The sequence below is a fragment of the Cucumis sativus genome, chromosome 3, assembly GCF_000004075.3.
Source record: "Cucumis sativus cultivar 9930 chromosome 3, Cucumber_9930_V3, whole genome shotgun sequence".
Taxonomy (NCBI): domain Eukaryota; kingdom Viridiplantae; phylum Streptophyta; class Magnoliopsida; order Cucurbitales; family Cucurbitaceae; genus Cucumis; species Cucumis sativus.
The window spans coordinates 2,587,874-2,728,801 of record NC_026657.2 but is presented as its reverse complement, the minus strand read 5'-3'; the positions used below and the strand labels follow the sequence as shown (position 1 = coordinate 2,728,801).

The following is a 140,928-nucleotide window of genomic DNA, read 5'->3' as shown; positions in this document are numbered from 1 at the left end:
TTTAACCTAAGTTTTTATGTGGGTGAGGTTGCCAAAATTAGTTGGAAAAGAAGAGGAAAAAAATTGCCCAAGTCCATGGAAAGATAAAAGGGTTTTGATGTTCTAATATCATATTGTTGGGATGTGTCAAACATTTAATAATTAGAAAGGGATATGATATATAGTTAAGCTTCAATTGATTTTTTTTCTAAATCATGCCAATTTCTAAAACCTAAAAATTTGTTTTTAAAACTTTGCTTATTCAAATGTAATGTGTTGATAGTGTTTTTTTAGTATAGTAGAAATGAGAGATTTAATTTGAGTCATAAATTCTCTAGTGGTAAACCCTAAACTATATTAATTGAACTAATCTATATGTTTTTTTGAGTTCGAATGTGAAGGTTAAAAAGATTAACAACACGATGAAAGAAGAAATAAAATAGGTATGAAACTTTAGATGATTGGTTATAAGTAATTAATTGAAAACATATGAACAATGAAGTAAAGAAAATTGTTTCTCTAATTGTTATATTTACTTAAAAATAACAAGCAAAATGTTTTTTTTGTTATTATCGACAAATATCAAATTTTTGGTAGATAAAATGTGTTAGTGATTTACTTTTTTTAAAAATATGAAATAAGAGCATTTAATTAAGCTATGATAAGGATTAAAAGTCATTTTTATCATGTTAAAACTTTTAATTTTGATTTGACAAATTCTCGAAATTATTTTTATAATTTTCTAAGTTTCAAACTAAAAACATAATGTTGGGGTAGGGATTTGAATTTGGGACCTCTTGTCCACATAAACATACAGGTGCCGGTTGAGCCAAGCTCATATTGACAAAAGTTTATGTTTTTACTAGTTACCCATTAATACTCGTATCTTTTATAGTTGAATGTTCATTTTTTTTTATTGTTGTCATTGTTGTTGTATTAGGGAGAAAAATTAAAACTAAATTTGATTTGAGATTTGTTTTAGAAAACAAAGATTTCTACTAAAAACGATTTTATCTTTTTTCATTGTGAATTTGAGTTAATTCTAATTTAAAATTATAAAATTTGAATTCAAAATTTAGAATTTGTGTGTTGATCGTAAATTAAAAATGCAATGTATATTTCATGTTCATAATTTCTAAAAAATATTAAAAACAAAGAAAACGATAGTTCAAACACACAAACGTAAACCATTTTGATTTTTTTTTCATTCATTTTTTGTTTTTAAAAACATAGAAAAACAAAAATAAATTACAAACCAAACATAGCTAATTATTTTTACACAATTAAAAAGATATTAACTACGTGAAATATAAGAAAAGAAATTAGAAATTCGAAAAAGAAGTGTTAAGTTTGGTGAAATCTCGTTATCAAGCAATGATTGCAAAATATTGATGATGATTAAAAAGGATTGTGGGTATGATGTGAAAAGTCCAAATTAATGGATGCATAACTTAATGATTGTGTTTGTATTGTGGTGTGACAAATGGCATTTTAGTCCTTTTAATCATCAAGACGTGACTACACCATATTATCTATATTCAAATTCTTTTCTCAAAAAAAAAAAATAATAATAATAATTTTGTTATATTTAAGTTCATTAAAACAAAAGAAAAAAAAAACTCAAATGGTAATTTAATTTGAAAAACATGTTCATCTTTAAAAAAAAAAAAGTAAAAACGGCGGCGTTTGTTTTATAATTTGTCTCTTTCGGTTAAAAATTGAAATCATGGTGTTAAATTCTGTGGTCGAGATAATTTATTTTTCCAATTACATTATTTTAAAATTCAACCTTTTAGTTTTGTTGACCAAATAATTTAAAATAAAGCTTTTCCTCTAAAATATTTTTAAATAATTATTATTATTTAAAGCTAATCATATTTTAAAAAGTAGTTGCATTTTTACGGCTCTTTTTGTTTTATTAAAAAAAATTAATATAACGGCCGAATATTGTGAATGCTTTATTATTTTTTTTGGTAAAATTTAGATTTTGTTTAATAATTATGTTTTTCTTAATTAGGTAATTGTTATAGAGTATAGAAAATGAAACTTTTATAAAATATAACCCAAAAAAAATTATTGAAGAGTTGAACCAATTTTGTAATATTTTGTTATTTTAGAAAAGTTCATTCAAAAAACATTTATTTTTACAATTTGCTTACGTTCATTGATAATATTCAAAATTTTATTTAAATTTAAAAAAATAATAAACACTATATTTTCCTTTTCCTAGGTTAGAACTACGAGTTTTGAAAATATTGTTAAAAAGTAGGTAAGAAGAATATATATTCCCCTATCATAATTGAATAATAGAGATTTGGAGGTGGAGATCAAAACACAAACCATATACTTCATCAACATAAACTAATGATCCTAATAATTGATCAGCTAAGTTCACTTTGACAAGATATATATAATTTTAAATGAATTTAAGTAATCTATTGTATTGTGGAGAAAAAAAAAATAACATGCATGACTCAAGAGGATGAGATGCTAAGATCACTAAAATAAACTCATTACAACGCCTTTAGTGTCGTGGGTTGTTCTGTTTTTTAGTAAAATAAAGTTCAACAAAAACAAAAGCTATTTTTGAAAAGCATCCTATCATAAACATAATTATCATAGGACGTGATCTATTTCTCCCCCAACAAACAAACTTATGTTTCCCTTCTAAGTATTGATTTGATTTCACCAATGATTGATTATTTTCTTAATAATTTAAAATTATTTATACTAATTACAATCAAATAGGAATAAATTGTTCATTAACAGATTAATGATGGTTGGAAAACTAGACGTTATTAAAAATATATATAAATTAATGACATATATATTTTTTGAAGCCATAAACAATATATTACCTTTAACTACTTTGATTAATGATTATGAATCACTTTTGCAAAAAGATCAACATACTAAGATCGATTAAATGTTTGATCTCCATACTATACATTTACTAGAAAAAAACTTGTGTTAAGATATATTAGTGAGTTAAATATTATATAGATGCCCAAAAAGGAAAAAAAAAAAAGAGCTTAAGACTTCATCGGATAATTCTTTGATATTTGATTATTAAACTTAATATTACTTCTTCTATAAATTTCTATATCTTATTATCTATTTTATAACCTGCTTTAAAAAGTGGAGCAAAATTTTTGAATACATGAGTAGAAAAAGATTTACAGATTAAGTTAGAAAACAAAGGTATATGGTTAAATATCAAACAAAATTTGTAAATAAACTTTATGCACACTTTTATTAATAGAGTAATGACATATATATAATCGGATTACATGGCCTATATTTTTGACAAAGAATATAACATATTCAATTAAACACAAATTAATTATAAAAAAGAACTTGACATTTTGGAAAAAAAAATAGAATAGAAAATTGAATTACATATAGTAACTATCTCATTTAAAAAAGCTAAAAGTAAAATTTCTATTGATTTAGGAAAGATTCCTAAGAAAATAGTTCTTATTTACTCTTATATATATATAATTTGCTATGAATTAAGTTATTTTTTAGATCTTGCTCAAAACCACGACAAAAGATGCAAAGAACCAAGGTATAGATTTTAAAAACTAAAAACAATATCATTATCAAACATAATTTAAAAGATTATAAATGTGATGAGTAGAATAAAATTTTACTAATTTAATTACGATGAAAACCATCTATCGATCAATTTGTATAGGCAAATAAACCATCGATAATCATTTATCCCTAACATATGAGATTTTTGTTTAATTATATCTTGTTGGTTCATTTTAACCATTGAAATTTATTTATCTTTTTTAAAACTAAGATTATGATTAAATAACAAAAACTGGGTTTACTTATGAGTTGCTAACTTAACAAATCTAAACATACGTGTGTACGTAGGAAGTAAATTTGAGAGTCAGAAAAAAGAATTGTGCATAAACAAAAGAACAGAATATTAAGGATATGATAAAGTTTGAAGCAAAAAGATGACAATGACATTGAGCAAGAGCGTGGGCACTCGAATTCCAATCTGTCCTAACAAGACGAAAGGAAACAACAGAGGAACAACAATCTCCAAAAGAGGAGCCATTATTGCCTATTTAAGAATGTTAATGGGATAGTCGCAGTTAGAGAGTAGTAATATTATATTGGGCACATTAGCATGCATGACAAGCCAGATGCAGGCCATGCACCAAACCTTCAGTTGATAACTTCAATAATGGTTAATAAATTAAGTATATGCTTGGCAAGCCCAACCCTAACGATATTAATTCCAAATAATTGTAGACTTCAAACCCCCCTAACATATTTATTATTTTTATTACCCTAACCCTAATTAAAAAAAACCTAAAATTAACTTAATACAAATAATAAAATATTTGTTTATTAATACGAATTAATTGTTATGAATTTTTAATATTATTTGAAATTTGTCCAAGAGTTAAACTCTTTTTTAATTAAAATAAAAGAATTAACAATTAATTATGGCTAAAAGTCTAACTCTATATCTATTAACTCCAAATAAATATAAATTTCAAACTCTAAGACGTCTATTTAAATTCTAACGAAAAGATGACTCACCTTGAATCAACATAGATCTTCTACAGCCATTTTGTTTTTATAATTATTGATACATATAACTTTTTTTTATTTATAACACTTTTCTTTATAATGTACTTGATTTTTTTTATTTGATAAAATAAGCTTAGTGTATCTAGAATATTTAGGGGGGAAGAAAACAAATTAAAACAATTATTGATACCTTGATTATTACTTTCTTTTTAATTTTAGGTTAAATAAATTATATAGATGTATAGATGTTTCACATGCAAAGAACTTAACTAGCCATCTCAAATACAGCTGTATGTGTTAGCCACCACACACACATAGTCCCTTGGTTGTCTTTTATCCCATTAGAGGATTTGAACAAAAAAAAGCAAAACTTGTGGATTCTAAATCTCAATTGGACTCAACTTTTGTAATTGGCATAATCAAGAATGTTATAGAATAAATATTAATAAGAAGATAGTGTTTTAATTTGAATTTTTAAGAGCAAAGTACTCAAATTTTAAGGGGTGTTAGATGAATTTCTTACTAAGAACATTTTATTAAAAAAAATGTTTTAAAACATCCCATAATTGAAAATGAAGTTTGTATCAAAATTCTCACTTTGTTGTGTAAGATACAAAAGTTAGTACAAGAAGACAGTGTTTCATATTAAAATTCATTTATCCAGCCCTTAACTCGTATTATTGATATGGGTTATTATTTTATTTGTGGATACAATATAAAATTTTACTATACTTAACAAATATTTTAAACAATATTTGTTGTTTATAATAATTAATCAAACATTTTATCCTTTTAAATATAGTTTACAATTTGTTTGGTTGAAAATATTTATCAGCTAAATTGAGAATTGTCTTTATATAAATGCTTATTTATGACCGAGCTTTATTTTAAATTTAAAAAAAAGTATAATTTGGTGGGCCTATTTTAATTAAGTATTAATGAGAATAACTCAACATAAGACATAATATAATGTTTTATATTATCAATTTCAAGTTGATTTAGTTTCTAAACTTTCAATAATATGTTTGAAAGTTTTTATAGATTAATTAAATGTAAAATATTTTGTGAATTTTAGTATATATCATCCTATATAAAATTGAAAATAAAAGATTTACTCTGCACAATATTTAAAAGACCAAAATTAGACACTTCAAACTTTTAAAAAAAAACCATTAAAAGTTATAAGATATAAGTATGGACTTTAATTTCATCTTAATTGCATCTCCATGTGCAATTAATTTAATTTTACCATGTGTTAATAGAATAATTAAAACTCAGTTTACTTTCAAGTCCCTATCTATATTACATATATCTTCACATCTACGTCCCTATATTTCAAAAGTTATATTTTTTATCTTGATTTTCACTAAATACTTTATAATATTTTGAAATATATAAACTAAATTGAAAACAAAATTCAAACCAAATCAAAGTATAATGTAATATATATAAACTACTGCCATATTTTAGAGAGAGAAAACGTATTTTTCCATTTGGTTACCTTTTATTATGGCATTTATATAAATTTTCTCAAAAAGGAAAAAGTGGATTCACAAACATATATAACAATAAATTATATATGTCTATTAATATATATGAAACAGAAATAAATGTGTTTGAATTCAATATAATAAATAACTATCTCAAAATTGAAAGCGTAGATTCCTACTTGAAGTAAAAAAAAGGATATGTCTAATTCATTAAATTTTCATTCTTTTATTCATTTTGTAAATTATCAATACCAAATATTTCACTAAACTAATTTAATAATAAAATATTTTATTTTATAATGTTCAAATAATTTTTAACTATAATTTTTAAAATCAAATTAAACTTAAACAATAAGTTTATTATTTCTCCATATTTTCTCTCACTTTCTATATTTTTTAACAGAACAAGACAATAATTATTACCAAATAAATTGGCTTTTTTCTGTAAAAAAAATAGAAAACTAAAATGGTTATGGTACATTTTAGTATGTTAGGTTATAGTTTTAGCTTAATTAATGATGCTACACAACACAATTCTAGAGGGTTCAGGGGTAGGTGAGAATAAAGACAATAAATTGAAAATTAATTAGAAGTTTTTTTTTTTTTTTTTTCAAAGCTGACTTTTTGTCCACAAAATCATACAGGTGTGAGTTGAGCTGTTTATGTTGGTAATTAATTAGAAGTTTACAACTATATTAATAATGATATAAACTAAATATATCTAAATATTTGGTTAGGAAATCCTATTTTGTAGCAATATAAACTAAACCCATCCGTATATAAAAGTCTTCTACTGTAAAAAGAAACTCTCTGGAACGTTCTTTAATGTCAATAATCAATATATTTGTTTAAAAAATGTTTTGAAAAAACGTCAAGAACATTAAAATTTGACATTCAAACAACATCCAGAGTAATTGTGCTTGAGTACACGTGAAAAACGCAAACTGACAAATATGATTTGATATGAAAAAAATGTCAAGAATATAAATGTTATTAACATTTAAAAAACATCAAGATGGTTTTCACTTTATACGAAAAAAATATCGAGAATTCATGTATTTAAAACGTCTAAGACATTTTTGTTTAAAATCACCCATTATTTGATTCGTTTAAAAATATTTAGGTAAGATATAAAATTAAAATATTTAAAAGTGCAAACGTCACAAGTATAAAAACTATTTAGGTAAGATATAAAATATTGAAACCTTGACGTCGTAAAGTAAAATATTTAACTCTTTTGTGACAACATACAATAAAAATGATTAAAACTTTCGTTGATAATTATTCGTATTATTTCTACCTATAAATTTATTTGTTTTGTTATATAACCATGTTTTCAAAACTTATGCAAAATTATTCAACAAATTTGATTTCCATTTGCTTTTTTTTTCTCTCTCTAAGAATTAACATTAATTATCTTTTCTTATTCCACTACGTTCTTTTTCAAAAAATCAAAACTAAAATTTAAAAATAATGTAATTTATTTATTTAATTTTCTTTCTAGAATTGAAATTATAGATATTAAATTGTTTACAAATTAATAATTGAGACAAACCTATTGCTTTTATTAAAACTTAATGCTTTTATTAAAACTTAAAAGATAAGAAGTGTTTTTAACCCAGTTGTTAATCATTAAAATAGTTACAATATATATTGGAAAACAAGAATTATTGAATATAAATAGTATTATTAACCATACACGTCATCTTTCATTTATTTTAAAGTTTTAAAATATAATCTTTTAAAATTTTAGATAAAAATTGAAATCTAAAATAGATGTGATAATGATCTGAAACAACGTTTAGCTGTAATTGAATCTCAACTATTGTTATAAGTCATCGACACAATTTTTTCTTTTAATATAAAAAGTTATGAGACATTTATAAAAGATCAAACATCCTCGTGAAAGAATAAGAATATTTTTTAAATACATTGTAATCTAAAGGTAAAAGAAGACAAATTTATATAAATGGTAGCAATTATACAAGTTTGTAGATTCCTTTTTATAATTTGGAGTCTCAATCTTCAAAATTGATTTTTTGTTTGATAAACATAAATAGATGGATATAATATAAATTTAAGAATTACAAGTTTTTGCAAATCTTTTTATATATAAAAAATAAAGCTGAAAAAAAACGAAAAAAGTAGTGGTTTTAGGCATGTGAGAAGATTTGGAAGGGAGTGTTGGAAATGGTGGATTGCCATTCTCACATATAAATATACAAAACACAAATAACCAAACAAATATTGATTGAATCCATAGGATTTCACGCTCTTCCTCTTGTTTTCCTCCTCTTCCTCCTCTTCTTCCTTCTTCCATTTTCCCTTTTCAAACTTCCCGCATTAATTTAACTGTTTCTCACCCTTCTCCCTCTTCCATTTCACTCCTTTTCGCCGTTTCTCAATCCATTCACCGCCGGCGAACTTCTCTCTCACTCTTTTTTCCATCTGGGTCTCTCTCCGCCGGCGGATTCCTTCACCACATGTTGCCCTTTCACTCCCTCTCCGCCGCTCAGGCCTCCCTTGGCCGGAATCTCACTTTCTTTGAGACCCTTTGGTTTAATTACTCCAATGACAAATCCGATTACTTCCTCTTTTGCCACAACATTCTCTTCCTTTTCTTGATTTTCTCCTTTATTCCCCTTCCCCTTATCTTCCTTGAGCTTTTGCATGCTACTGGGATTCATAAGTACAAAATTCAGCCCAAGGTTCGATTGCCATTCAACGAGATCTTCCGGTGCTACAAGGATGTTATGCGTATGTTCTTCCTTGTTGTTGGCCCTCTTCAGCTCGTTTCGTTCCCTTCCATTAAGGTGAATCTTGGGTTGTTTTTTTTTTATTTGCTTCCTTTTTCTTGATCTGGGATTTTGATTTTGATTGTTTGTTTTCTGTTTCTTTTGAGTTATTAGATGATTGGGATCAGAACGGGTCTACCATTGCCTTCTGGGTTTGAAATTGTTTCTCAATTGGTGGTGTATTTCATGGTGGAGGATTATACCAATTATTGGATTCATAGATTCCTTCATTGCAAATGGGGGTATGAGAAAATCCATTGTGTTCACCATGAGTACACTGCTCCTATTGGATTTGCAGCTCCTTATGCTCATTGGGCTGAGGTTTTGATCCTTGGAATTCCCTCATTTCTTGGTCCAGCTATGGTTCCTGGTCATATGATCACCTTCTGGTTATGGATTGCTTTGAGGCAGATTGAGGCCATTGATACACATAGTGGGTATGAATGCTAAAGCTATTTCTCTTCCTCTCTGTCTCTCACTCTCTATCTAGCTTTCTTGCTTTCTATTTTAATAAACTTCCTGCCTTTTTTTTTTTTTTTCACTTCTGCACTGTGCTTTTATTCGACTGCGACAACATGATGCCAACTTTGTATTTTCTGTATTCTTTTATCTCTTCACCAATGCCTTTGTGTTAAAGTACTTTTAATCTCAAGGATCTTGAATGGTGGGCTTGCCTCTTTTTTGACTAGGACCGTGATCTGCTCTATGGTTTTCATATTTTTTAAATCTTGGTTGCCTTTCCTTTATTATATATATTTTCTATAAGTGTAGATATATGTTTAGTCGCAATATAGAGTTCCTATCATTACTGGATGAGCTCATTGCATGCTGAATCATTGCTCCTACTAACTTGATATAATGAAAGTTTGTTGAGAAATATTGTAAAGGTTAAATTTTACCCATCTTTTCTAGCATCAACTTTCTCTGCTTCCACAATCGCCATACAGTTGTGGGAAAGCCTAAGATTCTTTTGAACTTATTGTAAGAGGATTTATAAATCTTCTCTGAGAAGCGGAGCCTATGAAGCTTGATTCTCTTATAAACTAAACTAATTAGGGCCCCACTACCCTTTTATGCTTTAAGCTTATATACATCATTTCAAGATCTATGATTTAACTGGCCATGAAAGAGGCAAGTCTTGAATTATAGAACAATGTTATTGTTAATTGTTGTTATTAGTTTGTTCTAGCAATTTTGTATTTATTACATTTGTGCTAACGCATGACTCAGGTAATGTGGACTAGTAGTACTGATAATTTGTAAAAAGTAAAAAAATGAATTTATCCTAGCTGATCAAAGCTCGGTAGAGGATAACAATATTTGACTTTACTTTCTCCATTTAGTGGGACCATAGATATTAGAGTATAGGTTTTAGAGAAGAATGAAATTTGCGTATGAGGGAAGGAAAAACAACAAAGTGATTGCGTCAATGTATTTTCATCAATGGTAGGTAAGTACAATGAAATATTAGGTAGATTGTGAAGTGATGCTGCAATGATATTGATGGGCGAAGATCATGAACTAGATCATAACTGAACCTTATCGGTTCAAACATTCTTAACTTCAGGACCTTTTAGCTCACAACCATCCCCAAATTTCCCGACCTTATTGCATTGTAGTTGTTATGAGGCTTCATGTTTACTCCCTTGTGGAAGTCTGCCTTTCCAAACTCAATGTCAAATTCTGTAGACTTAGGGTTGTTGGGAAAAGAAAGTTAAAAAAAGGAGTTGATGTGTAGAAAGACATCTTTAGAGAATTGCTTCTAGCATGATGGAATAGACATGTAGGGGCGCTCGGGGGTTAAACTTGTGTCATTTGAGGTTAAGAAGTGGAATGTATTCTAGCATATGGTTTGCTTATCTTGAGCTATGAGTTTGTTAGTTCCATGGGCTACATAAACCCACTAGTTATGCAGACCCAAGTTTCCATAACCTATATTGGTACAGTCTAAACACTAATTAATTATATGAACTCAGCTTTTCAATAAACCAACCTTATTAAACTGTATTGTTCCTATTCCTCAGAAGAATCAAAAGCAAGCTCTGTTATTCATGTTGACTGCATTTGTTTTAAAACTATTATATTTAGAGGAATGAAGAGAGAAAGAAAAGTTAGTTGACATCTAAAGGGGCCAGCTTACTCAAATAAGAATCCATTGATTTGACCTCCAAATTGTTTAGTTGGGCCAAAAACAAAAAATAATTGATGGCAGGCTTATGGCTGGGAATAAATGCGGTGTCAGATAATCATTCCTTAGGTCATGTAGGACATAGCTTAACTCTTGGTGGGTTTCCTGTGGCTGAACATCCCCTTAGCCTTTGGTTGAACTTGAGTAACTTTATGTACTATTATTTTTAATTGCTGAAGTTTGATAGTTGTCCTTTTCATACGAAAACTGAGATTCTCATGAACATTGATGGCAAGATGTTGTACAGTTTTGAAAAGGAAATTCAAAATTAAAGTCTTCTACTCACAATAGTTATCTGAAGTTGAAGGATTTTCTTACCAATGTGTTTCACAAGCATTAGCGTGAATGAACTGTCGACCTCTTCATTCTTAATCGATTTATTAATTTTCGTTTAAATTACCAGTATAATTCTTATATTTTGAGCTTGATTTCAGCTTGGTCATGGTAGTTATAGAAGTTCAATTATCATCTTTCGTTGCTAGGTGTTAATAGTTTTCTTATGTGTCATGTTTTCAAAGGACGTGATAGAGAGCAGTGACAAGATGATGTTTAGTATAAATCATGTGTGAAGCCTTACTTCATATCTTCAATAATCCTAATCTAACCTGCAAAAACTTACGAGCAGAGACGTTTGGGGAGGTATAACCAAACAACAGGGACTACAATGAACTTTTGAGATAACATTGAAACCAAGCACAGACCATAGGGACCAAAATTGTAATATAACCTTATTTTTGTTACAGATAAACTATTGATGAAAACTACATCATTTCCTTGTTCTTTATTGTGGTCTTTCTTTCTTTACTTCTGCTTTTCTCTTATATTGTGCTTTTATGATGATTGTTGAGATCAACCATGGTTTTATTCATATATTTAATATTTATATTCAGGTATGATTTCCCTTGGAGTCTAACAAAATTTATACCATTTTATGGTGGTGCGGACCATCATGATTACCATCACTATGTTGGAGGGCAAAGCCATAGCAACTTTGCTTCAGTATTTACCTACTGTGATTATATTTACGGAACTGACAAGGTAGTTATAGTCTTGTTATAATTTTACCTCCCACTTGTTCTTCCTATGAAATCATGCTCACGAAAGTTACTCATTTGTTTACTTTCTCAGGGGTATCGCTATCAAAAGAAGATTCTTCAGAAGGTAAGCGCTTTGTTTTCCCGGCCCCCCACCTTCACCCTTAAAATTGATTGCTGCATATGGTGTCATGAATTAGCAAGTTTTTTTCAAATAGACAAAATTGAGTTTGGTTCAATGGCATGCCCGGATAAGCTTGAACAAGCCTTAGGATGGGCAGTTTAACTATATTTACTATGACTTTCTCCTGTTCTGTTTGGTTGGATCAAATCTATTCCATCTATTCCATTTGTCATTGTGATTTGTTTTGGACTGATATCGTGTGTTCTAATTGTTTGGTTTTGGTGTAATTAGTTGAAGGAAGAAGTGAAGAACAGTGAAGAGTCATACTACAACACAGCTCAAAATGTTAAATCGGACTAGGCGATTCATATTTTGAAGGATGGATTTTTTTTGGGTCGGTAGCAACGTTACGTTACATACATGATCTCTGATTTGAAGTTTACTTGGCCAGGGACGATATCATCAACAAGGATGTAGTTTGGGAGTGGGAAGGGATGGAAATTAACATGGGGTCTATAAAGTTTGTTTTTTTTTGTTTTTTTGGTTAGCTTAATCTTCAGGGCTCAGAATTCAGATTCTCCAATGGTGTGGTTTAACCTTATTGTGCAGACAAAACTCCTAATATATATAAATATGTATTCTGCTTTTGAATTTTTCTTGATTTTATTTGCCAACCATTTTTTTCTAAGTTTAACAATAAAAAAAAAAAAAAAAGGTTCATTGGAATGTATTGAATTTGTTTTCTTCTAAATTCTAAAAGTAGATTGTCTTTAAAGGTGTGTGAACATTTGTGTCCAAAATATAGAGACACTCCTCTTTATTTATTTTTGTAATTATGATTTCTAAAAAGAAAAATGGTATTCAAATATGATTCACCTTTTTCAAAACCTTTTATTGTTTGTTTATATAAAAACTTGTTACTTCTAACAATTCATACCTTTTAATTCAAAATATTAGCATATATCACACCATTTTAAAAATATTATAAATATAACAAAATCTAATTTTTTTTAAAGTTTAATTCTAGCTTTTGTTTCAATTCAGTAAACAAGATTGTTTTAATATACTAAGTTTAGTTTTTGAATTTTTAAACGTGTACAGTATTTTTAGTTTTGTGTCTACTAATACCAAGGTTTAGTATATTTTGGTATTTGATAATTCTTTAGTATGTATAAATTTTTAAAAATTAAATTTATCTTTTAATTACAAATTTGAATTTATATTTAATAGAACCTTAAACTTTGTTTAATATTCATAATGTCTTTCAAACTTTCAAAACCTATTTCACACCAAATTGTATATTCAAAAGTTTTTTGTAAGATTGAATTAGTAATTTAACTATAAAAGTTTTATTATATTTTTATGTTATGATTAAAGTATACAACCTAATATACAAAAGTTAATTAACACTAACATAACAAAGTTTTTTTGTTAAGGGTGACAAATTTAACCATCAAGATCATTTATTTATGTGAGTTATACTTTGAATTGGCACATAAATACTACAATAACATGATATTCAACTAATAATGTTTGATACATTTTTCAACTAATAATGTTTGATACATTTTTTTTATCACATTACTTTTAGATTGCTACAAACTAACTTCAATACGTGGGGTAGAATCTTTTTTAGTACAAAATTGTAGGTGAAGGAATTTAAACTCGAAACCTCTTGTTCTTAGGTATATACTGATGCCAGTTGAGCTAAATTTTTGTTGTCTATGAGATAGAAATTTAAAACCAGTAATTTTTATATATTCGTATTTCTTTTAGATTTAGTTTTTGAAAAATTGGTTATAAGATAGCAAAAAATTTCATCCAAGAAAATATGTATTTAGAATTTATAGTTGAAAGACAAAGAAATAATTTAGGTAAGTGTTAGAAATCTTGACAACTTTAGAAGGGTGGTAGTTTTAACCCTTTGAAGTCTTAGCTCTAAACATGGTAAAAATAATATTGTAGTATGAGAAAACTCAGGTTGGAATCTCCTTTTTTTCTTCATTTGAAGTTTAAGAAATTTTGCGAAGTTGTTCGATGGGTTATTTAGTGCATGAATCAAACTTATTTTTGTGCAAACTTTAGTTTACCAAGAAAGATTGTTCTTTGCAAAATTAACAAACGTGTAAATTAAACCAAGTCAAATTCAAGATTAAATTCCACAGAATTGAAAGAAAAAAAAAAAAAAAAAAAAAACTCATTTTCAAGATTTTTTTATAAAAATTACACAAGTTGAGAGGATTTTCCATTTATCTTTTAACAATTTATAATTTATTCTGAACCAAATAGAAATTTGAAAGAAAAAAAAACGTATCTTTAAATATTATGGACAATTTCAAATACAATTTGCATTTCAAAATATATTATAAATTTCATAATAAAAACAATAATATTTTATGTGCAAAGAACAGTTAAATTTCAAACTCGATCACTTGTGGAATCAAAATTTAGCAAACAAAAGTATAGTTCAAGAAGTTAAACAAATCAAAATTTAAAGATTACAACCTATACTAATATGGGCTAATGTGACATCTTAAGAACTTGGACTTGGGCTTGGGCATCAACCTACTTTTACATAATCACATGGATATAATTAGAAATAATTGCAAGGAATGGCAAATAAAAGGACTGATATCTCAAAAATAACCAAAACTGGAAAAGATAAGGATTATGGCAAACTTATTAGGACTTAAACCTCTAAACCTTTCACGTAATAGCGATTGCAAAAAATTTGTTGGCAGGAGTTTTATAGTTGAGTAAAATTAATTTATTTAAAAATGTAAGAGTTGAAATTTAAATCTTCGTATAGAGGAAGATGAAAGACCGAACTAATAATACTAATTTAAAACTAATTTAAATGATACGAAGAGGACAAAGTTGAGAGAGACTCAAACTTCTCTAAACCTACACTAAATTTGGTACGTTTTCACGTATTGTGTTCTAGAAATTAGTATATGGTTTCAAGTTGAATAGTTTATAATTTAGAAAATATTTGTAATCTAATTAATTGAATTTAATGTAATATTCTTTTTATTAAATTAAGGGGGAAATTTTATAGGGTTTAGATATGTTTGAAGATTATTTGTAATATTTGTTTGAATTTAGCCTCTCTCTTTTTTTTTTCCTTTTCTTTTGCAACCCTTGTGGATGAGAATCAATTGTAATGACATTTATTTTAAAATTTGATTACTTATATACATTTAACCAATACCTAATTAACCTAATTAACAAAGGACAACCTTCAACTTTCCTCCTTAGCTATATGTATTGTATGGATGGTTTAAAAAATCAAGTTAAAAAAAAATATTGCCATATTTGACATATTTGCACTCGATTCTCCCTCGAGATAGCACTTTCATTTCAGGACCAAGACATTCGCGATTCAAAATCTCCACTTCAATTTGTACCAATAATAACAAGTGTTTGTAAATGTAAAAAAGGTATTTATAAACATTTAGAAAGTCAATACAAATAAGCTCTAAGTTTGTTACGTTAATTATTATTTTTCATGCGTTTCAAACTCAATTTGTTCTTCATCTAGCGTAGAGAGTGCATGACTTTCGAAATCAGCCTCGTCGAAATGTATCTCATTCTTCTCGGGCATATCATTATAGCCGTCATTCTTTGTTAAAATGTCAATTGGGGCCAACAAGTTCACCAAACTATTAGTTCATTGTATTATTAGTCCATTCATTTTTCTTACTTGCATTTTGTTAGCAAGTAATTTGTCACATCAATGTGATAAGATGAAATACCACTTGTATTAATAGAAGTATATATAATGAAGAAAAAAACTTAAAACATAAAAGACTAAATAAATAAAAATCACTTAACCATTTATGGCATAGAAATATATACTTATACTTAGATTCATATTAGAAGTTTTAGTTCATAAAACTTGTGAAGTCGTTTTCAAATTTTAAGTTTGTTTTAAATAATCATTTGATAAGTTTGATATTTAATTTAAAAAGTTAATGATATATTTTTAAAAAATTAAATTTATATTAGTAAATCGGCCTCAATCAAATATCTTAAGACATAATTTGGTAATCTATTTTATTTCTTTTTTAAACAAAACAAAAAAATAAAATGATTATCAAACGAGACTTTAATTATTTAAAAAATATGGTATGATATTTTAAATAAATAACTATTGAAAGTAGAGCTAGTATTATATATATTCTGAACATGATCTTCTTTGGGGAGTGTCAAGTTGTAATTATTATTTAAGAGAGTAATTGAAGAATTGACACGAGATAAGAAATGTAGATCAATATAATGAGAAATGAAAGTTATCATGAATAATGAAATAATAAATTTCTTGAACTGTTGATAGATTCAAATTGTGGATTGATTTTTTTTTAACCATCCAACTTGAAAAGTGCTAACAAAAGAACACAATAAATTTATTTACAAATAAAAACAAAAAAAAAGAAGAAAATGGTTTAATTCCAAGTTTAGTCCATAAATTTAGAAAACGTCCATTCATGATTCTTATGATGTTGCTTTCACATAGCTTTCAAATGTCCCTTTAGCATCTCCGATTCTTACATGGGGTTGCTTTCAAATTTTCTCGATTGAATGATCTCTTCATTTTCTTTTTCAAATTCAAAAATCTTCTAGACAACTTAAATATTTACAAAATGATCTTCTAATTAGTTAATTGAATATAATTCAACGTGAACCTAAACATTCAATTGATTGTCTAGTAAATCATAAAACGACGGTAGTCGATTTAGTAAATAGTCGGTTCATTGGTTGGTTTAAACCATTGATTTTTCTAACCCAACATTGATAGAACCTTTCTTTCTTTCTTTATCGCAAACAAATCATTTTTTCATTTGATGAACTTTGATCGATTAACTTATTTTTTCGATCTATCATACTCACACCATATATCAAAGTTACCCAAACACATTTGATAGAGAAAATAGAACCCCAACAACTAACGACAATTAGGCAAATAGTATGAACTAACCAACTCCTTGCAAGAAAAAATAAAAAAAAAGAAAGTTTTAACTATTTTTGAAATGATAAAATATTAAATTTAAAATTTAAAAATTAAAAAGCATATTTAAAAAAGAAAAAAGAAAAAAGAAAAAAGAAAAAAGAAAAAAGAAAAAAGAAAAAGAAAAGAAAAAAAGAAAAAAACCATTAACCAACCTAGAGGCGCGTGGATTCCACGCTCCGTTTCCATCAAATCAAAATTTCTCCAAAGCCACAAAACTTCACAGAAACAAACAGTTCCTCTGTTTTCTCTCTTCCTCCTCCGACCTTCCTCCTCACATGGCCCCATCATGTCCCCTTCCCTTTCTTCTCTCTCCTTCGCCGTCTTTCATATTCCCCTTTTTCTCTCTTCTTTCACACCCACTAACCCATTTCTTCATTTTCTTCAATTCCTCTTATGCCGCTCTCTTTCTGAAACCTCTTCTCTTCCACCGTCTATGGCGGACTCCGACGACCCCGCCGCCGTTGCCGCTCAAGCTGTCCATCGTCGCTACGAAGGCCTTCTGATGGTTCGCACCAAAGCCCTCAAAGGCAAAGGCGCTTGGTACTGGTCTCACCTCGAACCCCTTCTCCTTAAAAACTCCGATACCGGCTTCCCTAAGGCTGTCAAGCTCCGATGCTCCTTATGCGACGCCGTTTTCTCCGCTTCTAACCCTTCTAGAACCGCCTCCGAGCATCTCAAACGAGGCACTTGCCCTAATTTCTACTCTCCTTCCAAAACCCCTCTTCTTTCTGTTTCCCCTGTTTCTCGTAAACGCAACACCGCTGATAGTGATGGTGGGGATTCGTTTTACGACATTTCGCCATTGACGGTGGTGGATCCGTCGGGGGTTTACGGCGGCTCGTTCTCGCCATTTCAACCTCATCAACAACAACCATTGTTGGTGTTGTCCGGTGGGAAAGAGGATTTGGGGGCTTTAGCTATGTTGGAGAACAGTGTAAAAAAGCTTAGAACTCCAAGAACTTCACCTGGGGTATCATTAAACAAGGATCAAATTGATTCTGCGCTTGATTTTCTTACTGATTGGGTGTTTGAATCATCTGGGTCAGTTTCCATTTCGAGTTTAGAGCATCCAAAATTCAAGGCGTTTTTGAATCAAGTTGGATTGCCTTCGATTTCATCGAAGGATTTTGCTACAGTTAGATTGAATTCTAAATACGAAATGGCTAAAGCTGATGTTCATTTGAAAATTAGTGAAGCTATGTTCTTCCAAATCGCTTCTAGTGGGTGGAGACCTCAGAATCAAGAAGATACAACTATGGTTCATATAGCTCTGAACCTCCCAAATGGGACTAGTTTGTATAGAAAAACTCTTATTATTGATTCTTCTGTTCCTTGTAGATTTGTTGAGGAAGTTCTTTGGGATACAGTTTTAGATGTTTGTGGTAACATTAAAGAGAAGTGTGTTGGGATTGTAGCAGATAAGTTCATGAGCAAAGCCTTGAAGAGCTTGGAAAATCAGCATCAATGGCTTGTTAATCTTCCATGTCAGTTTCAAGCTTTCAATAGTTTAGTTAAGGATTTCATTAGAAATCTCCCATTGTTCAAGACAGTAGCTGAAAACTGCAAAAGGGTAGCTCATTTCTTCAATTTTGAGTCTCATATCAGAACAATCTTCCATAAGTATCTGTTACAAGAATGTGGTCATACTTGTTTGATAACATTGTCCACAGCTGAAAGTGAGGAAATAGGAGCTACGACACTTTTTCAAATGGTTGATAACATGCTCGAGTCAGCTCCTGCTATTCAGTTAGCTTGGCTCGATGAAGCTTTCAAGACGACGGTGATTGAGGATCCCATAGCTAGAGAAGTTTCTCACTTAGTTGGGAGTTCTGAGTTTTGGAATGAAGTAGAAGCTGTGCATTGTTTGATCAAATTGGTGAAGGATATGGCGCAAGAAATTGAAATAGAGAAGCCATTGGTTGGCCAATGCCTTCCAATGTGGGAAGAATTGAGAGAGAAAGTGAAAGATTGGTGCAAAAAGTTTCACATCTCAGAAGAATCATTAGAAAAGATAGTTTCAAAGAGGTTTGAGAAAAACTACCACCCGGCTTGGGCTGCAGCATTTGTGCTCGATCCACTCTATCTAATACGAGACAACACCGGGAAGTATCTTCCGCCTTTTAAACGGTTAACAACCGAGCAAGAGAAGGATGTTGACCGCCTCATAACTCGGCTTGTGGCTAAGGAAGAAGCTCACATTGTACTAATGGAGCTGATGAAATGGAGAACAGAAGGGCTTGATCAAGTATATGCAAGAGCTGTACAAATGAAGGAGAAAGATCCCATTACAGGGAAATTGAGAACTGCTAATCCACAAAGTAGTAGGCTTGTTTGGGAAACTTACTTAACTGAGTTCAACTCATTAAGAAAAGTTGCTGTTAGGCTCATTTTTCTTCATGCTACTTCATGTGGGTTCAAAAGCAATGGCAAATTTGAAAGAATGGTGTGTTCTTCATATCGCAGTTCAAGAGCTACAACTGAAAGTATTAAGAAGTTGGTTTTCATTTCAGCTCATTCCAAGCTAGAGAAGAGAAATTTATGCAGCAATAGTAACGAAAACCGTGGAAGCGGCGACGATATCGAGTTGTTTGCAGCGGTAAATAGTGAAGATGATCTGCCAAGTGAGGCTGATGGGTCATCTTCATTGTAACATTTTTTCTCTTTTAACGTAGTTTCAAACCATTTTTTCTTCAACAAAGTATAGAACTGTAGTAATGAAAGTAAAGTTTTCTTTTTTCTTATATAATACTATAATAGATGATTTATATCTATAGAAAATCAATTGGTGGGACACACTTTACCAATAAAGTCCTCTAATAATTATGAGAGGAAGTAGGATCACTTTATTTCTTCTCTTTTTCTTTTTCTCCATCTCTTGGCAATTCATTCCTCTACTTTTTTGAAATATTGTATTCACTTGAATGGAGTGATATGAATGAGTTAAATCTATGTTCTTTCACATTTGACAGGGGGTAAGATTCTTTTAATCATGGATGATCAATGTTGTCAACTTCTGCGTTTTCATGGATTCAGGATTGACATGAGTGATGAATCAATATTTCTATTGCATGGTTATTGATTTGGAAAACATGAATTAAAATATATGTAAAAATTGAGTTGAAAATATTTGTGTGGACATCAATATATTAAACATGAAATAAATACAAAATAGGTAAAAATGAGCATGGTTGACTTACGAGAAAAAGGTATAGAGCGTAGGACTAAAGATATTAATTGAGGGTTGCTTTTGAGTGATACCAAGATATAAAAGATGGAAAAGCTTAGGAAGGTAGGCCAATATGGTTCCTAACTTCTAAGGAAAATTTTGTCTAAACGATGATCATCAAGACAAGTAAATCCTCGTAGATATTAAGGTAGTGAGCGGTAGGGAACCAATTACTTGTGACCGTCCTATAAAATTAAGAACTTATTTGATGAACAAGTCGACACTAATTAGTTGAAAGTCATTAACATTATAGCATTGTATCACCTAACTTCAAAGTTGAATCGTCACATGATTCCATTAAGGAGTAAAAGAAAGGAGAGAAAAAAAAGGCATTATTAAAAGTTGTCCTAATTACCATATGTCCATTATAATTTTAGGACAATATTTAATAGTGTGGTTCATATGTTTAGAAAAATTGACAAGGAACAAATACTTATTATTGATTTCATTTTATTTTATAACTGATGTTGCTCAAGTTATATTATTAAAAGAAAGACCGAACAGAATAGTATCTTGAGAATATGATATAACACCGTTTTAGAATTTTACTATTATGGTAAAATTTTCACTTATAAAAATACTCTTCATCTTAAATTTGTTATTATTTCTAAACTACTTTTAATAATTTATTTCTCTTCCCCTCTTTAATGTTCAACTCATTATTTATTTATTCTCTCACAATTTTAAGGTTCTAATTATTTATTCATTCTTATACGAGAATTTTTTTTTGGTTCTTTCTGTCTTAATCTTGATTTTATAATATCAATAGTACAATAATTGTAATGTGAAATATAATGGTTGTTGAAAAGAGTAATTTGATTTCATTTGTGATTTTTTTTACTTTCTTCAATAAGTATTTTGAGTTGAATTTGATATCAAATGATTTTGTTTTATTTTTTTACATTGATTTTGTTTTGGTTTTACTTTATCTCAGTTTTGTATATTAGTGTTGTGATGTACTTATATTATATGTATTAGTTGGTTGATATACTTACTACGTGATTTTCATTTTTTTTTCAAATTTTATGCAGATCATTATAATATTATTAAGTATATGAATGATATAACGTAGTGTATCATTATCAAGTATATCAACAATATATTGTTAAAACGTATAAGTAAAGTAAATCATTATCAAGTATATGAATCAAATTCATAAGTGTATATCAAGTATACAAGTAGGATTTCAAACATATCAAGTGTATTTAATCAATCAAATGTATAAGTGAAGAATATTAAATGTATCTTGAGTGCATCAGGTGTATCAAACATATCATGTACATCAAACGTATCAAATTTATTGAGTGTACCAATGAAGCATAACAAGTTTACTAGCGGTGTATCAAGAATAATCAAGTGTAACGAGGAGTATTATGTGTATCAAAGAGTATCAGGTGCATCAAGTGTATCGATCATATGTATCAGGCGTATCAAAAGATATTAGGTGTACCAAACGTGTATAAAGTGTATCAAATGTATATTAGTAACGAGGGAATTTGTGACATTTTACCTCTCGATGTGTGGGTTGGATTTTGTTTTTACCATTTTCGTAAATAATAAAGTATGTGTGCTATGGATTTAATTATTATAACTTGTTTTGCAATTTTTGTAAGTGCTTCATTACAATAATAACTACAAAAATTAGTAACTAAAAACTAAGAAGAATATCATAAATTTTCTTTTTCTAACAGAAAGATTTATGAACTCAATTGCTAAAGAAAAATAAAGAAAGAAAGATGGATGAAATTTAAAATACCAAAATAAAAGAGAGAATAAATTTGAAGCCTAACATCTCCCAAAGGAATGAGTAATGACTCTCATATGATACAAATGGGTACTTTCCCATTGATCACTTGAGTATTACTTAAATGTTACATTTGGTTGTGCTAATTAAACTTAATTATGTAATTAATTAGAACAAAGGTCACTTTGTTTATAGCTTTTAAGAAGCTTTATTTTAGGATAGTTGAGTGTAAATCATGTGTATAGGTTTCCTCGTGTGCAAACATAATCATATGGTTGAATATCTTAGTAAATGGGTTAATCATTTACTTTGACATTTTTCATTTCTTTAATCGTATCAAATTCTGCCTCATTATGCTTAACATTTAATCATTATTGTCCCCAGCTTTACATTTTTTTTTTAAAAAAAAGAGATTTATAGGTTCGTTATTCATTACCTTTTTTTTATTTAAGGTATAGTTTTGAAAAATTAATCATGTGTTAGCATTTGGCAATAGAATATTGTTGCCTTAAAAGTGATCTATCATTTTAACGTTGTATCAGTGGATCTTTTAAATGCATCTTTTTTCGTTGAGAAAAGTTAAACGTGGTCGAGTTGGGGTATGTTTTTTTTTTTTTTTTTTTGTCATTTGTGGAGGGTGACAATTCCTTAACGAACTCCCTTGTGCATCGAGTGTGTGTTATTCAAGCAAGTTTCGTTCACCCCTCTCGTACATTTTGATTTCTTTTTTTAGTGATTTTCTTTATTTATATTTGAAAACAGTTTTCGAATTTTGTGATTGAAAGGATATAAATTCTAAAAGTAACATTTTTATGTTTTCATTGTACCCGGATTTCAGAATTTCAAATGCATAATTACATTAAACAAACATAAAGATTTAGACATATTATGTTTGTTATTCAATTCAATTTTTTATGTAATTATTCTAAGTTATATTAAATTTCAAATTTATCCTCATATTAGAATAAAGTTTAAAGTGAGTATATAATTTTAAAATTTAGAATTTAGTTCATATGGTTTGATATAACTTTATATATATATACTCAATGGTTTGTTAAACTAACTTAAATAATCTCTACCATAGGAACTATTCTCCTCTTTATGAAGTTCTTATCTAACCATAAAGGTAAATTGCAATAACCCTAAACCTAAATTTTTAACATCTTCGAAACAATAGGAATAAAATTTCCAATTTATTCTTAATTATAGGATATTACAAATAATAATTCTACAATATTTTAACACAAAAACATGTTTATAAACCAATTATTATTAGTTTATTGCCAACTTTGATAATTTGTTTCATTCTAATTGGATGTACTTTTTAAATGTTTGATTTTGACCTTTTTACTCTCAATAGAGCTCAAATAAATAATAAGGTGGCAAACCAAAAATAATAAAAAAATAGTTTAAAATGATAAAATTGTTAAAAATAATGATAAATAAAATATAACACAAGTTTACTTTCTACCATATTGAGAAAAACATATGGAAATTAAACCTCATTATCATAATAAACTTTGTTATTAAATTTTTGTCGTTCTACCCATTCAATTTTATTTATAAACTATAGAAACGAAGTTTTAACTTTCTCCCAACTATGGATGAAATCTAAAATTTTTCTATTTTATTTTCCTCTTCCAAACAAGGAATTTATGTTGAGATAAATTAAAGCATGAATAATTGTGGGCAAATTTGTATAGTTGGGAGGGTGTTTTGAGAAAGATGTATGTATTGTAAAGGCTAAAAAGAAAGGTCCTCTTGAAATAATGGTTGGTTGTTAGTGGAACATTGAAACTATTTGGGACAATGATTTAAAAGGAAGGGTTTTGCCTAAACTTATATATTCAACCACTTTTTTCATCTTCATCTCTTGTCTTTTTCTCCCATACCATATGATCAGATTTTTATGTGTGTATGGTTACAATTTTGTGACGTAAATCTATGGTGAACACAACATTATATAAGCTCCCTTCATACTTAGTCAAATTCAACCCAATATATTAATCTTTTTTTTTTTTATACACATCTAATGCTTTTCTAATAAAGCAAGTTTAGGGTTCGGAGATAAGTAGACAAATTTCTCTTTGTCACAATTCTAAAGTTCTATTATTTAATATTGTCTTTGTATCACATGTACATCGCACAAATAGAAATAATATTCTTCCTCAATAAAGAACTGATGATTTAGTTTGCTAAACATGTGCTAATCCAAAAAATGTTATAGGGAACTTGGAAAAAAACCCAAAAGAAACTATTTGGGCTCAGATAGAGATTGAAGGCCCAACCTATTTGGGCAAATAGCCCAACTATTATAGGGAACTTGGAAAATGGCCCCAAATGAAAATCACAAATGCACAAATTCTCTAAGTGCTTTTGTCTATTTACAAAGGTTTTAATCTAATCTCAACCAACCATTTCTATCCTTCCTTTTTATTTTTTTTTTAAATATATGGAGAAACATAGTATTAAAGATGTTCATTAGTAGAGATAGAAATATTTGATAATTAGCCAAAAATGTAGTTCACATGTTTATCAATACCATATAGTTCAAAGTTAGAAGATACATCCCAAAGATTTGGAATTGGCTATATTTGTTTATAAGGTTGTTAGGTATCTTTGGTAAAAATAATATCACTTAGAATGCTAATTCTTTGCGATGTTGTGCGAATTTTATTACTTTCGGATATTTTTCTTATTTATGTTGTGCAAATTTAGAGTGAGAGGTTTTTTCTTGTTTCCATAGTGCTTATTTAAGAGGAAGTTTGTTGTCTTCCAAGAGTTGCCACTCTTGAGTACTTTGGTTGAAGATTTTCAATTTGTGTAGAGGTCATATGTTGTGGTTGTATGTCAATCTTTGTGATTGTGATTTAGTATTACCATAGATTGTGAGGTTGTGTTTTAGATCAACATTAAAGCTTGATTCGTGATAAAGTTGTCTTGATCTTTGAAGGAGCCAGCTAAGACATCGATGCTTGAAAAATGATTCCGAAACGAGAGCTTAAGTTCACAAGTGTTATCCACTACGAATAGAAAGATTTCAATTGAAAGAAAACTTAAGCAATTAGTTGCTAATATACTCACACTTAAGGGAGTGTCTAGTCTCTTTGAGAAGAGGTATGACACTTATCATTCATTAAGTTGAGCTATTTGGTGTGTCACTACATTTATTTTTTATTTACGTATAAATGTAACGTTGTAATTTGAATTGATGATTGACTTAATTTTAACTAAAGTAATTGCTGAAGAAAAGCTTAGATTTTTCTTCTACCCTTAGGTAATCTTCATGAAACAAAACCACTTAAAACAAAATTTATTACACTTAATTTGTAAATATTTTATCAAATATTCTATTTTTGATAATTTATCGGGGCAAATAACATACTTAGAACTTAAAAAAAAATAGTTAAATTGGTGTTTCCTTCGTTCTCTCTATCCATGTTTTTGGGTGAACAATAATGTATGATTTTTTAAGCTTTTAAGGCTGTAAAAAGCTAAAATAAAGTGTAGAATTTTTTTTTTGGAGAAAAACTAAAGTTAGATTTGACTTCTATAAAAGAGAGCTTTCATTCATAAAGTTTTGCTTTTTATTCCCTCTCTCTCTTTTTTTCTTTTTTTTTTTTAGTATAACTTCAAACCAAAGAATCCAAAATAGTTTATAATTCTTCAAATAATTAATTAATGTTCATAAACCCTACACTCAAACATTATTCAATAATTAACAAATTAGTGGACCAACATAGATTCTCCTTACGATTTTATCACTATTTTAAAATTATCTCAAACATGCTTCCATTTACACATTCTTTTCTTTTTTCTTATCAAATCATTATTTCCTACCAAATTAATTATTAAGACATTATTATAATGAGTGATGCATAATATGAATAAAATAAGAATATTATCATGATTATATCATAACATGGACATAGTTTTGGTTCTATCCTACAAAGGTCATGTTAGTGAAGAGGCCCATATTTGTATAGCCCATTTTATTGCCACAAAGGTGCTAAATTAATTACAAGACCAACAAATTCAAAGAAAAAACAAAACAAAGTCTCATAATCAAATACACTTTGAAGTTATAAATTGAAATTGAATATGTGTGCATGTAATTATGGGATGAAGGAATTGGAAGGTAAAGGCAGTTGACCAAAATTGATGAGGCCATTAAAGAAAAGGAAGCTATAGGGTCCCCTACCCTCTCCACATATCTCTCTCCCAATTTCTTAACATATATTATATATATGACCTTAATGTAAAATAATGAAAAGTTTCTATCACCTTTTTTTACTGCCACACTCTTACATATTATCTTTTCTATATTTGTAGGACAACACATCATTTCACTTTCAAAATCAATTACCCTTCCAACCACACCAACCCTCCCTCCCTCCTTTCAATTATCATCCACTATAAACCTTTTTGTCTTAATACATTTGGAGGCAAATTCTTATCATTTGAAGTTAAGGTATTTGGTTTTTCATGTTAAAATAATATTTTGATTGTGGGTGTTTTGAGACTAAATATCTTTTATCTTAATGTTGTTTTAACCTCTCTCTTTATAATACCAATAATAAGTCTTAAAACGGTTTCATGTTAGTGTTAGTTTATGGTTAATTTTTATTTTGAAAAAACATAGATTAATATTTCTCTCTGTACGTTTTGAAAATATATTCACGGTTAAGTCCTTTTCTTAAATGAAAATTGTTATATATATATATATATTTTTGTCAAACTTCATCTTTAAAAAATACATTCAAATTAACAATAAAAATTAATGCTAAGATTTATTAGGGTTATGGATTAGATTAAGATATTTAAAAGTCAAAATGATTAAAATGAATCTCAAAATATAAGGATAAGTAACATTCATTTAACTCATCAATTTAGTGTATATGGTTTATTTGGCTCCGATTCAAATTTTCATTATAGCTAGGATAATGTTATTCATAAGATTATTACCAAAGTTCTAGTCGATTAGATTAGTAATAGATTATTGTTGATCATCAAAGTAATAAATGAATAGAGAACAACATCAATCTCAAAACTCATCAAAACAAACTATAAGGAATGAAATGATAAGAACTTTTTAACTAATTATGTAATGCAAATGGTACCAAAAAGTTTAGGGCACATCCAAAGAAGATAAAGACATAGAAAGTAATTTAGTAATAATAAGAAGACAATCACAAAAGAATAATAACAATAATAAAGGTATTGAAATTAAATTAAAAGATATAAGAAAAGTGAATATATGTGACAAAGAAAGGATTCATTTCCCAAGAAAAGTCTATATTATCCTTACCCACATGGGCTAATTTGCAATAGCCTTTAGGGGCATTTGGGTATTTTCAATGAAAGGGAAAACACACTTCATTATCTCATAATTATTCGATTAACACAAACTCCAAAATTCCAGACTTTGACATACACTTACCAACTCAACATCCCTAAGGTCCCTCCAACATGTAGGACAATCTCCAAATGCCTAATTCAGGTTTTCAAAATTACTTTTCTTTTTTAGTCTTATTATAATAAGTTATAAAAAGAAGTAAATTGTAACTTACTTACAACTAGTTGTGATTCCATTATTCTTACTATTATATTATTTTCCATAGTTCAATTGATTCCCTCCATTAACTTAATTAACTTAACTAGAATTAACATTGAATGGATAGTTAGTGAATTTCTTTCAAGATTAATATTAATTGATTCATCTTCTATTATTCTTCCTTTAGTAAAAGTTACCTTATAATTATAAGTTTATTTTAAATGGAATCAAATGAACATAGTTATAAATTATTTGACTATGGGTCATTAACAGTTTAGCTTAATCTTATGGATAAATCATCCCTAACTTTAATTATAACAATGAGTGAATTGTAAGTTTTGTTTTTCTTAATCAAAGTTTTTTAAAACTTGGTTTTGTTATTGAAATTAATGAGAGAAAATGAGGAGAATGGAAGAAAAATAAAATTTGGGTAAATTGGAATAGAAAATTAATGATTAAGATTAATATGATACCTACACACAACCTTACACTTAATCAAATTATCAAACACATAAAATCCCGGCGACAACATTATTCTCACCGTCGCCGGAGCAAGTTCTCTTGCTTTCTCACCCGCGATATCCTCCATATAAACCCCGTCGAATCTCACGCCGGAATCCACTCTAAATATCGGCAAGCTCGGGTGAACGGCGGTAGCAAGAAGATGAACAAGCCAAACACTCTTCGCCGCTGCAAAGAACGCCTGAAGTAGTGGCTCCGGCCAAGCTCTGTTCCACTCCAGCATTGCAACAATGTCGCTCATCTTCCGATCACAAAATCTGCTGAAGTCTTCACTGAAATGCCTCGTTCCTTTGCTCAGAACCTCCTCCCAACTCAGCCGGTGGAGCCGATTAAACGACGCGATGTTCGCTTCAGTCCGATCCGAAGGGTTTAAAATCTGATTCGGTGAGTTCTTCTGAAACCCTATCGTTTCGAAATCCTCGAAGAATGCTCTGTTTAGAATAGCTTCGAGATGGAAGATAAGTGAAGTTTTAAGGTTTTTCGAGAGAGGGATTTTGATGTCCTGAGATTGTAGAAGGAATTGAATCCTCTCGTAGATTTTCCCTCCGATTTGACGGAGTTGCATTGCTAATGATCGGCTTAATTGCCTCACCGACGAACGCGATTCAGAAACTGACGATAGGAAATTCTCTATAATCTTATCTGAAATCGAATCGCTGTTTTTTTGAACTTCTGGTTTAGTTTTTCTCGGATTCGAAGCACATTCATCGAGTTCAGATTTCAAAGTATGGCAATAGATTTCAAGCTTATTAAGTTTCTTCTCCAATTCCGACATGGAGTATTTCAACCTCGAAGCTTCAAGAATCGCTTCATCTCTTTTCCTCGTCGCTTGGATTAACTTATGCGAAATTTCTCCCAAAGCGATCTTCCAATGTTCTTCTCTCGCCGCCAAATCCGTTCCTTCATTAATCGGTTTAGGGCTTTTTCTTGTCAACGAAGAGACTATTGACTTCAGCATTCCATTAGGGCTCGCCATTGAGAAAAACTGTTTAGCGACGCCATTGTTGTCCAACGGAACTACAGAGAACTTTTCTCGAGCATGTGGTCGGCACTTACTGCAGGATACCGATCCGGTGCTGACGGAAGCCGCTGAGTCCGGGTGTTTCTTGATGGAGCGTTTAGGAAGAACCCCATCACCGCCGTAAAGGTGAAGCGGTGTTGGGTGGTGCTTTGGTCCGGCGTCCGTACCACTAGTTGGAGTTGCTCTGTTGAACTCATCTTCTTCCTCCTCCTCCTCAGTTCTATCAGTGTTGTGAATGATCTGCAAAACAAAAAATTGAGATTATTACTCAAATGGGTTTCAAATTTAGAATGATTTGAAGAAGAATTGAGAAAGAGAGAGAGATTTACAGAGGAGAATGGTGAAGAAGAAGGAGTGATATTTTTCATTTTTTAGTTAATATTTTGGTTTTTCTGTTATCCTTAGCTTTGGGGTTATTTATATGTATGAACTATGAAGGCAGAGATTTTGAGTCCTTTGTTGTTACCTTTTGTTTTATTCACACTTTTGTTTTTTCCCTTTTCTTTTACCAAATTTCAAATCTATCTTACCCTAATATATATTACTTCCCATTACCCTCTTCAATTCTCAATAATAACAATTCACTAACCATCAAAATCAAATATTCAAACTTATATAATCAATACAATTAGCTAAGTTTGAGAATCCAATTTTAGAATTTGATAAGTTAATGATATTGTAATTATTATTATTATAAAAAATTATTTTATAATATACAGTGAGTCAGAGTTGTCCACACTGCCCTTAGAACAAATAAAAAAGAAGTGAATATTCATGTTATAATAGATTTAAATCTTGTATGAGTTGTATGAATATATTACACACATATATTTGATATATCAAATATTGTATCTATATATATAAATATGAATAATTTGTGAACGTATTAGGTTTAGAAACTTAATATAGATTTGAAATTAATTTTATGGTAGATAGACTCGTTATATATAATTTAATTTATTATAATAATAATTTAGACATTTTATTACCATTAATTTTGAAAGTTATGCGTACATCAATTCTCACTTACCTTCTTTCAAATATTAGTTTTACAAAAATTGATAACTAGAGTTGAGGATTGTTAAAGAAATTTTGTAATGAAAAGTGTAAATCAAATTAAATTCATATAGAAAAAGAAGATTAATTTGAATGAATAGTGAATGTATAGATAAAGTTTGGTCAAAAGAATGTTATTATTAATTTAGATTATCTCTTTATGGATTAGCTTTCATTTATCTCTTTCTTTGTGCTTTTCTTGGTTTTTTCTCACTGTCCTTTTGGCCTTTTTACCCTAAAATTGTTGTTTCTTTCTTCCATCTTATTATTTCTTTAAAATAACACTATGAAACATCTCTTCTTTTTTTTTTTTTTTTTTTTTTTTTTTTTGTTATTATTTAGGTTTTACTATTTAAAAAAGAAAAAGAAAAAGAATGGTTTGAATTTATACACAAATGTTTCTGATTGCATTTTGACTTTTAAATTTTCAACTACATGTCATTGTTGTACTTTGTATATATCATTTTATTACAATTTTTTTAAAAAAAAATTGTTTCATTCTTTGTTGCCATTCTATTTTTTGGAGGGAAATTGTACTTCCTCAAACTTTCAATTTCATAATATTCTACTAATGGTAGATGCATGCTTTTTGGCAAAACTTTCTAAGAAAATGCCTTGAAAAATGAACGAAGATCGAACTAAGTTTCAAGAGGAGAATTATCGTTTTAGTATAATTCTCAAATCTCATCTTGGTCCAACTACTCACATGACAAATTGATATTATTCTAATTTTTACTTCAAATATTTTGAAATTTTGATTTAAAAAATGCTTATTTACATATAAAACATGTGTATAGTATAAAATTGATAGGATTGTGAAAATTGGAAAAGATGTTCATAATATGGTTAATTTGTGGAATATAATATGGTCAGATTCAAATTAGTGAGTTTAAATTGGGTTTTTTTCGTTGTTAAAATTAGTGAAAATTGGATCCATAATAATAATCACGATGTTTAATTAAGTTTAAGGTCTAATAATTCAATGTAATTGTGAAAAAAAATTAGACAACTTTAGAGATAAAAATTGTTTCTTTTTTTTTTCTTTGATTTAAAATTTGAACCATACATATTTATACATACCAACTCTCTCATAAATGCAAAGTGAAATTATTACTATTATTATAATTATAGATCATAAATGTAAGTGTGATTTTTTACTTTTTCTTTTTCATTATTAACTAATAATTGAAAATTGAATGTATCATTCCATCCTAAAATCTCAACATAACTAAATTGATGGAAGTGTACTTAAACAACATATCGATGGAAGGAAGGCTTTCAATGATAAATTATATGTTCGAAGGTTCAAATTCTCGTACTCCAATAATTATACTTGAAAAATAACTATTATTGTTGTAAATGTTATAGACCAAAGTATAGTTGTTAAACAAAATTTTAAACTTCAAATTTGTTCGAGTAAGTCGATAGCAGGCTCAAGTTTTCAACATTTTGTAAAACTAACAAATTTGTGTATATAAATAAGATTTGTTTTATAGTAAGACAAAATTCGGATTATTAAGAAGGAAAAAAGAAGAAGGTTAGTTTAGATTGAAATTGAATTAGAAGGAACAAAAAGGGAAAAGGAAAAGAGAAATTGAATGAAGAGAGAGAGAGAGAGTCAGAAGACTATAATAAATGGATGAGTTTTGTGAAGCATTGTATTTTAGTGTATTTAAATATTTTGATAGCAACTCAACCAACCCTATTTATTATTTCTCACTCATATGATATATGTCTCCATCTCTTTCCTCCATACACACTCACATACACATCTTCCTTCTCCTCCTCCTCCTAATAATAATAATAATCTTTGTCTTTTAGTTTCGATTTCATCTCTCAAGTTTTGGTTTTAGTTTAATCGTTAGATTTCAAAATGTTACGATATTCTATTTCAAATTTGAGCTTTGTTTTAGTATCGTTTTTTACGTGTCTACATTTTCACTTTTTTAGTCTTGATTTTACTCACTTGCTTTCGGTTATTACCTTTAATGGTTACTAAATAATTTTAGAATAAATAATGAAGTGAAATAATTCTAAGTTTAATTTTAATAAAAATTATTACTAAATATGTTTTACTTTTTGAAACGTAGAGACCAAATGAAAATTAATTCCCAAACTTAAAAGTGAAAGATATATTTTCTCTTTGAAAAACCTCTTTATTTAGCATGTCGTCCCTTGATAACATTTCAATACAAGCTCAAAGTCTATATGTCACTGTTTATTATCTCATACATGTTTAAATTACCGTTTTAAAATGATCTCTCATATGTCTGTATAACTCTGCATTTTTTTTTTCTCGAAAAGAGTCTCTATCTTCATTGAAGGTTCAATGGAGATAGTAGGGGACATCCTCCCCTTACCTTTAATGAATGTCTCACTTACAAATCTACACCCTTCTAGATAGACAAATTGAGGGAAAGCATGAGATAAGATTTGTCTCCTTTTCCCACTTAGATCTCTACACTCGGATTGGGAGAGTCAACTCAAAAGTTAGACACGAACATGTTGTATAAATTTAATTTCTTCACCTCTCAAATTTTTTTTACATATAAACTTAAATATAGAGTTGACTGAACGTGTATTTTTTTACATGAAATACAAAAACCATGATTAAAACCTAAAAATGATCGAAATACGTGATGAAAATGGACGGATTATTATATCCAACCACAACATTATGAAAGATTGACTCAAAAACTTATAAAACAGACGCAACAATCATGTTTTCTCCCCTTACTAGCTAAAATCAATACTCTAAACATGAATCTCCTGACAAAAAAGAACTATAAATTCTAGGTCGATCAGTGGCTAGCAAAATGTATTAGGGTATAATTTTGAATGAAAAACACATCCACGACAAAATTTTGAAATCGTATTCAAGCATGCATTCACACATGAGGACAATCTCGTCGTTATCTCATCATCGAACCAAGAGAGAGAAAGAGAGAGGAGGAGTGAGAAGGGAGAGGGCATGTGAAGATAATAAATGAGAGAATAGGGTGGTGAAGGAGAGAGTGAGTTTAGGGTTTCATATGGTATTACCGCTGACCAATGTCATCTAATATTTGTCTTCCCTTTCTTTATTAACAATTCACGTGTACTTCTGTCTCTACTCTCCACCATTTTCCTTTCCCTTTCTCTTCTCTTTATTTCCCTTTCAAATAACCAATTTTCACTACATTCCCCACCTCCACTTTAATGCAATTCCCAACTCCTTTTCTCCTTTCCCTCCACTTCGACTTTTTTAACAGGATGTTTGAAATTACGAGTAGAATTGTTTAATCTCAAAAAAAAATTGTTCAGAATGTAGAATTGTTTAACCTTAAGCTATCAAACCATTTCTATTTGATATACTAACTCCTAACTTAGAGTTACGCAAACTTCGTAAGAGTGAAAAGAGAAAGAGAAGACAAGCTATAAAGAAGGTTTAAAATGGATGAAAAAGGAGGAAAGAAACATCTTTGAAGTTTGTGTTAAAAACCGTCGGCAATAAGTAATCGAACAAAAGTTTAAGTGAATAACTAACTCCATCCAACCTAACTTCCTTTCCCCAAACACGCTCTAAAACAAATTCAACACGAATCGAAATAACAACCTGCAATTATTGAAGATTTCTTACCTAACATTTTTTTTCTAACGGTCTATCATCTCAGCAGTTAATTAATAATGATAACTTAATGAGGCAATAATCGACTTTCTTTACATCATTTCTACAGATTAGGTCAATATTGATATTTATATGTGTTTGTGGCAAATGTCTTTAATTGAATGACAATTTTTTAAAAAGAAATGTCTAGAAAAATTCTCCCGTAAAAATGAAAGTTTTAGATGGTAAATATAACTTTTGAGATTTTTTCTTCTTAACTTAGAAACTAGAAAAATAGAAACAATTGTGTATAATCGAAGACCATACAACTGAAAAACTTGAACAGAACCAACTCTAACTAATTTTTAACTTTAAAAATGTTAATCAAGAAAGTATCTCAAAATTTTTAGATTTATCAAAAGTGGGAAATCATTATTTAAAAACAAAAAAGTCTGAAAATTCCGTCAAAATTGGGGTCAAGAAATCATCTCCCAAGAAAACTTTCCATTAGCATATCGTTAGTCAAAGCAGTTTTTTCAGTTTAAAGCTCTTTGATGAAGAATACGCAATAAGTTTAAAACAAACGACAAAAAGAACTAGAGCAAAAGCAATGAAACTAGGATCTTCCTTCCAAGGATGTGCAATAATAACCTTAACCCACTTGTTAATGGAACAACTTCAAATTTCAACTTGACTGCAGCTCGATACCCGTCTCATCATACTATCACGAGTATCCTTTACTTCCAAACTTTGACTACTACCAAAATCCCTCCATGTACAAGAGAGCATGACGTGTAAGATTTTGAAATTAGTTATTGTTTTTAAACACCAGCCCTAAATCTCTAAGAATGGCATCCTCCTAATACGATCACTCAGTTTCATGAGGAGAATCAGTGATTATGGTAAAAGATGATGGATGAAATACTCATCAAACAGAAACTATATAGTTCCAACTGTATATGCAGACAGCAGTAAGAAATTATGAACTCCACACATATAAAGAGCGTCCACCTGAAATGGAAAAGTGGATTTGCAAAGGAGGCAGCAATAAGGAGCCTCCTTCCAATTCCGGTCTATACTTCTTGATTTCCAGAGCTTAGGCACTCCTGTACCTTGCATCTCTCCTATTCCTGTTCACATGCTGTGTGCGAGAAGATCCCGAGGCATCTTCCACAGCAATCCTTCCAGTCACCTGAGGATGCTGTTCAGTATAGGGAAGTGCCAAACCACCTCTGCTCGTTTGACCATTTTGGCCAATGCTGCCAGCTGCCAATGAGGAGGCATGAAATCAGTATGCTTGTTACTACCCATCATAAAAAATTAAAGACGTGGCTATTTGGTTCCCACAGGAAAATCTTTGCAGATTTTGGTTTCCTTGAACTGTTTACATTTCGTTGCTAAAAGTCACTTGAGAAAGGAATTCTGTTCTTATATTTTCACTTATTCACCTAAACATAAATAAAGGTTACCAAAGGCAATGACAAATGTTCCTGCGCAGCTTAGAACACTAACAAAATTGGGATGGATTTTAATTAGCCCAAGAGTACAGGCTCCCATTTCTTTATTTAAGAGCTTCCGAACTAAACAAATACGTTTTGAGGAAAGAGAAAATGTATGGGAGGCCGGAGAAGAATAGGTGAGACTTGGATTCGCTTTTGTGCGGATACCATTAAACCAATCCTCCCTTGTCCCTTTATAAACTCCTTCCTAATACTTGGTAGAAGGGTTTTAATAAATTACCCAAAAGGAAGACATGCGATAATAAAATTGAAGTAGCTTGTTTTTTAGTGAATAAACCTTCCAAAATGGTAATTATGGGATAGGGAACTGTGTTGCCCCAAACATAGGAGTGAACTCAGAAATGGGAAGTTTCAAGGGAAGTTAATGACTTAATGGAGAGTCATTTCTTTGTATAAAACATCAACATCATGAGCCTAAATACTCGGGTTTTCCAAAACTAATGTAAGGTGGGAAAGGGACTGTGGTAGGAGTCAAGCAAGATAATCACATCATTGCGGAAGTAAAACTGAAGTAAAGTAAAATAAAAATAAAACTTACCAATATTATCAAAGCCATTTGTACTCCCAGGCCACCCAGGCAAACTTCTTGAATTCCTTGCCCAAGAATTTTCAAAACTACCTAGCTCATCTGTAGAATTATAACAAAAGGTATGCCTTCATAAGCATCCAGTTTACACAAACACAATGAACAATTGGGCACAAACAGCTCACCTTCATTAAGATTATGCAATGTTTGCATGGTATCCACTTTACCATCAGGATTCAGTTTCCTTGTGACTGAATGACCCTAAAAAAGACACACTCACAAATTGTATGAAACAAATATTAAAAACATTTAAAAGTAATAATTAACAGATACAAATGGAGAATAGAAGGACATTAATCTGAAGGGCCAAATCTTCACCGCTGATACCTTATTATGAATTCCCCTTGAAACTTTATGAGTTGCTTGTCTGGTTGCCGTATCAGCCTCCTTGCTTTCTTCAAAGACGACCTGTTTATAATAAAATAGACAAATGAGGAAAGAGATGTTCCAAGAAGAACCAACTCCCTACTGGCATTAAGTTTCACTTACACCATCACTCCCTGCCCTCCTAGTTCTTGATGAAGTATAATATGTTCCATTCGAGCCTCCATAAGTTACAGAGGAGCTCTGAAATGTGAAGCTACTAGTTTGGGGCTGGATATGCCTGTGTCCACCACGATGATCCATGAGCTGCAAGTCTTGGTTCCTATTCTCTGTTACAACAAGACAGAAAACAACTCAGTAGTCAGTACTACAATACAGATTGCAACGGAAATGCATAAAAGCTACACAACAAACCAGACAAGTCTCAGCCTCACCTTCATCATCAGGGTCTTCAACAAGAGGCTTTTTGGATGAATTCTTACGATTTCTACTCTCTTTTCCTGATTGTCTTTCATCATCTGAATTTAATTCCTCAATAATTGGACCCCTAGGTCTTTTTGGCTCAGGGGCCTGATGATCAAGGAATCCAGATGGTTGCATATTTGTAAAAGGAATTCCAGGACCACCAAAGAAGCTGGGCTCGAACATACTTCCAAATGGATTTCTGAAAAAAGGATCATCAAATGGATCCCTTCCACCAAAGAAGCCAGAAATTAAGCTTCTTTGACCCGGAAAGCCTCCAAACCCAGCAAAAGGGTCACCAAAATCAAAAAACTCATCCCTTCCCCCTCTGCTCCTTCTATGCATCGTTACAGTTCACAAAAAACAAAATACCCTGGAAGCAAGACAAGGCACGTCAATTAAAAACTCAAAAACAAGCCCAGCGAAGAAATATTCAACATGATCCGCTCGATATTAAGAACAAAGCTCAAAATAAATATTAAATAATCAAGAAACTGAAACATTAGGAGAACTCCTAGAAATACAATATTCGCCAAAGATAAAATAACCGCAACGCAAAATTAACCATTTCCATTACATGCAACAAAGATAGCAGAAACAATGTCAGAAACCGAAATTCCGCATAAAAAACCAAAATCAACCAACGAAGGCCTAACATAGTGATACAAATCGAAACTCCTCAAACCTACAAAAAGATCAAAGACGAAAAAGAACTACAGACAACAAGATAAACAGCTTCCACGTTCTTCAAGCATGTCAAACCCTAGATTGCCTGATCCTGTTGAGAGAGAGAGAGAGAGAGAGAGAGAGAGAGAGAGAGAGAGAGAGAGAGAGAGAGAGAGAGAGAGAGAGAACCTTCAGCGAACAAGATACGGAGGAGAAATTAGCGAAAATTGAACAGAATTACTCCGGTGAGCTGAATAACTCAATCAGGATCGCTTCAAAGAAATTACCGGTAGAACAGATTTCGGGAGGGGGAAAGATAGAACCGTACGGAGACTCACCAATCAGGAAAATGAAAGGCCGAAGGAAACGAGGGGAGGGGGACGTTCGTCCTTGAAATAGATGGTTCTAGATATGAATATGGTGGACACGTGTCCATTAGTGAATGGACAATGTATTGAAATAAGAATAATGGGTTTGTTTGGGCCGAAATAGATTGGAAGAAATGGACCAGTTGAAAGCCCAAAATTGAGTTAAAAGCCCCAGTTGGGGAAATTGCAGCTGGCAAAACAATTTAGGAAAATAGAAAATGTAGCTTTGACAAAAAAAGATCCATTTTTTCATATTCCGTTTTTGCCCTCAAATGTTTTACACACCAACGATCTCAACCATATCTCCTGGGATTGTAACGAGTGTTCGAGGCCGGCTTGTTCAGGCTATTGGAAGAATCCATTAGAGGGACACTTGAGGAGAAAGAATGAGAGAAGAGGGAAAATGGTGAAGTGTTTTGAAAGGAAAGTGGCTTTGATAATTGGCCACTAAATCAGCTGCAGCTAGGGAGGAAGGAATTTCCATGGATGAATTTGTGAGCAACCTCTTCCATTCTTTTTTTTTTTCTGTTCATGTTCTCATTCGTTGATTCTTCAACATGGGTAATATTAAGTTCATCCAATTATGTAAAGAAAACACTAACCATACATATAACTTTAATTTTTGTTTGACATACTTTTACTGATTTTATTTTTATATCAATCCAACTCTAACATTTTCATATTCTTCTTCTGTAATTTTTGAATTTTTGAATTTTCGGTCTCCTTTTTCATTCGATTTCGTAGTCTTTCCTTCCTTTACGATTTCTTGTACGATTTTATTCTTCTTCTCCTTCTATGTTCTACCATGATCTCAGCATCATTGTATAATTTTTTTAGGCTTCTCTCTAATTCATGAGTATTATGTTTACAGGTTGTAAACACATAACTAAAAACAATGAAAGTAGGATATGTACATGGTTAAATTTTTAGTTTGATTGACATTTTATTTATATTTGATTTTAGTTTCATTTGTGTTAGTTGCAAATACAATTTTCTATTAATTAGTTTAGTAGGTTAATTAATAAACATTTTATATTTTTGTAGGACAATTTAAAATACAATCATATGATAATCCGATGTCAATTACATGTCATTCGCATTTCAATATACGTTAATCACATGTAAATCATATGGTAATTAAACGTCAATTACTTTTCTTTTTCTTAATGTGTTTTAAGAGATAAAAAAAGTATTTCAAAGTGTCTTGTTTTTTTAGTGTGGTACCTTCTGATTATGTTTCTATTTGGATGGAGTAGAACAACATTACTTTATTAGATTAATTACTCAACATTGTATATTTTTGTAAGTCAATTTATAAGACAGTCACATGTCAGTCGTATGATAATTAGATGTCAATCTTTAAAAAAAAATTAATCAAATGACAATCAAAAGTTAATAAAGTAATACTATCTCAGTATTTTGTCGTTGTGGTTAAGCTTCCAATAATGATAATTTTTCATAGTGGTAATGAGATGATCGATAGTGTCACATAGATTACAAAAATGAAGAATAATTAGAAATTGCATAGATTAATTGCAATTGACAAAAAAAAAAATAGTTGAAAGAAATGAGTGTCATTAATAATTAGATAATAATGTACATCAAACAATAATCAGACAACAATGAAATTGTAATCAATATCTTGATTAAATGTTAGGTTATAGACTTAATTTTCATATTATATTTTGCCACAAATCTAAATACCCATTTTAAAAAATACCAATATACTAAAATTATTTACAAAATATATTCTATCCCTTAAAACACTCTATTTTTTTCAATTAAGCTACACCCTAAATAATAAAAAATTACATATTATGAAAAGATATTATGTTTGATAAAGAAAGAAAAGCAAAAGAATAAAATATTTCATAAGATATCCTAACCTTCAAATAACTTTCATAAACAAAACTGAATCAAATTAAGAAACATTAAAAATCTATAAATAAATATATTCCCAACTTTCTTCTTCATCAATTCACATTCACAACAATGCCTCTAGAGAGTGCTTCAACTTTTCGTTACAGTATTCGTCGACGTTGCGGCGTTGAACAATCCCTCCAAATCCGATTAGGACGTATAGTACGTTTACTTTCCGGATCACCTTCCGCCGGACTTCCATACGAGATCCTCCAGGAAAGTGCCTCAATTCCAGTCCACGAGGCTACATTCCCTCTCCCTCTACGAGACGTCGAAGATTCATGCCTTTGCGAAATTTACATCCTTCAATTGCTTTCATCCTTCAACCTCGGCACCGTGACCTCTGGAATCATCTCTAAGAAGATCACGTCGATGGTCGTTGAAGTATTGGGTGCGGGAGACTACGATGCGAAGTTCGAGATGGTGGCAGAAATCGATCATATCCGAATGTACTTCTGGACGGAGGAGGAGGAGCGGAGTTGGGTTGGGAGAGGGAATAATAGTGAGAGGCGTGGAGTTGTGGTGGAGGAGAGGGTGGTTCTAGAGGGAGTTCCGGGGAGGAGAAGGGCGGGGGAGAGGGAGAGGGAGAGGGAGAGGGAGAGGGAGAAAAAGGGTGGGTTTGATGAGAGAAGAGAGTTGGGGGATTGTAGTGTTTGTCAGGAAGAACTGAAGGATGTGAGGAAGGAGGTGAGTAGAATCAGGTGTGGCCATGTGTATCATAAATCCTGTATTCTCACTTGGGTTCAAATGAGAAATTCTTGTCCTTTGTGTAGAAGGGAAGTAGTATTTGAAATTTAAGTGATTATCCAATATTGTAATTTAATTCATTCATTGTTATCAAAATGTTCATAAGTAACATTCATACTTCCTTAATTCATGTTTTACATTCTCACATTCTATCTATTCAAATCTTGAATCATTATAAATAATGATCGAGTTACATAAATAATTACATATAAGATACTTGTATGTCAATATAAATAATCGAGTTACGTAAATAATTATATATAGATACTTGTATGTGAATGTTAAAATAACTATGTTAATGGTTTCAAAAGGCACAATTTCAATAAACAAATCGAAATCACTTTTTCTTTATAAAAAACTAAATCATTTGATTTTTTTAAAAAATTATTTTAAATTAATTTTGGAGTAACTTCCAAAAATGGTTATTTAATTTAACTGTTTTATAAAATATTATTGGTTAGTGATTAGTAATTTTTTAAAATTTTTAAATATTGAAACAAAATATAGTCGATCATTAAATTATTAATAAAATAAAAGATATATGTTTTGATTTTTTTTCCCAATATCTATTTGTAAATATTTATCAAACATGTATAAAGAATTTAAAATAAAATTTAAAAAGTAAATATTTATCATAATTATTTAGTTAAATATAAAAAAATATTACCCTTGATTGGATAACCCTAAACTAACTTTTGTAACCAACTATGGAAAATCACTCACAAATACATGAAAATCACTTTTAAGAGTTTAGCATCAAACATAAATTTAATTGTTTGAAAATCAATTTTACAAAAACCAATCATATCTAGCTCTCTTTTTATAAAATCAATACCATAACTATCACTTTAAAACACACTATAAGATAAAGACTCTTATATTTATTAAAGTTGAACTTTTATAATCTAAAGTTTTTTTTTTTTTTTTATCACTCCTTTGAATTATACGTAGAAATATAAGTTTAAGTTCAATTGTTTATTTCATACGATAAATTAAGAGAATAAATCCGTTAGAATTATGGATAGAAATGAATCATTAAAAGAATAGTCCGATGATACAAAAGGTGAGGGTCTCAGTTTTTATTTCAAGTTATTACTACACTATTTAAAGTCTTATTCTTTTCCCAAAAGACTTATTGTATCTAAACTTTTAATTTTGTAACAATAACAGAAAAATATATAAATGTAAAATTAACTTGGAGTTGAATGCGTGAGTATTTATTATATAATTAAATAATAGAATTTTGTCTATATCAATTGTAAAAGTTATTTATAAAAAAAATTGTAAACTATTTTTTTATCTAACGAGTAAAATATAATCAATGATAAAAGTATCCACAAATATGTCGAAAGATTTGTAAATCAAATGGTTCAAAATGATTAATATCAAATATATCTATTGGTATCTCTAACATTTCTTGTACGAGTACTTATACACAATAACATATGCTATTTATTTGATCCACAACTCAACACATAAATACAGACTAATAAAGAAAGGATGCATCGTGCAAGACAGCTATAACTAAGAATTATAGGTCAGAGTGGAAAAAAGTTGCCAGAAGAGGAACCCTTGTTCTAGCTCGATCTTTTGAATGATCAGTTTTCGTTGCCGAAGCAAGAGTCAGAACAAACTGAGACAGAGGAATCAGTTCTAAGAGAATAGGTTGCTCCTCGCCCAATCCATAAAAAGAAGAAATCTCTAGATGAGTTGACGAGACCCCAAAGTCACATATCATAAGAAAAAAGGAACAGTTAATTTATTTATTAATCGAAATAAATTTTATAATTTTGTCTACCTCATCACTTTAAATTCCAAATAAGTGATGACATTACACTTATAGCTACTCAAAGAACTTTCATCAAACTAAAGAGGTAAGTATTCATAGGTTTGTCGATGAATTTGATATCGACAGTTTTTGTTAGTATTGTTTATATATGCTAGTAAAACATAAAAATATAATCTTTTGGGTCCAATTTGGAAGTAAAATTAATCTTATATCTTAAAATTGAAATCTATGTTCAAAACACATGTAGATCATAGAACGCTACAATCATAAGCTTTCCTTAAATTTGTAGCTTCTCACACGACTTTCATCAAACACATTGCGGAACGCTAAAATTCCCAAAGCTTTCCACCATAGTTGTAGCTTCACCAGAGCTTCACATACGTGGCGGTAACTTCATAGCTTCTCTCTAACACGCGTCATTTCCCACATTTTCTATATTCCTTTGATGATTTTAAGCAAACTCATCACCATATTCGCACAACAAGAACAACCCACACAATGCACCGTTCAACTCCCAATTCCAATTTCTGCAAATTACTCGCCAATGGATACAGAAGCCGTCGTGGGTTTTGCTCATCTGATACCCACTCTCACTTCAACAACGCCAGTGGGTCAATGGCCTCCCGTTTGAACTCTCGTTCGGTCATTCGATTTCGGGGTCCCGACACCGTCAAGTTCCTTCACGGTTTGTTGACTAACGACGTGCGGCGATTTGGGGAACCCCCAAGTGATAAAACGTCGTCTTTGCCCACTCCCAATTTGGCGCCGGTGACGGTTACGCCTATGTATGCAGCTATGCTGACGCCACAAGGGCGGTTTTTGTATGATTTGTTTTTGTATAGGCCGCCTAAGCCTGACGAGAAGCTTAATCGGACTGGTTCTGGGCCTGGTCCGGCCTCGGATGATTCGGTGGAGTTGATGGCTGATGTGGATTCTTCTGTGTTGGATGAGCTTTTGGTGACGCTGAAGAAGTGAGCTCTTTGTTAGTTCCTCTACTTAAACTGTTCTTTCTTGTTTTTGTTAAAACTGTTTGTTTGATTCTTTTTGGTGCAGAGATGAAATTTTTTTGAGTTTGGTGGTTTGATTGGGTTTAGATAAGTTGAATGATACCCTTTTAGAAATGTTGAACTGTGATAGAGTTTCTAAGTTTCTAGTCTAGTTTGAGTGATCCTGTTACATTCAAATTTCTTAGGTAATGATCGTTAACCTTCATGCTAGATATCCTTTAAGTTGAAGAACTTGTGGTTGGATGCACTGGTTCTCTAGTAGTTCCTTAGGTTGGAAATGGCTTTGGTTGAGAATTCAAAACATACACTTTAGGTTCGGTATCAACTTTTCAAATAGATTTAGGTTCTTGGGGAATGACCAATGAAAGATTAACATGACTATAACAGCTTCTTTTTTGTAATGGGACTGAAACAAAATGATTGAAAGTTGATGGGCTGAAACATAGGCATTTGAGATGACCAAAACAAGATAAATATAAGCAAGAAAATTTAATAGGGTTTAGTCCTATATGTTAACAACTTATCGCCCTATAAAAACCCATGTTTAACTTTCATTATTCTTTACAGATATCGCTTAAGGTCTAAGGTAGATATTGAGAATGTGGCAGATGAATTTTTTTGCTGGCAACGCTTTGGTGAAAAGCTCTCTAGAAATGCTTCCTCTGTAGAGGAACCAGAGGCTGCCAATATTGGGTGGGGTGCTAGTGTTGATCCAACAGCAATGTCAGCTTCACGAGGGGAAGACATTGGTTGGCAATGGTTTCAAGATCCAAGATTGGAATGCCTTGGTTTCAGAGGGATTTTTCCATCTAACCAAACACGTATGTTTCCCTCATGCTCTAAGGGATCTTATGAGTTCTTTTGTTCTGTGAAGTTAATTGGATTAGACTTTCATCATATGTATGAATGATAGCCGAGATTCTGCTGATAGTGTCTCCCTGTTGTATTTGTTAAAGCTCCCCTCATTGAGGCAGATAAAGAAACAGATGAAGATAATTATGTACTTTGGAGACTGGAGAAGGGAGTTGCCGAAGGTTCAACTGAGATTCAAAAAGGTTCATTTCCATGTCTTGTTCGTTGTATTTGATGGAGTCTTTCTGTTTCAGTTTGTGGTTTGATTAGTTTTCTGCTGTTAAGTTGCATCAAGTAGCTTATGAATGTAAAATTTCTTGGTTTGAATCTTTTTCTACCCTTTTACAGGTGAGGCAATCCCTCTTGAATACAACCTGGTAGGCCTAAATGCAATAAGTTTTGACAAAGGGTGTTACGTGGGACAAGAGCTTGTAGCTCGAACACACCACCGAGGAGTTATCCGTAAACGTGTAGTTCCTTTGAAGTTTCTAAATGACAGAGGGGAAGGTAACCAATCTAGTTACTAATTGTAATTGGTTCAAGCCTAGCTTAAAGTTCACTATCACAACCTTGTCTAATAACATCAAGTAACCACCTGATTCTCTTTCAGATGCTGAGCAGAAAGTATTGGCAGGATCGGAAGTGATCAACTCTGCATCCAACAAAAAAGCAGGTAATGTGATTGCCGCACTTGGGTGTCGTGGACTTGGTCTCTTGCGCTTGGAGGAAGCTTTCAGAGGATCACAAAGTTTGGCCATACAAGGTCTCGAAGGCGTGAAGGTTGAAGCCGTCAAACCGGATTGGTGGTCGGCAGAATGGCTTCAAGAGCATTAACAACATAACACTGCTGTTGCATAGAGTTAAGGAACCTCTACTCAGTTTGATCAATTCTTCTCATCCTTCAGGCATGGTTTTATTTATTGTCAACTACCTTACTAATAACTCAGATGTATGAACCTGAAAAGGTTTCAGTTATGCCTCTAGATGTTGAATAATATTTGTATACAAACCCAACTTTTTTTTCCTCTAGAAATTTAGCTGGGATTGAAGTTTTGCCTGGCAGGCTTATGTATGGGACAAAATTTAAGTTTTGAACTTTACACACTGACGTTTCTTTAATTCTGAAGGGTGGTTGGGTCTCAACGTTTCATTCGAGAGTACTATACTAATTAGGACAATTTTTCATTGGATATGTAAATGCAAAGGTTTTTTTAGAACTTAATTAAGCAGGTTGAATGAGATGGAAAAATGACAAGAATTAAGTGAGTAGCTTTGTGTAATCTAAGGATTGAACTGTCTACTTCGAAAAAGGATATTCAGGAGCTAAGGGTAAGATTTAGCCCAACTTTTACAGAAATACAAAGTTCTAAATAGCATAGATAACTGAGGTAGATGGTAAATTTTGACAAAAACATAATACAACCACATTTTGAGACTACTTTGGAATCAAACTCAATTTTTGAACTTATTGGCAAATACAAACTTAACTCAAAACTTATGATGGCAAAAAGTGGCTTCAAGTCTGAGATTACAGGTCTCTGATGGAGAAAGATTGGCTTTAACATTAGAGCGTTCAAACTACCTCTTTGATGACATTTGGAACTTTTGGTGCATCATTAACTACAAAGTTCAATTTTCTAAACACATCGTGGACAATACTTTTATTGTCAATGTTGGTGTCACAGTACCTCGGTAATTATTTGATTTCTTGAATATGTACTTTTTTACTGGACCTCGTACTCGTTGGATTATTGGCATGGGTACCATTTGGGACTTTCATGGTTTTCGTTTGTACATTCGTTAGTGTATGAGTCATCTTATAATCACATCGTTTAAGACAACAATCAATGATTCTCTGTATAGATTTTACGAGAACGTGGTGAAATTATTGATATTGGGAGAATCTTAGAAAAAAGTGAATTTATGGTATATGTACCGAATATATGGAGTCATATTGGTTAAAATTTAATTGATAATTGAACTAAATTCTGATTTCCTTCGAATGATTTAACCGAATTTGCAATTTGACATATAATATATTTTAAGAAAATAAAAGAGATTTTTTTTCTTTCAATTTTGCCGAAAACTGAAGAACCACTCATTTCATTGTCCGTTGGGTTAATGGTCAGCAACGACTGAGCATCGTCTTCCCCAACCTGAAGTTGTCGTAGCAAAAATAATGGCGGTCATTAGAACCACCACAAACATAATCCTCAGAGAAATTCTTCACTCCCAACCCTATTTTTCTCTATCGCCACCCTCTATCTTCCCTAAACTTTTGCACCATCCCAATGCCACTTTGCGATTCCGGCTTCGTGACATCAGTTTCGGTCGTGTCCTATGCGCCGCTTCAGACTCCCCCGGTTCCGGTGGCAAAGTGTCTTCCCGGATGTCGCAGATGCAGCAACTGTTGCTAGAGGCGGAGGAGCGCGCTCTATTGGCTGACACCGAACCCGCCCCCAAAATCACTCTCGGTATGTCTCAAGCTGAACTAGCCATCACTTCTTTAGTTCTGGGTTTGAGTTTGTTGTACCATTTTAGTTGGGGTACTATAGAAGCATCACTATTGTTTTTGTGTTGATAAAATGATCGTTGCTTTGATTTACTGAATATTGTGGTTTTGTTCCAGCTGAAGTCGATATAGGTTCTCTTGTCTACGTCCAAATTGTCTAAATTTTCTGTATGTAGACTAGCTCACGTTCATTGAAGCTGCTTGCAGATTCTTTGATCAAGTGTTATCCAATGGGTGTTGGAAAAATTGAAACTTTTGGATTTTTTTCGGTTGTTAACTTTTCTTCGAAGTCCGATACACTTAACCTCTATCAAATCGCCTTGACCCTTGACTATCATTTTCCTGCCTGATTTTGAGTCTCTTAATTGCACTCACTAAAGATGTTTGGGATCATGCTAATGCTTGTTGGAATTTGGCATTAAGAGGAATCTTAATGAAAAGGAGTTTGAAGATTGTCTCTCTTTAAACTCTTGATTGACAATTTCTGGCTGAGTGATATTGAGGATGGCAGGTTTTTGAATATAGATTCCCTCTGAACTTTCTTCTTTGCAATTTCCATTGAGAGATAATTGAGTGGTTGCCGTTCCCATCCTTCGGTTTTCTATCTGTAGGTATGCAATTTGCCTGTTTGAAGAAGAAAAATCTTTACTTGCGCTTCCTCTTTCTAAGGAACTCTCTCTAGTCCATTCATATATAAATGTATAGTTTAGATCCTAGAATTTTAGTAGAAGTATAGGTTTTTGTGTTTGAGTGGAGATGGGAAATTCACTAGGACTCTACAATTTTGCTTTTGGAATTTTACCATGGAAACTGGAAAAGCGAAGTGCATTGGATACAGTCAAAAAGAAGAATCCCAACATGTATATCTCCTTCTTGATATGGTATGTAGAAATAGTATTGAAACATTGAACCATCTGGTGTTGGATTCCTCATTTTATGTGAAAATTTAAGCTGTCCTTTGTGAAGTTTGCCACCTAAAATGGTGTATACGACATAAGGTGGTTGATTTTCTGGCTTTCCTTCAGCAACTTATTTAATTACTAAATTCTTAACTTCCAGAAAGTTAACCTCCCCTTCCCGTACTTTTTCCTGAACTACCTAAAATAGCTAATCCCTTGCTTGTAATTTCTTCATAAAACTTCTCTACCCACATTAAACCTTACTCCTTTTCCTTTCATTGCAGAAGAACATCAGTCAAGTGTTCAAATAATTTATTTGTTTTCTCATTCTTTATAGATTTATTTACTATATCAAATTTGTATTTGAAGTTCGGGCTGGGATTATTTTGTTAATGTTGACAAAGCACCAAAAGTCTTTGGCTAGTATGTCCTTAAATGGAAAAAGTTAAACAAATTCCTGTACTCTTAAAAGAAAAGGTTCCCTCATAGCAATTGCTAAGATGGTGAATGTGATATGATTACTCTCAATCAATATCTTTGTTACTAGTGTGACTTTTCTTTTCCTTTCCTTTCCTTCAGACCATGTCATTGTGAATTTTGCAAGAAGTGGTGGCCCCGGAGGTCAGAATGTTAACAAAGGTTAGTTTATTTTCTTTGTTCTGATCGGTGTTATTTCTGCTTTAGAGAGCTGTTTTCATTATGAGGCATCATTTCTGTAAATGATAGTGCAGTGAACACGAAGGTTGACATGCGCTTCAATGTTAAAGAGGCGTATTGGCTAAGCGAGAGAATCAGAGAAAAGATTCTGCAAACGGTTTGTTACTCAAATTTTCTGTTCCATATCTTTCCTCTTCTCCACTAGATGATATTATTTTGAAAGCTCTAAACTCCAAAAATATTTTCTTTCTGCCTTTCTTTCAAAACCATACAGTGGTTGAAGTGTTCACAAATCTTTCACCATGATTGGATATTACTCCTCTGTTTCTGTCTCTATCTTGACATGAATTTTGCTTCCTGCTTCTGAACAGGAGAAAAATCGGATCAACAAGGATGGAGAACTTGTAATCTCATCCACAAAAACTAGAACACAGAAGTGAACTTCTGTTCTCATCATCTATTTTTTATTTTTCCTCCCATGTTTCTTCTACCAAAGAAAACTTCGTAAACTTTTCTTCCTTTTTTCAGGGGTAATATTGAAGATGCCTTGGAGAAACTTCAGGTACTTTTCCTTCTCATACGTCATAAGATCCTTGTCCTCTTGTCTATCAAATGGAGAATATATAAAAAATAAAATAGTATGTGATCATTTCTTCTATAGTAGATTCAACATTCTACCGCAGTTTCCTAACTGAATATAAATTTCCAATGAATGAGCCTTTCTTCCATCTGAAAATCAGGCTATAATTGATGCTGCTTCTTATGTCCCGCCACCTCCCTCAGAAGAGCAAAAGAAGAAAATTGCTAAGCTGTGAGATCTTTCAACTTCCATGGTCACTTGATTTCAAAATGTTTATGTAGCTCCCTTGACTTATTTTATTGTGGGGTATACTTTTTGTATTTGTGTAAAGGGCGGCTATTGGGGAACAAAGACGCCTAAAAAGCAAGAAGGTCCATTCTGATAAGAAGGCATTTCGAAGGAGTCGAAACAGTTGGGATTAATAGCCATCTTGCCAACTGTAAAGTTCATAATATTACAACTTCGTACTTCCCATTCCCAATATTTTCTCACAAAGGTTACTAACTTGTTCCTATCTTGTTTCTTTGATTTAGACTTTGCCGCTTGCTCTTTCAACCCAGGAGAATAATACAAAAATCAAAAAGTAATACTATGATTCTCTAGTGATTTGCTTCCTTCACAGGCGATTTCTGGAAATTTACTAGAAATGGATATAGGACAACAAATTTTCTTTACTAGATTGGCGCATGATATATTTGAAGCACCAGCTTAGATTAAATTTTATAGAACCTCTTTACGGATGCAATGACACACTGTATCTCGTTTCGTTAATGTATGTCGAACTAATATCAATTCAGTTATAGTTTCTTTTTAGATGCCATGCTCATACGTAAGTTGGTCCATTTCCATTAACTATGATACGAAATAAAGTAATTTTACCAGGAAGTGTAGTGTAGTTATGTTAGTTGTATTGAGTTCTTGGTTTTTTGTTGCTACGAAAAGGAATTTGTTAGAAATTATAAGAAAATGGTAAACCAATGAAGCGATTACAATATCAATGGTATATCAGTGGAAGAACCTTAACTTTGGGAGGTTTGGAGGCAGCGACCAAAGTGGTTCTAAGTTATTATTCTTTATTTTCACTTTAATTTACCATGAGAGATTGAGCCTTTTGGTTGGGTGTACAATTAAATTCTCTACAGATTATTTTTATTTACTTAACTTGTTCGTACAACCGTTCAATTGTGTACACATTTTGTTAAATTTTAAACACCAAATTGAGATCTAATTTAAAATCTTCATGTGTGTTATTGAGGTAGACTAAATACTGCTTCTTTCATAAGATCAATAAGCTTATAACATACTTTCACATTTGTGGATGTATGAGTGGAAAATGTACAAGAGAAATAAGTATGTAATGAGGGATATAGGGTTTTTTTTATACCAAAATGTATCTAGATTGGCTAAACTTTTGAACATGCTCATACCTAAATTGAAAACCTTCAATTTTGTAACCCAAATTTCATGGTTGGAATGAAATTTACCTCAGATCTTAAGAATAAGAATTATAACATTTTGTTAGCATCATTCACGTACAATCAATCTGATATGATAGTGCTCCCAAACTTTAAGGATTTTTTCCCCCTCATGTTTGTATTCTTATGCTCATGACTCGACTATAGAATAATGGTTGACAAACATTTTGTGTCATCAATGTATAGTTATTCTTTGTGTCTAAAACTTGAATAAGAAAAATTTAGGCATAAATTTTGATCGGTGAAAATATCTGTCAACATATCTCTTGATATATTCGTACATAAATATAATAATCCGATATCAATAATTAATATCTATGGAGATCTTGGATACTTCTTTTGTTTATAAATGCTTGTAAGACAAAAAATTTCATTTATCCAAGTCAAATCTCTGTTGTTGCAACAAAGAATTAGAGATCTGCTACCAATTCTGCATATATCTCAAGTATGGTTTTGAACTTTGTGGTAAAATGAATCAAACATTTAAATCTTATTTGGCCCTTTAAAGTCATTTGATTTTGGAAATGTTCACTTTGAGAAGATCATGACTAAAATTTGGGATTAAAAAAGTTATTATACTAAATTAAAAAACTATAGTAGTACTTTGGTACATTGTTCAAAAAATACTAATATTTTTAGTTGTGATGCATTCGTCAACGTTTCAAACTGTGCTCAAAAGTAATTCATTGAGTTTTAAATGGTTTCTAAGTATCAATATCCATTTTAGAATTAGGAAAACGGAAAATTTAAACCTTCATTCATTAGGTTGAATCAGTTAAGGTAGAAACACATGAATCAACTGATATTATTTTGTATTATTTCAACGATTAAATTTCTAATTTGAAAAAAGAAATTCAAGAACTAAATGAAAGATTTAGTCTTTTTTTTTTTTTTTTTGTAGAAATGCAAAGTGAAGTTCTAAATAGCCAACTGATGTTATTATACATATCTTGAACAATACAGACAATTTCTTTCCCAAATTTACATGCTCTTCTTCCTTCCTTGTCAATCCATGTGCATCTCACTTTGCAGAAGAAGATCCAACTTTTAGTTCCTGCCTTTCTTGAAGCTTCCAACAATGGAGGCTTTGTCAAATGTCGTTATCTCTTGTTGATGTTGTTCTCGAACGAACACCGACTCTCAACAACTCAGAAGCTGCTGTTTCTGAAGCTGAAGTTAACTAAATTTTGTTAAGCTCCTCTATCAAATCTTCAATGGTTGGCCTATTGATGGGAAGTTCGTTGGTACATGACAGTGCAAGATTTGCTAGCTTTGTAGCCTGGGATTCTGAGAAGTTTCCCTTCAGATTTCTGTCGATAAAATCTTCGAATTTGCATACTTCGGCTTGCAAGAGAAGAGAGTTTGCAAGTCTCCGTGTCCCAGAAAGAATTTGAAATATGATGACTCCAAATGCGTATATGTCGCTCTTCTCTGTGAAACGACCGATCGTAATGTATTCAGGTGCAAGATATCCCATGGCTGCACTGCTCTTGAGAGACGAAAAGATAATGTCGTCCGCAAGAAGTTTGGAGAGGCCAGAGTCCGAGATCAATGCATTGAACTGATGATCAATGAGAATCTTCTCAATAGATATGCTCTTGTGAACCATGGCTGGTTTGTTTGCTTCTTCATGATGTAAATATGCAATGCCTGTTTAGAAAACAAGAAACCAATGTTATGTTAGAACGAAAAACGAAAGGAAAACTTTGCCAATCTAATAATGAGAAGCAAACCTTTTGCAATGCCATTGATGATTGAAACTCTCTTAGACCATTCAAGAACGTGGCTGCTACCGTCTTCGACATCTAAATACTGAGACAAGCTTCCTCTCGAGACAAAGTCGTATACAAGGAAGAATTCACCTCGACCCCTAGAACAACAGAAGCCTCTCAAAGTAACAAGGTTTTCATGCCGCAAAGAGCTCAGCAAGTTCAATCCTCGAAGAAACTCAGCTTCCTCGGACTTACAACTAGTCATATTAATGCTCCTAATGGCTACACAAGATCCATCCTTCAAAACTCCTTTGTAAACCATTGAGAAACTGCTTCTACCAAGCAAGTTAGCCTCAGAAAAGTACTGAGTTGCAGATTCAACTTCTTCAACATTAAAAATGAACTTGCCGAGATATTGAGACAATCCCAAGCCTTTGATTCCATCAGCCAGTGAATCCCATCCGTGGGAATACTCAAGACACACAAGAGGAGAAGCACTCTTCGAGTAGAGTTCCCGAGCCTGATCTGTGCTAAGCCGGTCATCACACGAAAGTGACGAGTTGCCAATCTTTTGTTTACGACGACGGTACCAAAACACAGTGAGAATCATAGACACCATGAGAATGACTGAGACAATAAGAACAGCAGAAACAACAGCAATTTTTGGAACTCTTGTGGATTTTGAGCAATGAAGTTGATTACAATTGGCATTGTAAAAGTCAGCAGATTGAGGGATGTTCTTTTGAGTTGTGGCTGTATTGTTAGGTTCTGATAGAAAAGGTTGAAATCCATCTCCTTTGATATTTTCATTGTCAAAAACAGTACACTTCCTCACTGTTACAAATCCAACTCCACATAATCCCGGATTGTTCTCTCCTTGAAACCCTTCATTCAGCTTCCTCAAACCTTCATTTCCATTTAAACGGTCAGCGAATCAACAAATAAAGAAAACAGAAAACGTAACTCAACTGAAAATCATCACAAATATTTAAATGGTTCACTAATAGGATGTTAGACAGTGTGTTACCTACATATTTACATGATTTACTAACACTGTATTATTCATAAATTTACATGGTTCACTAACAATGCATTAGCTACAAATTCACATAGCTCAATAATAGTATGTTACCTACATTCAAATAGAGAAAAAGAACAATTCTATTAGGTAGAAAATTCAAAATACAGATCAAATGAGCCTCAAGAGCTGAAGTGTGTATACGTTGAACTTCGCTAAACCCTAGCATCAAAATTGCAAATATGAATCATCATACTTGGTGGTCGAAGGGTCAGATATTGGATTCAATGCATTTCAACACAAATGGATTAAACAAAGAAAAGAGAACCCAAAAAAAAAAAAAAAAAAAAAAAAGAATTTGAGAAAGAGAAAGGGATTACCAGATGGGACATGGCCAAAGAAGGAATTGTTCCTGACATCAACAACTTCCAACTGAGGAATTGTTGCTAAATTGAAAGGTATTCTCCCACTGAAGTTATTGAAGCTCAAATAAAGTCTTTTAAGCATTTCTAAACTTCCTAGTGATGTAGGAATTTCACCACTTAATCTGTTGTGTTGTAAAGCAAGAACTGTTAACTTCCTCAAAGATCCTATCTGAGTTGGTATTTTCCCACTCAATTGATTGCAACAAATCTGCAAAACTGCAAACAACATCATCATCATCTCTGTTTCTCTGTTTGTTTAAATTTACAAAAACAAAAAAACAGAACAAACCTTGAAGACTCGACATATTCCCGATCTCTTCAGGAATATCACCTGTGAGACTATTAACATCAAGATAAAGATCAGCAAGTTCATTCAAACTCGAAATCTCTCTAGGAATTTCTCCGGACAAATTGTTATAATGCAAGTACAATCCCGACAGACATTTCAGCTCTGCCACCGCTGGCGACACCTTTCCAGAGAGCCCACGTCCCTGCAACGATATGTTAGCTACTTTCCGGTGCTCGTTACAGGCGACGCCGACGAACTTTCCGCCGCAAGGATCGCCGTCAATTGTCCACGACCTCAATACTCTGTTTTCCGGGTCTAAAGATACCTTCAGCTCCATCAACGCTTTCACTTCGGAATTTCCATATACAAGATAGGAAAATGAAAGTGAAAATGCAATAAAATAAACCATAAAAATGGGGAAATTAACGAACGCCATGATTGTTGTTGGAGATATTTTTTGAGATTCAACACTGTGAGTTCCGTTATTCTAGTAAGAACCCATTTGGATTTCCAGAGCCTTTTTTTTCTCAAAATTTCTGAACACCCACTTAGAGTTTCTTACTGGTTTTTCGATTGGGTCTCATTCATTTGTGTGAAGTTTGAAAAAGAAATTGTGAAGAGAAGAAAGAGAAGAGGAAGAGAGAGTGCGAAATTCAAAAGGGAGAGGTAATTTGGTAATTGAGCATTGTGGGGTGTGTGTGTGTGTGTTTTAGTCGTGGGAGTTGCTGACGGATTCACATTTGGATTCGAGTTTAGATTTGAAAAGGAAATGGGGGAGTGGTTAACGTTACCGGCTATTGCGATGGCTGTGATTTTTTAAATGCATTTTCAGCCGTTGATTTTTAAAATTTTAGAAACTCTGACGTGGCGACTATCGAGGGTCAATTTTGGTAAACTTTTGTTTCCAACTGTTTCATGTCGTGACTTCAAGGTTAGTCATTTATGATGTAATAAATATTATTTGACTTTTATTATTTTCTTTCCTCTTTTAATTCAATTTGTATTTCCATAAAAAAAAATTTGATTAAGAGCTAAAGAAAACAAGTGAGAGAAACACAACTCTTCATTTTCTGACATTTATTGTTATATAGAATGTTAGAGTTTTATTGTATAATCATGAAACTAAAGTTTACACAAATATCATTTTAAACCTTAAACTTTCGTAGCTATGTTCAAGTAAAATTTAAGGAAGAGTTTAAACGAATACATGTATATAAAATGAGAGCCTAAATTGATACAATTATTAGTTTAGGTTTGGATTGGTACAATTCTTCAAGTTTAAGGTTTAAATTGATACAAACCTTAAAGTTCATTAGTATAAATTAAAATTTTCCTTAAATGATGGATTTAGATATCTACAACATTGGTGACACGTTTTTATGGGTATGAAAGGTGAAATAATATTTCAATTATTCCCTAGAAAAAAAAGGCAAGAAAACATTAAAAAGGAAAAAACGAGGTGAAATAAATCTAAATATTTACAAAAGTTAATAAACTATCCAAACCTATCATAGATTGGGACAGATATGTTAGATTAACAAAGACATAATAGTCTTATATCTATTTTTTTCACATTTCATTTTTATAATATTTTGTTTGAAACATTTTTACTTTAGCGATATTTTCATAAAATTAAAATGTTTATATCTTTTTCGACATCCACGTTATAAATCTTTAGTGTTTGTGTCTATTTCGCATAAAACTTCCAAAATATTCAAAAAAAAATTATTAACATATTTAAAATTTTTAAAAATAGCTATTGAGTTAATATTTCTTTAACATTACCCAATAAATAATGTTAGAATTTAAATTGAGAAATAGATTGGAATGTCAATACATCATGTTATTATAGTAAGATTGGTGTCAACATATATACTCAATTTATCCACAATTTAGCAATGTGACAATGTGAAACCATTTATTTATTTTTCTTTTTTTAAAAAATAAAAGTAAATACCATAAATACCCCATCCAACTGCTTCATTTCACAACCCATCATTTCTGTCATTGAAAGTTCAACCATTGCCTAACTTTTTAGAATTCCCTTTATATATATATATATAAACATTTTAACATATAAGAAAAGGTTTATCTTTTGATTTTTGTTTATACAAAAGAAATATTTAAATTTTCATTGTCGACAAACTATTTTATATCACAAATTTTTTGTCTGAAAGTATTTATAAATATAATTTTATTTATTTTTATGTAATTTTCCAAGCAATTCAACAGAAAAAAAAAAGTAAAATTGTTTTCTTTCTAATAATTCAAAATCTAACATATTACATCAATATTTACAAAATATATGACTATTTACATTTTAAAATAATCCTTAAAATTTAATGAAACTATATATAAATTAACTTTTTTTACAAAAATATATAAATAAATTTTGTAGTGTCGTAATATGTAGTGAAGAAAAGTTTAACTCGATGATATTTAATAGAATTTTTGTGTTTAGGTTTTAAATTTGAATATGATTTTTCAAAATGTTAAAACTAAGTATTGGATTCATTAATTTAAAATAGACCCATCTCTAATTCCTATATAGAAAATGACAAATAAAACAAAGGGGAAGTTCAACAATCAAAATCAAATTTATAGTATAAAACAAAAGTTATTAATAAGTGAGTTAAAAAAGAGGGTGGAAAGCACAACCTCAATAGTGGAATGTTTTCAAATTAATATACCATAACATCTTACATTTTTGTTCTTTCTTTAACTTAATATATAATTCCATTTACTATTTTGTAAGTTGCTTTTGAGTTATAAGAGATAAAAGTTAACTCGTTCTCATGTTATTTGAATACGATAAATGATTACTTATATATTAAATTTATCATCATCTGTCGGTATATACTTTTTATTTCATCACATGAAATTCTATATATCCAAATTATTTCCATAAAGGTATATCCTCCCAAGTTATAGAGTATCTTTAACCATAAGAGAAGATTGTGTGACCTAAACTCAGTAGGTATCATCATCATTGATTGTAATTCAAATTTTATTTATTATTATTGTAAATTCAAATTATATTTTAGATTCTTGTAGGGCAACTGACATTCTTGGGATAGTCTTTAGGTCAACAAGTTGGGGACCTAACATTTATTATTACTTATTGTTAATATTATCTCAATTTTATTGAATTTAAAAAAGAAACAAAGGCTATACATTTAATTTGGTAGTATATGTACAATATGGGCTTCCCTTCCACATGGTGTTTGACATCTCTATGTCCCATTTAGAAATTCAAGGACCTTTCTTTGGATTCCAATTTCCACCACCTTTTCTTACTTTGCTTTTTATTTTGACTTTTACATCTATATATCCAATTTTTATTTTACTTTCTCAATTTTAAATTATTGAGATTTGAACTTCTTTTATATTAACAACAAAAATGTATGATATTTTAATTGATTGGGGACTGTGTTTCATTACGTTGATGGATCATCTATTTTAATACTTAAAATTTAGTATAAAACTTTTAACTTTATAACTATAATTTAAAAAATATACCAAATCAAAATATTTTATTATACTTTGAAAATGGTTATTGCTATCATTTTAATTATTTAATAAGAAAAATTAAATTAATAGACTGATTTGAACCTAAATTCTCCAACTAAATTGAAGATATTAGAATTCGAACATAAACTTCATGATTATTAACACATTCATATGTCGATTTAAACTATGTCCACTTTAGCTAATTTAGTCTTGTTATTAACATAAAAAGAATATCATATTGATCAAAAGTACAACGGTGATATATCTATAATTAATCATATGCATCTACATTTTAAAATACATCCACCGTTGATGACGTTATTAAAATTACTAAGGTTAAATTACATGTTTAGTCGTCCATGATCTTGGAGATATGTGTCTAATTGACCTGTGAACTTTAGTTTGAAATTGTTTAATAGGTTCTTAAACTTTCAACCATGTGTTAAATAGACTTTTAATAGAATCAATTACTAACTAAATAACCAAGGTCAAAATCGTCCAAGAGTAATATTTTCCCAAACTTTATAATATTAGAGATTAATGCCCTATGTATCTACATATTCCTCCCTAATCATTTAAGAAATAGAAACTTATAGATATCTTTATTTTCTTAATCTATTTTTTAACTCAACATACATTCAACTAATGTATGAACCAAAATCCAAAAGTAGAAGGGATGATATAAAAGTAGGAAAAACATTATCCGACAACCTTCAAAGACGTTAATACAATAGCTATATTTTGGATCGGAAAGATCAGGAGTGAGTTTGTTTGAAGAGAAAAATGATAACGTGGCTTGCAAAAGAGAAAACTTGCACATCAATGTTGTTTACGACATACACACTTTGATGTTTAAGTCAAAAAATAAAAAAGTGTGGAAGTTAGAAAATTTAAAAGTATGACCGAACGATTTTATCTTTATCACGATATGTTATTATAGATGAGGGTGTATATATAGAAGTTGTAAGTAGAATAGTTGTTTGATAGTGTTAAAAGTTAAAGAAATGGAAGAAAAAAAAATGAGAAATGAAGAGATTCGTTTTAATTGAAATAATATACAAATATATTTGAATTTGAAATGGAAGAATTGAAATGATTAAAAAAGAGTTAAAAAAAAAAGGACAAAAGTTGGAGAATATATCAAAACTTTGGATTCTCTCTTTGTTTATTTTAGTGGAAGTTAAAGAAAAAACACAAAGCTAAAGAAAAGTTACTTTACAACCAACTCTTCAGCGGCAAAAAATACAAAAAACTTTTTACGAAACCTCTTTCAAATGAAAGCCTAATTCTAGGGGCAAATTTGGAATTTCCAAAGAAATAATCATTTTTCACTTTTTTTTTAAAAAATATTTATGGACATATGTACTCGTTCGTTTCTATCTTTATCCATCCATTTAAAAAAAATTGTGACGTTACAATTTGTGATTCGATATTGGAGTGAACTGCACAAAGGTAATTACCATCAGTCAGACATGAGCGAAAGTAGTTTTGTTAAGTTTCATTTGAGTTGAATAATTAAATTTATTTCAAAATGTTTTAATTTAAATCGTCTTCGATATTTAAATCTACCAACCTAATCGAGTTGGATAGGATTTTATCAAAAGGAAACGATGACCTCAACTTTTAGAGAGTCTATCATATTCTAGTTTTTATCATATTTGACCCATAAGTGTCTAACAACTAGAGATCTCTATCCTAATAATTGATTCAATGTTTTAGATTGAAGATGTGTTTGAAGTAATATAAGAAGAAATTTAAGTTTGTAATGAAAATATTATATTCTATACAATAAGGATTTGTATTAATGTAATGTGCCAACCCAACTATAGGATATAGGCATTGAAATGCATTTGAAAATTATTAGAAAATTGCTTTATTTGAATCATGAGTTCAATTTTGTATATAATAATGGTCCACTTTAAAAGGAAATTAATTATTTTTCCTTGTTTGAACTATTTTGGATGGCCCTAAACAAAACTTTTATGCACCATCATTTTCATTCTCACTTTATTCAATATTTGCCTTTTATTATTATTATTTTAGTTTTGCCTTTTTCAAAATTAGAATGAGAGAGTGAATGAGAATATGATTTCAAAATAATTTGAGAGAAAAAAAAATTAAAAAGGGGAATGAATTATATAATGATAAAAGAAGAAAAAAGAATAGTTCTGAAAATTGAAGGAAAATGTTCAATGTTGAGATCATTATGACATTGACTTATTTCACTATTTAGTTTCCTACTTTTAGAAATGTAATAATTTTTGTTATAATTTTCACATGGTTTTATTTTTAACAAAGTTTACCTAAATCTTGTATTTAATTTGTGTTAATTATTAAATGGTGGTTCTATATTTGAAGCTAAGATATATATTTGCATATTAATTGCTAATTCTAAAACTATGAGCATCCGATTATATGGAACAACAATTATGATAGAGATACTCAAATAAAAAGTTATAGAGATAAAATAACGGTTAAAATATCATTTGAGTCTCTGTGTTTTTTAAGTAATTTAATTTGTTAATTGTCGAATTTACAATTTATTTAGTCTCAACACTTTCAATAGACTTTAAATTTAGTTTTTCAAAGTTAATTTTATCAAAATTGATCAAATAAGAACAAAAATATTTAGGCAAGAAATTATTGTATATAAATATATTTTTTAAAAAAATCATTGTATAGAGAATGATATCTATTGATAATATGCTATTGTTAATAAAATATATGTGAAATTTTGCTATCTTGGTAGAAATCAAATGCTTATTTGTAGAAATCAAATGCAAAATTCAATTAATCTCGATGCTAAATCATACATGTCTGATGCTTCTCAGGGTTTACACAACTTTCAATCTCAATCATACATGTCTCATGCTTCTCAAGGTTTACACAACTTTCAATCTCAGATATGCACTCGTGAAATTAAAGAAAAATTATTTGTTTAGAGAAAATGAAAAGATAAAACACACATAGAACAACAGATCTCTCTTCTTGAACCAAAATCATTTTCTTTAATTTATACATAGAATCAAATAAACACATTCAACGTCTAGCTAAAATAGCTCTAGATATGTAGCATTCAAGCGATTTTAAACACATTAAATTTATAACCATCAAGTGGTTACGAGTTTAATATCCATCAAAACATTTATAATATTTATCACTTTAAAATGATAAAAGATAACGAAGGTAAAAGAAAAGAAAAAAACCATTCTAATGACATTTCTAAGAACATTTCATAAATATTTTGATTTATTTTACTATATTTAAAAAGGTTTATTTTTTAAAATTTCAAAAGGGTAACCATGTCTAAAATATTAAAAGCATATTAAATAAATATGTTCCATCATATACTCTCCAATAAACAAAGTACAGTACCTTTCCATAGTTAAACGTATAGATAAGGTAAGTCAACATATTTAATACATTACAATGATAGCTCTAAACTTTTAAATTTGTATGTTTATAGCAAATGGAGCATTTGTTGAATGGGATATTTTTTAAAAAAAATAGTATGTTTGTGATTAGGGTACAATGATAGTTTAAATTAAAGAAAGTGGGAATTAAATGGGTGATTTAATTAGTGGCATGTAACGTGGAAAAGTCGATATTATGTTGCTTCTGTTTTCAAAGGCACCACCACCATTTGCGATATGATTGAGAGTGGAAAAAAGATCAATGAAGAAAGGTTAAATAAAATTCATACTTATTTAATTAATTAATCCAATGGTTAAAATTAACATTTTCATCAACTTTAATTTACATTTCTGTCTACGTTTACTCGTATAATAACAACATGGATGATTTGAAATTGCACGTGAGTTTTGAACGTTATCATTTATACTAATAACATGCGTCTATCTTTTTCATGACTAGGTAACATATTATCTGTCAACCAATACATATTCCTACATTTTTACATATTCAAGAATATCTCTTTTCTAATCTTCTAATTAACACATAATTAATAATTAATTAGTTTTTAAGGGAGAAAGTTGCAAATTTCATCCAATTTTAAAAAAGCATGTTCATGTCATACTTGTCAAACACATGTGTATACTTTAATATAAACATAGCTCAATTGATATGAAATATCATTTATAAAAGAAATGGTGCGACGTCTTTCAAACTTTATCAAACAAATTCTAAATTTATAATGAAAGTAGAAAAAGAAAAATATTTCATAAAAGGGTAAAAGAGAAATAAAAATCATGAGTTTTACTTTTCCTTTTGTACCTCATCCCTTTAGCTCCATTACTTTTGGAGGTTCAACTAGTTTTGCCTTTTTATTAGTAGGAGATGATCATAATACTTAGGCCCTTTGTAGCGAATCACGTTTTTCAAAATTTATGTTCATATATTCTATATCATATCGTCCACTAAATTATTGTTAAATGGAAAAAAATGGAAAAAAATGTCAATTATTATCATATCAAAGATGATTATTTGATTTTCCAATACTTGTGTATGTCTCTATATGTGATTTTGTTTTTTTAAATTGATTTCTAGGTTATTATAGTTTAGTTTGAGAAATAAATAGTAAAAATGTATCAATAAATAAAAAAATTATGAATATCAAATGGTAAAACTGCATTAAAATAAGAAGTTTTGAAATAATATTTATTGTAATAAGATGTGATTGTTATAGTTTTACATAACTCTTGTTCTTAACATTCTCTAAATTCTGTCTGTTAACGTTTGTATTCAATTGTTGAGAAAGTTCTTCCCCTAATTAAGTCATCTTTTGTGTTTTAGTGATACAAGGTCTTTGAAATCCTGGTTATTCTTTTGATTGAAGTCTCATTTTCTAATTAATTGATGGGGTCAATTTCTAAAATATGAGGAAAAAAATGTCTATGTTGATTGGATTTGAATAAATTTAACGAATTTGGTTTCAACTTTTATTTTTCATGTGATGACATCATGATAAGCCAGATGAGCAAGAAAATAAAGACACTTTTATCTCTTTAATAAAGATGAAAGACAATCCTTTTTTCCTCTATAAAATGAATATTTCAAACGGTCTTCTTTTTCTATAAAACAAAGAACAGCTTGGGACAGATGCATACCTTTAATTACAGTACAATTCAAAGTTATCAAAAAGAGAATCAATAAATAAGTAGAAATAATTGCCTTTTTTCTTTAGGGAGAATCGAATATATGAATGAGTACATATAAATTATAAGTTCACATTTGAACTTATGGTTATGTACAAATTATGAACCAGCAAGACATTTTTTGTTTCTTTAACGAGAGTGTGAGAACTATTAATTAGAGCATTGTTTAGTTTGATTTGACATCTTGTGTCTCAATTTGTCAGTGGTAGGGTTGAATATTGTAAAAGAAAATGTAGCATAACGACGGTCTTTGGGCCTAAACCTTTAATTACAGTACATTACAGAAATACGTGTAATGGGTTGACTCCTCAATTCTCGATCTTGATTCTGTATATTACTTCCCATTTCATGTTGCTCTCCTTCCTTCTCAGTTTGTTTTCTCTATGCTTTGCTATTCTCACTTTCTCTTTGATCTCACTCCAATTCACGATCTGATTCACTCTATCTTCCATCTTTGACTCCAGAGAGGGGTTAATTAAGGTTGCAGAAGGATGGAGAAAAAAATTGGAGTGTGTAGAAGTACAAAGAGAAAAACCCCAAAAAAAACCTTTGCAAGTTTGAAGAAGGTAAGGAATAATGAAGGAAAGAAATGGAAGGACTGACACTTGGAAATTGTAGAAGGAGAAGGAAGAAGGTATGGCGAGGAGGCACGAGTGCAAGAATTGAGTAGCAAAACTGTCATGGACGAATTTCGGTCATTTTAGTAATTTCACCCAATGCTATTGTTAACACACAACCAGAATACAAAAAAAAAGAAAATATAGGTTTTCAAAGTTTGAGTCAAATCTCATTTGAACCTTCGAAAATAGGCATCGACCATCATCTTTGTTGTCCCAGCAGAATGAGAGCAAACATTCAGAAGGATAGAGAATGACAATGTAATTCAGGTCTAATTTTTAAAGTTCTCCACATAGAAATACCAATTTCTTTTTCCCTCTCTTTTTGTCCAACTCAATGCTTTCAAAAAAGTTATGCTCACCCTTCCTCTCCTCTTTGAGTTGAGCAAATAGCAAGCAGATACAATCCTTTAGTGCCTCTGGATCCTCAAAATCAATTGAGGAAATAATTTCACAAGAAATGAAAATAAACTCAATCACATGCCACTTCTACATCTTCCATGATGAACATTGAACGCTAAACAACTGGGGAAGGAATTTTAAAAATCCAAAGGAAGCTTACAAAAGTACCTTCCCATTGAGATTGATTAGAAAAGTTGAACAAAAGCCATATAAAGGGAAGTGCTTTTGTTTACATTACACCATAAAACCCTTAACTTCGCCAAGTAAAGAAGAAAAGCTATATTAGATAAGATTAGAGAGAGCTAAGGGCTACCATGAGAGGCCAGAAACCTTCAGATAGATCCAGCTTAAGCAAAAAGAACAGTGGAGGAAAGTTGCAAATTGTGAGAAGGGAGACAAAGATTCAACATCAATACCTTCCACAGTTAGGAAACTACAAGCACTAGTTTAAATCTGTGTGTATGTGCGTGATGGGAGTGGTTTCCAGTCCAAATACTCCTAGTTAGGTTGTCATGAAGTAAGGGATTGCAGCCAAGATGCTGAGTCCAGAATTTTCACAAGGAAACCCTTGAATAATCAAGAATCCGCCCTCTATATTTAAACCTTAACCAATGGTAAATAAGTGGTCACTAAATTTAGAACTAGAGATCTCCAGTTGGTCTAACAGCTCATAACCGAAGCTTTATACCTGACTGGAGTCTTATCCATCAACTTAAGCATGATCCAACAGGTCAGCCCTATTTCTTGACATCCATAATAATGTTTTACAAGATCTTCTAAATTCTTTGTTTTTACATAACAAATAAAAATGCCTCCAATTTAAGTACATCTTCCCCCTAGGCCCTATGTTTGGAGACATCTTGACCCTAATACTTATAAGTTCAGGACTAATACCCCCTCAAGTACAAAGCTTACGAAAAGTTTTAAAGCAAGGACTCAATTTAAATTTCTATTCCTTCTATCTACTTAGAAGATCATTGAATTCGATCATAAAACATGGCTATAAACATCCAAAACATGTGGTTTTTTTCAAAGCAAAGGATAACACCTAACAGACTCATAAGTTGGCATATGAAATAACATGCTAGGAATGAAACATTCAAAACTACACCACAAACCTCACCACGGTATCCAATGAAGACAACTTAGGTTCAAAATCCGGTTCATTATGAATGCAAAGAATGCACAAAATTCCAACAGAGTGGCAAACCATGGTCCTGTGGTAACCCAACACTACAATTTAATAACTATATTACTTACTCAAGACACATAAGCGAATGCAAGTTAAAAAGCTATGCGGTAAAAGCGAAGAAACAGCCTTATGGTAAAAGAGAAGACACAGCCTTACAAATAAAAACTTTAAGTTATCATCTCAGAACCTGACATAAGGTATAGTATCTCAATAAATAAAAGTATAAGTTGAACGGTCGCCCACAAAAAGGGGATCTATCCTACAACAAATTCAGAAGGATCCACTTGGAGTAAACTAATTTTCCTTTTTGAAAAAGAAACCAAAGTATGCAGAATAAAAATAGAGTCTAATCAACTTTTTTATGCAAATTTTTTCACTCAATTCAATGCATTTGATACTCATACACATCTTAAACACATACAATTGCATAAACTATATCAGGAGAACTTGAAGATAAAACACATGCACAACAGGTCTTTTATATTATGAGGCTAATATGGAAAGATAAGGCTCACCCAAATGAAACAAGAGAAGATTAATTAATCTTTCAAATCTTACAAAATAAACAAAGAAACCATCTCAATCTCTCTAAATTCAAGACACCAAAGAAATATCAGCCATTGCAAGACACTAAATCGTGGGAGAATCTACTCATTTTGTTTTGCACTTCAAACTAAGAAACACATACAAATCACCAAATTCTAAGTTACCCAGAAAACCACAGTTTTCAATACACCTCGAATCCATCCAGACACAACTCATTCATAATCCTAAATCTTTCCAAATAATATTAGCATTACTTGGGAAAGTATGCGAACATCAACCGCATCCATCCCACCAAAATCCAACCAAGTCTTGTAATCTGAAACCAATTAACAGAAATTGGAAAAGGGGAAAAAGAGAAAGAAAAGAACAACAACAGAGATCACCACAAATTACTTAAGAAATCCATTAGAGTAAAAGCACAGAAAACCAAATTTTGCATTACTTCCCTCCTCATTTAGCGACCATTCGAGCAATGAAATCCTCATACCGAATACTTCCATCGGATCCAACCTCAACTTCTCGAATCCACTCATCGAACTCGGAGGGCTCAAGCTTCTCACCTATACTCGTCAAAATGTGTCGGAGCTCGGACACACGGACATAGCCGGTATTGTCCTTATCGAGAACCTTAAAGGCATCGCGAAGCTGGCGATCGAAGGGCTCGGGTTTCATGTGCTTGGACATGATATCAAGAAAACGATTGAAATCAAAAGGAGAAGTGAGATTCTCCTCGGCGATTATGGCTTTGAGTTGGGCTTGAGTGGGGTTGCCGCCGAGGGAACGCATTAAAATACCGAGCTCCGATGGGGCGATCCGGCCATCGCCGTCGGTATCGAAGAGGGTAAAGGCCTCCCTCATGGAGGATTTCTGATCATCGCTCAGATCTTTCCCCATCTCCGGTTTCGATTTAGGTTTGAATCTTCAAAGAGCTCTGATTTTTCCTCTCTTTTTTTCTCTCGTTTCCTTTGCCCTTTGACGCTCACCTGAGAATGGGAGCAAATGTCTTTCTTTTTTTTAAAATTAAATCTTTATTATTATTATTATTTGTGTGTGTCTTTCTTTTATCTTTACATTTGAAAATTTTGAAAAATAATGATAGAAGAACGTGTGATTAATATTCAAAATTGATATTTAATATATATATATATACAGAAAACCTTCAAAAAATATGGAATTAATTTGCTTTTTCTTCAAATAATAAAAACTTATTTCACAAGAAAAAATTAAATAACATTTTTTTGGATAGATTTTAAACATCTTGCTTACGCAAATTAATTTTACATTTTCTTTTGTTGTTTGTTAAACATTTGAAATTGAAAATATTTGTTTAAGGTTGCTTGAATTTGTTTCTAGGGTTGGTACATTGAGTGTTTCGTGTGTTTATGATGGTCGAATGTTGCGTTTGTGATATCAAATCATCGTGATCTTCAAGTTTGCTTCTATATTGTTTTTTAAACTTATTGTGTGAGAAGATGGTATTCATCTTAGGGGGAGGCTAAGTTCTTTAGGTGAAGGTAAAAAAAATTACATTCTGGAGAATGAGTCTCATACTTGGGAGAATGTAAGTTTCATCGGTAAGTAGTCTTACATTTAGAGGAGCTTAACTGACCATAAATTGAGTCAAATATTTCGTGTGTCACTGTATTTGTTGTATATTTACAAATAGGTGTGTGTACAACATTCAGTCGAAATCAGCTTTTTGACCAAACCACCATCGAACCGTTGATTTAATACTAAATGTCCAAATGGACCTCGATTGTTGAGGAGTAAAAGTCAATCGATTTTGTTCTTCATAATATTTTTCAAAAATTCAGTTTGAATATTTCTTAAATCGAGGTTGATCGCCCATCTTCTTCTCCAACCGACCTCATTCTATTATGCTTACATCTAGTTATAAATAAGTATAACAATGTAATTGTTTGACTTTATATTAGTAAAAGATATATTTCTTGGGCATACTGCTCGCACATGTAGGTGTTATATCGCTCAAATGGGTTACCAAACTTTGTGTGTTATCTTTCCAAGTTTGTAACTTCGACTTTTTTTTTTTTTTGTTCTTTCAATGGTTGATAAGTTATATTGTACTTTTTTCTTCTTCTTCACTAATAGATCATAAGAATCTATCAGCAATAAAATTCTATCATTGGTAGATTTTGTTATATTTACATTCTTTTTTAAAATATTGTTATATACTTAAATATCATTTTTAAACTTGTCACTAATTATATGATTACTCTAAAAAGATAACTTGAAAACTCAAATACGAAAATGCTAATAAACTCAAAAGGACTAATCTCCATAAGTTATTCGAAGTAATAAAGATAATTATTAACTCATCAATTAATGTGATAAATGAAAGTGAGGGCAATTTTAATGAGATTAAATAAATAATATTTATTAGGGTTGAAATAAACTTTTTGGTAGTAAAGAAATTTATGTTATAAATTTAATGTTAATTTTCATAAATATAAAGTACTGGCAAAATATTTAGGACGAGGGTAACCAAATGGAAAAGTCCATAAAACTAGTCAACTTTTTATAAATATTTTAGGATTTTTTTTCTTTCCATCGTCTTTTTTTTTGTAGTTTTTTTTCTTCTCGTTTTTAGTTTACTTTAAACTATTGTTTTCTAAATATATTACGACCATTGATGTCAATTAATCACACATATCTTTTTGTATTTTTCATTGTAGGCATATGTGATTTTTTTATTTTTAAAATTATTCTATATCGTATAAATATTTTGCCACTTTGTTAAATTTTAAAAAATACTCCAAAGTTTAAGACACATTTTCAAATATATCGATAAAAAATTGGAACTATTTATCCAAATCTATCAATTTTTCTATAGGTTATTTATATATTTTTTTTCTTTTAGTAGTTTCAATTTTTTTTTCACTACACATAACAATTTATCTAAATTATTTGAAATTTTATTTAGTTCTTAAATTTACTATTTTTTAAATTTAGTTTTCAACTTTCAAATAGGTTAGAATTACTTTCTAGTTATTATTTTTAAAAATATTTCTTCATGCATGCATTAAAGCACTAAATAAGTCCCCCTTCCCTTATTGTAAAATTATAAAAAATACAACCTTTCAAAAAATATTTACACTTCATTTTAGTAATAATTTTTATCGTTTAATAGTTTTGTTTCATCAATAGTTTGTCAATTTTTCTTTTTTTAAAAAGATCTCTTGATTATTTTCATCTTCAGTCTTTAAAAAAAGATTAAAAATATTAATTTAAAGAAAGTATTATAAATATATTAATTTAAAGAAAGTACTATAAATAATAAAATTATTAATATTTACAGTAATATTTCATATTTTTATCAATAATAATACTAATAAACTTCTATTCGTGTCTATCAATATCAATATAATATAATGACAAAAGTCTATCAAGGTCTATCCGTGATAATCATTAGATCTTAAATTTTGTTATATTATTTTATAAAAATATTTTGGTTCATTTTTGTATATTTGAAAATGTCCATGATATTTTATATTTTTAATTAAAAATAATGCATCATATAATTTGTGTGTATTTAATTTTTAAAAAATATATTTTAAAACTTTTTAAATTTAAATTGGAGATATCAAAAAAATATAATTTATACTCATTAATCTCAACCATTAATGTAATAAATAAAAGGAACATTTTAAAATAACAAAATGAATTGAAGTAAAATGAATTAAAATATTTACAAGATATATCAAAATTTTGAATTCTATCACTATAACATGTTAATGACCATCAGTCATAGAATTTTCTATAGGTCGTAAATATTTTATAAAATTTACTATTTTTGAAAAAATTTCTAAATAAAATGATATTTTTAAAAATAGCAAAATAAATTAAAATATTTACTAACCTATAACAAAATTTTGAATTCTATCAATAATAGTTTCTATCACAGGTTATCAATGTCACTAATAAAAGCATATCAGTCGTTATCAATATCTATTATTGATAGAATCTGAAAATTTTGCTATATATTATAAATATTTTGGCAAATTTGTTATTTTCGACGGCTTTTCATAAATGAAAGCAAATTTGTGGAATCCAAACTAATGCTAATTGACATAATGCATAATTCAATAGGAGATTCGAATATGTTGATTCTTAATAAATAAATAAATAAAAACAACTTTAAACTTAATGAGGATAAAGAAATACTACCTAGTTATAGTAGGGTCCATATTTGTTATATAAATGTAAATTATGAATTTAATTTCTAAAATTGAGATTTATTTGATCTTAAAATTGAAAATTTTCAAATGTTACAATTCTACTCAACACAAAATTAAAAGGGATTTCATTAAACATAAAAAAAAAGTTAGTTTTGAATTTGTCAATGACTCGTTACATATAAAATTGAATGTAGACATAAAATTGAGGTTCATATTTAAAACTAGTTTCTTTAAAATTAAAATAAAAAAAAAAAACTTGTTTTGTTTTTAGAATTTAACGGAGAAGGCAACTTTTTCCAACTCTTCAAACCATGACAAGAAAAAGAAAGAAAATATAATAGACATAATTTTCAAAAACAAAAAACTAAATGATAACTAAATGAACATTTTCAGATATATGTTCGGCCATGTACATTTTAATAACACATTCGTCGTGTATTTTTGCACCATTTCATTTTAATTGGAAAGCTTTTTTGGTTGCTTTTACTCTTTATGCCCTTGTAGCTATTTTCACGATTACACTCTTGTATCATGGAAATCTCCCTCACAAGAGTTTCAAACTTTCTAAGTGGCTCGAGTACTTTTTTCTACATATATAGGAGTGATGGCGCTCCAGGTTTGATTCAGACACTTTTTATGTAAATATTGAATTGTTGTGTGGTTTTGTGTATTAAAAATGATAATTTATTCGTTTTCTTCCGTTTGGATTACAAAAATGTTACAAAAAAATCCCCCTATATATCTTCGTTTGCCTTCAAAACGTAGATCTCAAAAGTTACTCGAAACTAAAAACACCCAATGTGGAACAAAAAAGAAAATGTGGACCGGGTCCATGACGTCAGTCAGCTTTACCAAAGTCGTGAACCCGATACACAACTTCGCTCACCTATTTTTTACAATACTTTGAGAAAGATTCTAGATTTGTCATTACTTTCTAAAAGCAAGTTGTTTAAAAAATCTAATTGGATCAAGATGCCCATTATTGAAGCCAATTCTAAATCAAATCAATCTCAAAACTTACAAACATTTCTTTTCTTCTAAGAATAGATCAAAGTAAAATACGTCGTCGTTTGAGGTGGTAAGCCCACAAGGTATAAACTTGGCAAATAACACACAACCATGAAACTATAAAAGAAGGCCCATCTTCTCAAAGTTAGGGTTTTTCGTGAGGGTCGTCGATTACGGTTGAGGCCATTGCCATTTTTCTGAAGCAGACATAGCTTTTGAATCTCCTCCATAGTCGTCTACAATGGGGCGTATGCACAGCAGAGGGTCGGTTCCTCTTCTTATCTTGTACCCATCTTCTTTTTCCTTTGATTCAATAACTCAATCCTTCCTCTCATTTTCCATTGCAGGAAAGGCATTTCAGCTTCAGCATTGCCGTACAAGAGGACTCCACCCAGTTGGCTTAAGATTTCTACTCAAGATGTAAGCACCCTTTCACTTCAAATGTTTCAGCTGCCACTTACTTTGGTTGGAATGAATAGTTATGGAATGTTTTTTGTTTAGGTTGAGGAAAACATCTGCAAATTTGCAAAGAAGGGTTTGACTCCGTCTCAGATCGGTGTCATTCTTCGTGATTCTCACGGTATTGCTCAGGTTAAGAGTGTTACAGGCAATAAGATCCTGCGCATTCTTAAAGCTCAGGGTAATGCATTTGTTCTTCTTGTTTATCAATTCGAAATTTTATGTTAATACACGGAGGATAATTTTTGGAATAGATATGGAAGATTGAGTATATGTTAGTGTATTAGTTTGAGGTTTTAGCTGTTGTGGTAATTGAATGTGTGTTTTTTTATTACTATCAAAAGGGCTTGCTCCGGAGATTCCTGAGGATCTTTACCATTTGATTAAGAAGGCTGTGTCGATTAGAAAGCATTTGGAAAGGAACAGGAAGGACAAAGACTCTAAGTTCAGGTTGATTCTTGTGGAGAGCAGGATTCACCGGCTAGCCCGCTACTACAAGAAGACCAAGAAGCTCCCACCTGTTTGGAAATAGTAAGTGGTCACTGACTTGATTCTCTGTATTTTATTTTGATATCTAATATCTATATTATAACTTTAAGAATGGCGATTGCTTTAAGCTTGTTGTTACTCATTAGTAGGGTGGATTTAAATTTTCCCTACTTATCCAAAGTATTGTATTGCTTAGTGAATCGCATTAAAGAAATAGTACTTTTCACTACATGTGAGGATCTGTTATATAGGTTGGATAATGCGTCCTTGAGTTCTAAGAAATGTTACTTGAAGTTTAGTTCGTTCATATTCAGTAACTTACAACTATCATCCTCCCTCCCCAGTGATTGATTGGTTGCTTTTTTTGTCTTCTTGTTTCAGCGAGTCAACTACTGCTAGCACACTTGTTGCTTGATTTTGTCAACTGCTGCATTTATGGGCGATTAAGATCCTTTTCATTTAGAGATTCGATGTAAGGTATTTCCATTGTGTGGTTCATTAGACATTAAATTGTTCCAAGGTATCACAGAAACATAGTGCTCAATTTTTGTCATTCTCATCATGATTTTGTAGTTTCTTCCTTGTCTAAATTGGACATGATAGTATTTTTGTCTCTAATTATAATTGATATTCCTCTGAACTCAATATTGAAAATGTGGTTTCTGAAGCATTTTGCACCATGCATAAGTATGCTACTTGGCGTACTTAAATTTCCAAACTTAGTGGGATTTTTTTTTATTGATATTCCTCTGAACTCAATATTGAAAATGTGGTTTCTGAAGCATTTTGCACCATGCATAAGTATGCTACTTGGCGTACTTAAATTTCCAAACTTAGTGGGATTTTTTTTTATTGTATCTATATCTTAATAGCTCTGAATCTGATCCCATGGGATTTTTTAACTAACTCAATACATGATATACCAGATAAACTAGTTTTTGATTTCTCAAACATTGGCTTTATGGGATTAGGGTGCGTTATAAGTCATAACTACACCAACAACCTGAGTTGAACAAATGTGTTCCTGAGTTCTAAAGTTATAACTATGTCATGCTAAGACCACCAACACTTCTAAGATCCAAGTGTCGGTCACACGACATGCCCCCAACACCAACATTGGAACACTTTTGGGACATGAAACCAGGGGTGTAAGAGTAACCCGACAATTAGATTACACAACCCATATTATAAGGGTTGGTTAGGTCTTGGGTTGGAATTGAAAATTTTGGTTCAACCTAACCCAACCTGAATTAAATTTATATTTATTTATGTTTTTATATTTATATTATTAATTTAGTAAATGTAAAAAGAAGTAGGTCACGAACTCACTCCTCAATCTCCAATGTTTGAATGTTGGTGATTATTCATTTGGAATGAGAAAAAAAAATACAATTGGACAACCCATCTCAATATCATATTTTAAGGGTTGAGTTGGAAATACTATTTGGGTTATTTGAGTTGCCAAACGAACCAACTCGAAAATATGGGTTGGATGGGAATGTCTCTCAACCTAACTCAATCCAATTACAACCTTAATGGTACTTTTAGATTTGGATGAATTTTTTTTTCAAAAACTAACATTTTAATAGCCAAGGCCCAAAGATAGACTATCAACCCCACATTTTAGACTTATTATTATTGGCTTTGTCCTTTTTTCCCCCCTAAAAACAGATCTCCCACAACCAGGATATATTTAGGGGTGTGTTGTATGGTTGTTAGAGAGGATGTTCTCTTCTAATTGAGCTTGTTTGCAAGGTATGTTTGAAGCATTCATTTAGGGTTCCTCGCAGCCCTAGTACTAGATTGGTTAGTACAACTTGAGTTCTCAGGGCGCCTGTGAAGGTTAATTAATAGAGATCATTCTAGAGGTGGAAATGTTTTAAGCAATTGAGACAGTAGTCTTTTCTTGTAACTTAAATCTGGTTTGATACTCATCGATATATAAAAAATAAAGTAGTGTATTCACTTAAGAAAACTCGAAAGATATTAAATCATAAGTAGATAATCACATTGGTTGAGCTCATGACTTTCCTTTAGCTCATGACTTTCCTTTATAACTTATTACTTTTCTTTATGATGGCTATGTTCATATTTGATAGAAATTTGACTATGTTATTCATATATAACAAAAGAAATTTAGAATATTTGGTCTTTCTCACAATAATTTTATATTCAATTAATCAAATCTCAACACAATTTTATGCACATTTAATCACAAAGTTCAATTTTGCACAAATAGAATATAATTTTGCTCAAAACTTGAACACCTATGTTTTTTGTTTTGGGATTTTTTTTGAGAATAATAAAAGATACAAATTAAAATAATAAAAAATATAAATTATTTATATTTGACTCTGATACCACTTGTCACAACGGTAGTGTTTCAATTTCGAGGCCGATGGTAAAATAGTTTATATTTATTAATCTTTCAAACTTGGAGAAAGTTTGAAACTCCAAGTTTGAAATTTCCTCTTCAATGAATTTTTTTCTAGAAGAGATTAATTGAAACATTTTAACTGATAAAAATATAAGACAATAGAGGAAAACCAAAATACCCAAAACATTGTGATACTGTTTTTATTTTTAATTAAAAGGGGAAAATTCTAAAATTTATTAATCTTATATATGGTGTATCAATTTACCTTGTACTATAATAAGTGAATTAATCCAACCACTTTATTACTCATTTGTTGTTATTTTTATTTTGTTTCATTTAAAATCTCCACTAAATTAAATTTATTTTTCTCCAAAACTTTTACTTGAATAGTAAGAAAAATTAGAAAAAAATAAACTAAAATAAACTATGAAAATCACACAAATTTATTCCAAACACTACTATCTAATTGGTACCCACATTTCTCTCTTACATTAATTTTTCATCTACATAAATCTTATAGATGTGAGAAAGTCACAATTTATTTTTTGAAAAGAATATTAATAGAAAATCTAAATAGAGTGAAACTTTAGAAATTTTAATTGTTAAAATTTGAAATTTGTGTAATTACACCTATTTTTTTTAAACCCTTTTTTGCTATATGGTTTTGTGTAAAAAAGCCACGTAAAAATAGCCCATATTTTCCTTTCTTTTTGAAAATTGGGCTTCTTCTATTTTGGGCATTCGATAGAGTCTGCCACCAACTAAATCCACCGTTCAATTCCTTACGCGCCGCCCTACAAAGCCCCGCCTCTGCCTCACCTCCGAGAATCCCGCCGCCAAGCGTCCCCCACTGACCGATTCTTCCACTACTCACTCTTGTATTCCAGAGGTTAGTTGAACTTCCATTTCTTCTTTACGTTTATCTTCCGTTCATCCATTTTCGCTCATCCTCAGCATATGTGAAAACAGTTTCTCGCCATGTTATCGTTCATTAGATTTCGGAATTTATCCTACAAATTCCGAAACGAAACTGTTTTGATTAGATGTTTTCATTCTGGAACGAATCCGAAATCCAATTCTCCAGATTCTTCCTCCTCTACCGTTGCTATTTTCTGGGATTTGGATAATAAACCACCGAAATCGTTACCGCCTTACCAAGCTGCTGTTAAGCTTAGGACTGCAGCAGCTTCCTTCGGCGCGGTTCGGTATATGGTGGCGTATGCGAATCGGCATGCGTTTAGCTACGTGCCGCAAGTTGTTAGAGAGCGGAAACGAGAGAGGAAGATGCTTAATCAATTGGAGAGAAAAGGTGTGATTAAATCGATTGAACCATATCTGTGTCGTGTTTGTGGGAGGAATTTTTATACGAATGAGAAGTTAGTGAATCATTTTAAGCAAATTCATGAGAGTGAGCATAAGAAGAGGTTGAATCAGATTGAATCTGCGAAGGGTAGTAGAAGAGTGAAGTTGGTTGCTAAGTATTCAATGAAAATACAGAAGTATAAGAATGCTGCTAGGGATGTTTTGCCTGAAGTGGGATATGGTTTAGCTGATGAGTTGAAGAGGGCAGGGTTTTTTGTGAAGACTGTGTCGGATAAGCCTGAAGCTGCTGATGTAGAATTGAGAAATGACATGGTTGAGATTATGGATAGGAGAAAAGCAGAGTGTTTGGTTCTTGTATCAGATGATTCTGATTTTGTGAATGTTTTGAAGGAAGCTAAGTTAAGATGTCTCAGGACAGTTGTTGTAGGGGATTTGAATGATGGGCCATTGAAGAGAAATGCTGATACTGGGTTTTCTTGGCAGGAGATTTTAATGGGGAAGGCTAAAAAAGAGGCTGTTTCTGTTGTGGGAAAATGGAAGGATCGGGATGTTTTGAAGAGATTGGAATGGACATACAATCCTCCGTTGGAGAAGAAAGTGTCTGGTTTAGATGATGATATAGGCGAGGATGACGATGTTGAAGGAGGTTCTGTTGATGGGGGACTTTGTGAGAATATGCAAAATAATGACAGGGGTGCTTGGTGGGATCTCAGCTCTGATGCTGAAACTGATACTGTTTCATCACCATCATGGGAATGACTTAACTGTAGCATGTATCCTTGATTTTTGAATTGCGTTCTCTCTACAATTTATACAAGTTATGGTTCAAATTCCCTTATGTTGAAGGCTTCTTTCTTTTTTGGAACTTTTGACATGGGTTATATAGTTCAGTTATATTCTATAAATGAGTTAATAACAGAAATCAAACGAAAGATTGGATTTGTATGTATGCGAATATATGGTTTGCATCTGATGATAATAAGAAAATAGGCTTTGCATAAGCAAACTCAAGTACTATTGTACAAGCAAACTCAAGTATATTTCTGCTAAAAATAGTTCTACCAATACCATAACTTGTTGTTTCATCTTTAGTTGAACACGACCCTAGAACTTAATGTTGGACATTACACCAAAGTTTGAGTGAGTTTGAGATAACATTTTAGAATTATGAAAAGTGTATTCCAACCTGTTGATTTTTTTTTCTTTTTATAATGAACTTTAGAGTTTTGTTTGATATACAAAAGTAATTATAAATTCAAATAACCCTGAACAAATTGGAGTGCTTTGAGAACCATTATTATATCATCCAAACCTATTTTTGGTCAGAGAAATTGGAAGCTAATGGTAATATTCTTGAAACTTAGCCGGAAACAACAAACCTGAAAGAAAAAGGTTGAACTCTTCTCCATACAGGTTACGGATTCTTTGCAACCAAAGAAACATACTTGTAGAGAGTTCCAAAATTTCTTTATGTTTTCACAAAGTATCAAAGTGAATTAGATGCAATGCAATGACTGGACGTCTTTTCGACTGCCTGAGATAAGTGGCATGAAGTTTTCAAGAATTGTTACGAGTTCAGAGGCATGGACAAATACATCCTCCTTCAACCAACTTGAGTATAGAATTGAATGGCTAGCCAGAAACTTGCTACAACTTTAACATGTATTGTGTAAACATTAGTTCGGGGTCAATACAATATTCAGAGAATGGGACATATGACTTACAGTCTTACATAAACAGAAGCCATTTCATAAGTTGCTATGTTATTCAAGATGGTAAGTGAAGTCCACCAACCGGCCAGGATGTTTCATTTCTCTCACTCATGAACTGTAAAGCCTCAACAGAATATAGTCCTTACAAAAAATACAGAAAAAGAACAGAAACAATGAAGCAACATGTGGGACAATTATGAAAAGAGGCTTCTAGTCCTGCTGACAGAAAATGGCAATGAAGAGCAAAAACCAAATCTAATGCAGGAGGAGGTGCTGCTTCTTTGAAAGCACGATATGCCTTAAAAATGCAGCAAATTATCAAAGATTGACGATCAGTGGACACAAGCAACATTAATTGTGAAGGAGAATCTAAATGTTAGAGAAAGCCCGGGCAATTCCCTTCTTGGAACCAGAATAGTAATCCTTGTACCAATTCACAAACTTCTCCAGTCCGGTCCTGAGATTCGTAGTCGGCCTGTAACCAAACTCCTTATGAGCCAAACTTATGTTGGCATGAGTGAACTTAACATCTCCATTTCTAGGCATTGGCAGAAGTTTCTTCTTTGCCTTAACTTTCAACAGCTTCTCTAATATGGAAACAAGCTCACTCACTGGTACTGGTGATGTGTTTCCCAAATTGAAAATCCTCAACTGTGCAGGCTTCCTCTTCTTCCCACCACTCCCTGTACTCTTCTTAGCAGTATCAAGAGCCCCTAAACACCCCTTCACTATATCATCAATGTAAGTAAAATCTCTAGCAACTGTACCATGATCAGGAGCTTCATAGATTGTTATCGGCCTCCGCTTAAGAATATCCCTAGTGAAGAAGAAATACGCCATGTCAGGGCGACCCCAAGGTCCATAAACAGTAAAGAATCTCAAACCAGTGATTGAAAGCCCGTAAATATGATTGTAAGTATGGGCTATCTCCTCTCCAGCCTTCTTTGTAGCAGCATAAAGACTCGCTGGTTGATCAGTTCGATCCTTTTCTGAAAAGGGTATTTTAGAATTCAATCCATAGACTGAGCTAGAAGAAGCCCAAACAATGGCGGGCTGTGGATTTGCTGACTTACAAGCTTCCAAAAGGTTCACAAACCCAGCAATATTGCTGTGCACATAAGAACCTGGATTCTGCATTGCATACCTGACTCCAGCCTGAGCCGCAAGGTGCATAACATGGGTGAAAGCCACAACATCAAAGAGCTTACGAAGCAATTCTGAATCATTAATGTCTCCTTCTACAACAAACACACCAGCACGATCAAGAAGCTTCCTCCGAGCTCTTTTGAGCTGTGGATCGTAGTAGTCATTGAAGTTATCGAGTCCAAGAACCCCATCACCTCGTCGTTTCAGGGCAACTGAGACATGAGTTCCGACGAACCCAGCAGCGCCGGTGACAAGGACGGTGATGCCAGTTTGAGTTTGAGCAGAACGGCTGACCTTTTTCTCCCAATTATGGCCACCCCAAGAGTCCCCACCAAGGGCTCGGCGAGGGGAGACGGAGGATGAAGGAGGGGAGAGGAAAAAGAAACAGATAATGAAAATCAAGAACAAGAAAGACCATAGAGTGAGCCTGGAAATAGCAGAATGAACCCTCAACCGGTGAATGTAGGGCGGAGATTTCTCCGTCTTGAACTTCCCCGGCGTTGATGGTAAGTTATCGATGTGGGAAATGGTCTTCTGTTGTGACATTGGCCAAAATGAAATAGCTGTCTTGAATCTAAAATTGGGAGTTTATGTTGAGAAAAGAAAGGGGTTTGTGGGAATTCAGAATTCAGAATGGGTTTTCATCGCCATTATCGAATGGGTTGGTTTTTCCTGGAAGTGGAAGATTTGGATTGTGGGTGTTGGTGGGAGAAAAGGAAAGGGAAAAAAGAAAAGGAAAAAAGGAAGAAGAAAAGGAAGGGGGAGTGAATGAGAAGGAAAGGGTTGGAATAGTGACGATAGAAACAAAACCGTGGAGAGCTTATTATTTTGACTTATTGACCAACTGCTTGACTTTTTCAATTGAAGGGTGTGGATTTTTCTTGGAGATTCGATATCTATCCCATTAAGGTAACATAACAATGCCTCTCTGTTTGTAACTTCCCATGTATCTATTTTTTTTTTTTCACCCCACTTCGCTAATTCTGGTTTCACTAGGTTTAGTGTAAATATGGTGGGTTATTCAGATAAGGTAATTTTGAAGCTAAGGATTAAAGGGTCTCTCTTGTGTGGTTGCTAGAGGCTTGATGCACATGCCTTCTGGGGTGGGTCATGACACATAAAAAGAAAGTATGAATTTTCCACCAAAGCGAGCCCCTATCTTGGCTTTGTCTTTTTATCGAGATCTTATTCAGTCCCCTTCGGAGTCACGATCAAAGTTCAAACTCTTCTTTTGAGTATGATCGGGCCCTCTTGTGGTAGAATCTAGTGAACCAAACATACATGTTGTATTTGAAACTTCTATCGTTTGGTTTGAATCATTCAAGTTCCGATCTCGTTTGCTGATTTGTTTGGAACCATGAATGTGGATTCTTTTGTTTCTTGTAGGCATTCGTGTAATTTTGTTGTCCACTGTCTTTTCCTCATGTTCCTTTTTTCGAAGAGGAAGATGATGTTACTTGTCGAGAGGTCGATTGTCCTTTGCATGAGTGTACATCCAACTCTTCCTTTTTTCCTCTTGAACTTTCTTCACTAACTAGAGTTAAATGAAGATTTGAGAATGAAGACAAATTAAGGTTTGATTTCTTAGTCTTCAATGTTAGACTCTTAATGTAGATGATTAAATTAAGTATTGAATATGTCTATTTATACAAAAAGAAAATTAATGGTAGTATTATGTTTCTCTTAAGCTCCATCGGTACACGTCTTTTGTAATTCATTGAACACATCTTGAACTCTTTTTTCTAAATAATCATTCTTCTAACAAAATCTTAACATTTTAATATATGATTCTTGTAATAAAACCCATTTGAGAATTTTTGTACCATTTATAATTCAATAAAATGGAGTTTAAATTAAGTTAATGGTTTTATATATTCAACATAAAAAAATGTCTATCTAATAAAAAAGTTTTAAAATTTTTAAATAGATTAACAAAATATTCAGTTTTTGGAGTATTTGATTCTTTTAAAAGTTCAACAAAAAGGACAAGAAAATTAAAGGTGGGAGATTAATTCGAAGTTCAAGATCCATCCTTTATTGATAGGGTGTATTAATTATATCTATTTTCTTTTCTTTATTCAAATCATATCAGCTCCTATTTTTTTAGAAATCCATTCACACTATTTCATAGTTAAGTCTATATATTGATACACAATTTTTTTTCAAAATTTCATTCGAAAAATTTGGATAAGACGTGTTAAAACAACACATTTGACAATGAAACCTTGCATGTTGAAACCCCTAAGCTACTATGTATGGTATTGAATCTTAGTTAGAGCCCTAAATTTGGATCACAAACAAGTGGCTCTAACTGTGACCTTCCTTTCCTTAGTATATTGTGATTTTTGGGATTAAGATTAATCAAACAATGATAACTTATTATATTTGGAACTAGAGACAAGGATGGGAACTTGTCCCCTTCCCCTTCTCCCCCCCTCGTTCTCCGCCCATGCCTCCATGCCTATAATATTTACATATAAATTTCTATTGTTTACTAAATTAGATTTTTAAATTATATGTTAAACCATTTTAGACTCATTTATGAATAGCTATAAAAATAGATCACTTAAAACTCCACTTTACAAGACTTTTTTTTTTTCTTTTTCTTTGAAGAATATTAACTTAACCTCCAAACTATTGTCCACAAGCAACATTGTGAGATTGCTAATATAACATTGTTCATCATGAAATGATAAAACAAACTTTTAGAGGAAGTCGTTGTTTCTCGCAACTAGAGAAACAATGTTAATTAAATGTGTAAGATTCTATTAAATACAAAATTTGATTTATGTCTAATTAAAGATTTTGGGATTTATTGCATACAAAGATAAATTTGCAATTTTACTTACTTTATTTGTTTATTGAAAAGGTAAATAGTTATTAGGGAAGAACTTGATAGAGAATTTGAATAGTAAAATTGAGAATAAAAAAAAATAAGAAAGATATGCTTTGGTCCTTGTAATTTGAGGATTGAAATGATGACAACTAGAGAGAGACTTGGAAAGAAGGCAAAGGGCATTTGAATAATGGCAACTTATCTTATTTCCTAATTTAAGTTAGGGTTTGTATATTATTATCATTATTATATAGAAGAGCCAAACAAAACAACCACCAACCAAAATTGCTCTAATCATCAAAACTAAATTTGAAGAATGGGAAAAGGGTTATTTAAGAAAATGAGAGGCATTTGATGACAACATTTTTTGTCCTCTTTTTCTTTCTAATTTTCAAATTGAATTAATTTCTACCCAATTTAAACTTAGTTTATGGAATTATTGCATTAGATTAATTAGAATTTTCACACATAACGATGGATGATAAAATATGTCATAATTTTTAAAATTGAAGTTTTTTCTAACTTTCTTATTACATCATATTATATTAGGTTGAAATTACCAAAATGAACCATTTTCGACGTAAGATAGAATTTATTTCTTGCCTTTTCATTCCTCTCTTTCTCTCTCAGTTTTTCCTTTTCGAGAAAATCTATAGATCTTACACCTCAATACTCACTTCAACACCACATTTCAACGAAAAACCACAAATTTCAACTAGTGGAAGAAACTTATTAATCCAGAAAACTCAAATTTTAATAATACTTTAGTAAAGTTGGCTAATGATGATTTAAGCAAAGTGATAAAATTCTTAATTTTGAAAAAAGTGGAACAAAATCGATATCGATTTTTTTTTTCTTTTTTGGGGGCCTCTATTCCATTATCTCAATTTTGAATTCCACGACTGTTTAACTCAAAAAGTAAGAAATTTTTACTTTAATCACTTCTTTTTATCCCTAACCCGATCAAACTTGGTTCCTGACATGTAGTTTTAACCACACATCTTATTTTTAAACTAACATATTATCATATAATGACATATGCAAATGTGTGTATATATATATATACAGTTTGAAACATTTGTTGGTTGCCTTTGGAATTTATCTAAGATTTCCACAGCATATTTTGGAAATTGCCCATTGTTGTGCCCTCTAATTTACATATCAAGTTTGAGCTTGATTATCTAATTTACAACTTCTATTTGATGATATCTATGAACACTTGAATGGAAAATTTGGAAATGATATGCAATCAGAGGGATCAACTATCTGTTTCTGATTGCTTTAAAAATATTTAAGGACTGCCTCTACCTTCAAGAGGCAGATTATCCAACCATGAATCATCTAAAACATGAGCTGAGCATTCCAACTCGGAAGGCCATTCTAAACTCACATCTACATCATCAAATACAACGGGTTTATATTTACTATCCCGAGTCAAACAAACGTGTTGCAACCAAAGATTGCACTGTACAAACACTAAATCAGTCAACTTTTCCTGTTCGGCTCTACTATGCTTCTTTGAATGTAAGGTTTCGAATGTGCTCCAGTTCCATCCACTGCACCCATAAGAACTACAAGGTTGGCTTAGTATTCGTACCGCCGCTCTCTGGAGTGTGGGGATCTCATAACCGTACCCAGACCACCAATCACCTAAGGATGCAACATGGAAAATGCAATAAGCATCTGAAAAAGAGTAACAAAACCTTGATCTAATTGGAGGGTTAGTGGGGATAAATTTCATGTAAGACTTGTCCAACCTAAAACAGCTTGTTGTTATGGAAAGTGGGTTCATTCAAATGCTTTTAAACACCCACATTTCTTAATTTGCAAAAAAATTGAGCATAGCATAGTTCAATGGATATTATATAGTATGATGATATTTCATACCTGGGGCATTTATAGTTCTCCCCAAGATAGCGAAGTCGGTACCAAGAGCACCTTGCCCATTTACATAAGCAGGATGTTCTCTAGTGATCTCCATTTTATCTTTATCAGTTGTCGCCATCTTCAACATAGCTTCTTGAAATCCATTTCTAATTCTCAGATCAATCTTAAAGTTTGGATTGTAAAAAACAGACGGGTTAAGAAACGCTGCTGCTGTGTGCAACGTTGTGTGAAGCTGCAAATTCCATCTCCGGTCGATTGTTTCCCAAATAGGCATATATTTATCCTCAAAGCCATTGTAATATGTTTTGATTTCAACCTTTGCCCTCTCTATTCCTTCAAATATATAGCCCATGGCAGGCATGTCTCCATCGACAATTCTCAGAATTCTAATAAGTGGTTCACAAATGTTGATAGCTTCATGTGCATCCTTCCAAAATCTATCCAAATACAGCAAGGAAATAATTGCTTGTGCATCAGGACGCCTGCTATAAATTGAGGACAGCCACTCTGAATGAGCAAACATGTGTTTGAGATTGTCCTCAAGAATCACAATGGACCTCAAAGAGAGAAAATTAGTCACAAATCTAGTAATTCTTGGCCTGATTAATTCCTTTCCCCCAGTGAATTTTCGCATGGTATTCAAAATTGACGCATGACTATAAATGTACCGGGTGATGATCTTTGCCTCCTCCAATACTGCACTGACCCACTCGATTTTACTGATGTCTTCCAACATCTGATTAACACAATAAGAAACACATGGAGACCAAAATAAGGAAGTGTACTTGGTCATGAGAAGCCTCCCAGCATAGACATAACTGGCAGTAGCATCTGTTATAATTTGGACAACATTCTCCACTCCAACCTCAAGGATGATGGTCTCAAGCAAGTCGGACAGGTAAGTTGCATCATCTTCATGACCTGATATATCGACCGACTTCAGAAACAGTGTTCCTTTAGAACAAGTAACAGAAATGACTAGAAATGATTTGGTCTGTCCATCGGACCAACTATCACACAGGATAGTACAGCCTGTTTCTTTCCATTCATCTCTATGCTTTTTGTAAGAACTATGTATGTCACCTTTCACTTTATCCAAAAGAGTAGATTTTAATTTCTCATAACTTGGTGCTTTGTATCCTCCTCCATATTCTGCTATTGCATCCACCATTTCCTGATAATACAAAGACTTGGCAGCACTGAAAGGAATAGAATTATGGAAGAAAAAGATGGCAACTTTTTTATCAGTCTCATCCTTCTTCTGCTTTTGAGCATCATCAATTGGTGGTTGTGCACTTGGTGAAAGGCACGGATACGTCGATGGGCAGTTGCTTTCATTCTGACCACTGGATCCATGATGGATGCCACCACTAGCAGAGGAGCTATGTTGCTGTCCATTTGTTGCAGTTTCCATATCCACCTTTGGTTTCTTAGGTGCCTTCTGTTTCTTAGGAGTGCTTAATATACCTTGAATGTGGTCTCGAACATCGGTTGGTACTTCAGTACATGGAACAATATCTTTGTTTTTTATTTGAGCCAAATGAAATTTCATCCTGTATACACCTCCACTGAATTCCCGCTGACAATAATTACATCGAACCTTCTGTCGTGTTGCATCAACAAGAACACAATGCTCCCAACAAGCATCCCTTCCTCGAACCATTGTCTATAGGAAATATCACAATCTGTGAATATATGGTTTAGTAGAATGCCTTTACCATCGCAGAAGGTATACAATATTTTGTGCCCCTAGAATAAGAATATTACAGTAGGTCATTATGATGAAATATTCAAATAAAATGAGGGAAAACAACATACATGAGAGATAAATGAGAAGACATTTAAGATTTGATTGAGTAAGAGAGAAAAAGGCTAAGTTTACATTGCAAAATAATAATTGGAACGTATGCCGTTAATATAGCTAATACAGTTTTAAGCCCGAAGCATGATCAGGGACTAAAAGTAATACTCGTGCACACAAGACGTGGTCTTATGATCCTCTTTTCTGGCCCTCAGTTATTTGGTTATATTCCAGAAGTCAAGCAAGGAAAGAATTGTGACTCCCCTTGGTTCATCTAAGAACTCCTTGATTACAGGGATAGAAAATTTTGAACTTCGAAGGATCAATAATCTGGAATGCTGAAAATTAATGCAAAAGGCCAAATTCCAACTTCTCTTTTACCTAGTGAAACAGGAATAAAAACGGAATAAGCACTAGGCCAAATCATTACAGCTGATAGCATTTCTTGCACTGGCCTATCATTTGTTAATATCCAATGTCCGGGCAAGTTTGTTTAGTATCCTCCTATATGGTCAGATGCTAAATGGGAAGTGTCTGTGATGATTCTTTCTTCTTTTCCCAGATAGAAAGTTGGGCTTTTATTTCAAGAATGAAATAAAAGGCACATACAAAAAAATCCAACAAATAGAGGTAGACAAAAAGTCTGTCTGCAAATAGTTAAATTTGGTGATTGATGTTTTTCTTTCTACAGTGGCAAACCTAGGGAATAAAAGTGAGTTGATCTTCCTCTTCAGAAGAAAGGGTAAGCTGCCTCACTCCACAAGATAATCTGCACTATTGATGCCTGATTTTGAAAGCCTCGATCGGTATTCCTATAATGATATCAATGTCCCCTAAATCCAATGATAAAAGATCATCAGCAAGGGTAGGACCTTGAAGTAATAGAATAACTCCATTACAAATTCGTTTTCCTTCCACACAAATATCCATAATTAGAAACCTCATGCTTTAATATTCATTTTTTAAGCGATGGCTAGCAAATAAAATTGGTGCTGCTTCACGATGGATTAGCACCAATGCCTCACTTTGCTATAGTACTAGTGTTGTGAAAACAATGCCCAAATTGAGGGACGTCTTTACTTCATCTATTGAAGTAGCATCAGTTTCAATTTCAAGCTCTATCTCTTCCCATTCAATATCATTGTCATGTACATGCAGGACTTTTCAACGAATACAAATAGATATGATGACCTCATTCACTACTCCACACACAACTATCTCCCTTTCTAATTCACAATAGTTACCTCTGTACAATTACTCCCTTACTTTAAATAGAAAAATCTCTCTCATCTAAGTAGAGATTCACTTTTGCATGTCCTTACATAATGGGATATCTAACAAATTTTAGGGAATGACAAAATTTTAGACTGAAGAAAATATCAAAGACCTCTGCCCTTCTACCTCAAGATTGATGGCAAATGAGATTGACGAAGCTATGGTTAACAAGAACTAGAAAAACCATCTTTTGACTTCAAAGTGGTCTAGGCATAAAGATTGTTTGGAATGGCTTATGCTTACCGAGTGTTTAAGAAAAGGATTCTGGGTGCTAGACAATGGTTTTAAAGCACCTGGAAAGTCACTCTAAGCAGGAACTTACCAAAAACTTGCCTTCCAGATTTACAAAATTTCTGGAATCCATGAATCTGAAAATTTTCTATTTAAATAAAATTAAAAAAAAAGAGTGTTTTATTCTGTTGTTTTCTAGACAGTGGTCACTGATACATCTTCAAAGTAGCTGATAGAGATCCATTGCTAAAATCTTTGTAGTGGCCAAAGAGACAGCCACTTGAACAGTCAGTTGATCAAAATAAATACAATGAAGATCAAGTCAAAGTTCTACTAGTACTGAATTTCTAGAAATTTTGAAGCATATCGCGTGCACCTTCGGGTGGGAAGACAAACTATTTGACAACTGCAGAGACAGAGTCAAAGTAACTCTATTGTTTATTATGATAAACATACTTGATCAAAGACCATCTATGGACCTACCTGATGATTTTAAATCAACTGAAGACCAAGGTCCACAGCTAGAACATTTCCCTATCACAAGCAGTTGACAGATGGTGAACATTCTTCAGGTACACAGCAGCAAGAATCTAACCTTGATTTTCTGACCTTTCAAGACTTCATCTAACTCTTCTCCATTGCAAGCTTCATTCATTCAGATGATATTCTCACTCAAAGCTCTTTTCCTTCTCTTTTTTAAATATTATATTCTTATCTTTTGTGAAGAGTCTTTCCAACTCTTTCCTACTACTTACTTTTGTCAAGTTTTCTAAAGTAAGCATTGTCTACATCTAAAGATTTCAATAGTCTCATTACTCAAGAAATCTATAGTCTTATTCTTTATTGTTATTATCTTTTCTTTTTTTCATTTAACTTGCGACCTTACTTGAACAAGATCTATTCTATACTGCAACCTAAAGTTCTCACAAACTGGACTGAGAATAGTCTTACAATTCAGTTTGTGTTGACTGCTGAGCATGCACATCATGTACTTTACAATGTAGAAAATTCTCCATAGACATTTCAACAATGACATGCCCAAGGAGCCATAAATAAACCTGATCTTTTATGATGAACAGATAAAGTTCTCACTTTTAGTTTCTAAAGTGGATCAGTCATTTGACACAAAAAAACACAAGGAAAAAGCAAAGAAAAGTAGAAACTGAAACCCTCATACATTCAGGAGAAAAGGTGAAATCTAGTATGAATGAAAATGTCCCAAATCCAAAGCATTCTAATCCATTCATGTACTGAAAATACCACATGAGTATTGTACTGTTACAATCAGAACTTCTAAAGTTCCTAATTCTGTTGACAAAACATTAGAAATACAAAAATTCACCCACCATACAACATCTATCCACTATTCACAAATCCAATTAGCTTGTGTAATCACCATTCACTTAAGCAAATAATCTCTTACCTTTTCCATTTTCTTAGATATTCAGAATCTGAAAATGAATTCAACTACAACTCATATTAAGTTCATTAAACTAAAACATGCAACTAAACTTTAATTTATCAACTCATGCTTTGCTAACTACTATCATCTTCAGAAACTGCTAAGAAAACGAATAATTCAACAAATTAACTTGACTGAAATGGATTTTCACGAAGATTAAACTTATGAAAACTATTGAAATCAAAATTAAAAGAAAATGGTGAGCGAGTAATGCTTGAAGAGTTCAACAGTGAGAGTACCTGAGAAGATAGAATTAGTGAGAAAGAGAAGATCAGAAATAGAAGGTTAGTAACATCGGAAGGTCTGAAGTTGGAGGGAAGAGATTCCGGCCGCCGGGACTCCGGGAAGAAAATGACGGCCGATAGGAGGAAAGGGAAAGGAGCCGAGTAATTGAAATACAACGGCAATAAAGTAGTTGACTACTTGCTTTGTTGAGCGAGGAGGAAACGAGGAATTCGCCCTTCGTTTATCTCCCTCACGTGATCTTCACGTGGTTTTCTTGTATCATTTTTGGATGAAATTTTCCGATAATTTCTATTTGTAAAGATGAAATGATGTTTAAATCCATTTTTTATTAGAAAAATTTCAAATATATTAAATGGACGAAAATATTTATAAAATATAACCAAAAAATAAAATTTAAACTCTTTAATGTTCAAACGATAGACATTGATAGACTTCTATCTTTTACAAAATATAGCAAAATTGAAACGAATAAAAATTTTGCTATATTTTGTAGACTCACTTCTATCAATAGTTATCAGTAATAGAATTTAAAATTTTGTCATCTTCTTCAATTATATCTAACTTTTTTTCTTTTTAGATTAAAATATGTATATTTTTACAATTTAAAATTTTGTATTTTTAATTATTCAATTTTTTCGCTCTCTCAATCTTAAATTTAATCATCACTTTTATGGCTGGTTTTCTTTATTAAAAAAAAACTCTCTTTTTGTTATCTAATCAATTTAGTATTAGTTTATTATTTTCTTTTTACATAAAAGTTATTGTTATTACCTAATCTTCCATTAGGAGCATTTTCAAACATAGTAAAGTAAGGGTATTTTAAAAAATAGTAAAATATGAGTATTTTTAAAAATAACAAAAATTTGAATTATATCAATCATAACTTTGGATAGAAGTCACTGCAAATGTTTGTTATTGATACAATCTGAAATTTTACGCTCGTAAACATTTTGTCAAATTTGCTATTTTTGACAATTCCTCTTTTGATAAAAAAATAACTTGAAGAAACCAAATTTAAGATTTGTTAAAACAAATAAACTAAAATTGAGCAAACTTTGAGACAAAAATGGTATTTAATTTTTTTTTTTTTTACATTTATTGATTTCTTCTTTTACACTCCCTTCTTCCATTAGAAGAAAAAACATTTTCTCGTCGATTAATTTATCATAACTTTCAACACGAATAACATAAGAAATTAAGATTTTTTTTTTTCAATATAACAATTATGGAGATGTAAAGAGATTGAATAATTTTCAACTTCATGAAATGGAGTGCATGTCAATTATCACATAACAAAACTTGAATTGAAGAACCAAATCTCTAACCTTTACAATGAAACATCGTGTGAAACTAAAAATTAAAGAAACCAAACTAACATGTTTTATGAAATTAAATGCATTGCCTCTAAAACAATGTGTTGTACATGAAATTATATTTTGTTGATTTGTCAACCTCCTTTTGTTATCTATGTGGTGTCATCAACCAACTCTTTGGGTAGGTTTATGTGATTTATAGTATTTATTTGTGATGGGGACTACATAGAATTATAGCTTAGAGCATAAGTAAAACTTTTTTAGATTTGCGACCTGACGTAAACATTATGCATTGTTTCAATTCCTCAATTTTCAAAATTTCTAATCTATTCTATGTTTACAAACGGTGTTAAATTTTATTCAAAGTCTAGAAATTTTTAAGACATACCAATGAAAGATTAATAGTTATACATGTAACTAAACATTTAGAAAAAAAACCAAAATTACAAAATGTGAACATATATTGTAATAAAAATGTCTGACTTCTTACAAAATTGTGGGATTATTATTTCCTAATTTAGATGTCTATTATATTATATTTAAAACTTTGTTCTTAATTTCTTAAACCATATTTTAACCAAATCATTGAATTTTGAGAAAAAAAAATCCAAACCAATGTGTTGTTGTATGTTCTTAAAGGTTGTAGATTCATTCCCATTTCAAAGTTATAGTAAGAAAACTTTGAAAGTTATAGCAAACGTGGATGAATAAAAGTGTAAACTTTTTTTAAATGTCAAGTTTGTCTTTTATTGATTATTATTGGTAGAAGCTATAATTGAGGGTCATTATCGATAATCGCAACTAATACCACATATTTAAAATGGAAAGCTATCACGGCCACTAACAACTTTCAATTTTGAGAAATAAAAAAGAAATACTATATATCCTTGCGGTATATATTTTATTATTTTTTAGTTAAATGTCATTTATGCAATCCACTAAAAAAAACTTTGAGTAAATAATATATACCAACCAATTAAACTATGCTAGTCTTGTAAAGGAACGAGTCGTTTAAATGTGAGTTTTATATTTAAAAAGATTTTATTGATATAATCCAAAAAGTTCATTATATTTAAACACCGCAAGAACAAAAAGTCTCAAGTAACTCTCTCTCGGGGAAGATTTAAAATGTCAATAAATATTTCTAAAAATTCATTGAAAAACAAGAAAACAAAAATTAATAACTAAATGTTGTTACCTTTTAAACAAGCTCGAAATATTTGTTAACTATATCATATTCACATTTTGTTTTAATATGTGAAAATAAGTATATGGTAAACTAACATATTTCGAAGTACATTAAAAAAAACCGCTGAATTCTGATTTCATTTTCATTACCAAAAACAAAAGCCTCACATCTGCAAGAGCCTAAACGAAAGAAAGGCTGTGCCAATACGGTTTAACAAGTGTCATACACAAATTTGACTTGAAGCATCTCCCCAACTCATGTCTTGGGTTATTTCTGTTGGCAAAATCAGTTTTTTTTCCTTTGTTTTTTTTTCCTTCCCTCAGTGAGAACTTGAAATCACAACATTCTCAATTCAGGAACAAATTCATTGCAGACAACAATTCTACTTCTCCGCCGAACTTATTTTCTGCCGAGCTTGCCGGTTACAATTTTCAAAATTTTTTACGAGACTAGCACATTTCAAGTAGTCGTTGGGATGATCTTTGTAGCATTGAAAGCAAGCTTGGCTCTCAGCCACACATGGCATAGGCTTCTGGTAAGGGAGCTTGAACTCCTTGTCATGGAGGTCTTTTGCCCTTTGAGTAACTTCCTTCAGCATGTTGTCCTCCTGCTTCTGTAACTTATCCACAACCCTTTCACTGTCTTGCAGGACGGATCGGATTGCGTCTAGCTCTGCATTGGCGGGATGAACGGGAGGAATTATAGGAAGGAAGATTGGAGCAGGTTGGTGTGGCCATCCATCACTTGTGCTTCCTTTGAGCGTTCCAGAATCATCAGATGTATGTTTCTGATCAACCTTTACTTGGGGCTTTTTACCTTCTTGGGGTACCTTGGGTTTATTTCTTCTCGGTTTTCTTTTTGGTTTTTCAGTATCATCAATTAGCATATTAACAAGGTTTGAACTAATCTGAATGGAAAAATCACCCATTTTGCTCTAAGGCAGACTACCTGAAAACCATGACATAGACCACATTATAGTTACAAACATGTATAATAAAGCAAAACAAGTTGCATAACAATGAACTAGTGGGAGAAAAGGAAGTCCAAATTGCAGAAGATATACAATTATCCGTCTTAAAATATAATATAAATAAAAGCAAATAAATGATCTCTCTATTTTCTTTATCCAAGGAAATCCATAATTTGCCACAGATCCTACAACTGTGTCACTTTTTACAAGGGAAAAAGAGCTGTTACAACTGCCAGTAACACACTTTGTGCAAGGGTTTAATCCAGCAAGATATTCATCAACAGTACAAGAACATATGAAAATAAACAATTATGCTAGTCCTTCAAACCGAAGGGTATGATGTTCATGACAAAATGAACAATACTCTGGCTTTTGGAACGTCTAAAGAATCAGACAAGTGCAAATGCTGACTAAGCACTTTAGACATGTGATGGACACGTATTGAGCATATTAATGATATGTTCAGAGCATTTGTAAACTTTCGCCAAACAAATTTTGTGTCCTAACTCTAATCTGCATGATGCATCTTTACCACTTGCCATGTCAAGTTTAAGTTCACGTTTTTTGGAAATTGGATTCAAACTAAATGCTAATATCTTTTAAAAGTTTTACAACCATATTCATCGCTTATAAATCATAAACACAATAATTACATGTATATCTTACAAGGAAAGGACAAAGAAAGGTCTATAAATAATCCCCGCCAGCTAAATTTTCCATCATCAAAAACATTATTAATGAATAAAGAAAATGACTAATTTCTAAGTGGACCATTGCAAATTCTTAGAATTCAACCAAAGCCTCGGAATAAAAAAAATGAGAGAGGGAGAGAGAGATTGAACCCGGAGCATATAGAAACTATGCATCGAAGTTGATAAACTACCAAAGCCTCTAGAAGAGGAGAAAAATCTCCTCAAGGAAAGCTGAGAAATTATTAGAGCAGTAGCCAGAACTGTGAAGGGGCTGAATCTCCCTATTCCAACCAATTAGAGGCTTATAATGGCCAATTAATGCAGTTCCAGGGATACCACAGGACCTATAAAAATCAATTCAAATTGAGTACTCGTCCTTGTACAGTAGTTGAAAATCGATCTTCTATGGCAGGACTTTTAATGAACAAACACGTTATTGGACACTTTTCTTTTCAATGTTAGCTCTAAAAATTAATATACAAATGAACAATCAAGTTGTTTCCCAAATTGAATCACAAAGATCCAACAGCAACCTCAATCCTCCATTAACCAAAAAGGGCATGGTTGAGTGAAACGAAACTTACTGGGGTTATGAAGTGGTTTCTACGCTATAACACTTGGATTCCAAGAAAGCTTGTTGGATATTGAACCTAAGCTAGATGACCACCATGATTGAATTCATTTCTTCTAACATCCATGACCTTAATTGACCACGAGGGCCAATCAATGATGGCTTCCAAATACTGATATACACATTAACAAACATGGATACCGAGTGAAACGCAATCTGATCACAAGCCAACACAACTCGAACAAACCAACATCCAGAAAACAGATGCATTTTCAATTAATAGTGACAAAAATGAACGAAAATCCAAATATATAATAGACTACAGACCAGACCCTGTCGTCCACATAATCGTAAGTAAAGTAAGCACAAGTGATTGAGGAACGTGATAACAAAATTGGACATCAGAGACAATTCCACAAGTAGAGGGGAAACTTAAGCTAATAAATACCACTCGCACCCATAAGTTCCTATGTATTTCTATCTACTAACATTGTCAATAATTATAAAAAGTGGAAATTTCAAAAACAGAAAACAAAAAACAAAAAATTGGGTATCATATCAGTCGTCCCATTCTCGAAACCCACTAGAGCAAATTCGGATTCGCCTCAAACGGAAGAACCCCTCGAGCAGAAATCGGCTATAAGAAAAACGAAGGTGTTCAAAGTGAAATCGAGAAAGCACAGTAGATATGAGATATACAGAATCTTCAAAATGGACCCGAAAACAATGGGGTAAACGCTAGGGCAGAAAAAAATGGGGAAAGAAACGAAGATTGATTATTCGGATAAAAGGAAAAGGCAATAGAAATGAAATGGTTACCGGTGACAAGCACGGCTCCGTCTGCAGCAGATTGGAAGCTGGAATGTGGAAGAAGAAAACAAGCCCTAGCGTGAAGCTCTCAGTATAACGAAACAATCAAGGTAACTGCTGTGCCCAATATAACTAACAACCTTTACTTCACTTTATAATTCCAATATATATTTTAAATATACTAAAACATTTATCATTACATTTTGTTACTAAACTAAAATATTGTTATCTTTCTAATATTTTTAACTGTTTTTCTATTTCTTTTAACAAATGGTTGTACTAATTTTTCTTAGTCAATTTGTTGCCCAATATCAACCACAAGATTGACATAAAATGTGGAATCATTTCACCACACTTTTTTATACCTCATTTTATGTTTATATCTCGTTGTTTGACTATCACATATTAAAGACGTTTAGACACTATTTGACTTCAAAAATAAAGAATGTATGCAAAAGTTGGATATATTCGACTGCACAATTAAATGATGGAGTTTTGTGGTGAAATTAGATCGTGTAGAATCTTTAAAATTATCTATGAATTTGTCTTTGCAACCTTCATGTGTTGAAGCCCTTGCAATTTTTTACGGTCTACGACCTAAGTTATATCTTTATTAAAATAAAATTTAGTTTAGATTTCAAATGGATTTACGCTCACTAACATATGTTGTAGATATAAGTTTTGGTTTTTTTAAATGTATGTTGTTGCACCAAAAATGTGGTTGGTAGAAGTTCTTTTTTATATGTAATCTCGGTGGAAAGATCTAAATCTCTGCTCAAACCCGTATAATTGTCCCAAAATGAGTATATGATCCTATGTTATAAAATTGCACTATCTGCTTTACCAACTTCGTTAAGTAAAATTAAAATAGTATCCAATCAACAACCAACAAATAGGTTGTTAGAATAATTAGTATAGCAATTTTAAAGATAATAATAAAGTATGTAGTAACATTTAATTTTTTTTTTTTTGCAATTATAGCAACCTTTATCACCGATCGACTTCTATCCTTTGTAAACTTTATAGTCTATCTATCAATAGCAAACTTCTATAAGTTATAGACCATCACAGATTTTGACATATTTTTCATTTTTTAAAAATGTTGCTATATTGCTAATACTTTAAAGTGGTCTTTTAAAAAATATATAATAAAACACTATATCTAACAATTTCGAAAAAAAAAAAAATCCACAAACCCATAATGAAAAATATCGATTAATTGACACATACGAGCGTGTAATATATTTGGTAAACCATTATTTAGATTATTTGGCACATAATCGTTTAAATTTGGTTATTCAATATCCCAATAATTTGTTTTTTCACAATCTTTTGTATTTGGCAACGATCTTAAACAACCAAATAACAGTTTGATTTTTTTTTAAAAAAATAGATCTTTATATTTATATTTAGTACAATGTCTAAAGAAAAAGACGATGAAAAGAAAAAAGAAGAAAAAAAAACGATGAAAATGAATGACAAACTTGAAATATTTTAAAAAATAGTCAGCTTTATCAACTTTTACATTTTGTTACACCGATCGTAAATATTTTGTCGTTTATTATATTTATGAACATTAACCAACCTTAATCTAATTGTTATATCTAAGAATTGAGAAAATGAAGAGGGAATATTAAAACTCAAATATAATAGAAAATTGTATTACAAATTATTGAAAGGGATGGAATGAGGCAATGAGCAAGCCAATTAGGCCATAATAACTCAAATCAAAATAAATATTGTGGTAAAGGAACAAAACATATTATTATATAAGACAATCTAACAAATGCTTCAAACATGAAGTCTCGAACACTCACTATAATCCCTAAAATATATAAAGAAAATTGATCAACGTTATTCACTAGGATAATAGCTTAATCAAATAAGGCTGAGTATGGTAAGATCCTAATAAAATGCTAGAGAGGCCAAGAATACGAGTAGAGATGTAATTCCAGTCAACCCAAATTTTTCTGCGTGATTTCCAGGAACTGTTCCAAAAACAATCACAAATCAATACCATTTAAGTACGTAAAACATAAAATGGAGTACAGAAACAACAATCGTATCTATTTCAGATCAATTTAAACACATACCTACTTCAAGAAAAAGGAAATCAAAGACGAGTTAAGTTTACTTTCTATTACACAGTCCCACTTTATATATAGTTTGTTTATTAGCTTTTGAGTGATTGTGTATAGACTATCTAAAAATGGCTTCAACAATGAACTAAAATTCTTCCAAACATGCAAAGAATACTTAATTTCTAAAAATAATTTTATAGGCAAATTTTTGGCTTGTTTTTTTGTTTATTTTTATGTTTAATTACTTGTTTGAAAATAATAGTTTTGCCACTATATTTTCAATAACTTTCCAATTTATTGTTGATACTTTTCAAAATCAAAATACACTATTTTCTACAAAGAAATGGATTAAAATTTTGAAAAATAATAAAATATTTAAAGTAAGAGAGTGGTTGGGAAATTAGTGGGCTCCTTGTTTGGTTTGGTTTGAACAATCAATAAGTTTTCAAATTAATTAGGCAGGGCTCACAATACAATAAATAGAAAAGAAAAAGAGGGTTTCACATTAAGATTTCCCAATATATTCCAACAATCATTTAATTTCTCTCTTTAAAAAATGATTTCCCATCTAGTAAAGTAATTCAACAAACCCTAAAGTTCTTTCTTTTATTTTTTATTTTTTAATTTCAAGACTACAAAGTTATCTTCTCATATAGTTTTTAATTTTCTAGGGTTGTCTAGAAGACCAAATAGCTATATTAATATAAAGTTTGAAAACAACAATATTTTACCAAATAATTTTATAAACAACATTATTTATATATTTTTTGTTCATTAAAGACCTTCAAAGATTAATCAACATTTTAAAATTAAACTACCCTTAATTTTTTTTAAAAAAAGAAAACACTTCAAAGAGAAACATACTTTCACGTCACATCATTTCATATTTCTAATTGATTCAAAATTTTAAAATTTTTCTACTTAATATATATATATTTAAAACATTTATAGAGTTAGATAATATTAAAAATAAATAAATAAATAACAAAGTTCAATATAATTTTCATATTTAACTTTTTTTTAGAAGAATACCATTCAAATCCCTTGAAGTTTTATTCAATTTTAGTTCAAACTTTTTAAAATTTTAATTACTCTATTTTCAAATAATCTTAGATGTAGTCAAACAACTGAGTTAGATTAAATGATAATTTTCGTGTAACATATTTTTAAAATTTAGACTAAATACATTATGAATAGAAAAGATATGACAAAATTTTTGGAGATATAAAAGCTAAAATGGAACTAATAGGAGACTTTGATAAATAAAAGTGAAGGTTGGTGAGAGCGGATGAACATTGATTTAATTCATGCAGCAAATTAATCCAGCTGTCATAAACTTCAAATATTCACAAAAATAAATATCTCAACAAATTTGAAAATGAAAATAAGAAACCGAAATGACGAAAACAGCCCTACGAGTTCTTTCGACCAAAAAAAAGGTCCGTACGAGTTCGAGAAAATTACCTCCCGGTGGTGAAGGACCACCCTGCTGCGGAGCCGGAGCACCAGCTGTATTCAATAATCAAACAACAATCAAATTTCAAATCAACAACGAGAAGATCAAGAAGAATAAAACAACGTTTAATCCCTACTTTTGCACTTGGAGAGTTCAACAGGGACGCCGCAAGCATTAGTGAGATGAATAGCATCGGTGACATTAACGCCGAAGGAATTCAACAAACCCGGCGTCGTATACAGGTTACAAAGGCAGGGAAGCTGCGTGGCCACAGCTTCCTTGATGGGATCGCAGCAAGTCGCCGGGGGATTATTGGACTTGAGGAAATCCACACATGATGTAAGCTTGGAAACACAGTCTGGGACCTCCTGTGCCTCCAGGAAGGCAACGGCCACCACTAGAACCACCACCGCCACGAGTGAGACGGGGACAGAGATCTCACCGCGAGCCATTGATTAAACGTTGGAGATTGATGAAAATTTTGGCGGAGTTTATAGGTGGAAATGGAAAAGGCAGAATTTATTCCTAATTTCACAAGAAGTGTGAAATGGACTTGACGTGGGAAATCAAACAGAATTCTCACGCGATTTATTAGAGCGTGCACTTCACCTGCTGTTCACGACCCCAAGTCATCGTCGTATTTAAAACGCCGTCGTACCAAAATTCCCTTTCTCATTTTCATAACTATAAATAAAACAGAAATTAATTTATAACACACAAATTAAAATACTATCATTACTATATTTTATAAATATTTTAGTTCATATACTATAATTTTAAAATATATAAATATATTTTGAAAAATTGAAATAAATTTCTTCACTTCTCTTAAAATGAGAAAAATCATAAGAAAATTGGAGACCATTGAACACGTTGCGGGTGTGTATGTAACTTTGATATATGTGTTTTTGTTTATTTGCTTTCTAAATTTTTAGAACTTGAAAAAGATATATAAATTTAAATTCTTTTTTCTTTGATATTATTCTAATGTTCTTTTCCTACACAATTTATTTTAACCAACAATTATTCTATAATATTAAAATATATCATTTAATTGTAATGTGCTATTATTTAATATCATAACATATAATAAATATTAAGGTTATTAAAAAAGAACTTCATATAAAAAATCCACAAAGAAAAAAAAAAAAAAAAAAAAACTACTACACACAATTACGAAGTTGCTCTTAATTGTATATATATATTTATTTATTTAAAAGACTTACAGAAATTATATATATATACATACTTGAAGACCTTATTAAAAAACAGAGAAATTCTTATAGATTTAATTTGGGAAGATTGTGTTATATTTTGTAAATTGTTTTAATTTTTTATATTTAAAAATACCTAAAATTTTATTTTATTATTACTTATTAGTGTGTAATTATTATTAGTCATCTTGAACATTAAACAAATAGTCAAAATATAAAAACCAACAAAAGAAAAAACCTATGGGTAATTACTGTTTCAATTACATATCACATTAATATAATCTTTAATAGCTCAACTTATATGATTCTAATTATAATTCATGAGAATACCTAATAAATAAATTAACAGACCATTCCACTTTGATTTTTCTATTAATAAACAAAAAAATATGATTATGTTGAATTGAACTCAACTCACCCTACTAAAAAATCAAAAATCAAAAATAAAAAGTCAAAGGTTGAATCTTTTACTAAAAAAAGAACAAAATTTTCCTATAAACTAACATGCTTCAAAGTTCAAATCAATTAATGGCACAAAAAATCATGAGTTTATTTTTTTATGGTTAGATGATCTTATATATATATATATGATTAGATTTTTAAAATTGAAAATTTGTTGGGGTGGTAATATTCTTGACCATTACCTTAAGATCCTATGAAAAGTCAATTTCTCATTGCAACTTAAATATCTTAATGAGAAAGGATAATGGCCACATAATTTTTGTATTTTAATTGGAATTTCTATTATTTCTCATCTATTTAAAATTTGGTAAATAACAAAAATAGAAGTGATTATAAAAAAACAAAAACTTCCACATATCAAAATCAAACAATTGGAACTAAGTTCCAATTGATCAAACTTTTGACTATTCTTCAAATTTAATACATTTTTAAATTTATGTTTCAATACAAAACCCTTCAATTTTAGAAAACTACACATGAACTTCCAAATGTATATACCAAATTTGAAGCATGAAGACTTTGTTAATTCTTTCGTAGTATAAATTAAGTATACTTGTTGTGATTCATTCATTCATTCAAAAGGTTACTTACTCAATATATACCAATTTATATTATTTTATTGAGTTTTGAGGAAAGAATTTAATTTTAAAATTGTGTGAAAATTTATGCTTTCCTTTAAATCTTCCATTTGGTTTGGTTGGTGAAAAATTGGATGGATGAAACTTACAATTAAAATAAAAACATTTCAAAGTATCAAATTTACAATTTTGTTTTATTTTATAAATATTTTCAACAACTTTATATCAGAAAAATATTTTCTTCTATAATTTTTTCTCTGTGTACTTTTCTCAAACTAAAACTAAAAAAAAAAAACTAGTTTCCAAATTACATCAAAATAATTAGAGGAGCAGAGACCATTCTTTTGTGTGTATATGGAGAAAATAATAATGAGAAGAGAAGTCATAATAATATAATTTACTTAAGAAAAAATAATAGCCAATTGATAAGTTTCTTCTAGAAATTTAGAAATTAGTATGGAAGCTTGTAATAGTCTTCTTTTTTTAGTACAATTATATTTATATAATCTTTATATTTTGTCTTCCCTTTATTTTAATTTTTATAATTTTAAATGAAGTTTAGATTTACTTTGTTAGTCCATGATATAATTTCCACAAACAAAAAAAAAATCTCTCCATTATTCTTTTCTATATATTTTTGAAATATATTTATATATTCTGTTTTTAGATAATAACAAAATTAAAAAAATATTTTCAATTCATTCGTGCACCAAAAAAAAATTAAAAGTTCGGGGAGTTATTTGTGTGTTTTTATAAATTAAAGATTTATTCTTGAATATTGCAAGATGGTTCGTCATTTCTTTTTTTTCTTCTTTACAATTTGTATTCATCTTATTTGTGATTTTTTCATTTTTTTTTAGTTTTTAAACGATTTATTCTTCGGTTCAAATCTCATATTTCTTCTTCATCACTTTTCGTAAGATGATTTGAAGTTATTTCACGATTGTTTCAATATTTTTCTTCATCTTCCTCCTATTTTGAGAATATCAAAATCGTTTAAATATTGTTTTTAATTATTAACACGATTATTTATCATGGTCAACATGATCATTAGATTTGAAGTTTTTCACAATTATTTACGTTATATTATATAATCGTTTACCATAACCAACACAATCGCTTACCAGAAACATATCTTAAACGGTTATGTAGTTATGATAAATAATCATACATACAGATCCGACGATTGTTTACATTATATTATACACAATTGTTTACTAATATCAAAACAATCTTGACATGCGTGATACAAGATCGTGTACCAAGATCATTTGGATTTGGTACAAGATTCGTGTACCAAGATCGTTTAGATGTTGTACAAAATCATGTACCAAGATCTGAAAGATCGTGTATCGCATGTGTGTGTGATCGATTAATCGTGGTATATTTTTGTTATTTTGCATTGTTGACTTTTGAACTTTTTTCGTTTTCAAAATTGTTCTATACGGTGTAAATATTTTTACATTTTGCTCTACTTTTGAAAAACTCGTTTTTTTTCTCTAGAATGATTGTGTCCGAATACAATATTTCAATTATTAATTTATCATTTCCAATAGAAATTATTAAGTTTAGTTCAATTGATTTTAGTGTTTGATAATTAATTTGAAGATTAGAGATTTATCAATCTGTTGGAATGAATCCCAAGTTTTAGTCTCTTTTCCAAAGGTGTGAAATTTGATTTGATTGACTTATAGAGAGCAATTGAATATTTTGTTAATTAACAATCTAATAAGTGGGACCAACCCTCCCCTAATTATGTCAATATTTAAGTGAACAATAACATTGATATGTTATATGAAGGACAACACTCGATCCCTATATTATAAAATAGCTTATTGTTATAATGTATTATTGCTTACCCTAAATATACTTTTCTTTTTCTTCCTCAACTTCCTTAATACACAACTAAACGCGTATTTCAACCAAACAAATTATTTATTGGATGTATGTATATGTATTAGAATAAAATATAAAGGAGACAGCATCTCAGTTAGAATAAACAATATAATTAACTCATAAAATATAAAATAATTAAGGTAGATCTAAATTCATAATCACAATCTTTAATTTATTGCATTTTACACACTGATCTACATCTTTTTTTAATTAATGCTAAATTAACAAATTTCACAATTAATTTAACCAAAATCATTATTTAAAATAATATAAACACAAACACATGCATCCTTTAGTTATGATAGAATCTTAAACGTATAAAATTCAATAATAAATAAATGAGAACTTCCCTTCATATATATTTCCTTCTCTAAACTCACCGTTTGGAAAGAGAGCAAGAAATGAAATCCTCATACTTTCCTCTTCCAGTCAAAGCCATTCTTCTCATCCTCCTAATAAACCAATCAAACATTATTGCAAATTCTCAACCAATAAATGACACCCAATTCATCAAAACCACTTGCCAATCCACACCCTATCCTGACCTCTGCCTCTCCTCTCTCTCCGACTCTGCCGCCACCATTCACAGTAGCTGTCATCTAATGACCGTCGCTGCCCTCACCGTTGCTCTCACACACACGCGCTCTACCTCATCGGCGATCGAGAGCCTGGCCAAGTCGTCGAATGCCTTGACGCCGCGAGATAGTTATGTCATACGTGATTGTATTGAAGAATTTGGAGACTCAGTTGAAGAACTAAAGATGGCTGTGGAGGAGTTGAAGGATAATAACAAGAGTCGATCCGAAACTGAAGATATTCGTACGTGGGTTAGTGCTGCTCTAACAGACGACGACACGTGTATGGATGGGTTGGTTGGAGATGCCATGAATGGCAACGTAAAGGAATCGATAAAGGAAATGGTGGTGAATGTGGCTCAATTGACAAGCATTGCTCTTTCACTTGTAAGTTTGTTGAAGTGAGATTGAATGTGTAGCAAACATTTTGGCAAATACGTACTTGAGCATTATTTACATATTCAATTCATTTTGTCTATTTGATAGTTTTATAAAGTTTTTATTATATATCTAAATTTCAAGTACTTTAATCAAATTATTTATGAATGTATTTTATTTAAAACATTTTACCCACTTTTGTAGAGTTACATTTGTGTAATTATTGTTGTAATGTATGATATGGTTTACAATATAATAGTTAATTTTGTAACAACAAAAATTGAAGATATATACCCTATTATCGGTTAAAATATATAGCAACGCTAACTAAAATTTTCTAAAGATATTAAACAAGAAGATTAAAATTCGAAATCTAGAAATATCTTGATTTTAAGATAAAAAATTCTTTTGGATAAGAATAAGAGAAATATATAGAATTATGTAAATTAGTTAATCTAGAGAAGCTTTTTGGCTTAGACTCGAACGAATTCATGCCTATAACTAGGAAGTGTAATTTGTTAACCAAACAAATCAAAGTAAGTGAGAAAGAAAGAGAGAACGAGAGTTAGTAAATTTTTTTGGGTTAAAGTGAGTGTGAGGGTTCTTTCTTAAAGTGTTCATAATAAAACTTTCTTTCTTTGTGAGTCAAGCCAATTTTTTAGCATTATCTTCTATAATATAATTAGGCATTTTAAAATATCAACTCAATATTTTTATTCTTCAAAAAAGCATACAATTAGTTAAGTTTTAAAATAATTCTAACAAATTAAATAAATAAATTGTTTTACCAAATAAAACACAAACATGATTAATATGATTTTGTTAAATCATGCTGTAAAATTTCTTATAAATGATTTCCAAATAGGTTAATTTTTTGTAAATATAACAAAGTTAAAATATTTATTGCTCGTATAACATTATCAAAAAACTCATTAAGCTTACTATTTTAAATATCTTACATTTGTCCTTCATTTTTATTATCTTTCTTCTCTTCCTCTTGTGCAATCTTTTTTTTTCTCTCTATCATCATTCTTCTCTTTTTTTGCGATTTTTCTTTCTTTTATTTTTTTCAAACTGCCATTTGATTCAAGAAGATCGTATCTTGAAAAAAAATGTTGTTTATTTAATCGACTAAATCTAAATGTCAAATATAAACGATCATATAATAATTAAAAATTGTTTAGATTTGACTATCCAAATTTAAATTAAATATAAACGATGGTAGGAAAAAATCTTGAAAAAAAATCATTTGATCAAATCTAAAACAATTGTGTAGGTCAGAATTAAATATATTAAGTGCACTGCATGTCAATTAATAACATGCCTCTGATATTTTTCAGTGTGAGTCTATAACATTTTTTAGTTTTTGAAAATTTTCTAGAGTGTAAATATTTTTTAATGGACATTTATAATTGATTTTCAATAATTATGTTTGGTTATTTTAAAATTATCAAACTATATTTGGGATTTGTAAATTATTTAATTGAATAAAACAAAACCACTAAAAAGACAGAATTTATTACACTTCATTTTTGTATAAAATGTAAATATTTTGTCAAATGTTTATTATTCACAAATACCCATTATAAAGTTTTACATTTGAAAATTATTTACAATAAATATGTTTTTTATTCATTTATAATTACATTTATTTTTTAAAAATATTTTTATTAAAAAGTTGGCCACAAACAATTGGTGAAAAATGTAGTTGGAAATGGTAGCCGGCGATGGTGATTAGAGGTTCGCAACATTGGTCGTTGAAGTTCATCAAAGGGTTGGCAACGAAGCTGTGGCGAAGCGGGGACACTCTCCATCCCCGTGATTTTTTTAAAACTTATTTTTATTTAAAATAAATTTAAATTAATAATAATTTTAATAATTGTTTATTTAAAATTTAATTATTAAACAAAAAAAAAAAAAAAAAACAAGCTAAAGTTTTTTAATTTAGGTAAAAAAAATGTAATGAATAAATATATATAACAACTGGAATTTCTCAAAATCAAGTTGAGGTCATCACTAATCTAATTATCTTAACTTTCTAAAAACAATAGCAAACCATAAACCAAACAATTTTTATTAAAAATATTCAGTAAGTAATTCCTTATCGGGGTGAGTTTTTAAACTCACTACAACATAGACGTAATGTACGAAAGATAACATGACATAGGTAATGACCATAAAGGATCACAAATCATAACATAGGTAATAAGCCTAGCTAGGGAACACAAAAGATATCGCAAGTAATGATCTTGAAGGAACATAAAAACATAAGATGTACATAGCCTTTGAAAAGAGTTAACAATTATCACATGTATTCATTGATCAATATGCTTTAGCATAATATCATAGTCCAAAGTTTTCCAATATGACATAATATAATATAATAAAATTTTATTCGGGGTGGGGTCATCGACCGTTGACAAAAAAGGTCATCGAAAATATGGACACACAAAGTTCTAATAAATATCTAATTTTATCAATTTATTTTTAGAAATGTTCGAGAAGATTCCATTACAATCACGAGAGAAGAATCACTTGATTAATTGATACTTCTCAATTCAACTTAAGGAATTTTTTATTTTTAAAAATAAACTTTATTTTATTGTCAAATATGATTATATTAAATAAATATGATTTTAACAATAGCAAAAACAATTTTAGCCGCATCAAAATTACTTCCAAACACACCCTTAAAATTTGAATCATACATTTGAAAATAACTCAATTAGGTATGTTTGGAAGTGATACTAGCCATTTTGTAAAAGTAATCTTTTAACGATCATATTTTTGTTTGGTTCCAAACTTTTGGGAGTGATTTTGAATTATTATATGCTTGGTTCCAAAAGTGGTTCTAAAATTGCCAAATTATGTTTTATATTTGAAATTATTTAACCAATTAATTATAATAATATATTCTCCATTAATTTATCTTTTTAGGAATGTTTTTATTAAAAAGTTGGACGGTGACAATTGTTGAAAAATCGATGTTGATAACGGTAGCAAATGATGATCACTAAAAAATGGTGGTTGGAGGTAGTCGACCCTTAAGCAAAGATGGTTCTAAAAAGTATGATCGCCTGTAGTTGACTGTCAATAGTCTTTCAAAAACAACGGTCGAAGATAGTGGTTAGAGGTGGTCATTGACTCAATAGTTGGACATTATCAACGACCGGTGAAAATGATTACTCGAATTTGATTAACATTGATCACAAGATATTGATCACTAGAGGTTGGTTGGAAATGACTTTCGTAAAATTATTCAATAAAAGTTGATCTTCAACACTAAAAGTTAGTTGTTGACATGATTATTAGAAAATGATTTGAAAAACCGATAAATATAAAAGACTGACGATTGATATGGATCAAGAAATCATAATTGAATCAAATGAAAAAGTTGAAAACATATGAAGAGTTACTTTAGCAACTAAAAAGTTATAACATTGCGTGTTTACGTGCTTTCATTACTATGGAAAGTCATAAAATTAAATGTTGTGATCTTTTCTTACATAAAACTATAATTTCTCATTAAAAAAAAGAAGAATTTGGAAGATGAAATTTAAAAATATTCTTATGTATAATAGAATGCAAATATTGATCTTACTTATGAAGTGCTTCCAAAAACAATGATCCATGAAAGTTTCAAAACTTCTTACATCACCTAAATAACTTGAATCTAGCCTTTTCTAAAAGTTAAAATCAAATTAATTTTGAGACAGTTGGAGTTGTGTTTTTTGTTGAGTCCGATTTGAATTCTTATCATTTACTGAGTAACCAAAAAAAATAGTCTGTCAAAGCAAATTTGACAATAGTAAAAAACTAAAAGTAATTTAAGGACAAACCAAAATCACTCCCAAACAAACTCTAAATTCTAAATACAAACTCTAAATTCTAAAAACAGAATGTATTGCAGAAGAAAAAGAAAATAAAACATACAAAATATTTGGATTCATTTTTGCTATATTTAAAAAAAAAAAAACCCAAAACCCTAAAATAAAATAAAACGCATTCAATGCAGCAACCATCGCCAAAAACCCTATTTCGAGTTCTTTGTATGAACATTGAAAATAAATAAAAATAAAGAAAGGCAGAATAATAGTCCTTTTACTTTCTTTTGAAAAGTCAGTATATGGGTCATAGGAAGAATATTGTCAAGTTTGAATATTGATCCACGAAAAACATCAAACCTCAAACTTTATCCCCTTATTTCAAGAGATTTAAATAATCCACCATCATTAAACACAAAGAAGAAAAAACAATCTACTAGAATTTAGAACCAGAAGTTTAAGAAGAAACACCAATGTTCAAGATCTTCACATAATAACGCCCCTATCAGTGTGTGTATGTGTATATGTATAGGAAGGAAAAATCAGAGGCTGCAGTCCCTAATTTTTAGTTAACATGATACACCATTTCACATGAGCTACAACCAATAGTTAAAATTCATGATTTAAACAATGAAACTTCAAATGTACTACTGTGCACGCGAATGCGAAAGGAAACTAAAGATCAAAACTATTGATAAAACCAAAAATAATATGCAAAGGAAATGAGAGAATTATTTCAACTTAAAGACCCGTCTATTTCAATAATTCAAAACGATACACACACTCCAAACTTCACTTGAAAATTTTAACAAATCTTTCTAACCGTCTGTGATAGTAATTGGGGTTCTTGCTTTGCTTTGTTCATCTCATTTGGACAATTCCTGCGCTAATCAGCTTCTGAATTTTGTTCATCACCATTGGGTTTTTGGTGTGTTCTTGAGCTGCCTTTGGATTTTCCTGAAAATCAATCAATACCTGCGCAAAGGCAAACGAAAACACATGAATCAAACTCTTGTTACCGATTGAGAATTAGAGCAGAGAGTCTAAGATCTAAACATACCTGTCTCATTACAGGATCTGTGAGAATGTTCTGGATTTCTGGGTCCTGCATTGCCTTGGCCTAAAGATAAAATTAATGTCACTTCAATTCAAAAAGCATAATACTAACTAAAGGCTCACCACAAGGTATTGGACAACATGATTTACCTGTCTTTCCTTCAATTCTTCAGGGGTCAAGTCCCCACGGCTTGCCTTGTTAACCTGTTCTACGCATCTGCAAATGAAGTTTCAGCCTCAGTTAATGGAATTTCTTTCCTAATCCTGCCTCCAAATAGATGATATGATGCCTACCTTCTAATACCATCCAGCAATTCTTGGTTTTTGGGGTCATGTTTCAATCCCTCCTGGTAAGTTTCCATAGCCTTTTCGTATTCTTTCATGAAAAATTGAATTGCACCCTTCCTTGTATAACCCTTCACAAACGTAGGATCAAGCTCAATGCACTTCTCTGCATCTTTCAATCCTTCAGGCAATGCCCCTAACTTAGTATAGCAAGCTGCACGGTTGCTGTATGCCTGTAAATAAATTACGCATCAGTACACAACTTGCCAATAACAATTCAGTTAATTTCTTCAAAGTTTAAAGACATAGCTTATGCACTGACCTTTACGTCATTGGGGTTTCTTCTTAAGGATTCTGAGTAATGTTTCACGGCCTCAGGATATTGTTGTTGCTTAAAATACTCATTACCTGTAAACAAATCAGTAAGCATAAGGAGTCAAATGTGCACAACAATGACTGGACAATGAGACAGAGTATAGCCAATGCTCAAAAGATCATGAAGGAAGTTAATTGGAAAATGTAATCAAAGCATAACACAGCAGACCCTGAAGAAATGAAGTTATATTATCTTCGATTACCATTCCTTTACATGTGCAAGTCAGCCCAATTGCTCTAATCAAGCAATATCTAATATTAATATTCAAAATCTTAAACGAAGTCAATCCACTCAGTTCTACTACGAAAATTAAAAAGAACATTAAAAAAAAATGATCAAGGGATGGGGGGCAAGAGCATACCTTTTTCCCGTTCCTCATCAGCTAGTTTAGGATCAAAATATTCCTGTTGCTCCAAGTCCTTCTTTGCTTTCTCAGCATCATTAAGTTTCTTCAGGGTGTCAGGATTTCTATGCTCAGTAAGAGCCTTTTGGAAAGTTTCAATAGCAATATCATAATCCTGTGAAGATTTTGCCAATTTCACATATGCAGTTCCTTTCCTGGTCAAAGCCCTTGCAATCATCTTAAAGTCTGACCTGAGTTCCCTTCCTCTCTCAACAGCCTTATCACAATCCTTGATACAATCCTCGTACTGCACAGAAAAAGCAAGCATAACTTGAGACCTCAAAAATTTAAAAATGCTTTAACGGGGGCAAAAACAACCATGAGGTGGGAAGCTCATTTCACATAGAACAAAAGATGACAACAGCTTCCTTTTCAATAATCTCTCTCAAAGACCCATCTCCAAAATAATTTGCAATCAAATTTCTCCTTAGGCTAAAAGTTCAAGTCCCATAATTCAGAAACAGACAATCGATAGACAAATATTAGTATAACATGCCTAACATGATACAGAAACGGATAACAATCAAGAAAGTTACCAACATTTAGCAATTATGTGTAAAACCAATTACCTTTCCCATCTCCAAATAGACAGCAGCTCGATTTGTTAGGAAAGAAATGTCCTCATCGTCTAACTCCAACGCCTTCGTGTAATGACTTATTGCCTTCTCGAAATCCTTTTTCTTGTACGCCGCATTGCCTGCCTCCTTCTCTTTCTGTGCCTGCAGCTTCCTCTCCTTAGCCTCCTTCTCCTCCTCCGCCACTTCCATAGGCTCTGGCTCTGGTTCTGGTTCCGGCTCCTTCACCGGCTCAGCCTCAGCAGCTCTTTTCCGTTCCGCAGAAGGAGAGGAGCTCTCAGGAACATCGGCTTCCCCCTCAGCAGGATTATGCAACTTCAAGTTCAACAAAACCCCTAACGCCGCCATCACTCTCTGATCCTTCAAATACATATTAATACTGTTAGGGTTTCTCTGAATATCCTGCATTATATTCAAAAAATCCGGCTGTTGCAAAAACGCCCTAGTAGTCGGATCAGCAGTCAGTTTAGCCCACATCTCAGGTCCAGAAAAAACATTCCCAAACGGATTCGGCGGAGGCACGGAACGCGACCTGGAAGCCGCAGACTGAGCATCAGCCAATCCAGATTTCAAAGCTTCATTACTAGGATCAATCTCAAGCCCTTTCTTATAAGCAGATACAGCGGCCTCATGTTCACCAAGACCAATATGAGCAGCACCTAGGCGACTGTAACCCTTAGGCCAATCCGGCTTCAACTCCACGGTCTTCTGAGCATCAACCAAAGCGTCGGAATATTGATGGAGAGAAGCATAAGCCGCAGATCGATTTGAATAGAGAACGTGATTGGAAGGAGCAAGTTGGATGGCATCAGAAAAATGACGGATGGCAGTGGAGAAGTCGCCGGCGGAGAAGGCCGCATTACCCTTTGCTTTGGCTTCGTCGGCCATGGAAAGTGAGGGGGTGTAGGAAGGGGAATGGGAAGAAATCGGAGAGAATCCGGGGGAGAAATTGGAGAGAGAGAGGGAAAGATGAAAGAGTATATAATGAAGAAATTAGAGAGATGATAAAGGAGGAGGAGGAAGAAGAAGAAGAAACGAGAGAGTTCTCGTAGTGTAGAAAAAGAGAAGGAAGCTTTGGGATTTTTGAAGGAGTTCTGGAATGTTCTAAAGGAATTGGAATTTGGGGGTGTTTGGTAATGAGGCTACTTTTATCTTTTATTGGAATTAACCAATATTAGTCAACAATAGTCCATGTTTTTTTTTATTTTCTTTTAATTTCTTTAAAAGAAAACATATTTTTAAAATTTTAAGTTTTTGGTATTATTTCTATTTGAAATTTTGTCATTTTAGTTCTTACATTTCATCTTTAATTCAAAATATTATTATTTTCGTTTCAATTTTATATTTCTCTTTCAAGATTTTAAGATTTATACTTTTCTTAATGAATATTAAAATATTGTAAAAAAAGTAAATTAAAACATTCACTGTTTCACTTTACTTTCTATTCCATTCTTTTCAATTTACTGTAATTGGGATTTAATTTCTTTTTTTAAAAAATAGATTCATTATTATAAATGACAAAACTTGAATTTTAAAAATTTTAAGCCTATACCATGCATAAAAATTGAAGATTGTATTTTAAGCTTGCATTAAATGACGTTGTTCAAGAATAAGTTGATACAGAAATAGTTGAGGTTTCCAAATCTGGTTGTACAATATCGTATATTAACATGAAGAGGTATTTAAATAACTAAATTAACAAGCAGGAGCAGGGAATGTTTTAGATTTTAGTAGGTGAACTAAATTTATTAAATTTTGGAGAAATTGCAAAAACTATTTAGTATGGTGTAGTTGAGAGGTCCAACTGAAGTTTAACAATGGCTTAATTTAGGACAAGTTTTTGGAGCTTATCTTTATTTTTATTTTTTTACTTGGGTTGGGTTGGGTTGGTTTGGTTTGGTTTGGTTTTTAAAACAGTCCAAAAGATCGTTTTGATTGAACTCAAGTTTGATACGGGTTTTATTCCTCACACCTCCGTTGAAGCTCTCCATTGCACTTTATCGTCTCTCAGCCGGTGCCTCCATTTCTGTTCGCTCAAGAGCCATCCATCTCTTGCGCTCTCTTCACCTTTGCCATCTCTCTGGCTGTTATTCAAGTGTGGGTGTCGTTTGTGAGATCAAAAATGAAGTTTGGTTTTTTCCTGATCTGTGAGGTACTGGGGTTTTTCTTTTCTTCTAAGTTCTGATCTTAGTTTTTTATTTTACTTTAGTGCTTCAGATTTTTGTTTGCTTTCTCTGCATTTTTTCTCTTCGGGTTAATTTGCTATGTAATATTTATTTTTTTGTTTTGTAATCTGAGTATTTAGTTTCTTAAGATGCAATCTCATGGTTCTTTTGTTTGAGATTCTTGTTGAGTTTCTATGTAATCGTTAGATTCGAGTTCTTCGTCGGTTTTGTACGCCCATGGTCTTCATGTGCTATCTCTGTCCTTGTCTCAACAAATAAATTGTAAGCTTGTTTTGACATTTAAGGGATTCTTTGAATTCCCAATTGGAGTAAGTTTTCCAGCAACTGTTATTTCAACAATTTGTTAGGAAGGTCTTGTATGGATCATTTCAAAATTTACGGCATCTTCTATTTAACCTCTTTATTTTGTAATTTAAATTGTGGGTAATGGCTGTAACACGGAAAGATGGTGTATTGGTGGAATCTATTTGTTTGCTTGAAGTACTGAATAAAACAATCTTTCTTTCTGATGCGTGAATTTTAGATTTTGTTATTTGATCTTCAGCTTGGTTTACGAAGTGCGTAGATGTAAGGTCTTGGGAGTAAATGTAAGGTCTTGGTGGGTTTACTTTTGTGATGATGTCAGGGCTAAAAATCAATAGGAGTAAATGTAGGTCTTGGGTATCAATTTCGATCAGGGTAAGCTTCATAAATGGGCATCGGTTGGTTGTGATGTCAGTTCCCTTCCAACCAATTATCTGGGTCTCCGTTTGGGGGGCAATCAGAGGGCTGTGTCCTTATGGGATCTTGTTTGTGAGAAGATTCGTAAAAGGTTAGCCTCTTGGAAGACAGGTTTCTTTTCTAAGGGTGGCACATTAACTTTGATTAGATCTGTGCTTAGTGGGATTCCTGTTTACTACTACTCCTTATTCAAAGCCCCTAACTCTGTTTGCAAAATCATCAAGAAGCTTATGAGAGATTTTCTTTGGAAAGGAATGGATGAGAGAAGGGGATCTCAGGAATGGATGAGAGGAGGGGATCTCGTTTGGTTAGCTGGCAAGTTGTTGAGTTCCCTGTGAATCAAGGAGGGCTGGAAATTGGTAACTTAAGGTTGTGTAACAAAGCTTTGTGGTTAGGTAGCATTGGTTTTGCCCTTGAGTCTGATTCGATCATCGTGAGGTAGCATGGCTCTGGTCCCTTTGTTGGAAGGATATCTCACTTGAGATCCCTTCTTTCTCTTCTTGGGTTAGGTGCTGGGGGTAGATGATAAAAAAACATTCTTTTGGGAAGATCAATGGGTTGGGGTTAGCCCCCTTTGTTCGGTCTATCCTCATCTTTATTAGTTGTTCTATCCTAAAAACCATTGGATATTTGACTTCTTGGTTTGAGCAGGAAGTTCAGTGTCTTTTTCTTTCGAGTTCCCTTGTAACTTATCTAATAGGGAGATGACAGAAATGGCTTCTCTGCTTTCTTTCTTTCCTTGATGAGTGTGACTTTAGGGAGGGGAGGAGGGATGTTCGTGTTTGGAAGCCCAATCCTTCGGAAGGTTTTGTTTGCAAATCATTGTTCATGTTGTGTTAGACCCCTCCCTTGATAGTACGTCTGTTTTTAGTGAGGTTTGGAGGATAAAGATTCCAGAGGAAATTAAGTTCTTTATTTGGCAGGTTTTGTTAGGCCATGTGAATATGATGTGATACTAAATAACTACTTCTACAACTACTTTTCTGTTGAAAGTAGTTCTTTTTGTAATTCGTGTAAATAAATACAAAGATTCTATCGGTTACAGATGGTATGTGGTATGATAACATTATGAATTTTCATTTGCAGGTGGAATGACATTTGGGATGTGATGAATGGAACTTTCGCATCCAGTAGCTTACGCGCTGCGTTTTCGCACTGTGTACAGCAAGTCCGAAGCTATGACTACCATCACTACCTCTGCCTCCTCGAACTTCCCCCTTCTATGAGAAAGGCTGCATTTGCACTCCGAGCATTTAATGTTGAAACATCAAGAGCCATGGACGTTGCTACTGATCCCAGGATAGGTCTTATGCGACTTGTGTGGTGGCAGGAAGCTATTGACAAAATATATGCTAGTAAAAAGATTGAACATCCAATAGCGCAAGCCCTTTCATCTGTGATATCGGAGAACAAAATTAGCAAACTGTGGCTGAAAAGGTCTGTTGAAGCTCGGATTAATGATGCCAGAAGGGAGGACACTGACATTCCAACAGCCATTGATGAACTAGAGAAATATGCCGAAGATACTGCATCAACACTACTCTACATGACCCTTCAAGCTGGTGGTATTAGGTCGACAGCAGCCGATCATGCTGCATCTCATATCGGTAAGGCCAGCGGGCTGCTCTTGTTGCTGAAGTCATTACCATATCATGCTACTCGAAATCGCCATTTTTCTTACATTCCTGTTAAAGTGGCCGAAAATCATGGTTTGTTGGCAAAGGAGGGTGTGCGTTTTGAGATACGCTTGGATTCAAGAGAGAGCCTATGTGATGCAGTTTTTGAAATGGCTTCAGTAGCGAATGCTCATTTGCAAAAAGCTCGAGACTTGGCCGGGACAGTGCCGAGGGAGGCTCTGCCTGTGCTTCTGCAGGCCGTGCCAGCTCAGGTTCTTTTGGATTCTTTAAGGAAAGTACAGTTTGATGTTTTTGACTCAAGATTACAACGTGGAGTTTTGGGTGTTTCTCCTTTGTGGTTTCAAATGAGATTAAAGTGGTCTTCTTGGAGGGGAAAATACTAACAATATTTTTCTTTACTCTAGGGAAGATTTTATTGATTACCTTTATTTCCTCAAGAGTAAGTACTGATCTTAAAATTTTGATCTCATCAAATTGAGTTATAGATTTTAATAAAAGATGACATTAGTACTTTTCGATCGATAATTTGTTAATACCATCATTGTTTGGAAAGATTTGTCTTGTTTATATGCTTGATTTTGTTGTTAGTTTCAAGAATTTTCATCCTCGGACATGAACGTATTTGTTGCAATCTGTTTTCTAGTTTCAGAGAGCTTACAAACCTCTCTAGGGAGTATTTTGTGGTGGTAGAAGTTGGGAGAAGAGAAAGGATAATGTGGTGTTTGACTTTCTTGTTGCCCTGGAATCTTTTTTGTCCCAAGTTTTAGACTTTTCGGTAGTGCATTGGTAATAATCTCTTTTGGTTTTGAATAGTGTTTGTGCTGTGGTAAAGATTTGGAATCGAGACCATACTTTTTCAATGTAAAAGAGCTTCAATTGTTTGGGATATTGTATTACGTGATCTGGCCAAGAAAGTCAATTTATCCCTTCCAAATTGCAATTTGGTGGTCAGTTTGGCTGATTGTGTGGATGATCTGCAGTTTGTGAAATTTGGAATTACCTGTTGGGCTTTGTGGGAGGATAGAAATAAGATTCATTTTGGTGAGGCTTTGACAACTGTGGAGTACAAATCCGAATGGATACTGCATTATGCGGATGATTTATCAAACATGGCTGAACCTGGAAGGATTTCTGATGGGTCGATGTTGGACAACCTGAGGAGTTGTAGAGGTCTATTGTCTTCCTGGTGTCCACCATACCTTGGTGTGTTCATATTAAAATAATTGACCGTGTTGGTGTATTGTTGTCTTCTTCTATGGGCTTAGGGGAGTAGTAAACCGGGATAATCGTGGTTCTGTTGCGGTGGCTCAAGCGTTGGTGTGCGATGGGTTTTTATTAGCTGAGGCGGGGGAATTGTGCCCCCATCTCGAAGGTCTCAAGCTTGCTGAGGCTTTGGGCTTATAACGATCGAGTGTGGAGATGGATGAGTGAAGAACATTAAGGCGTTGGCTTTTTCTTTCTCTCCTCTTCGAGTTTAAATCTCTTGAATTATTAAAAAGACTTGAGATTGTTGATTTTCACTATGCCCCCAGGAGATGAAACAGTGTTGCCAACAAATTGGCTAAATTTGGGTTTTCTTCAAATTATTGTTGTACTTGGACGAATAGTTATGCCTCCCAGCTTGACACGGTTCTTGAGCTTGAGATGAGATCTCCCATTTTGTATTGTTGATTTGTGTATTTTCCATGTTTCCGGTTAAAGAAGAACTTTTGGTTTTGTATAGACACAATTCTTGAGCTTGCAATGAGATCTTCTATTTTTTCTTTTGTTGGCATTTGTTTGTACCTCAACTTGGACTTTAAAGTTTTCTGATCGCTCTTACAATCAAGAAATGTTAAGTTTCAAATGGAAAGTTAATAAATGACAAGTTTCTTGGGAGAATGGCACCATTTATCTTTACTAAGTGGTGAGAGGTTCTTAGTTCAAAGTTTGGCTCCAAATGGATATTTTCACTAATGTTTTAGCCTAACCATTCTTTTGTACTAAAAAATCATAAATAATTGTTTTTTAGATATTTAGCTAAGGCAGCCAACATCCAACCTAACATAATCCAATTTAATTATTTCCTCCCCATTTTTATTCCAAAACTAAGAACCAAACAGAAAATTTAGCATTTCAACCTTTTCAATTCATCTAACTTTCTAATTAGAGCACTGCAATTTCTTTTTACTCTTCTTAAAATGTTTATATTATGTAGACCAGATAGGTAAAAATAAAAGAGAAGAAAATCTTACTTGCATGATTCCAATTTTACGTCCAAAACCAACAAAGTTTAAAATGATAGAAGAATAATTTGTTGACATCACAAACCATTTGCGAATGATTTTTTCTAACCGTTGAAGCATGAGTAAGAAAGCAAAGAAATAAAAATAACATATTTGTTGACATGTTGATATTTGAATTCGATAATCTCCAACACTTTTATTTAAAAGAAAATGTGATTAATTTTGTCCAATACAAATAGATATATATACTACTTACAATATTCATAACTAAACTAACTATAATTTGAATTACTAATGTATGTTAACATCTATATTTTTATGATTATCAATAAAATCAATCTTGATATCCACATCAATATTAAACTCTCTTAAAGGCTTGTGTGAGATATCCTTACTTTCAAAATCAGAGTTAGATGTCATTTCGTCGTAAAAATTGATCATTTGTACAAAACTTCTCTCTCCGCAATCATCTAAGTTTAGCTCTCAAACATTTTGCACTCCACGATCCCGTCGGACTTGGTTTTTGAAGATTTACTAAACCTTGTTTGATCGATTACTACGATCACCCCTTCTCAAACTATTAACATATTCTACTTTCCACAACGCCAGCGTCGGTATCCACCCCTACGTGGACAGCAGCGGCCGTTCTCCGTGGCCGCAATACCATTTTTAACCTCCTCAAACTCTGAAACATCAACCGGAATAACGATCCGACCGGGATAATCAAACCCATAAATCACCTCCGCCGCCTGCAGCAATTTCCGGAACATGGGATGATTGAAGTAAATGACCGGCACAAGATGTCTCTCCCTCTCATTCTCCGGTCCGCCGACGTGGACAGCCAAATACCCTTTCGGGGTGGCCACTGGCGGTGTAGAGCGAACCCGGTTCAGGCGGGCGTAGCGGACCGGGCGAGAAAAGGGGTCCGTTGCAAGAGAAAAGAGCTTGGAGAAGGGATTGGAATAAGTATGAAGATTGAAGAAAGGGGTTCTCCATTTGAAGACCTTGAGAAGCTTGAGTTTCAATTTGAAGCCTTTTGTTGTTCTTGTCATGATTGGTTTTTGTGAAAATGAACGGTGTGAAAGGGGAGATTTGGGAAAGAAGAAAACACTTGGGGGTATTTAAAAAGAAAGTGAAATTAGTTTGGAGTCCCAGTTGGGGAATTTAGAAATTTGCCCTTTTGGCCTGCTTTTTTGTCTTTTTATATCTTTTAAGTTCCAATTCCAAGAAGGCTATTTTGTTGGTTTAAATACTATTTTGCTATTTTCAAGTTGGTTCAAATTTTATATTTTAATGAATTATAAATTTGCTCCAACTCTATATATATGTGTCATTTAAAAACCTAATTTTGTCTTTATAATTTTAAATCTAAATTGTGAGTCTAATTTTTAAAACAAAATATTTTTTTTAAGTAAATCCAAAAGTTGTATGATTAATGTAATTTTGACATATTCAAAAATCACAAATATTTTGGTCACACTAATCCTATAAAAGTAATTATATTATTAATAGCAAAAGGGTTTTCTTTAAAAAATATATATATAAGAAAGTAAAATATTTACTATTTACAACAATTCAAAAAAAAAGAAAAAAAAACTCATAATAGGAAATACAAAAAATGACAAAATCAACAAGCGATTAATCGGTTACATGCACGTGTGTAATTTTTCTTCTAAACGATCATGTTACACGATTGTGTAGGTAGTATCCACATGAACATATAGTTCTTTTTAACAATGGAAAAAATATTTCAAATCTAAATGATTGCGTTAACTATAGTTACCTATTTCAATAAGATCGTTTAGATAATTTTAAACGATGGAAAGATGACTTCAAATTTAAATGATCATGTTGATCATGCTAAATGATCGTGTTGATAATGGTAAATGATCGTTTAGATCATGATATTTAAACGATATTGCTGATATTCTTGAATATGAGGAAGATGAAGTAGCTTTAAAGAATATTGCCAAAAAATTAATAATGAAGATGAAATAGGAGATTTAAACATAAGAATAAATTATTTAAAAATAGAAAAATGAAAACTTGGAAGAGGAGCTGAAGAATCTGAAAAAAAAAAAAGAATAAATCACAAAGAAAACGAAAGAAAAAGCGACGAATAGTTCACAATATCAATAATAAACTTGAAATTTATGAAAATATTTTATTATTTTGTCGTGTGAAGATTAACGAAAAGCACAACCATTTGAAGGGAGTGGTTAATTTGTCCACGCCATATTTTTGTTTTTATATTTTACAAATACAACCTATTGCTAACGAGGCATGAGTCATAAAATGCACAATTGTTTTCTTTTTATTTTTTTATGCATGAGTTAGTAGGAATATGTTAGTTATTATATCAAATTAAAACTTTAAATATGAGTCATTGAGAAAACTATATGTTGTAGTTGTAGCCAAAATTTGAAGGGGAAATAATGGTGTTATCAAAAGAGGGTAAAGTTAAGTGGATTAGAATTGATTTTGGTTAGATTAATCTAATTAATCTCTTTCATTTTAATACACATTAGAGTTATTTAAACTAATTAATTCCAACCTTGACCCTTAATTTAATAGCATTGCCTTTAACATACCTCCTAAGGTCCAAATTATCTGTTAATTAATTGGATAATAAATATAAAATCAAGTCATTAAAATCAAAACTAATATATTCTATAATAATCTATATAGATGTATCGTTTAGATTTAGGAATAGGTCTAAGTCATTGGCTCATCATTTCATTATTGTAAGCACCTAAATATTAAAATCATCATCTTCAATTCAATCATAATTGACATGAACGTTCTTTTAAAGGTTGGATATTTCATATTCTTCTCGCCTTTTAGTTCTTATACTTAAAAATATTAAAGTCGACACAAATTATTCGTTTATTTTCATGTATTTATTTTGTGTATGTTTGAGTATGATAGTTCAAGTAATTGGTATTTAAATACAATTGATTTTTGGACAATCATATTGATGTTCGATCGATTTGGTATCTTAGAGTTAGGTAATAACAAAAACGGACAATTTCTATTTTAGAAAAATGATCGATTACAAAGTTGGACTACTATATATTTATATATATATATATATAGATCGATAGAGTCAAACCATCATGAATTGGCCTAAGGGTAAAAATGAAGACTTTTCATATCTAACTAAGAGATCATGGATTCAATTCATGGTTGCCACCTATTAGAAATTAATTCGAACACTCACAAATATTAAAAAAAAAAAAACTATATATAGAGTACATTTTAATATACTAAGTTTGCTAGAGTTCGAGTAGCAAAAAGGATTTTTCATATATATGATAATAATTATAAAAAATTATTATGGTAAAATATGAAATTTGACTAGATTTTGTAGTGATACATCTTAATATATTGAAAGGTAAATTACAAATGAAACAATATGAACTAAAATTATACTAAATACTCTTTTCATAGAATTCTTTTTGATGTAGACATTAATTAAAGATAAAATGCAACAAACTCATAAATTTTCTTTCAATATGGATTGGGGATGATTAATTGTCAATTACCAATAATTAATTACATTACTTGTCTCACACTTTATATAATTAAATTATAATAATTTCGGTTTACATGAAATTAATTAGATAATGAAAAGGCAAAACAAAACTATATTTGTTGAAATTAATTAGATAATATTTCGGGTTTACATGAAATTAATTATATTTGTTGAATGATCCAATATTGGTATTAAATATTCCTAGATATAATTTCAACATATCTTTTATAAATATTTTATAAAACATAAGCAATGACATTTATTTATTTCAATATAATTATAACTTTAATTATTTTTAAAGTAAAAACAACTTTATTATTAATCTAAATAAATTATATACAAATCAATATTTGAAGTGATAATTTTAAAGTTAGTAAACTTTTCAAACTTTCCAATAACATACTTATATATAATTATAACAATTGATTAATTAAACTTAATTAAAATTTAAGAATTTCAATAAAATTTAAAATACATATATGGTTGCATAAATTTAGAACCTCACCCTCTACCTCCCATGTATAATCGATTTTATATTAATGTTTGAGAATAATTTAAAATCGTTGAAGAAATCATTGATCATTGTATTTAAAATCGTTTCGAAATAAGTTTATAGTCACAATATCATTTTGATGTTTGAATTTAAACTTATAGATACTAATTTCATATATACCTAAATAAATATTTAAATTGAATTTCAGTATGACGAGATGGTTTAACTATTTCATGAATCATTTCCAAATATATCATAGTCTCGTGTTTCTTAATATTCAACCATAAAAAAATGTATGAAAATATAGTAGAGTTGGTATCAAGTAAAACTTAACTCTAATAATTACATCATTTTAAACTTTGAACCTTTTTAGTCTGTTTTAGTCGGTATTTGAATTTTAAAAGGTTTTTTTAAAAAAAAAATTAAGCTTGTACATATTTATATTCCATCCTTGAATTTCTTAATTTCTGTTCACTATACTTTTTATTAAGGGTCTTTTAAAAAATATAATAAAGCAGCAAAATATTTACACGGTATAGAACAATTTCGAAAATAGAAAAAGATCACAGGCCCACAATAAAAAATACAAAAAAAATGTCCCATGATTAATTGGCAGGATGCGTAATATATTTGAGAAATAATGACAAAGCTAAACTATTTTTTTTTCAAGATTATTGGGTACACGATCGGTTAAATTTGGGTAGTCAAATCTCAACAATTTTTGTTGGTACACCATCATTTAGATTTGGTATACGACTATTTAGATTTGGTACATAATCATTTGGATTTGATCGTTTAGATTTGATATACAACCGTTTAGATTTGGTACACGATCATTTGGATTTGATCGTTTAAATTTGGCTACCAAAATTTAAATTTTTTAAAGATTATTTGGTACATGATCGTTTAAATTTGACAATTCAATATCTCAATTATTTTTTTCACAATCTTTTATAATTGGCAAACAATCTTAAACAAAAAAAAAAAATTGCAAGAGAAGAGAAAAAGACGATAGAATGAAAAAAAATCGCAGAAAGTGAAGAGAACAAAGACGATGAAAAAGGACACATCTTAAATATTAAAAAAAATGGTCAGTTTTATGAGCTTTTTCTTTTTGTTACATAGGCCGTAAATATTTTATTGATTTTTTATATTTATGAAAATTAACCTTTTATTAATGTTTCAAAATATATTAAACCAAAATTTGAAAAATAAATTTTTAAAAACATCTTTTATTTTTGGAATTTGACTAACAATCATCTAACACTTAAGAAAAATACAAATAATTATGAAGAATGGAGAGAAAATAGACTTGAATTTAAAAAATAAACCATGAAATGATTACGAAATGGAGCCTTAAATGAATGATTTTTTTTTTTTTGTGATAGAGTTTGTAATGGGTGGATTTTGGAATCAAGGTAAAACATTAAAATGAGAGTAAGAGAGAAGCATGAAAGAGTAAGCTCAAGAAAAAGTTAGGCCTGATTAACCTCGGTCCTAGTCGAGGTTGAGCCTCTTGTGAAGGCCAAAGGACCAAAAGCATAAGCAAGGCCAAAAAGGGGTGAAACCCTAGCTAGAAAAGCCCTTGACAAGGATATTAGACTAGTTGCTCGGTTCGATATGGATCCACATGCAACTAAGCCCAGTCAGAAACCTTAGTTGGATAAAATTAGTAAAAGGATTGGAGCCTAAAGACGAGAGGAGATACATATATTAGACAAGGTAAGTTATGAAATTAATTTGAGTTTAAGCCTTCGACTTAATTCTTAAACAACTTAAACATCAGAGTGCGTGTGACTTACACAATACAAGTGTGGAGATTTTCTCTTTGCTTTGCATGCAAACTCTCTTCCTCGAAATATAAATTTACTGTTGAGGTCAAAATTTGTGATCAATTGTTTTTTCTTGACCACAAATTAACATCATTAACGTTCAAATCAAACAAAATATGATGGCATAATTATGTAAAGTTGTTCACAAAAATCGACCAATATAAAATATTTCAAAATCAAGTCATAAATGAATTAATAGTGATCAAAATTTCAGAAGAAAACAATAGGAAGTAAAGTTGGGGTTAATTTTCTTATTTCTTATTTGAGGTTAAAAACATAAACAAAAGGATGTTAATATCTCTATATATTGTTATAAGGATCAAAAGAAGAAGAAAAAAGAGAGTCAATTTTAGGGATGACAAAGCAATGAAACTTAACTCAAAGAAGAAGTTATTAACGTGGGAACAAAAGAAATACCAAACCTTCAAAAATTGAAAATCACTCTATTTTCTTATTTATTTGTTGGAGGGAAGCAACTAATACTTTAAAGGTAGGGTTGGTAAATCCCATAAAAACATACAAAACCATAACATCATATAATTCTATTCATACATACATATATATTATGTAGTAAAAAAAGTAAAAACTTGAACTTAGTAAGGGGCTATTTTTAAATATATATAATAAAGTAAAATAAATCTTCTTAAAAATTCAAAGGCGAAAGCGTCGCATAATTGGATTTGGTTGATCTCATATTTAAACTCTTTTAAAAGTACTTTTTAGAAGTCTAAACAATTGATCTATATTTGTATGACTAATTATAACTTATGTGATTAGCGATATGCAATAATGGTTGATATAGTATTGTCCTATATTTCTAAGGTCACATTCATCTTGGTTCTTGAAGGAGAGCTCCTTAGTTGCATTGGTTGCTTACTCAACTAGGTGTATAATGTATTTACATAAAAGAGAATTAATTAGGATGCTAATTTGATTTTAATATCACATTTAAAGAAAATATGATTTTAAAAATATTTATTTTTGAAATAAATAAATGTAGTTACTATTTAACATGTTTTTACAATCTAATTATTAGTAATTGATTAAATTCAAATTTTTTTTATTAATCTAAATACATCTTGCTAGTTTTTAAAATGAAAATTAGAAAAATAAATTAATTAAGATAGATTTTGAGTATCACCAAATTTTGACAATGATGAACAATCATTAAATAGGAATAATTATGTTATTTTTATATTGAAGAAAAATGGGTATTTTTAGTAGAAAAAGAGGGAGATGTTTGGATCAGACTTTAATTTGCAAATTTATGAAAGTTTTCTTTACCTCACCAACTTATGATAATAATGGTTATTAAATAGAACCTAATTAATTTCTAAGTAATTTTTGGAAAATTTATCAAAAATAGAACATTTCACACATTTAATAAATTTTGTGTAAATAGTTATTTGTCCATTTTTCTAATTTTGAAAAAAAAAATTATTTAGTAAAAAGAAAAATGAAAAATGAATCTTATGTTGATTATTTTTCGATGCATAAATTGTCGGGAAGTTGTCCTCTCTCGAAAATTGTCCAATTGTCGAACAATCTAGGCATTCTCAATGCCATGGTCGTGGCGTCGGGAAAGAACATTTATGTTGATGCAAAAAAAAAAAAAACAGAGATGTATGATAGGTTTTCGACGTTACCAATTTACTTTGATTAACCGTTATTAAAGTAATTGAAAATGTTTTATATATGGAAGGAAGAGGTGTTTGATAAAATACTTATAACATATAGCTAAATTTTCAACTTCTATCAAATAGTAGATATTGATAGACACTTATATATGCTTCTATCAGTTTCTATCAGTTTCTATCATTGATAGAATTTAAAATTTTATCATGACTTGTAAAAGTTTTAATTTATTTTGCTATTTTAAAAAATGCCTTTATTGGAGGAAGTGTGTTTTTTGTGGAAAAATATAATTTTTTTTTTTTAACAATTCAAATATTCAAGACAATTTTTAGCCATAATATATTATTATTATTATAAAAAGTTATTGTAAATGACAAAATTACTAGTGAAAATATTTGTATAAAAATATAGCAAATTTTTATATTTTTATCAATGATAGAACTTGTAGCTTCTATCAATAACTATATAATCATAATATAATTTGAGTAATTACATGCAAAGAGAGAGGACACAACTTTTAATTTTATAATATATGGAGAAAAATGTGAACGGCAAGATGGAAATATAATTACTTAATTAGTGGCAAGTTCAAGGTTGATCACAGGGAGAACATTGATTCTCAAACAAACTAATTCTCGATCCAAGGTAAATGGAAGGAGGGGAGGGGTTTGAGTGTAATCGTGCAAGAGTGAAACTTGTGAGAAATTTGTGTTAAAATTACAATCTAGCTTGGGTGGTTGCCACATCCCCTTATCCTTAAAATTTATTCAAACTATCGTTACTTAGCCATATATAATCTTTCACCTAATCAATTTAATTGAAACTGGCAATTAAATTGTCCTTAAAACTCTAGCTAATTGTTCTAACCCAATAACATGTAGTATCAAATTTTCCAACTAGCATTAAGTTCCCTCAGATGGAATGCCTAATTTCCAAGACGTCTAAATTGACATTCAATAGTTTCAATTCTAGGTTATGGTTAGAACCAATGTGCATCGATTTAGACTTACAAGCTAAAATCCCTAACCTATTACTTCTAACCAATTCTCATCTAATTGTCATGAGTAAAAAAATTTAGTGCAAAGCTATAGTCATACATTTTCATGCGTCCAACATATATATAACAAATATTCATTCAAGAACTAGTTCTCGTGAAATTCTAAGAAAATAAGAAAATCTGAGCTAGAAAAGAGTACATTAGTCTCTCATCTACATGCCGGCTGATGAGGAGATATTTTGGGACTGATCAACGTACATGAAAGAACACAGAAAATTAGAGAGAAAAAGTGTAAAAATCGACCATAATAAGTTAGACTATGGGCTGGCGGGAAAAAAGAAGAAAAATAAAACAATTGAGCGTTGCAACGCTTGAAGCTTTGCGCTCGTGTACGTTCGTGTTGATGATGTTCAGAGCGCCACAACGCTTGACCTCTTTTCGCAAAAAGTAGCTTACTGCTTTACAACGCCGCTGCAATGCTTGCAAGGCATGCAAAAGCCCTAATGATTTCTTTTGCTCTTCCAAAGTCTCGGTTTGCTCCGACTAGCCTCAATTGACATCATTTAACTTTGTATTAGTCCAAATTAGCTTCAAAATTTCCTTAGCACCATATTTCACCTATAAATTGTTCAATGCCTATAAAATATCTAAACAAAAACGTAAAATCATGGAACGAACTCGAATTAAGCGCAAACAAATAACATATTTCTTACGCTATAAAAAAAATCACCTACTAACACTTGCCATTTACAAATAATGTTGTGCATCATTTCCTATCATTCCCTTTTCACACACACACATATATATGATACTATAGTATAGTACTTGATTAACATATATTATTTTTCAAACTTCAAATCATGTCACTTGAGCACCCAACTTTTAATCCTAACCATCCATCAACCTATCATATTTCTTCAACATCCTCACTCTCTCTTGAACATGAAAAAAGCAGACAATTCCTTTTTTAATTTTTTATTATTATTATTATTATTACTATTATTATTATTATTATTATCATTTTCTCTAGTCTCTATCAGTTGCTGGTGGCCAAGTTTTTGCTAATGTCTTTCTCTCTCTAGATACATTTCTTCACCACCTTTCCTTTGCCACAAAGCTTTAGCTCTCTCTGTATAATCAACAAAGAAGAAGAAACTCTCTACAAAGCTTTAGGTCTCTCTGTATAATCAACAAAGAAGAAAAAACTCTCTACAAAAATCACTCAAAATAGAAGAAGGATTCATTACTGAGGCACTTGTGGTATATATTATATAATCCTTTATTATTATTATTATTATAATTGTTCTAATTTTCTTCTCCATTATTATTTTCCTTATTTTTCTGTTCATCACAATTTGATCTCTTCCTTTGTGCGTTCTTTATTTCTGGTTCATTGAGAAGAAAGAGTTGTTGTTTTAAAATTTTTGGAGAAAATAAGATTTGGGTATTAAAGGACAGATCCACAACAAGGTAAAAATTTGTGTTTGTTGATGAAGTTAATATTGTTTTTAAGTTTCATGATGATGATGAATATGGAATGAGACTTTTGAGCTAAGCCAAGAACATTAATTAGGGTTTGTTAATTAATCATCATTTTGTGTTTCTTTTTGTCTACATTTCAATAATGATTATGCTATATAATATAATACTTGTATGGAAGTTCATAAATTTTGTTGTTTATAATTAGCTTTAGGGTTTTTACGATAACACCATTTTTTTTAGCTTTTGAAAAAATAATTCACAAATTTATTGTATTATAGTGTTAAAAAATGCATTCAAATGTTTCAAAGAAATAATTCTTTCAAGTGTTGGAGCAACGATGTGATCTATTTGGCATGATCCATACAATATAATCTTCAAGAAATTACAACAACATTTAATGTAGATCAATTTCCTGCTTCCTAATAACGATACCTTATACAATTCTCTCTAAATTGGACACATTTTTCTCTGCTCTTAAAGCTCTTTGTAGTGTCTTTTTTACCAAAAAAAAAAAAACTTGTTCTTCTCCAGCCTCATAAGATTGTCTCCTTATCAGTTCTTTCTCATTAGGGTTTTCACACACAAAATATTTAGATATTAAAAATGATTTCCTTTTTATCTTTGTAAAAAGAATGATACTTTTCCAACCATTGACCACAAAAATAAACCATTATCGTTATACTTAAAAGCTTAAGCTGAAAGGTTATCTCGAGAGAAGATATGTGATTAAATTCACTTGATCATCAAAGTTATTAGGGTTTCGGAGTTAATTAGATGGAGAATTATGATAGAATAACAATGTTTGTGCAGGGGATCAGTAGTGAAGGTTGGGGAGAAGATGAATACAATTCCACATGTTCCTCCAGGCTTTAGATTTCATCCAACAGATGAAGAACTCATTGATTATTATTTGAGAAAAAAAATTTCTTCAAAAAAGATTGATTTGGATGTCATCAAAGATGTTGATCTCTACAAAATTGAGCCATGGGATCTTCAAGGTATGAAAAAAGATACCAACTCTTCTCTATATAACATGCATATTTTTTTTTTTCAAACTGAAAATGAAATTAAATATATTTGAAGAAGATACCCTTTTTCTTTCTCATCAATTACATTTCTTTTCTTTTTAAATTTGATCACATGATATAAAGGAAGTTAGGGCATTTACCAATATAGTAACTATTTTTGAAGAAGTGAATTCTATAAGAATGGTAAAATATATAGTTTAGAACTTTCAAATGTAATGACACATCGAGGCAATGATATTCAATTATTAGATTTGAGATATTGTGGTGGTTATGTTACAGATATATCAACCTAGATAGTTAAGATTATCTTGATGAATCTCCCCGAATTCACAAGGAATTGATTGGCGTGGTTTATATATATATATATATATATATATATATTCATAAAGATTACAAGCTTAATTAGCTTTAGGTTAAAATTGACCAAATTCCTCAAGTAGACAGATACAAGAAGTTTCATTTGAAAAAAAAGATAGAAAATCAGAACATCTCTACCTAATTAGAATTAATTTGATCAAGGGAAGTGGAACTTTTTTCTTTTAAATAAAATGGTTAAATTTTTGTTTTTCATTCTTGTACTTTTAATAAAAATTTAAATTTAAGTTATTTAAAGTTAATTTACACAAAAGGAAAACATATTGAGTGATCATTTTTTTCTTCAAAAACTCAAAAACTTATAAAGGTCAAAATTTAAACGTTTGAAAGAATAGATGGAGAAAAATGCTAAACACATACACAGTCTAAAATAATACTTTAACCAAAACAAAATTAATTATACACAAATTCAAATCACTATATCTACATATAGATTATTACATATAATATATATTTGTACATATAGAATTGTGCAGAATGGGAAATGAAGATCAAGAAGATTGGTATTTCTTCAGCCACAAAGACAAGAAATATCCAACAAGCACAAGAACTAATCGAGCTACAAAAGAAGGGTTTTGGAAAGCAACAGGAAGAGACAAGGCTATTTACTCAAGGCATGGCCATGGCTTAATTGGAATGAGAAAAACCCTAGTCTTCTATCGAGGACGAGCCCCCAACGGCCAAAAGTCGGATTGGATCATGCATGAATATAGACTCGAAACAACCGAAAATGGACCTTCTCAGGCAAGTTTACAATCATAATTAGCTTATAAATACTGATGTGTTGTTTTTGTTATAGTTTACCTGGTATTGGAGCATGCCGTCAAACACAGTTATATCAATGCCATTTTTTTATCCAATTAAAACAAAAGCTAAGCTTTACAAGTATAATTGGTTTGATAATCGTAACTTATTATATAGCTTAAACTTATTGGTGAATTGGAGATTTAACCTGAGCAAGACTAACAGTAATTAATTAATTTGACCTCATCTTTAGTAACCATTTATTTTTTAAGATAAACAGCATGTTTTCATCCCCATTTCTACCACGGCTTTATCTTTTCTTAAGCTATAGAGAGTTCGATTCTAATCAGTTAAACTAAAGAAATAAAACAAGTTTTTAAAACTACTGTTTTTAGATAACCATTTCATTTGTTTTGGTTTTAAAAATTAAGCTTATTTCATTCCAATTTCTCATCGCATAGGCTAAAAACATAAGTTGAATTCTTAACTAGAATTTCATCTTTTTAATGTGTGAATTATTTCTATTCAGGAAGAAGGATGGGTGGTGTGTAGGGTTTTCAAGAAGAAAATGACAACAATCCAAAAGATGGGTGACTATGAATCACCTTATTGGCAAGATCATGATCAAATCTCCTTCATGCCAGACATCGATTCTCCAAATCAAATCTCTCACCTTTGCAAGCATGAGGTTGATGATCATCATCATCTTCACTTTGCCATGTTCGACAATGCTTCCCTTCAGCTCCCACGACGTCCCGAGCTGATCTCTGACGTCTCGTCAAGCAGCTATGATCTCCGAGCAAACGCTCCTTCCTCGTCTCAAACATTCTTTCATGCCTTCGATAGCCAGTCGATGGATTGGCGAGCCATGGACCGATTTGTCGCATCTCAGCTGAGTGCAGATCGAGATGATGATCATAGAAGAGAAGAAGAAGCAATTTACTCTGAAGACACCAAATATACAAGTGAATGATCCAACTGAAAAGCATGGACTATGGAGCTATTTTTCCTACAGCTTAAATGAATAGCTCTCTATTAATTGGAGCTGAATAAATGTTTTATATAGTAAGAAAAAACTTACATATTTATGTTACCTACAAAAATTTTATATTTAAAATAATCGAGCACATATCCATATACTCAATATTAATGTGCTGTTTCATGCATACATGCGATTAAAGTGCCATATATATATATGTATGAGCAAACTTCAGAAATAATATAAGAAGTTTGTACTTTTTTTTATGTCCATATATTAACATACTAATGAAAACAATTATTAATTAGTATCATTCAGGTACTATAGATCTCTTCATATTGTTAATTATTATGTGTCAACAAGTCTTCAAATTTTGTCAACTAATCTACTACATGTGTACTCGATCAAAAGAATTGAAGATTGAATTGTTTATGTCATCAATAAAACCTTACTTAATTACCTTATGAGTTATGGTAAATGTAATATTATTGTATCACTTCTAATTCTTTCTATTCAATTATGAGCTTAAAAATTTGTTGAAGACCCGATAAGGCAACAACTGATCCTACATTATTCAATATTAATTCAGAAAGAAATAACTTTACTAAGATTTGATTGGTTTTGTTTTAGCTATACTAGAAGCTCTCGTCTCTGTAAGGAATTAAAAGGTAGACAAGTGAGAGAATATCTTTACTTTTTTTTTTTTTTTGGCACAAGGTTCTTGTGTAATTCATTTGTTCGTTGTATTTCATTATATGATAGTGCTTTGACTAAGGTTATTGTATCAAATCAACACTAGCTGTTGAAGGAAAGAGAAGAGGTAAAACTTCAAATATTCTTTATTTTCCAATATAAATATAGAACTTTATGTTGAAAAAGAAAATTTTTCTTTCTTGTGTGATCTATGTTTTTTATTTATTTATTTTTGTTTAAAATTTAATGTCGTGCTTGGTAACCATAATTTGGTTAATTTATTATTGTTTTGTGAAAATTATTATAGTTTTTCTTACAAGTTTCTTACCACATGGTTTAATTTTCATACCAAGTTTTAATTTAAAACTGATTTTCTTAGTTTTCAAATATTTGGGTTGGTTTTTGAAAAAAAGAAAAAAAAAACCATTAAAAAGTAGACAACAAATTAAATAAATCAAATAGGTGGACATAGTGTTTATACTTAAGCTTTGTTTTTTAAAAAACCAAAAACCAGAACCAAATGGTTATCATTCCTATTTATTTTTTTCAATAAAAAATTATATAAAATAGAAAACGCAAAAACAAAACAAAATTAGCTTCTACTTATTCTTCTTCTTCTTTTTTTTTTTTTTTTTGTTGTTGTTATAGTAAACAAAATCGATTTTAATTTCAAATATAAATATTTAAACTACATGTGTGCGAATGACATTTAAATTTGATCATGGAAAACCAATACCTCAAATGGATGAGAAAATAAAAAATTATCATAGTTTTAAAACACAAACAAATGCAACCATTTTAACTTTCCTACTAGAGACTTAATTTGGTATATACTTCACCATTAATTTGTTGAGCAAATTCTTTTGCAGCTAGCCTCTTCTTTGTTTGGAGCTTTGTTGTCGACCTACACCATCGTCATACCCTTCTTTTCACCAACACTTCATCAGCATATCCCTTTCTTTATCGACGACCTTTAATATCATCGGGAGATATGTCATTGGAACATCACTAAATTTTGCTCATGGCTCCTAAATCAACAAATTAAGTCTTTCAATAATAGGAGAAGTTGAAAGAAACTCAATAGCTTGAGAGTAAAATAAAGAAAGAAAAAAAAGCCATACATACATATATATATATATACAATGATTTGGAAAGGCTAATTTAGAGAGAAAAAGTATTGGTGGCATGTGGTATATATTTTTACTTGGAGTTGAAGTAGAAGCATGAATTGTCCTAAGCACACTAAGTTTCTTCCCAACAAGACACAATCATTGGGCGTGCTTGGGAGTGAGGGAGAGTAAGAGTAGAGGGGGATAAGGATTGGAGAGATTCAATAATATCCAAAAAAAAAAAAAGGTGATCCATACAAATTTGTTTTAGGTGACTCGAGTGTATAGTATCATGATGTAGAGATTCACGTTGAGTTTAATTATTTGACCAGAGTAGGTTGTCACAATGTAGACAATTTTACATTGTTGAATGCTTAATTAGGTGAGAGAGACAATGTAAAATTATTTTGATATAGTATGATTTTTTCATGTAGGATGAATGAATACATTTTTGCGGTGGGCTCATTGAGTGTGTATTTTGATGAATTATAAATCATATATCAAGTAAGGAATAATAGTCTCAAAATTACCCAAATTTGGCTAGCCCTACATGAAGCTTAATTGATTAGGACATTATTATACTTTTGATCACAATGTCAAGAGTTTAAATTTTTATCGCATCTACGATGTTGACTTAAATAAAGGGACGTTCGCAAAAAAAAAAAAAAAAAATTATGATAATAGAGCCTATGTTACAACATTTTCTCAATTGCAAAAGTAACAAATATTTTTTAAAAGTAGGTGATATCATTAATTACTTGTATCTCATAATTCTCTCATAGTCGTATGATATCATTAACTGCTTGTCCTATTCGCAATATACAAAAACGAGATGCTATTGGTTGTTTTTTTATATAAAAAAATTAATCTAATGCAATTTTCCTAAATATAAAAATAGTAAATGAAAAACTAAAACTAGACATGAACTCGAATTTTTAAAAATATTTGTTAGTTGTTTGACATTTCTTTAATAGATCAATCTCGTGCATATATATATATATTAAATAAGCTCAAATTTGAGCATCTAACTTTAAAATTGATAGTACAAAATAGCTATTTCAACTAAGTTTTTTTTTTTAAAGGTAAATTTATATGTTATATGTCAAGTAATTTAGAGTACAAAATGTTTATTTCTTAAAAAAAATAATATACTATAGGTTTGATAGAAACATCATAGTAAACTTATTTTAAATAAAATTTTGTTATCTTAGTCTATTATAGTCTATTATAATATATCATAAATAAAATGTGATATTTTATTATATTTTTGTAAATATTTTAGTTTGTTTTTTTATATTTAAAAATAGCTCAATATTATAACTAAAGGATTCATTAATTTTCTAACATATATTATAAAATTGTTGTGAAACATTAGAATCATAACGAAAGTATACAAAAAAGAATCATAATTAAGACTTGGAGGTTTTAAAAGGATATTATAGGTTTAATTTCTCGTCTCCCAATGTTTGTTGAATTAACAAAATTCACTAAACAAAAATATTTAATTAACTAACTATGATACTCATATATTCTAATTTTGATAAATTTCTTATATTCTATATATATGAGACTATTTCTCTCTCTTTATTTTAAGTAAAGATACAAAATCAATATACTATAAAGTGATTAATATATTTTAATCTAATAAAATAAAGAAATATTTGAAAGTTTTTTGTTTTTTGTTTTAATTCTCCAAATTTAATTTGTAATTAATTCTTTAAAAGTAAGATAGATATGGTATGATGATCAACTTCTTAAGATCAAGAGAACATCCCATGTGAGAAGACATAATTGTTTATGTTTGCTTGTCTTTTTCACATGTGTGTTTATACCATACCCCATCTTCATTTATTTTCATTTTATATACAAATTATACAAATATTATTATAAATAGCACAACACAATTGAAACTATTTAGCAAAAGACTCCGATACAGCTGCCCATGGATGAATTTATCTATATTTTATAAACAGTTTCAATATTTTACTATTAATATTTTTTATAGAACTTAAAATTTTACTATATTTTATAAATATTTTTAACAGCTTTTTTAAGGGCGTTTAATTCAAATATATCAAAATGAACTAAAATATTTGCAAAGTTTCAGATTCTATCGTTAATATACATCGATAGACATAGATAAACTTCTACCACTATCTATAAATAATTAAATCTCACTAATAGATAAAATATAAATTTTTGTTATATTTGGTAAATATTTTCACTAAATTTTTGTAAGGGCGTTTAATTCAAATATATCAAAATAAACTAAAATATCTACCGAATTTCAGATTCTATTGTTGATATACACTAATAGATATTGATAAATTTTTACTACCGCCTATAAATAATTAAATCTATTGAATATGAAGTTTTGTAAATATTTTTAAAAAATTGACATTTACAATAATTTTTTTTTCTTTACAATAATTTTCCTAGAAATTAAAATAAGCTAATGTTGTATACAAATTTGGAAAAGAAAATCTCATACCATAACTTTCAAATTGATGGACGATGGTAGTAATCAAACTTAATAAATTTTCATAATGATATATATTTAAAGTGATTGCAATGTATAAAACTTTTAGAAACCATAGTTAAGTGTGCAGGGACAATGTTGAAAGAATGACATAAAACAAAATATTTTGAAGATAATTTCAAAAGGACGATTTAATAAAATTGTGTATTTTCAAAAATTTATTAATAAAATAAGATTGTTTTAAAACTTATTAGAAGTCTATTACGAATTAAAAAATACGACTTGTGATAGAAGAAAGCATAGAAGAGAAGGAGTAAGATGACGATAATATTTAAATAAAAACCAGTAAAAATATGATTCGTACCAATATTTATTTACCTCGTGTTCAAAAGTACATATAGATGTCGGTTGAACTAAACTCATGTTGGCATTTTGTATCAATATTTCAATATTTTAAAAAATTCATAATACACTCCAAGTTTTAATTTTTGTAGAGATATATATTGAAAGTAATATGAAACTAAAAGAATGTGAAAGATACGTTATTTTATTAGTGTATAATTGTAGGGTTTTTTTCGATAGTTGATTTGGTAAGTATTAGTTTTTTACCTAAAAGAGATTGGTTTTGCTATTAGATTTTTCTAAGGTGAACAATGATCGAAATGATCATGATACAAGGATGTTTAGTATATATAAAGAGTCATGCACCATATAAATTAGCAGTACAACATTGTATAATGAGATTATTTGTTTTAATGTAATACGTTATGTATTTGAATTATTTGTGAGCCATACAAAACTATCATATATTGTTTGCCTAGGATAAAACATGTATAACAAAATGTAAGAACAATCAAGACATATGATAGAAGAAGAGTCTTTCTCGTATCTTTTCACATTTATTGATATATAAAAAATTAATGGACCTTTAACTAATTGAGTAATTATAGATTATTTTTATGAAAAACGATGTTAATATACTATTTAGTATTTCCTTTAATACATTTATTGTGTATCCTCACAAAACTCTCAATCAACATTTTAATTAGAAAATTAGCTTGGTGTGAAATAAATATTGTTATATCGCTCTATTTATTAATACTCTACTCCATCTAGTATGAAGTCCAAGACATTTTGCTGCTCGATTAAGATAATATAAATTATTTGAGCATTTTGGATTTAGTTGTAATTTCTAAATTTTTATTTTTGTTTTTATTATTTTTCTTTAATTTGTTAAACAACATATTTGATTTGTGAATTGTAGAAATAAATTGGTGTTAGGTCAAATGTTTAACACTCTACCTTCTAAAAATAATAAATTAATTTTTTTAGAATCTTAATAAGAATCCATTTTAATTAAAATTTAAAAACATGTTCTATACATTACCATGTTTGTTAAGATCGCATAATTGGCACATAGTCATAACCTATTTCTGTTTACACACCCATCTTACAATTCATAACATATCGTTATTACACCGAATTGTTAAAAGAGAAAAAAAGGTTTTTCTCTTTCCAAATGACATTATTTTAATTTGATAAATAACCTTTCAAAATCCTATATTAATATAATTTTTTCTTTTTAGGAGGGCATGTAAAACACTTGGTAAAATCTAGGATGGCCATGAAACCAATGACAAATATAACTATAAAAAGAAATTAAGGTACATTTTTCTTTAAAGAAAATGAATGTAAAGAAGTATTAAAATCTAGATTTTTTTTCCATATTGTTTTCTTTCAGTTAAGAAGAAAAGGAAATAAACATTAAATTGAGAAAAAAAAAGAAAAAAAAACTGGTTGAAAATGTACAATATTTCTCCAAATTTTTTGTTTCAAAAACTCCATTTACAAATTTAATTGCTATATTTTTCTAACATTATGCTTTTTGTCTATACTTTTAATTTATTGACAAGTATAGGTTGTGTAAACAATCGATTAGAGATGTCAGTTTGAATGTCAAAGTAAACATAACGACATATAGCATGTGTTAACAAAAGAGGTGTGTGTTTTCTTGTTCTATTTTACTAAAATATTTGTTACTTAAGAATTTTTTAAAATTCTTATTCGGTTCGCCCTCAATTCAAATTTAAATCTTGTACTGTTCAAGATGTTAAATATTTAATGCAATGCTTCAAGCAAGCCCAAGATTTAGAATCCTGATTCAGCAACTGATGCCTTTAATATTCACATACGACCTAGCTATATCATTATTACTTGTCTTAAAGGCTTATTAGAATTGTTCTAGACTAACTACACTTAACTATGAAGTTCTTATAATTGAGGCACGAAAAAAGATTAGAATACACATTGTTGGTATAGGTAATAACTTTCGATTGTTTTAAGCTTTTTCTTAGTTTTACTTTTATGTTCTAATGCTTTTTCATTCATATGTGATATCAATTCATTTATATTCCCTATTAAACTCATAGTGTTACATTCAATCTTTAACAAAAGAAAAAATGGATATTTTCAAATATAGCATAATGAACCATAAAATATTTATGAAGTATAGTAAAATTTTAAATTTTATATCAATGGTAGACACATGGAATATCTAAAATTTTAGTATATTTTGTAAATATTTTAAGAAGTTTACCTGATTTACAATCGTTTTTTAAAAATATATTATCTTTTTCAAAATATTTAAAATTCATTATTTTATTGTCTTTGATTGATCAAATCTATTATTTTAAATATTTGGAAGGTTTTCCATTTTTGAACTTGGAAATTTAATTTATTTTATAGCTTTCAAATTCATTGATTATTGGAGAAAGTGTAAACTTCAGAAAAACTATTTTTTATATGTTGCAAACAACTTTTTCTTAAGAGATTAGATTGTTAAGTTTTTTATATTTTAGTTAGAAATTATAAGAATATATTAATACTTTATTTTATGTTGAGATGTTCCCTCATTTATTTAGACGCATTTTATAACAAGTGTCTAATTCACTGCATCCATATTCAAGACGTTTAACTCTCATATCATACATTGATCAATCTGTGTCCAATTTTCAATGCCTAAAAGTGTTCTTTCTAGGAGTTCTATTCTTGACGCTTAACTCCAGCTTCCAACGCAATGTTGCAGTCTAATTCCAACGCTCTACTATTGTTCAAGTTCGGTTGCATTATATTGTTTGTTACAAGTTCCAACAATTTTTAGATTTTTATTTATTTTCTTACTTTTTTTTACCAAATGTTTTCATTTTTTTTAAGATAACACATTTGAATTTTCATCCAAATACACATAAGAAAAGTGGGTTTCTTTTTAGTTTGCAAAAGTTGTATGGATATTGGAAATATATGGTTAGATAAAGAAGAAAAAAAATTAAAATGCAAGTATTTCAATAAAACTCAATTTGAAAAAAAAAAAGAACATCACAAGAAAACCTAATTTTTAAAAAAATTTAGATTGTTTGCACTAAAAAAATCTCACATGTAGAGGTAAGAAGAAAAATAATTGAGATATTAAAAGAAAAGAACAAAAGTAAAAGAAATATAAACCGCTAATCTTTTCGAAATTCATATAAAAGCGCTCTCTTAAAGCTTTTGTATATTATTTCCATCGTGTCCTCTTAACGAAAAAATAAAAACTATAATCTATAGATTGCTCTACGGTCTTTGAAATTCTTTTCATAAAGTTCTCGATGGAAGATTGTAAACTCTTTTAACATATATCCAAAATTCTATTCGTTCTATATTTGACCAAATTATATCTTTCTTTTATTTACTCTATCAAATTTATTAATTTGAAATAATTATAATAGGTAGAAATTAAGCAATATGTTAAAGAAAAAATGGTAAATATATTAAAATTTATCCAACGATAACAATTAAAAGTATATAACAATATTTATAATGTGGTTTACCCAATCTTATCACCGTTAAAATATGACAAGTTTTATTATATTAATTTTTTTAAAAAATATTACTATATATATATATCAATATTTTGAATTTAATTACTATATTTATAACTATATGATATAATCATATTAATTTTTGTTGGAAGAGATGAGGAGATGATTTTATTGGAAAACATTTTTTAAAAAAAAAATACTTCTACATATAGTTTTTTTAATCACATTTTTGTTTTTTTTGTTTTTGTTTTGTGTTATTATTATTATGGGTAATTGTAATGGATGACCATTTGAGAAATAATAACTCGTATGATCTATTGGTGATATACCAATTTTTACAATATGGTTTATCAGTGATAGACTCTATCATTGATAGAATTTGACAAATTTTGCTATATTTGCAATTTTTAAAAAATGTTGTTGTATACTTAATTATTTTAAATTTAATTGCTAATTTTGCAACTATACATATTATTATTGTCTTAAGTGATCATCTTTTCTTTCGTTTCTATAGCATTATTATCATTCAACACAAAATTATAAGTATACATCAATATTTTCTTTGAATACGTAGTTTACAAATTATTTTGTAGCTTTCCATGTGGTTTCATTCAATTATTTTACCATAATCTCGAGTGTGTTTTGTATTTAATTTTGCAAATGCTTAATTTATAAGAATATATAATTTATTTTTTAGCAAGATTTGTAATTTTTGGCAACCATTTAATGTGGCTTTCTAAAAAAAATGAGTTTGAGAAAAAAGAAATGTGGAGTGAACAAAATTTGGAAAAAAGGATTTTTAAGTGTTTAATTAATTGAGAATCTCTTCCAAATTTTTACTCTCTTGATGTATACTAACAATTACCATCTTAACTACCACTCCATCTCTTGCGATAAGAATTAGTTTAGATCATTGTTCATTGATCACCAAACTAGCTAGAGACCGTGACAAACAATCAACAACCAAGTCTACGATACGAGTTACCAGAAACCACTTTGATGATGGTATTGATGGTTGCCGCAATTAGCATTACTAGTCACTAATTGTCTAATCTTGGTTGTTGGTTATTTACTTTTCTAGTCTCTAATCCAATCACCAAAGTGGTTGCTGGTCACATCGATCATCCGCTTTAGTTGTTGATCCTCAATCTCAACTTCCCTTCATTCCAGTCTCAATCATTGAAAACTTTCACTAATCTCTAATCTTGATTGCCCACGAGCACTTTCCATCATTAGTGGCCAATTTTGACGATCCTCAAATTACATAATTTGAAGTTATTAATTCATGGTGTTTAATATTTTTCTTTTATAGTAATTTGTTATATTTGTAAAAAAAAAAATTAGGATAAGAAAACCAAACATATTGTCCCTTTAATATTAATAGACAGTTTTTGAAAAAACATTTTTCTCCTAAACAATTAAAAAATACAACCTTCATCTACCATATTTAAGAAATGAATGGTGTTGAAAATGACTTATCACCTTTTCTTCTTCAACTCTCAACATATTGTTAACATGATATATTTGGATAAACTTTCACTCTTCTTTCATCTGATATTTTTCATTTTCCCCAAATTAATGACTTATGGTTTTCCCATGAGATTCCCAATTCATTTCAATTATTTTCTTCTTCTTGGAGTATTGTTCACCAAAATGCTTTGTGAAGATAAAAGAGAACTTATTATGCATTAATTAAGTATCCCATATAAAATATTTTTTTAACAAAATCAAATAAGCTACAAACAAATTTATAAATTAGGGTTTAAAATCATTACAATTATCTTTGAAAGTTATCTAAACTTCAATATTTTCACATGTTAAATGTCTAGTAATAGTACAAAAGGGCCTATTAGAGTTAACTAATTGATAGTTATCGATCAAAGAAAAATTCTAATCGAATCTAAAAGTGTGTTTGGAATACATTCTTAAGTGTTTAATTTTTAAAAGAATAGTAAAAGAATAATTAGGGTGCTTGACAACCACTAAAAATAACTTGGAGTGTGTTTTGAACTGTTTTTATCAAGAAATTTAAATAAAAATTAATGAGTTTTTTTTTTCAAAAAAATACATGTTTTTCTTAAGTCAATTCAATTATCCATTAAATTGGATTCATTATGAAAAGTTAAGGTTTAAAATGATAAAAATATAATGTTACGGAGTGTGTAAATTGATATACTAACAAAAAAAAATTCTTAAAGACCGACTTACATAAATCTTATTGATACAGTTATTAGTACAAGATATTTATTAATAATTGATACAACAACCATGTAAGTTTTAGGGTTTGAATTTATATTTTTTCTAATTCAAATAATTCAAATTAGATAATAATATCATACCAAACGAAAATATATGAAAAACCATTGTTGTAATATGTTATGGGCAAAATTTAACTTGACGAAATATGCTAAAAGTTATAAGAGAAAAAAGTCGGACTTAAGCTCTCAGATGAATCCAAGGTTAACTAATCATGCTAATACAACCAAATACAATCCTAACTTGTATTTGATGAGAAAAAAATCTATCATTTTCTAATTCTAAGAGAAAAATGTAAACTTGGAATGAGCTTCTCAACAAATACATTAACTAGAACTTCATACGAGAGAATTTGATCTTAATATTTAACTTGAATTTTCAACTTCTTTTTCACTCCAGAATAATTCTTTTATCTTTCGCTTGGAATTTATTCATTTTCTAGATATGATCTCAAATTATAAATTTACTGTTGGTGTTGTCACCAATTTAACTTAACTTGGCCTCCAAATTTTGGCATCTAACCTAATATATAACATACCTCAACCACATGAAAAAAGAGGCATTTATGAAATATAGAGTTAGAAATTTGGAATCCAACAAATGCAAATGGAGAGAGAGAGAGAGATTGAATTTGAGAGAGAAGGGGAATTGATTGATATATATCCCCACTTTCATTACCCACCCAATGGCCAATTGCTATATAGTTGGCAGGCTTTATACAATGAATATATTAAGTCATATAGTACCATTATGCAGAGACATGCATTTTAATTCAATGCATTCAATATATATCTATGTCACATCCCATGCTCCTAAGCCCTACATATAATCTCAACAGTATTCTACACTCACTCCCTCCTCACCCTATCTTCCTATATAAACATAGTTAAAATGAGCGTGATTCAACTCGAACATAAATAAATTGTGTGAAGATAGCTTTAAAGTTTGAGGTTCAATCCTCCATCTCACGTATTATCTAAAAGAAATTATTAAGATACGTTTTCATTTTAGATATCATATTTCTTTGGTTGTGAAGTTAGATGTTTGTATCTTCTCATTTCAATTAAATTGAAAACAATTAATATTTTTTTAGAATATTTTGTTCGATGATAATATTTAACTTTTCTTTGCTCATAAAAAAAGATATGTGGATGTTGTTGTATCTCACTTTCATCGATTTAAAAAATTGTATCATATCAAATTCAACCAGTAATGAATTTAAAAGATCATTTCTTACATATATATATATATCCAATATTGATGCAAATAGAGATATATATCTATTGATAAGAGAAGGAGAGAGAAAGATGAAAAATATGAATTTATTCGTTTTGTTAATGAAAGGTGATGGTGATTTTTATTGAATTTTGACAAAATATTAAAAACGTAGTTAAAAAAAGTGATTAATTCGAGCACTATAAAAATCAATGGGTATAAGTGGTTTCTAATCATCCAACTAGAAGCACTTGAAGATCAATATAGTTGTTGATCAATTGTGCATAGATACTAAATAAACATTGAAAGATTGCTTTTCTAATTGGAGTTGGGGAGAATAGAGAATTACTCTACGTATTTCTAATAATTTTCAATTCGTCCAATCTTTCTTTGTCATCGTTTTTTTTTTCTTTTTCTAGTTTAGATTTTCTTCACGTGTTTCCAATTTATTGTTTTTTTTTTTCATTTTTCTCTATTGTTTTTTTTTAAAGAAAAATGGAAATTAGAACGTTCATATTTGTAATAAACTTTATTAGGGTTTGAAATTAAATCACCATAATTTTAGAACAAAAAGTAAAGTTATGACATTGGAAAACATATTAAAAAGTGCTTTATTTTGCCTTTAATTTAGAGTAGTTGTTTTTTTTACTTAATATTATAAGATTTAATTTGATAGTGATTTTGAAGAGCATGAGCAAAAGAACAAGATTTAGAATTCTTTGTGAAAGCAAAAAATATGGTCCATTTTTGCAAAATAAAAACAAGAGGGAGCTCTAAGCAAAGTTTTGCTTAGGGTGTCTTTGTTGGTGGACTCGATTATAGAGCATTGGAGGGTCGATCCCCACCTCAAAGTCGGGACCAAAATGCTAGATACCTTTTGTGTCTTAATTTCTTCTCTATATCTTTGTATTTTAATTATGCGAAAATCATGCTAGGCTAGGCTAAATTACTTATTATTCAATAGTTAGATGAGCTCTTTGAATTGTTTCTAAACCTATCATTTGATCTTGAATTGAATTAGTATCAAAATAATTTTTAACACGACTATTTTTTTACGGTTTTATCCAAATAACTATAATATGTATATAAAACATAAACATCGATTATCTTAGATCTCATATATTTAATATAAATAATATTTATGATTGTAGGAAGCATTATATATGTATCTAGTGAGAAAATGTGAGAGTTGGAGAAGGTGAAAATATTGAAAACAAAAATGG

General features: G+C 30.6%; 19 protein-coding genes across 24 annotated transcripts; 9 read left to right on the top strand and 10 right to left on the bottom strand.

Moving 5' to 3' along the window:
* The first annotated feature begins 8,192 nt into the window (after positions 1 to 8,192).
* Positions 8,193 to 12,828, top strand: LOC101211692 (methylsterol monooxygenase 1-2). The gene is made up of 5 exons (XM_011652124.2): positions 8,193 to 8,839; positions 8,936 to 9,258; positions 11,900 to 12,047; positions 12,138 to 12,170; positions 12,459 to 12,828. The coding sequence occupies exons 1-5, from the start codon at positions 8,510 to 8,512 to the stop codon at positions 12,525 to 12,527; spliced, it is 903 nt and encodes a 300-aa protein (XP_011650426.1). The 5' UTR covers positions 8,193 to 8,509; the 3' UTR covers positions 12,528 to 12,828.
* Positions 12,829 to 17,321: 4,493 nt separating this feature from the next.
* Positions 17,322 to 20,137, top strand: LOC101211448. The gene has a single exon (XM_004147932.3). The coding sequence runs from the start codon at positions 17,465 to 17,467 to the stop codon at positions 19,826 to 19,828; it is 2,364 nt and encodes a 787-aa protein (XP_004147980.2). The 5' UTR covers positions 17,322 to 17,464; the 3' UTR covers positions 19,829 to 20,137.
* A 7,980-nt stretch (positions 20,138 to 28,117) lies between these two features.
* Positions 28,118 to 29,730, bottom strand: LOC101204074 (IRK-interacting protein). Its single transcript, XM_004147902.3, has 2 exons — positions 29,575 to 29,730; positions 28,118 to 29,485 (listed from the first exon to the last, which is right to left on the bottom strand). The coding sequence occupies exons 1-2, from the start codon at positions 29,611 to 29,613 to the stop codon at positions 28,151 to 28,153; spliced, it is 1,374 nt and encodes a 457-aa protein (XP_004147950.1). The 5' UTR covers positions 29,614 to 29,730; the 3' UTR covers positions 28,118 to 28,150.
* Positions 29,731 to 34,511: 4,781 nt separating this feature from the next.
* Positions 34,512 to 37,847, bottom strand: LOC101203828. The gene is made up of 7 exons (XM_004147901.3): positions 37,635 to 37,847; positions 36,752 to 37,152; positions 36,483 to 36,646; positions 36,321 to 36,401; positions 36,119 to 36,194; positions 35,946 to 36,035; positions 34,512 to 35,153 (listed from the first exon to the last, which is right to left on the bottom strand). Exons 2-7 carry the CDS (start codon positions 37,122 to 37,124, stop codon positions 34,984 to 34,986), a joined length of 954 nt encoding a protein of 317 aa, XP_004147949.1. The 5' UTR covers positions 37,125 to 37,152; positions 37,635 to 37,847; the 3' UTR covers positions 34,512 to 34,983.
* A 4,673-nt stretch (positions 37,848 to 42,520) lies between these two features.
* On the top strand, positions 42,521 to 45,276 carry LOC101203584 (putative transferase At4g12130, mitochondrial). The gene is made up of 5 exons (XM_004147900.3): positions 42,521 to 43,240; positions 43,844 to 44,097; positions 44,233 to 44,331; positions 44,477 to 44,635; positions 44,739 to 45,276. Exons 1-5 carry the CDS (start codon positions 42,768 to 42,770, stop codon positions 44,960 to 44,962), a joined length of 1,209 nt encoding a protein of 402 aa, XP_004147948.1. The 5' UTR covers positions 42,521 to 42,767; the 3' UTR covers positions 44,963 to 45,276.
* A 911-nt stretch (positions 45,277 to 46,187) lies between these two features.
* On the top strand, positions 46,188 to 49,661 carry LOC101203339 (peptidyl-tRNA hydrolase ICT1, mitochondrial). Its single transcript, XM_004147899.3, has 8 exons — positions 46,188 to 46,602; positions 48,119 to 48,178; positions 48,271 to 48,353; positions 48,568 to 48,632; positions 48,725 to 48,758; positions 48,937 to 49,007; positions 49,108 to 49,215; positions 49,310 to 49,661. The coding sequence occupies exons 1-7, from the start codon at positions 46,308 to 46,310 to the stop codon at positions 49,196 to 49,198; spliced, it is 699 nt and encodes a 232-aa protein (XP_004147947.2). The 5' UTR covers positions 46,188 to 46,307; the 3' UTR covers positions 49,199 to 49,215; positions 49,310 to 49,661.
* Positions 49,662 to 51,034: 1,373 nt separating this feature from the next.
* LOC101203099 (probable leucine-rich repeat receptor-like protein kinase At5g49770) lies at positions 51,035 to 54,462 on the bottom strand. 2 transcript variants are annotated; one of them, XM_004147898.3, is made up of 4 exons: positions 53,696 to 54,462; positions 53,362 to 53,622; positions 51,985 to 52,869; positions 51,035 to 51,901 (listed from the first exon to the last, which is right to left on the bottom strand). In XM_004147898.3, the coding sequence occupies exons 1-4, from the start codon at positions 54,129 to 54,131 to the stop codon at positions 51,432 to 51,434; spliced, it is 2,052 nt and encodes a 683-aa protein (XP_004147946.1). In that variant the 5' UTR covers positions 54,132 to 54,462; the 3' UTR covers positions 51,035 to 51,431. The 2 variants fall into 2 exon arrangements, with proteins under 2 accessions (XP_004147946.1, XP_031737819.1); XM_031881959.1 differs by having other exon boundaries at positions 53,362 to 53,614; positions 53,696 to 53,832.
* A 10,588-nt stretch (positions 54,463 to 65,050) lies between these two features.
* LOC101222825 (probable calcium-binding protein CML13) lies at positions 65,051 to 66,166 on the bottom strand. Its single transcript, XM_004147894.3, has one exon. The coding sequence runs from the start codon at positions 65,968 to 65,970 to the stop codon at positions 65,527 to 65,529; it is 444 nt and encodes a 147-aa protein (XP_004147942.1). The 5' UTR covers positions 65,971 to 66,166; the 3' UTR covers positions 65,051 to 65,526.
* A 4,217-nt stretch (positions 66,167 to 70,383) lies between these two features.
* Positions 70,384 to 71,946, top strand: LOC101222584 (40S ribosomal protein S13). The gene is made up of 5 exons (XM_004147893.3): positions 70,384 to 70,544; positions 70,628 to 70,700; positions 70,782 to 70,920; positions 71,084 to 71,270; positions 71,610 to 71,946. Exons 1-5 carry the CDS (start codon positions 70,522 to 70,524, stop codon positions 71,641 to 71,643), a joined length of 456 nt encoding a protein of 151 aa, XP_004147941.1. The 5' UTR covers positions 70,384 to 70,521; the 3' UTR covers positions 71,644 to 71,946.
* A 2,335-nt stretch (positions 71,947 to 74,281) lies between these two features.
* On the top strand, positions 74,282 to 75,929 carry LOC101211196. The gene has a single exon (XM_004147931.3). The coding sequence runs from the start codon at positions 74,584 to 74,586 to the stop codon at positions 75,685 to 75,687; it is 1,104 nt and encodes a 367-aa protein (XP_004147979.1). The 5' UTR covers positions 74,282 to 74,583; the 3' UTR covers positions 75,688 to 75,929.
* Positions 75,930 to 76,572: 643 nt separating this feature from the next.
* LOC101210949 (UDP-glucuronate 4-epimerase 3) lies at positions 76,573 to 79,293 on the bottom strand. The gene has a single exon (XM_004147930.3). It carries the CDS (start codon positions 78,330 to 78,332, stop codon positions 77,010 to 77,012), a length of 1,323 nt encoding a protein of 440 aa, XP_004147978.1. The 5' UTR covers positions 78,333 to 79,293; the 3' UTR covers positions 76,573 to 77,009.
* A 2,450-nt stretch (positions 79,294 to 81,743) lies between these two features.
* LOC101222344 lies at positions 81,744 to 87,726 on the bottom strand. 3 transcript variants are annotated; one of them, XM_031883632.1, is made up of 3 exons: positions 87,518 to 87,726; positions 82,510 to 84,175; positions 81,914 to 82,272 (listed from the first exon to the last, which is right to left on the bottom strand). In XM_031883632.1, exons 2-3 carry the CDS (start codon positions 84,170 to 84,172, stop codon positions 81,914 to 81,916), a joined length of 2,022 nt encoding a protein of 673 aa, XP_031739492.1. In that variant the 5' UTR covers positions 84,173 to 84,175; positions 87,518 to 87,726. The 3 variants fall into 3 exon arrangements, with proteins under 3 accessions (XP_031739493.1, XP_031739492.1, XP_011650424.1); XM_011652122.2 differs by having other exon boundaries at positions 82,510 to 84,258; positions 87,518 to 87,725; XM_031883633.1 differs by lacking the exon at positions 87,518 to 87,726 and having other exon boundaries at positions 81,744 to 82,272; positions 82,510 to 84,172.
* A 2,410-nt stretch (positions 87,727 to 90,136) lies between these two features.
* LOC101223062 lies at positions 90,137 to 93,228 on the bottom strand. 3 transcript variants are annotated; one of them, XM_004147897.3, is made up of 3 exons: positions 93,079 to 93,200; positions 92,844 to 92,896; positions 90,137 to 90,974 (listed from the first exon to the last, which is right to left on the bottom strand). In XM_004147897.3, exon 3 carries the CDS (start codon positions 90,952 to 90,954, stop codon positions 90,409 to 90,411), a length of 546 nt encoding a protein of 181 aa, XP_004147945.1. In that variant the 5' UTR covers positions 90,955 to 90,974; positions 92,844 to 92,896; positions 93,079 to 93,200; the 3' UTR covers positions 90,137 to 90,408. The 3 variants fall into 3 exon arrangements, with proteins under 3 accessions (XP_004147945.1, XP_004147943.1, XP_031739197.1); XM_004147895.3 differs by lacking the exon at positions 92,844 to 92,896 and having other exon boundaries at positions 93,079 to 93,228; XM_031883337.1 differs by lacking the exons at positions 92,844 to 92,896; positions 93,079 to 93,200 and adding an exon at positions 92,273 to 92,837.
* Positions 93,229 to 94,689: 1,461 nt separating this feature from the next.
* Positions 94,690 to 97,184, bottom strand: LOC101222106 (lipid transfer-like protein VAS). The gene is made up of 3 exons (XM_004147891.3): positions 96,743 to 97,184; positions 96,615 to 96,659; positions 94,690 to 95,057 (listed from the first exon to the last, which is right to left on the bottom strand). Exons 1-3 carry the CDS (start codon positions 97,056 to 97,058, stop codon positions 94,975 to 94,977), a joined length of 444 nt encoding a protein of 147 aa, XP_004147939.1. The 5' UTR covers positions 97,059 to 97,184; the 3' UTR covers positions 94,690 to 94,974.
* Positions 97,185 to 101,127: 3,943 nt separating this feature from the next.
* On the top strand, positions 101,128 to 101,866 carry LOC101210704 (21 kDa protein). Its single transcript, XM_004147929.2, has one exon. The coding sequence runs from the start codon at positions 101,158 to 101,160 to the stop codon at positions 101,734 to 101,736; it is 579 nt and encodes a 192-aa protein (XP_004147977.1). The 5' UTR covers positions 101,128 to 101,157; the 3' UTR covers positions 101,737 to 101,866.
* A 4,217-nt stretch (positions 101,867 to 106,083) lies between these two features.
* On the bottom strand, positions 106,084 to 109,260 carry LOC101221871 (hsp70-Hsp90 organizing protein 3). Its single transcript, XM_004147890.3, has 7 exons — positions 108,223 to 109,260; positions 107,612 to 107,900; positions 107,197 to 107,282; positions 106,884 to 107,107; positions 106,740 to 106,806; positions 106,594 to 106,653; positions 106,084 to 106,508 (listed from the first exon to the last, which is right to left on the bottom strand). The coding sequence occupies exons 1-7, from the start codon at positions 109,114 to 109,116 to the stop codon at positions 106,395 to 106,397; spliced, it is 1,734 nt and encodes a 577-aa protein (XP_004147938.1). The 5' UTR covers positions 109,117 to 109,260; the 3' UTR covers positions 106,084 to 106,394.
* An 887-nt stretch (positions 109,261 to 110,147) lies between these two features.
* On the top strand, positions 110,148 to 114,537 carry LOC101221645 (NADH dehydrogenase (ubiquinone) complex I, assembly factor 6). Its single transcript, XM_004147889.3, has 2 exons — positions 110,148 to 110,380; positions 112,221 to 114,537. Exon 2 carries the CDS (start codon positions 112,243 to 112,245, stop codon positions 113,152 to 113,154), a length of 912 nt encoding a protein of 303 aa, XP_004147937.1. The 5' UTR covers positions 110,148 to 110,380; positions 112,221 to 112,242; the 3' UTR covers positions 113,155 to 114,537.
* A 1,049-nt stretch (positions 114,538 to 115,586) lies between these two features.
* Positions 115,587 to 116,048, bottom strand: LOC101210462 (auxin-responsive protein SAUR32). The gene has a single exon (XM_004147928.1). The coding sequence runs from the start codon at positions 116,046 to 116,048 to the stop codon at positions 115,587 to 115,589; it is 462 nt and encodes a 153-aa protein (XP_004147976.1).
* An 8,507-nt stretch (positions 116,049 to 124,555) lies between these two features.
* On the top strand, positions 124,556 to 128,432 carry LOC101210210 (NAC domain-containing protein 26). The gene is made up of 4 exons (XM_004147927.3): positions 124,556 to 124,748; positions 125,781 to 125,968; positions 126,840 to 127,117; positions 127,647 to 128,432. The coding sequence occupies exons 2-4, from the start codon at positions 125,809 to 125,811 to the stop codon at positions 128,088 to 128,090; spliced, it is 882 nt and encodes a 293-aa protein (XP_004147975.1). The 5' UTR covers positions 124,556 to 124,748; positions 125,781 to 125,808; the 3' UTR covers positions 128,091 to 128,432.
* Positions 128,433 to 140,928: the final 12,496 nt, after the last annotated feature.

Bases quoted from the DNA above. Each gene is read 5' to 3' on its own strand.
- LOC101211692 (XM_011652124.2), top strand. From the start codon at position 8,510: ATGTTGCCCTTTCACTCCCTCTCCGCCGCTCAGGCCTCCCTTGGCCGG. The intron at 8,840-8,935 runs GTGAATCTTGGG...TTGAGTTATTAG, and splicing joins TTTCGTTCCCTTCCATTAAG to ATGATTGGGATCAGAACGGG. The intron at 12,171-12,458 runs GTAAGCGCTTTG...TGGTGTAATTAG, and splicing joins AAAAGAAGATTCTTCAGAAG to TTGAAGGAAGAAGTGAAGAA.
- LOC101211448 (XM_004147932.3), top strand. From the start codon at position 17,465: ATGTCCCCTTCCCTTTCTTCTCTCTCCTTCGCCGTCTTTCATATTCCC.
- LOC101204074 (XM_004147902.3), bottom strand. From the start codon at position 29,613: ATGAAAAATATCACTCCTTCTTCTTCACCATTCTCCTCT. The intron at 29,486-29,574 runs GTAAATCTCTCT...TTTGTTTTGCAG, and splicing joins CTTCTTCACCATTCTCCTCT to ATCATTCACAACACTGATAG.
- LOC101203828 (XM_004147901.3), bottom strand. From the start codon at position 37,124: ATGCATAGAAGGAGCAGAGGGGGAAGGGATGAGTTTTTTGATTTTGGT. The intron at 36,195-36,320 runs GTATCAGCGGTG...TGTCTTTTTTAG, and splicing joins CAAGGGGAATTCATAATAAG to GGTCATTCAGTCACAAGGAA. The intron at 36,036-36,118 runs GTGAGCTGTTTG...ATAATTCTACAG, and splicing joins ATTGCATAATCTTAATGAAG to ATGAGCTAGGTAGTTTTGAA.
- LOC101203584 (XM_004147900.3), top strand. From the start codon at position 42,768: ATGCACCGTTCAACTCCCAATTCCAATTTCTGCAAATTACTCGCCAAT. The intron at 43,241-43,843 runs GTGAGCTCTTTG...TATTCTTTACAG, and splicing joins CTTTTGGTGACGCTGAAGAA to ATATCGCTTAAGGTCTAAGG. The intron at 44,636-44,738 runs GTAACCAATCTA...ATTCTCTTTCAG, and splicing joins TCTAAATGACAGAGGGGAAG to ATGCTGAGCAGAAAGTATTG.
- LOC101203339 (XM_004147899.3), top strand. From the start codon at position 46,308: ATGGCGGTCATTAGAACCACCACAAACATAATCCTCAGAGAAATTCTT. The intron at 48,759-48,936 runs GTACTTTTCCTT...TCTGAAAATCAG, and splicing joins ATGCCTTGGAGAAACTTCAG to GCTATAATTGATGCTGCTTC. The intron at 49,008-49,107 runs GTGAGATCTTTC...ATTTGTGTAAAG, and splicing joins AAGAAGAAAATTGCTAAGCT to GGCGGCTATTGGGGAACAAA.
- LOC101203099 (XM_004147898.3), bottom strand. From the start codon at position 54,131: ATGGCGTTCGTTAATTTCCCCATTTTTATGGTTTATTTTATTGCATTT. The intron at 53,623-53,695 runs GTTTGTTCTGTT...TGTTGTTTGCAG, and splicing joins GAATATGTCGAGTCTTCAAG to TTTTGCAGATTTGTTGCAAT. The intron at 52,870-53,361 runs GTAATCCCTTTC...ATGGAAATGAAG, and splicing joins CTTTGGCCATGTCCCATCTG to GTTTGAGGAAGCTGAATGAA.
- LOC101222825 (XM_004147894.3), bottom strand. From the start codon at position 65,970: ATGGGGAAAGATCTGAGCGATGATCAGAAATCCTCCATGAGGGAGGCC.
- LOC101222584 (XM_004147893.3), top strand. From the start codon at position 70,522: ATGGGGCGTATGCACAGCAGAGG. The intron at 70,545-70,627 runs GTCGGTTCCTCT...TTTCCATTGCAG, and splicing joins GGGCGTATGCACAGCAGAGG to GAAAGGCATTTCAGCTTCAG. The intron at 70,701-70,781 runs GTAAGCACCCTT...TTTTTTGTTTAG, and splicing joins TTAAGATTTCTACTCAAGAT to GTTGAGGAAAACATCTGCAA.
- LOC101211196 (XM_004147931.3), top strand. From the start codon at position 74,584: ATGTTATCGTTCATTAGATTTCGGAATTTATCCTACAAATTCCGAAAC.
- LOC101210949 (XM_004147930.3), bottom strand. From the start codon at position 78,332: ATGTCACAACAGAAGACCATTTCCCACATCGATAACTTACCATCAACG.
- LOC101222344 (XM_031883632.1), bottom strand. From the start codon at position 84,172: ATGGTTCGAGGAAGGGATGCTTGTTGGGAGCATTGTGTTCTTGTTGAT. The intron at 82,273-82,509 runs GTATGAAATATC...TTGCATCCTTAG, and splicing joins GAGAACTATAAATGCCCCAG to GTGATTGGTGGTCTGGGTAC.
- LOC101223062 (XM_004147895.3), bottom strand. From the start codon at position 90,954: ATGGGTGATTTTTCCATTCAGATTAGTTCAAACCTTGTTAATATGCTA.
- LOC101222106 (XM_004147891.3), bottom strand. From the start codon at position 97,058: ATGGCTCGCGGTGAGATCTCTGTCCCCGTCTCACTCGTGGCGGTGGTG. The intron at 96,660-96,742 runs GTAGGGATTAAA...TATTGAATACAG, and splicing joins TGAACTCTCCAAGTGCAAAA to CTGGTGCTCCGGCTCCGCAG. The intron at 95,058-96,614 runs GTAATTTTCTCG...TTTTTGGAACAG, and splicing joins TGGTCCTTCACCACCGGGAG to TTCCTGGAAATCACGCAGAA.
- LOC101210704 (XM_004147929.2), top strand. From the start codon at position 101,158: ATGAAATCCTCATACTTTCCTCTTCCAGTCAAAGCCATTCTTCTCATC.
- LOC101221871 (XM_004147890.3), bottom strand. From the start codon at position 109,116: ATGGCCGACGAAGCCAAAGCAAAGGGTAATGCGGCCTTCTCCGCCGGC. The intron at 107,901-108,222 runs GTAATTGGTTTT...TTTTCTGTGCAG, and splicing joins TCTATTTGGAGATGGGAAAG to TACGAGGATTGTATCAAGGA. The intron at 106,509-106,593 runs GTATGTTTAGAT...GCCTTTGCGCAG, and splicing joins CAGATCCTGTAATGAGACAG to GTATTGATTGATTTTCAGGA.
- LOC101221645 (XM_004147889.3), top strand. From the start codon at position 112,243: ATGAATGGAACTTTCGCATCCAGTAGCTTACGCGCTGCGTTTTCGCAC.
- LOC101210462 (XM_004147928.1), bottom strand. From the start codon at position 116,048: ATGACAAGAACAACAAAAGGCTTCAAATTGAAACTCAAGCTTCTCAAG.
- LOC101210210 (XM_004147927.3), top strand. From the start codon at position 125,809: ATGAATACAATTCCACATGTTCCTCCAGGCTTTAGATTTCATCCAACA. The intron at 125,969-126,839 runs GTATGAAAAAAG...TTGTACATATAG, and splicing joins TGAGCCATGGGATCTTCAAG to AATTGTGCAGAATGGGAAAT. The intron at 127,118-127,646 runs GCAAGTTTACAA...ATTTCTATTCAG, and splicing joins CCGAAAATGGACCTTCTCAG to GAAGAAGGATGGGTGGTGTG.